We start from the raw sequence: 144,179 nt of genomic DNA, 5'->3' as shown, positions 1-144,179 counted from the left end.
AACTTCTACCTTGTATATCTTGAATTTTTATAGTGCTTCATCTTTATTCTTCAATAAGTATACTTAGGTATAATAGGAGAAATCATTTATAATGGTTATGAAGTACCTCTTTCCCCCTCTTGTTATTAAACTACTCATTTCACATATGTCACTATGAACTAGGTCTAGGAGTTGAGATTCTCTTTCCACCCTTGGAAACAGTTTTCTAGTTATTTTAGATTGTACACAAATATTACATTTTTCATTAGGTTTTGTATACTTAGGAATTAGATTAAGATTAGACATACTCTCCATTCTATGATAACTAATATGTCCTAATCTAGTATGTCAAACATCATGTAATCAAGCATATAAACGGAAGAAGAATTTTTATTTATAAGGTTTCAATTTGAACATTCCATTAAATGCATAGCCCTTCCCTACATATACCCCATTTTTAGACATAATTAATTTATCGGATTCAAATAGGAGTCTGTATCCAAACTTAGTCAGTAGACTAATTGATATAAGATTCCTCCTAATATCCGGTACATGCAGTACATCGTTCAGAGTAAGGACTTTTCTGAAAGTTAGATTAAGATGTACCTTCCCTTTTCCTACAACCTTGCATGTGGAGGCATTCCCCATATATAGTTCTTGATTATCCCCCACTAATTCGTAAGAATTGAACGTGTTGTAATTTCTACAAACATGTCTGGTAGCGCTAGAATCTACCGACCATTCAACATCCTCATTCAATATATTAACTTCAAAGACGATAGCTGTTTGATTCATGTCTTCCGTCATATTGACTTACCTTTTCTTTTCTTGCATTTTCTTTTGAATTTTCTGCAGTCATTCTTAAAGTGACTAGGGATTTTGTAAAAAAAACATGGACCCTTCTTGGATGTGTTCTTTTTGAACCCTTGTTTATTAGGTTTGAGCCTATCATCTTTTTTGAAAGGTGGCCTCTCTAATTCCTGATTCACACTATTCTTAACTATATTAGTGTTACTTAGGACCTCTTGTTGTTCTTCATTTTTGTCACGGAGCCTAGATTCTTCTTCTATTCGAAGAAACATTAGAAGGTCCTCCAAGGACATTTTCTCTTTTTTCTGTTTCAATGATTTTCTAGTATCCTTCCATTTAGGTGGAAGTTTAGCAATAATAGTAGATACTTAGAAGGATTCGTCGAGAATAGTGCCATCGGCAATAATCTGTTGAATGATAACCTGTAACTTATGTACTTGATCAAGGAAAGGTTTTTCATCCAACATTTTGAATTCTGAAAACTGACTTATAAGGAATTTTTTGTTGCCTTCGTCCTCTAATGTGTATTTGGTGAGCAACGCCTACCATAAATCCTTAGCAATCTTCTTTTGACGGTAAACAGCGTATAACGAATCAGAAAGAGCGTTGAAGATATGACATTTGCATAGGTAGTTGTTACGCTCCCAACTTTGTCTCTTTTGAATTTGTTCTAACGTATCATTATCATATGGAGGTGAAGGAGGGTCTTGAGTGACCATGTGATCCAACTTGAGTGATGTGAGGAAGAGATGGACCCTTAATTGTCATCGAAGAAAATTTGAGCTGTCGAACGACGTAATTCAAACAAAGTCAGGATGGCCCATAGAAGAGGCCAAAATATCACCTTAAAATTATTAATTTTTAGGCGAAAAAATAGAAAATGAATCACTTAAAGATAGGCTTAAGGCGCATTACGATGTCGCTATCTTTAAGGTAATATTCGCACCCTATTGGTGATTAAACCAATTTGAAAGAAGGTTACAGCAAATCCGCCTTCAAGATACAATAAGTCTCTTGTCCAAGACCGGAGAAATATGGATTTCGGCCTACAAAACTGAAAAATCACACCCCGAACACACTTTTACAGCGTACAACCCTGACTTCTGTGTTGTTACAATTTACCCCCTGAAAACTGTTTGTAATTTACTGCCTGAAAATTATTTACAATTTAGCGCCTGAAAAACTGTATCTTTCAAAAAACCTTCAAAAAATGAAAATGGTGAAGAAGAAGAAGAGGAAAAGGAGATTGTTGGAATTGTGAATTCGGATTGGCCCAAAGATGGGTTTATATAGAATCACAAGAGATGTTTAAGGCCCTTTTCATGAAAAGACATCTTCTTCCATCGTGTCTTTTCATCAAACGTGGTGTCTTTCCAACAATGGCATCCCTCCATTTCAAATTCAAAAATGCTCCCTTTACCAAGAGGCATCATCATTCACACCAACAATCACCAAAGCCACAACCTTTCTTTTCCCAAAAATCCTTTATAAATTAAAATATCTTTTCTTCTTATTTTGAAAAAATCCAACACTTGTGATGGTCTCTCAACAGATCAACTGCATTCATCCATTTTGCAGGGTAATTTTAGGCCATAGGTGAAAATATGGGGTGGGTCCAAGTTTTGAATAGACCACACGATCAGTTAGGGTGTCGAGGATGCTTACCATTAACAGTTTTCACTCCCATTTACGTGGGTTGTTCAAGATAGGTGGGTCCATTCGTGATGATGTTTAGGAAAATCCATTCCTTTCATCAGCTTACTCACGTCGTGTTTGCCTAGGAGCCCAAATATGAAACACATTCAAGTCCTAGATGGGTTGCACTTTAATCAATGTGGGATTACATTCATGTTGACTAGGGAGTCAGTTGCGTGCATGGATTTTACATAAATTCTTGGCTTTCATGAACGCCTGGGGAAAAATTAGGTGGGTCCCACCCCGATGTTGTTGTGAAAATTCATCTCGTTCATTAGTTGGGTTGGGTCATGCTAACGCACGAGTTCAAATTTGAAGTCGATTGGAGCTTTAAATACCTTACAAAAGCATGTGGGTGAAACCCACGCTTAAAAATGTTCGTGAAACTATGTTGCTGTGTATATAAGATATAGCTTATAATCACAATCTCGCCCCTTTCCTTTATCACAACTTGTGTTATCTGTACCTCTTAATTGCACCGTCCAAATGAGATGAAAGTGCTCCACTATTTGTTATTTTCTACGCTTTTTCTAACGTCCTAATTTGGGCGCTGATCTCTCGAGGATGAATAAGATGTTCTTTTAATGGTTAATATACTTCAAATTTTCAAAATAATATTTGTACACCTCTAATTGACAAGTTATCGGGCAGTTTGGACCTAGACCCTAAGATCTTCATAATGATCGGTTTACCGTGATGTTCCCATGGCCCGTTTGGCGGATCCAAATATGACAGATGGTTATATGACTTGCTAAAAATAAAAGAATTTGATGGTTAACACTCTGGTCATATTTGTAGGTGGTTTTATTGCTAGTTTCGTAAATGATGGGCATAAAGTGGGTTTTTAGAGTAATTAGGGGTAAAACATATACACCATTAGATTTGAGTGACTTGTTCACATGTGTAAATTCCTCAAATTACAATTCTAATGGTGGATTAAGCATATTCATAGGTGATGAACAAGATGAATAGATCAGAATCTTGATCTGATAAGTGTATGGACGGATGTAGAGATCAAGTAGCTAATTTACTGTGATCTAATGACTGAAATTTGATGTGTACAGTTAATTTATAATAATTAGGCCTGGTATAAAATTTCACATGAAATGGATTACGAAAACCATATGAATTGGAATTCAGAGTATAGGTTGATGGCATTTTCATAATTATTGCTGATCTAGGAGTTTTGTGAAATCTAATGGTTCTACATGATTATATATCCTTTTCTAAACAATTCTTACAAAAGGATTTACATTTAAATCATTGTAGATAAAGAGTTATTCACTGATTTAGTCAAAGGAAGTACATATGTCAAATCACATGATGGATGGTCTTATCTTAAGATCAATGATCAGATGGCTAGATCTATGAATGAAGATCATTCTTAACAGTTAAATTTATGTTGGAAAATAAATATAAGGTTAGGATAGTTAAATTGGCATCGTACTCATGTACTTATTAAGTTAGATTTCATAGTAACAGTTGAGAACTTTCAATACTCGGGTATTGAAAAGTTTGGGGTGTTACATGTTATCTATCTCCATAGAAATCTTCTCTAACCATTAGGTTGGGAAATAATTTCAGTGCATAGGCCTAAGAATCAGGGAAGAAGGCATCTGCGGTGAAGATTAAAAAAGGCCATTGTTCTCTCTATCGAGGCCTACAAATGCGATGGATGAAGATTAAATAAATGTACTCCAATGTTCAAGCATGCACTGGATTGAACGAACGGGCCAAATCAGTTAAGCGATGTGCCCAACAGTTATTTTTGTGGGTCTCGCAGTTCCTTTTTTGTGTAAACAAGACTATATGATATAGCAGGGCGTGCAAAAGGGTAGTTTTGTCCCAAAAAAAGAAAAAAAAGATATCAAGGCTAAAAAAATCCCCGGACGAGAGATAGGGCCATTTTAGTATGACATCATTCCATGGACTATTATGGTAAAAATCTCTCCTCCAAGCCGGGTGTGAAATGGACGCGGTTTCAGATGGCCTATGCAGTGCACTCAGAAGCTTGGTAGGCCCACCATAATGTTTGTGAAAATCCACCTCTTCCACTAGTTTTTTATATCATACTACGACACAAGCTCAAAAATAAGGTACATCCAAAACTAAAGTAAGCCACGAGACAGGAAATAGTGATGAATAGTGAGATCGTCGTTGAAACATTCATGAGACATAAAAGTTTTGATTAGGATAATATTTATTGGTTCATCCCAGTAGGAATGACTTTGTGAATGGTTTGGGCGGCATGTAAACATATCAGTGAAGTAGGTTTCAGTGGCACGCACTTCCCAACTCACTTTTTACTGTCGTACAACCCACATGAGATTTGGATCTCCTTCAGTTTTTGGGTTTATATCGTAAAATGATATGAAAAAAAAAAAAGGATGGACAGTGTATTTCTCACAACCGCATGAACTCCCGCGTCCGTATGCAACTGGGGATCGCGGATGGGGTACGCTCTGCCTCACCCCGACATGGTGTAGCCCTGATCGTGGTGCGTCGCTTGATGTATTTATTATATCCATTCCCTCCCTTCTGTTTTTCCAACTCATTTGAGATACTCAAAAATAAAGCAGATACAAATATCAGACAGGCTACACGAAAGGAAACAGTAGTCAATGACAATTAAAAACATCTCGTGGACGACAAAAGATACGGATCTAGTTGATATTTATTTCTTCCCTTCATCCAGATCTCCGTGACATTATAAAAAGGTTGGATGGAAATTAAATGTTACGATAAGCCCTAGGAAGTTTTTAATGGTGGGGATTCAATTCCCACTGTTTCTTACGGTGTGGTCCAACTAAAATTTGATCTTCTGCATTTTTTTTTCTGGCTCCTTAAAATGAGATGGAAAAACATTTGGACGGTGTGGATATACAACACATACATCAAGGTGGGCCTCACGGTCAGGGCCACACTGTGTGGGTAAGGCCAGGTTGCTCCTTATCCGCTCCCATACAATTGCTGATCAGTACGTGGTATCACTAATACACTTTGTCAACGAAGCTACTAACGTACTCTGTCAACGAAGCTTCCCAATTTATATACATTTGATTCACGGATAAGGTGGGCCCAGTCATGTAGGCCACTTTTGGTAAAACATCAAGCGGATTTTACTCAGTAGAGGACCCACATATGAGTGTTGATTCTAGATCATTGGAAATTACATGTAAATTGTCCATTGTTTCCAACTTTTAGGAAAGGTTATGTTTGAACCTTCCTGATAAAAGCCTTGAATTTTCTATGAAATTTCTATGCGTATGTTTAGTATACATGTGTGGTTGCATTAAAGTTAAGCTTAGGAAGGTGCATGCAGCTTTGCATGATTTTTGGGCACGTCCCATTTAGCTCTGGGACCCAAGAGGATAATGGTCCAGACAAGATTGCTGAAGCATGGCCCCAGCATCCTAATCCTTCCTATTGATAGATTGCAGGGGTGCAACTTGGACCGAACCCACAATCCGACCTGACCTGACCCAAATTCTAACTTAAGGTGTTCACCCAAACCTAACCCTTATTCTTTTATGCTCAACCCAACTTGACCTAACCCAAACTAAACCCAATCCAAATACTCAGTGATTATTCCCAACGTGACCTGAACGGGCTGGAATTAGCTCACCTTGAGCATAACTTGATTTTAATTGGGTTGGGTTTTTTTCAATTCCAATGTTTACACCATTTTTGGCGCCTTGACATGGAGAGATGGAAAGCCGCCACATGTTGACACTGTGGGTTTAGTACTCATGGAAATCCTACTCGCACTTTAAGATATGTTCAACGGATATTCCTTTGGCAATACACATTCCATTATTAATGCGGAGGCATAGACTCTTACACATGCCCTTAAGGAAGTAAATCAGTGTATGCCAGGTGGCCATGATTAGTGAGGCAATTAATGTACCAATGTGCTTGATATGTCTATAAAGTCCCACCAAGAGAAGAGTGGATCATATCACAGATCTATTTATGATATACTCAGAAAGGTTATCTCTCCTCTCATAGTCCTTCTAAAATGAGAGAGTTTTTCAAAGACGTTTAGAGAGTTCGCGAAGGCTTCGAAGATCTCGAATTTTTGAAGATCGGATCCATATCCAAGCGAATCCAGTTGTGGTTTGGACCCAAATCAAGAGAAACCGAACATTAGATCAAGTCCCAAGCTATACAATAATCAGATTAAAGAGAATGGAGAGCTCAATGAAAAATCTGATTTGACCCATCCGATAACATATCAGTACTAGGTGGTTCTAGTCTATCTAATCCCTCTAACACTTCAAACCATCAAGGAACGAGAGTTTAAGGTAAATGCAAGAGATGGTTTGATTGGGCCATCCAAATGCATGATCATGATCAATTTGAGGTTTAAGATTAGTGAGAGACACTCCCTCGATTCATCCCAAATCAGATTAGTGGACCACTAAGAGCTCCCATTAAAGGATCAATTACGAGAAAAAAAAAAATCCAAAAAACCAGAAGTTTTAGATCTATCTAGGGATTTTCTTATCTAGAATACATGCCGAATATGTGGAAGATTTAGGATAAGCAATGAAACCAATGGAAGTTTAGCAGCCTCGACAAGCCATAAAAGGAGTATGCGAAGAAGCGCTCGAGGCCCTACGTCAAATACATTTATCTACTTTTACAATTTATCTTTCATTTATTCTTACTTTTATCTTACATAACCTTGCCTAGATCTAGCATAAATCGTTATTGTCCAGTGTCCACCGTTATAATACCATAAGATTAGATTAAATGTCCATAACCCTAAGTTGTTGAACCTCGATCAATTGAGTTCTTACTTGGGTGATCACACCTATCTGGTCATATTATGCTGACCATTCACCTTTATCATTTATCTCTGCAGACGAATCGGGTATTTATCCCTCATTTGTTTATTTCTCTAGGTTATTTTCAATACTTTGTTGATTTAATGGACCAAATATTCAATTAATGAAATAAGCATTGTTCAGCATTTCTTTTATTTATTAGTCATCATCATTCTTTTGAGGAATTTATTGCTTTTTCTGGTGAAAGAAAAAGTTCTAAAGACACCAAGCTAAAGGAATCCATCATGAAGGACTAACCCATATCCTTTCACAAATTGTTTGATCGCTAATCACAACTGATGATTGAAAGGATAACAGGATCCTGTGTCCAATCCCCAATCAATCTAACTCAATGAGATGGGCACCAACGTTTATTCAAATATTGAGTTGAATACGACTCTAGCATACCTGCATATCATGATCGCACAAAAAAACTAAATACAGGCCTCATGTTTGATTGAATTCAACCAACTTCGAGGACCTTAACAACCTGACCCAACCTAAAATGAACTAGGGGTGGGTCAATCGAGTTTAGGTTGACCCAACCTTGAGTTGCAGCCCAAGTGGCTTAAAATTGTTTAGGTGTAGTATATCCATAGTGGAGGCTACAAAAATCAATGGCCTTGTTTCTAAAAACTCAAACCAAGTTAAACTATTCATATACATATAATTCCATGGACAAGAATTACATGCCTAGCTAATCTCTACCACCAAAATTCATTTGATGATTGGGAGATTTTAGTTCTTAGTCAGGTGAAATAGTACAATCTCTCTCTCTCTCTCTCTCTCTCTCTCTCTCTCTCTCTCTCTCTCTCTCTCTCTCTCTCTCTATATATATATATATATATATATATATATATATATATCGTAACGAGAGATTGGGAGGGGAGTTAAAGGTAGGCTATGGGATGTGCCAAAAATCAACTGTGTATCCAAAACTTCCTACCATTTAAAATCATGAAAAATTATGCCTAAAACATCTAAAAACACGTGATAAGTCCCACTTGAGTTTTGGAATGGCTTAAAATTTGACGTGACCCTCATTCAAGTGAGACACACACAATGATTGGGCTAGACATCTAAACCATATCTCACTGGCCTATATACAACTAGGAAAGTTTCAGTGGGCAGGCACCCACTCTCAACTGTTATCAGTGGTATATGGGCCACCTAAGTCATGGATATGCCTGATTTTGACGCCCATTGCTCAACATGAAATAGTGCCTATATAGTATTGGACGATTTTGCTCAGACAACCAGCTTTTATGAAAGTTTCTAACCTTAAAATGTGAAATAATGTGAGTGAAACTTTTAATATAAGCTGGGGCACCTTAGCTATTAAAAGCGTGAGTCATTAAAAAATTGTAACACTTACATCACTCATCATTTAAAAACATTTATTATAGAAAATAAAACGATAAATGAAACAAAATAATTATTTTTTTTTACAACATTTGAGCTTTGATCACATGCTGTAATTACATGACCCTGCGGTTGTACGATATATATTATTCCCACCCTAGATGGAAAATGCCCAAAAAATGTCCTATGTTGGAAGATCGTCAAGACAAATATTAGGTCTTTCTAAGTTGAATATGTATCTTTGTTGCATTTTATTTTCTTATTTGTCTATTTATAGGTCAGAAATCAAGAGGCATCAATCGAAGATGGGACACAATAGGCATATTATCTGGTTTACAGAGCAGTGGGCTCCACTTGCAGCGTTGAAAATTAAAATGAGCAAAGATGGGACCATACATGACATATATATTGAACAATGCGGATTGCACACTACCACTAACAGAACCCACATTACTACTGGAAGGTGCTCTGCGGGCCCAAGCATGATGCATGTGTTTTATCCACGCTTTCCATTCATTTTGGATCATTATTTTAAGGAATGTGGCTAAAAATGAGGGAGATCCAAAACTCAGGTGGACCACACCAATAAGAAAACAGCAGTGATTAAATGCCCACTAAAAACTTCCTACGGTCCACTGTAATGTTTATTTGCCATCCAACCTGTTGATTATGTCACACAGACCTGAATGAAGGGAAAACACACATATCAGCTTGATCTAAAACTTTTGTAGCCTGCAAGAAGTTTTTAATGGCGGGCATTCAATCACAACTGTTTCCTATGGTGTGGCTGAGGTTTGGGTCTGCCTCATTTTTTTAGCTCATGCTCTAAAATGAGCTGGAAAAATGGATGGACGGCGTGGATAAAACACATACATCATGGTGGGGACCACAGAGCGCAGTCGGGTAGCAGGCTTTATAAACCAGTGTCAAATTGGCGCCCTGATAATGTAGCCATGTAGGGTGGGTTTGGTGAATATGGTGATATTTCAAGAAGTTAGGTGCAACCAAACGCACCATTAACAAAAATAATCCCTCATCAAGGGTGTCTTTTAGCTTGTCTAACTGTTATCATCCAACTCCTTCAAGTAACAAATCCCATCCCTCTAATCACCACAAATTAGCTTTTATTCATGCCGTCCATATAATTTTACGTATCATTTTATGTCTTTATCCCAGGAATACAAATCTCAGGTGATTAAATACATACCATTAAAATCTTCCTAAGGCCTGCTGTCCTGTTAATTATTTGATATCTATGATGTAGACGTTCAATCAAAACTGTTTTCTGTAATGTGGTCCACTTGAAATCGGTATATACCTCATTTTTAGGATCATAGCATAAAATGATATTGAAAAATAGATGAACATCATGGATGAAACAAATACATCATGGTGGGGCCCAAAGAGCAACGACCACTAGCCATTGGCTACTAGCAGGATCACTAGCCAATCTGCTCATAAAATGAGAATTTTACGACTGTGGACCCCACCTTTTATCCAGCGGTTTTTATGAAGCAATACAAACTTAACATACGAACTTAGACCTGCTCGTACGGACGGAGAATTTGAGGACAAAAATACCCCTATTTTTTAAGTAAGCCAGTTTATGGCTACGGATTTGGCAGCATTTTGTGGCTATGGATTATAACCGTAGCCATAGGTACCGTAGCTGATCTGGCAGCTGACTCCGACGATGGGACAAGACATTGAATCGAGGTCGACCGGGTCAGTGGGACAGTGACTCAAGGTCGACCGAGTCAGTGGGATGTGGCTTTTCAAGGCAAAATCAGATGGTTAGCATCATCTTCTAAATGTAATTTTTGAGATATTCTCCATAATCAAGTATCCATGCACTACTCATTTTTTATTTTTTATTTTTTTCAATAGCCATTTTCTTCTATTTTGGAATGAGAAAACTAGTTTGGTTCCATGTCTCTAAATTCAGATTGATCATATAATCCTAACCATCCAATTGATGGACATCAAATGGAGGGTTATAGTAAAATAGCCAGTGGTCCAAAATCTGACTATTAATATCCCCATCTCAATGCAATATTTGGGTTCTGCTTCATCAGCAATTTTTATTTTTATGTTTTGGGTTAGCTTGTTAGTACACACCCATGTCAGTACACACTCCATGTTAGCCACCCCCGCTGGGGATTGATACCAAGACCTCAAGTGTTGAAACGAGTTATCTCCACTCAGTCTGCCAGTTGAGCTATGGATCTGGGTGTGCATGCATTATGTAGTTGCTTCATCAGCAATTGTGCATGCATTATGTAGTTGCTTCATCAGTAATTGTGCATGCATTACGTAGCTATCAAATTCCTATGTTAGTTGTCTCATTTTGGAGTGGTTACACTAAAAAATCTACATCCTTGATAACCCATGAGTACATAAGCAATGTTGACATGTATTTGGTGATTAAGGTGGATGATTGCAACATTTTGTATTGAATGCATTTGTACTAGCACCTTTTACCCGGATAAAATGATGGTTCGTCTCGAAGTGTTTTGTCCTTGTTCTACAGCTACGATATGGATGCAAGTTGATGATCCATCTCAACGTATTTTGTTCTTTCTCTATACATGAGATATTGATGCAAACAGTCACATCTTTATCGAACATGTCAGATTGGTTAATGGCACGTCCTGCAACCTTAACGATCAAGACTAATTTGCTTAAGAAAACTCAGTTTAACTGTATGTTTTAAAGTCGTTGTGATATTTTAAATATCTTATTGTAATTTGAGCAGCATACATGAATTGACTAACCACTCTATTTATCTAACCGATGAATTACTTATTGGTTAGTGTTGAGATAAGAATCTTTTCATTTCTTACCAAACAATTCCGAACAAAAATTCTTCAATTTTTGAATATAACATTATATCTAGGCCATTGTTTATTGTTTATTGGTACGTTCTCGAGTCATCATTCCTATTGGATTATCATAGACAAAACCCATGTGTTAAATGATATCGAAAATGGAATTTCTGCAAAAATCGAAAGAGAATTTAACCACTTTTGTAGAAAATCTTGGGTTCTTCAATTTTCTATTTCGTAATAAAAGTATATTGAGATCATACTTTTAAAATACAAATTCGACTCAAACCTTGTCGAGTTGAGTCAACTAAAACAAAAACTCAGGCAAGTTTCTTGAAAACTCACACTAGTTAAATTGAGCGGGGCAAACATGAAATTTAGCTAGGAAAACTGAAATTTGAGCAGGGCAAGTATGACATTGAGTAGGGAAAGCATGAAATTAAGCGAGGCAAACTGAAAATTGAGCTGGGCAAGCATGAAATTCAACGGGGCAAACATGAAATTCAGTGGGGCAAACTAAAATTTGAGCGGGGCAAGCATCAAATTTAATGGGGCGAACATAAAATTAAGCGGGGCAAATATGAAATTGAGCGGGGCAAACTGGAAATTGAGCGAGGCAAACTAGAACTTCAGTGGGGCAAACTGGAATTTGAGTGGGGCAAATTAAAAATTGTGCAGGGTAGACATGAAATTCAGTGGGGCAAACATGAATTTCAGCGGGGCAAACTGAAATTTGAGCTGGGCAAGCATGAAATTCAGAGGGGTGAACATGAAATTGAACAGGGCAAAGATGAAATTCAGCGGGAGAAACTAGAAATTCAGCAGGGCAAATTTGAAATTGAGCGGGGTAAACTAGAAATTCAGCGGGACAAACTGGAATTTGAGCAGGGCAAATTAAAAATTGAGCGGGGCAGACATGAAATTCAGCGGGCCAAACATAAAATTCAGCGAGGCAAACATGAAATTCAGGGGAGGAAACTAGAAATTGAGCGGGGCAAACTAGAAATTGAGTGGAGCAAACTAGAAATTCAACAGGGCAAACTGAAATTTAAGTAGGGCAAACTAGAAATTGAGTGGTGCAAACATGAAATTCAGGGGGGCAAATTGGAATTTGAGCGGGGCAAACATGAAATTGAGTGGGGCAAAGATCGGAATATCCGAATAATACATGAAGGAAAATATCCCAAAATGAACATCTCAGTCAATTTATCTCCCTCTTTATAACATTGATTGTAGACTGTATTCATGGAGCATTGACAAATGATTGCAGGCTTGCGTGTTAGCATTGAAGTGCAAAATATAAGTCAGTAAACAGAAAATGAAGGAGCTTAAATTGTTGAACTAAGTGGTAACAAGACATCATGTATGAGGTTCTAAAGTGATGAAACTTCTTGTTAGTTGTCTTAAGTTCATTTGAAGAGAAGTCATCTTTCATTGTTGTGCAAGAACAAGTATTTGGACGAGATATAGAGGTAGGTCATACTCATCCCACTAATAAAGTAGAAAAACCCATCCCACTATTTTGGGACTTACTAGGCAAGCAATAATTTTCTTATTTTTCATCTTTTTTGTAGTTCAGTGTTAGACAGCATATTGGTGACATAGAAATCCACTGGTTCAAACTTGGAAAAACCTTTGTCAGGAATGCAGCACTGGAGTTTCTTTTAAGTGAATTATAAGAGCGGGCTCTAGTTACCGATTCATTAAATTAGTCTGGTCCCACATAGCCTTAGCATGCTAAGATTAAATATTCTTCGAAAAGAGTTGAGACTACTGAATTCCTAGGAGTAGGTTAAAAGATGAAGGAATGATTGTCCTGACATCAAGGATTAAAATTCCTTGGAGTTTTGAACTTCGATATTATCGATATATGCTCGATATATCGATATTAAATGCATATGTTAGTGTTGGCTGTTGGATAGTCTACAGGCAAAGTCGATTTTATCAAGCAAGAATCGATATATCAAGTTTTGAATATCAATATTATCGAGGCATGCTCGATATATCAAGATTTAATGCAAATTTCACTATTCGCTGCTAGACAAATTATAAGAAAATTCGATATTATCGACCATATCTCGATAAATCGACATACATAGACTTCGATAATATGCAATTTTTAGTGTTGTTGCTGGACAGTTTACAGGCAAACTCGATATTATCGATAACTGGTCGATATATCGAGATCTTACGGCTTCGATAATATCGGTGATATATTGATATATGTCTATATGAGCTTCTGCAGCTATCTTTATGGGCATAATCTACTAATCATCGATTCTATCGACCAAGTCGCAATAATATCGATGACATAAAATCGATATAATCGACAATATATTGATAATATCGACGGCCAAATGTTTCAAATTTAAAATATTTTTAGTTTTTTTAAAAAGAAATTTAGGCTGATTTCATGTTTGGATTATCGATAATTGGTCGATATATCGAGAGAGGGTACTTTCTCGCTCTATGAGTTGTGGTTCTTTTGGCATATTTAGACCTCTAGCTACAAAATCACACTCGTCCTTAAGATCAACCACAACACCCATCCTTTCTAACTCAATTCTATAAGAAGGCACTATTTCTTTCGTATTCTTAGTGCAATTCAGCAATAAGAGAACATTGGCACTACTTAGACCACCCGAAGATGAGAGTGACTTGAACTAAACGGCAATTGTTATAATTGAACTTTCAAAATCCATGACCACCCCAATTTCATTACCATAAAAGGATTCATCAATAAAAATCGTGGAGGCTATATTCCCCATTTAACAAAATAAGACTAACCATTTGAGCTTTGGATCTGTGAAAACTGGACCCTTTTTCATGCATCCAAGATAAGTTAGAGGGTGAGAACGCTCCTTTGCCAGAAGTAATGAAAGGCGATCTAACATTAGAATAAGCTGAAAAGGTAACCTTGTACAATTTACCGAATTCCATCTCCAAAGGCAGTCTAAGAGGGTAGCTTAGTTATTTGAGTGGGGCAAGCATGAAATTCAGTGGGGTAAACTGAAAATTAAGCGGGGCAAGCATAAAATGCAGTAGGGCAAACTAGAAATTCAGCGGGGGAAATATGAAATTCAGCGGGGCAAACATGAAATTCAGCGGGGCAAGCATGAAATTGAACGGGGCAAATATGAAATTCAGCGGGGCAAACTTGAAATTCAGCGGGGCAAACATGAAATTAAGAAGGGAAAACATGAAATTCAGTGGGGCAACCTAAAAATTCAGCTGGGGAAACTTGAAATTCAACGAGGCAACCTAGAAATTGAGCGAGGCAACCTAAAATTTTAGCGAGGGAAACTTGAAATTCAGCGAGGCAAACATGAAATTCAACGGGGCAAACATGAAATTTAGTGGGGCAAACATGGTGGAGGCCAGTCAGAGCAAATCTGGGTCACCATTACATAGGCCCACTAGCAAGGACCTACACATCAGGACTCACATCATATGAATCATTTTCTCAAATCTTGCTCATCTGTTTCCACTGATAAGTTCAAAATTTCATTGTATGATCCCACCACACATGTTACTTGGGCAGGATATGACTCCGGCACCTTGTGCAAGAGAACGAACTAATATCACACAACCAAAAGACACCTCTCAAATTTCAGTGTTGCTTGCTGGACAATTTACAGGCAAAGTCGATATTATCGATCATTGCTCGATATATCGAGATCTATTGATTTCGATGATATCGAGGGGTCGTCGATATATGTCGATACGAGCTTTTGCAGCTACCTCAATGAACATACATTATTAGTTATCGATACTATCTATCCATGCTCGATATTATCGATGACTTACTATTAATATAATTGACAATATATCGATAATATTGACAACAAAATGTTTCGGATAGGGGATTATATTGGCTCGATATTATCAATAATGAGTCGATATATCGAGGTTTACATGTTGATAATATCAAAGAGTTCTAGATAATATCGAGGAGCACTTTTTTCAAATTTAGGGTATTTTTAGTTTTTAGTTTTTTATTTTTTGTAAAGAAATTTAGGCTATTTTTAGGGTCATCCTCCATCCACAATAAGGGCCCTAATTTGAGTGAGCTGATGGGCATGAATGCATACAATGTTTATGCACATGAGTGGCTAGTTGCTGCAGTATACTTGAGCCATGGTAGATGAACATTGTAACCTGTTTCACAGTCAAACCTTAAGACAAGTGGGTTTCCTCAATTTCATGTTTGGATGTTACCAACTTCTTAATTATATGAAATAAAATTTGGGAAAATAGTGTCGATACGGGGGAGTTTGGATTGTAAGTAAATTGATATAAGCTACCTATGCATTAAGTAGCTTAGTTTGGTTTCTACTTCTTAAGCTGAAGCAATTAAGTAACTTTAAGTAAAAAAGTTACTTATAATCGATCTTAAACCGAGCTTACTTATCTCGAATAAGATACTTATCTACTGTTGTAGGTATACAAAGTAATTTATTTCGAGGTATCCAAACAGGCCCTAAAATCCAAATACCTTACACCAGCACAAGTTAGTGACAAGTAAACATCATTTTAAGCTAGCCTTTGAGAAGAGTTCTCTTTGGTTGATGTGTTTCGAACAGTGGTTATTGTGTTTGTCAATCCAATCTCCAATATCTAATGAGAGATAACAATTTCATTAGAAGTGAAAGAAGGGACACGTCAAGCCAAATGAAAAGAATTTACAGTACATAGAGATTGTTTCGTGGGTACCTTAGTGAGCATTCATGCTTTTATGATGCAACAAGGATCTATTGCGTCAGAGATGAGCAAATACTATTAATATTATCTAAGTAGCCTGAAATCGAGCGAGGGAAAATGAAAATTGAGCGAGCCTAGCATGAGATGGAGCAAGGAAAACTGAAAATAGAGCCTAGCATGAGAGGGAGCGAGGAAAATCGAAAATTGAGCGAGCCTATCATGAGAGGGAGCGAGGAAAACTGAAAATTGAGCGAGCCTAGAATGAGAGGGAGAGAGGAAAACTGAAAATAGAGCAAACCTAGCATGAAATTGAGCAGAGCGTGCATCAAATTCAGTGGGGCAAACTAAAAATTGAGTGGGTTTTTAGTTGAACACCAAGCTTTAAAACCAAAGGTCAAAGGAATGCAGTCTTGTGCCTCTTTTTTACTGGCATAATGATTTGAGGACCAGCAAGATAACCCAATATAATTTTAATCAGCCCTTTTGCAATCAACTCATCCATTGGATCAATCCTCCCAAGGCTATCGTGATTAGAGAAAGAACTCGGACTGAAAAGCCACCAAGACTTGGAAATTTTCTACACTCCAAGATAACTATAAACCTCGTACAATTTTCTTCACTTGTAGGTCATCTGTTATAAAGAGCTTATCCTTCTCTACTAACCGAATTTCATCGCCAAAGGCAGTCTAGGAGGGCAGCTTGGTTATTTTCTCTTTGAGAATCTCTTCAGCAGGGGAAACATGAAATTCAGCGGGGCAAACTGAAAATTGAGCGGAGCCAACATGAAATTCAGCGGGGCAAACATGAAATTCAGCTAGGCAAACTGAAAGTTGAGCGGGGCAAGTATGAAATTCAGTGGGGTAAACTAAAAATTGAGCGGGGCAAGCATGAAATTGAGCATGGCAAACTGATATTTGAGCGGGGCAAGCATGAAATTCAGCGGGGCAAACTGAAATTTGAGTGGGGCAAACATGAAATTAAGCGGGGCAAACATGAAATTCAGTGGGGCAAGCATGAAATTCGGTGGAGAAAACTAAAATTTAAGCGAGGCAAACATGAAATTGAGCGGGGCAAACTGTAAATTGAGCGGGGCAAACTGGATATTGAGCGGGGTAAACTGGAATTTGAGCAGGACAAGCATGAAATTGAGTGGGGCAAACTAGAAATTCAGCGAAGCAAACTAGAAATTCAGCGGGGCAAACTGAAAATTGAGCGGGGCAAACAAGAAATTAAGTGGGGCAAACTAGAAATTGAGCGGGGCAAACTGGAAATTGAGCGGGCCAAACATGAAATTAAGCAGGGCAAACATGAAATTGAGCGGGGCAAACATGAATTTAAGGGGGTAAACATGAAATTGAGCGGGGCAAGCATGAAATTCAGCTAGGCAAACATGAACTTCAGTGGGGAAAACTTGAATTTCAGCAGGGCAAACTTGAAATTCAGCGGGTCAAACTTGAATTTCAGCGGGGGAAGCATGAAATTCAGCGGGGCAAACTAGAAAATCGCAGGGCAAACTTGAATTTCAGCGGGGCAAACATGAAATTGAACGGGGCAAATTAGAAAATCAGTGGGGCAAACTTAATAAATAATTTCATGGCTTGAGCCCAAAAATCTAAACATATCCAATGTTCAAATGGACCATACCACATGAAAATTTTGAATTGAACTTCTACTGTTGATCATTTCTTAAGGGCCACAAAAGTTTTGGATCAAGCTTATAATTGTGTTTTCTATTAATCTATGTCTATATGATCTTGGGAACAGGTTTGATAACAAACAAACATCACTATTGGGCCTACTATGGTTTCAACAGTGGAAATCATTGTCCCAACTGTTTCTTGTGGTATGATCCACTTGATCTTTTGATATGCTTCAATTTGGGGCTCAACCCTTTAAATTAGATGGAAAAACGGATGGATGGCATGGATATACTATGTACATTCAATGTGGGCTCAGCTGAGTTTAAAATATACCTGTGGTGCATGCTTTCTTCACTGGACCGACCATTTTCATAAGAAGACAAAATGCTGATAAGGAAGGGGGCTTAAAAAATGGATTTTTTGTCTTTCTTACCGGAAATGGAGTGAGGAAAGGAGGTGAAAGAAATGGCAATGAAAGTAGCCGTAGAAAGGGAGAGGAAAAGCAACTCAGTGAAGAAGGGGTATTTTTGTCCAAAAAATGGCTGTCAGCACGTAAAGGTCTAAGTTGGTATGTTAGTTTGTTTTGATACCAAAAAACCACTGGATAAAAGGTGGGGTCCACAGTGATAAAATTCTCCCCATGAAATACATACATCATAGTGGGACCTACGTAGCTTTGACACCGACTAGCTGTCCCAGGTGGCGCCCCATATAAATCCGTACTATGATGCAATCTACGTCCTGATACAGAACTGCAAAACAGTTTCAGTTCTTTCAATGCAGGGTGTGTTTGGTGAATATGGTGATTTTTCTCGAAGTTTGGTGCAACCAAACGCACCATTAATGAAAATAATCCCTCATCTAAAGTATCCTTTGCTCGTTTACCTGCTATTCTCCAGCTCCATTACATAACCCTAAAAAATCCCATCCCTCTAATCACCACAAATTAGCTTTTGAGTATGAAATATTAAGTTTTTGCTAATCCCACACGTGCGAGCAATCACACCCGTGTTAACTTGATACGTGTGAGGATTATCCAGGCCATATTACAGGAGGGCCCCACCAATTGAATGAAGGGGCCCAATAATGGATTTGTGGACAGCTACCGAACTTATCTACCAAAGGGGCAGGCAATTTGCGTCATGCAATCCAGACCGTCCAAATTGCTATACCAACTATGGATGGATCATAACCGAATTATTTCACTGAGAAGATAATATAAACAATCTGATTTTTTGTCTCTCTTTGAATTTGGGCTACACGCTATTTTAATTTTAATAATTCATTTGATTGCCATTAATTGGATGGTAACAATTTCTTGATAGTTCTGATTTTATAGATCTATTCCAACCACAATGGGACCTACGCACGAGTTAGATGTCCAGATCGCCCTACATCAATGCCACATGTGAGAACGAGTCGCCACCACTTCTTATATGGTTCAAAACTAACACCAAAGTCTATCCCCTCGTCTGTACAACACGTTTTACCCGGTGCGAAAAACAGCCAGTGGGGTCCACGATGCTTTATATGTAAGATCTACTCCGTTCATCAGGTGAGAATCATTATTTTTACCGTACATACATATAATATTCCTGATTTATAAATTATGTGGGCTATACCAATGACAAGCATGTAAAATTGCTCCCAAAACTGCTAAGTTTTTAAGGCATGGCCCTCCTGACTTTTGTATTCCATTCGTCTTGAGGAGGTAGACTTGATTAACGGTTTTGATGAAAAATATACACCATGATGGCCCCACACACAAACCTATGGTTCGTATTCCATTCCAAGTTTTCCTTGTGTTGAGGCCCATTTGAACAACAGATCCTGCTAATTTTTAGCCATTGGGCCTAAATTTGAGAATCGAACTTGATAGACGGAGTGGATTTTAAATATATACCATGATGGGTCCCACCACTGTGTGAAACAGGTGTCGGAGAGGATTCCTGTCTTTTTCGATCTATGCCTGGAGGGTGGGACGCGACTTGGCTGCGACCCCGTATCCAGCGATGTGGGTGACCTGACCGTGGTGCCAACCTCGTTATATGCGTTGTATATCTAGACCGTCTATCCGCTTTGCAATAACGAGAGTGACGGTTTTCCAGCACCCGAAGGGGTTTGTTTGGATGTGTGATCATCCACACACGCAACATGCGCCCCACCATAGATGGATTATATCTCTTATTAAGTGATTAAAAGATTCTCACCCCTCGTTATTGCATATTTGCTCGCTGAACAACGTCAGTTAACTATTCTTTATTATAATCGTCCATTGTTGGCCACAAACATTAACTATTGTTTATACCTATTGTCGCCATTCCATTTGCAGGGGAAACCAATTAGAACAAGTTAAAGTAATATGGATGGATCTAGATGGTGTATTTGAAGATTTGCGAAAATACACTGAGAAGATTTTGTTCATGGTACAGTTGAAATGCATCAAGTGAGGTTGCAGCATTGTAATGCCTCGAAAATCGGCACTTGGGTACATAGATTCCGGTTTCGAGTTTCCAGGAGTTAGAATAATAAAATGCACATGTGTCCTCATTTAGATTCAAATTCATCTTACACACAGATAATTAGAATTACACAATTCAACTTAGCGGAACCAAAGCTAAGTAAAGATAACAAAAATCCATAAATATAGGGATAATGTCAAAAATACAATTCCAATAGTGATGATCGCCGAAAATGGGGATTATACAAGCCATAACGAAGACGGGACAAAATTTACACGTAAAGCACGCCCGATCGGAGACTCAAACATATACATGCACAAAAACAAAATAAAAGCAAGGTCTTCCAGCTTCGCCCGATACTCCTAAAGCATTACGGCGAAAGTACAAGCCAATCTAAGTCTACCTGCAGGAAACTTCGATAGAATCTTCATCGACAACAATGCCTGGTTGGTGTTTTAAAACACCGTCTAAGGTGGGAATGAGTAGCTAACTCAGTGGTTCCATTAGTTCTAAGTTACACATGTTATCGACTCAATTAACATAGTTAATGATAAACAAGAAATCAATATCATTTTCTAAATACTCTTGTTAAATGTACAAATGAGATTATGTAATGATGCATGCGCCTTACAATCCAATACTCCCTCACAAACGACTTCAACGCATATTTCGCAAATGCCAACACTCCCTCACAAGTGACTCTAATGCCAAATTGCAAAATTATATCTAATGCAATGCGGTAAATGCATATATTGGCCGAGTAATTATTAAATTCCGTTCATCCAGAATATTGACGAAGCTAGGATACCGACGTTATATCACTAGTCCTTATCTGGATCACGTGGCTCGTTACGGCACGTAGCGGCTCCTCACCAGTGTCTCTTGATCTAAATTTAGGTGTCACCCGTTTATATCACAAATCAACGATTTCAAAGGTACGGTATGACACCCAAATGTATGAGAATTAACCCGGTATAAGTCGTCACTTAAACCAAGTATGACCACTCAGATCCGAGGTGTGGGCTTGTCTTATAAAACCAAATCATTATACAGGAAAATGGCTTATCACCCAATTTCATTCACTCCCGAGTCATTCGAACGGTATTTCGGCATAAAATCATCGGTCGGGTAATTTGATGGGGGTCTTTCGAACAATTATCTATCACCTCCATTAGTGTTCACTAGTAACTATAGGGAGGCTCGTCACCCCAGCATAGGCCGACAGTTTGAAAACAGTGTCTTATACTACCATGCCCGACTCATGAGTCTTGGTGGTACCGTATCGCGCTAACGGTTATGAGTAGACTCATCCATTGGAAACAAGGTATTCTATATTCTATTTGGTCGTGTCATATATTTTTAACATACATGATCAATCGGCTAGTGAACTAATTTGATTGACCTGAGAGAACCCTGGTGCAACTGGCATTGGTTGTAAGCATCCTGTGTAGTACAACTACTATTAGTCGTACATGTTCGACTTGGGTCGATTAAACAAGCCTAAGGTGGCTGCCCTAACTCGGGCCACCCCTTTAGTTCGAGCGGTTGGCCAATTGACCTAATATCGTAGAAGTCATAAGTATCAATATGTACTAAGCACTACATCATGTAATGATAGCATAGGTTCTACTACACAATTACTTAGGCATTTCATCGAACACGTGAGCATCAATAGAAGCAACACATCTACTTATGCATTTTATCAAACATGTAAGCATCAATGAAACAACATATCTACTTAGGCATTTTATCAAACATATGGGCATCAACAAAATAACACATTCAATCACCTAAACATTTTATCAAACATGTGAGCATCCATATTCAACCAATAGCATATATTATAGAAAAATAAAAATATTAACATATTAATATACACAAATTCATCTACAAGCATCAAAACATTGACTGAGACCCTCAAGGGTCAATAAACGATAACCTGGAGATAATGGTCCGCACCTTTAAGAAGGGATCTCCAATTTTGAGCTCCCAAGGTTATGGATTTGGGGAAAAATGATTCTTACACCAATTTCAAAGCAATTAAGTGAGACTCATTTAATTCAATTTAGAAAAACTCAAGTTTGGAAGTATGGTTCGTTTCTTACCTCTCAATCGCAAGTTGGATCGATTCGGTGAAGGAGAACAGTCGAGGCTAGGGCTTGGTAGACGGGAATCTATCAAGAACACTCTAAGATCTCCCTCACTAGATCTTCCACCTCTCTTTCTCACTTTCTCTCCAAGGCAAAATTCGTATAGGAAAAGGGGGTGCCCAAATGAAGGCTTTATATAGTGATAAAAGTGGTGCAAATGGCCATAAAGGCTAGGTTTTCATTATACTAGCCCTATGGGAGTGTGTTTCTAACCCTTGGGCCCACTATGAGGTATAAGGGTTAATATACACCGTATAATAGTTGACCCTAATAATGATCTACATATGAATACGTTCAGGCTGTCATTCGGATGCACCGATCGATGGGCATGATTAGAAGTATGTTAGATGGTCATCGATGGCTGATCGGGGCCGCGACTATACGAATATGTGCAAGGTATTAACTTAAATTGTTGCCATAAATTTGGTCGTGATTTAACAGTCTGAAAGCCACAACTTGGGCAAAGACCGAACGTAGACAAGTAATTTAAGTTCCTTATTAATTTAAGAAATATTTGCACATCTCATGCACTAACCTTGTAAGTCCAAGTTAAGCAATTCGAGACACGATCTCGACTCGATGTCCCACGATGGACGTCAAACCCACTGAGACGAATGTCCTTCTATAGTATCAGATTTAGTGGCCCACTAACGGGCGGTCTAGAGCTTATTTGGATAATCAGGGCATTTCTGAAATGAATTGAATATCGAGATTTCTTATGCGCAATTATTAGCGTTTAGATTAGGTAAGTTCATAGTGTGGCCTATTCGTAACTAACGAAAATGACGATTCGATCATAATCACCCTAAACCGTTGGTTCTTAGGCTAGAGGCGTAACTGTGTTGATTTGATTTGTTAATTAAAATCCAACCCCTAGTTGTCTCAGCTTTAGGTAGGTCTTTATTTAGTTATGGTTGTCTCGATTAATCAGTGATAGGTCGAATAGATTCGAGCCCTGAATGAAGAAATCACGCCGCTAGACTCATTGGCTTCGTATGGTTAATTGATCAAATTTATGTGGTTCTTTATTGGTACCACCCGTGTATAAACTAACATCGAGTGTTAATGGTCAGTAAGTGACAGCGTAAGTTAATTATAATGAAAAAAATTCAAAGGTTTTTTAAAATTCAAAAAATCAAAAATCTGGGACGTTATAAGCATTGCGTAAGTAGTAGATGAATGAGCGATCGTGTAGAAACGGTTATAGAAGAAATGGCAACAATAGAAGCGGAGTAATTATAAAGTCTCCAACGATTATAACAACTGTCAGAACGTGGGAAGAATTTAGATGGCTAGGGTAAAGCTATAAATAGAAGAGGAAATTTCGTCTCATACCACTCCAATCAAACTCAAACATTACCTATCAAATTATCCTTTCAAATACTAGTCCTTTTACATTCTATAGTATAAATCACTTTACTTTTACTGCCAAGTTAATTACATTTCCTAGTGCAATTATTTACTTTCTACCTACTATTTACATTCCACGATGTAATCTGTAGTGTTAATCAAGTATATGGTAATCTTAGCTATAAATCAAGTCTACACACATGCACTAGATTCGCTTCTCTACGCGAAAAGGTATTCTGCAATTGTTCTTCGCGCGACTATAAGGATCTTTTTCTCATTCCTATTTTATATGTATCGAAAAATCTTTTCATATGGAAGTCAAAGGTGTAACTCATCATCAGAGGATAAACTCTACTCTCAGAATATTGTCTGATCCTATTTTACACACTGAGTAAGTTGCTGAATAGGCAGCCAATTTCATCTGATCTCGATCATATGCTGCATATCTGCCTATCTTGACACTTGGGGTCATAGTTATTCAGTTAGAATTGATCTGCAAATCAATTCTGGCACGCCCGCACTCACTAAGTGACCAAAACTTCCGCTAACAACAAGCAACAATGATGATCTGTTGGCGTTAGTTTCATTGACTCATCTTTAGTATGGCCCACTAATTGAACAGTTGGGATCTGGGTATATCTATGCCATGTCACATGGGGGATAGAGCATGTGTACGGATGGTCGTACTCATGTAGGATATCATATTATAATTAAGAAGTTAGTGGGCCCGGATGCATATGTTCACCACAGTTTTAGACTTTACAATTGGTGGTGACACCACTGTTGTTCATATTGGCATAGTGTTACGGCCATTTAGGCGTCTACACCACTGAAATCATTGTAAATGGAGCGCAACACGCAGATTACACCGAGAAAATGATGGCATCTGATTTTTCCTGCTTAATTTATATGCTTTGTTATTTCATTTTTAACCGTCCAACCACGAATTGAACAGGATTGATTTTTTATGAGGGTTATTTTCTAACTTTCTCTATCCACAACATGTGTCCATGTGTTAAGAGTAGATTATGTAATATTCTTAGATTATATTATTTCATATTTTGTTATGACCATTATTTATTAAAATCTCGTTGAATCTTTCACATCTCCCACCACTTTTATATATTCATGATATTCTTACACCATGTTTAGCATAGTGGATTTGGCAGTAATTAGATATATTTCAAATCCAAATAGCTGCTTTTGTGTTTTATAGCTTTACATTTGAAGGTAAATGAAATGGAGGTGTTTGAAATATTTTTTTTTTTTTTTTTTTAAATTCCAGCAAAATGTTCCAGTGTAATGGACAGGAAATGCATTTTCTGCCTCCTTTTCAAGTGTAGGAGAGTCACACATAAAATAATGGTATATCTAAGCTACTAGTCCACTGGACACTTGGCATGCTGATGATAATCCAAAATAATCTAATAAGCAGCTTCAATATTAAAATCACATCAATAGAATAATCTAAACCATCCAAATGTTTGACATGTAAGTGAACAATTAAGAAATGTCAATGAGCTGTTTGTTTGTGATCCTTGCATTTGTGACTCACCTAAGGCTCATAATTTACTCTCTTTTTTCCAAAGTATATATTTTAATAAGCTTATTACAATCACTTTATGAAATATCTCACACACACACACACATGCATATAAGATATGAAAGTTGATTTAGTTAATCAAATCTAAGTCCCATGAATATACAAACAATTCCAATGCCCTCCAAATACAAGCTCCCTAACCAAAGATTTGGATTCCATTGCATTTTATCCAAACACAAATAAGGATTCACAATCACCTTAATTATGATGTAATTGTGATTTCGATTCCAAAGTGCTCTGAAACCAAGCTCCCAAATGGGCCCTTAGTAAAATAAGTAGTTATAATTTTCATAGTGTAATCTCATGTGGTTTAACATAGTATTAAAGTTACAATTTTCAAAACTCTCTCTCTCTCTCTCTCTCTCTCTCTCTCTCTCTCTCTCTCTCTCTCTCTCTCTCATATGTCTTCTTTCCTTTAAGTGGCAGCCATCCAACTGCATCACTACTGTTATAAATCACTCCCCTGCAAGTGCCCCATCCTTGCACGAATTGTCAATCGCTGCAAACCGCGACTGCCAAAAACCATTTCTATAGCTATCTTCCTTTTAATCGGTTGATTTACACTATCATCACCATCGTAGCCATCACCATTTTATCTTGTCAATCAAATTAGAAATTCACCCCCAAATTGAGATTGTCATCCTCTATTTTAGCAGATCCAATGCTAAATCCTTTTAATTCCTTCTGTTCGATTCGTTTCCATCTAATTTCAAGAAATGTGCACCATGTGTGCACACTCACTGTCTCCATCATGACCATGCATCATCTTTACCAATTCGTTCTTTATTTCCAATTCATCTGACCAAACCCATTACTTTGTTGGCCCTTCTATCCATTCATGTTACGATGCAACAAATTCCATCTATCATGCTAGCCTTGCTCATCGTTTTCCATCTTGAGCTTTCCTTCTCCATCTAATTATGCAATTTCATCCCCCATACACTTTCAACAATGTACATTTTTTTTGCACCAGGTGTTGTGACAAAATGTATCTTGTTTATGCCCAACGTTTTGGACAAGGTTTATTATTGTGTCAGCATTTGGTCTAGCTCATTTATGTTGGGTGTATGGACCGAATTTGTTATTGTGCCAGGTGTATGTATTAGACCTATTTTTATTTGTTGGACAACTATCTAAAGCCACCAAAAGAGCGATTGGTGAACTACAAGCCATCCAAAGTATATATCCACCAAAAAAGTAATGGTTGAAATCCCGACACCAGAAGTGCCACTAAATTGTTTGCCAACCATTGAATTGACATCCTGAAAGTCATCAAAAGTACATGCTTGCATCATGTCACTTATTGTTCGTCGCCACGTTATTAGTAAGATTTTCTTTTGTTATTAAATAAATATTCATTGTACATTTCAAACTCAAACTACTCCTTTTAGAACACTTTGAATTTAAGGAAGATGTTAGACTAAATTAAGTTATTTCATTATTTATTAAAATGTGTATCTATTAAGATATCTTCGAATCTCTCAGCAATGTCCAATATATTTTATATATTCATGTTATTTTTAGTGCGATAAGAAGTACAGTTTTTACAATGTAGTCTCTTACAGTTTAATAATCTGGATGATAGAACATATGTGATTGTTCATACCTAACCTGATATCGTCAGATCAAATGGATAGAAAGCTAATACGTGGCAACACCCTCTTACAGGAAATTAGGATGAAATCCTTACAACCTATATGATCGGCAGAAGAAGATTGTAAGACGCTAGGTAAAGATAAAACCAAGCTAGCCACTGTAATGGCACTGTAATGGGACACGTTGTATGACTAGGATGATAAGAGAAAACAACCACCATGCATACACATGGCGCCACAATTGCATAATGGCCAAAAACAACATTCATGATCGAGCAACTAGCCAACAATAACCATTCCTTCCACCTAGCGAAAAATATTTGGCCACGATTATTTCGTGGCCTAGATAGTTTTGCTCAAAGAATGTGGGGGGAGCGGTTATGAAGATAAATGTCCTACAAACATCCCAAATGTATATAAATAAATCATATGGTAAAGAGCTCGAGGCCCTCGCAAACCCGACCAAATCCAGCGCAATGCTATTGTGGATGTCAATCCTGCACGGGAGTGAAATGTGAACACTTAGGAATAGTCGTGTTGTGTTTCTCGTTCTTGCATGGCTCAGCTCGAGTGAAATTTGAGTGGATTCATAATAATGCATTTAAAAGACTTGGAGTTATCACAACTAATAAAGGCCTAAAATCTACAGTTAGCTAAACTCTTAGAATATTTTGAATTAGCGAATATGGCTCATGAATAAGGTCTACAACCAGAGATTTTGGGTAAGACATTGATTATGATGAAGGAAGGGGTCAGCAATGTCGAGCGGGCTGCAGATACATTCTTGGCCTAATTGGGCCAAAAGTAGTTTGCACGAAAATAGAAGTAGTTTACTAGAACCTGACCCAATCCTACATAAGGCATGACGTAACTGGTCCCAGGCATGTCTCGTTCGAAGAAATTCATTCAGAATATGAAGAAACTATCATTCAAAGTTTTGACCGTAAAAGAGTTGTAACTTTTAATTCGAACATCCTCACAAAATGCACGACCTATCTATCTTTATGTAGCATTGCATCCAAGATCAACCGACTTGCTATGTCGGTCGAAGATGTCTGTTTCACAAGAAAAATCACATCTTCAATGTCAAATTTGAGATTTTATGAAAAATTTACTATTTTTAGTAATTTTTGTTATCATCATATCTCCCTATTTTTAGAGTTTTAGAGTTTTTATTTTTATTTTATAAAAGTTAATTATAATAATGCTAGGAATGATTTGGTAAATTCTTATTGTTGTTTTTATTTTTGACAAAATTAGCCTTTTAGGAGAGATTTTGCAATTTAAGGTAATTCGAATTAAGGTCTAGGTCATCAATAAAAGTGATGTAATTGACAATTATTATTCTTATTCTTCAATAAAATATTCAAATTTCTCTCTCTTATTTGTCGTGGATTTAAGAACTCGCATTGTGGATTCAGGGTCTTGATTACTTGAGGAAGATGGTAATCTTCTTCTTGTCGTTTCACACTCTTCCCTGCATCAGTTAGGCACTCTTAACTGACTGCATTTGTGTGCAGTTTTTACTTTACGAGATTCAAAACATTTTGAAAAATTTTGGAATTCCAAGTAGTGTTATTCTAATAGACTAGCCGATCACCAACAATGATAGAAACCAACTAGTATGCCCCTACTCTCCCAAGTTACCACAAAGGAGACCGCAATGTCTCAACTTCGGCTGGGTTTGGTGTCATGTCCAAACCTGGTACCTGAGTATACGCAACCTAGAAATTGTACCAGAGATGAGACTTAATATTTTTCTTTTGCAATTCGTGTAATAACTCGAATTGATTTTGACCTCCCAATTATAACCATTGATCATGTTAGTGCACTGATTTATGCATCTGTTAGTCAATCACATGCATCTGTGTATGAGTGAGTCGAGTGAGCCCTTGGAAGTTGAAAACTAAAGACACATGGAGACTTGGAGTATCAAGGATTAAAGAATATGTAAATTGAGGTGCCTTAGTCACCCTAACCTTAGATTAAAGACAACCTAGCATCTAAATAATCCAAACCTTTATAAGTAAACATTAATTAATCATCACATAGCCTTAGGAGCCTTAATGAAATGATAAGTTGGGCTATAAGAGGTGTTAAGTTGTTAAAAACATAACAACCCAAAATAGAAGTTTTCGATGGATCTTTGATCCCATCGATGGCTTGCCAATGGGTCTCAATCGGACAATTCGATCGATCGAAGTTCAAGGCTCGATCGATCGAAGGAGGCCAGAAACATCCAACAACCAACTGTTTATATTCTGGAGATCGAATCCTATCAAAAGATCTTCGATCCGATCAAAGGGGAGTTTTGATTGAAGGAATTGCTCGATCAATCAAAGATGGCTAAAAACATTTAGTAACAATTTTTTAAGAAAAACTGGAGTTTTTTTATCCCATCAAAGGGTCGCTCGATCGATCGAAGTCATCGCTCGATCGATCGAATGCGTTATTTTCTTTCCCTTTTTTTACCATTAGAACATGGTTCCTTTATAAAAGGCACTCAGACCTTGGGCAAAATGATAGTTTTTTAGTAAGTTAAAAGCCCTAGTGTATCCCAATACTTTCCAACACTTTTAAGCTCTCACGCAAAGCGATCCAAGTCATCTTGCATGTAATTAATTACTCTAATGAGCATTCTAAACTCCTTGTAAAGATAATCTTGTCTCCTTTCATTCTTAAGAGAATAGACACCAATCTAATAGGCAAATCCTATCTTCTAAACCTGTAGAATGCTCATCTAATTGAATCCTCATTTGGAAACCAATTAAGCCTTTAATTATAGGAGATTCAACCAAACAACTCATATTACTTTGGTAGCCTTATCGGAGCATCAAGTTTAAGTTAGTCGATTTAAGGAAGAGAAAGAAGACTAACTTCAAAGATCGAGGGAGAACAAGAGAAGGTGATTGACGTATGGGAGAGCATTGATGTAACAACCCGAATTTTTGCTATTTTGGATTGTCAAAAATCCTTAAATTTTTTTTATATAACTAGTGACGTCGTCACTTACTGACCCTTGATGCTCGAAGTGAGCCTATACGCGGCTGGTACCAATAAAGATCCGTACAAATAAGATTGATCAACCGTATAAAACCAACGAATCTGACCGATCACTTAAACATTGAGTTTAGCTCCATGATTTGTTCATCTAGGGCCCAAAATCTAACCAACCCATCGCTAACTAATCAAGACAATCGTGATTAAATTAAAGATCTACCCAAAGCCGAGTCAGCTATGGCCCGAATCTTGACTAATGGACCGAATTAACCCGGTAACTCATTTAGCCTTAAAACTAACGATCTAGAGTGCTCATGACTAAATGACCATTTTCACTAATTTTAAATAGGCCACACTGTGAACTTAGTTAATCCAGACCATAACAACTGCGCCCAAGAAATCTCTCTACCCAATTTATTCCAGAAATGCCCCGATTACCCGAACAAACTCTACACCGCTCATTAGTAGGCCAATAGTTCTAAAATTATAGAATAATGTCCATCTCACTGGCTTGACGTTCATCCCGAGTGGTGGGCCCAAACGATGCCCTGAACCATACAACTTGGACCGTGAAGATAGAACTTGAAAGGCGCAACTCTTCGGGACTTGAAACCTAAAACTTAAGTGAGTTGGCCCTGCCACTAAAACAGCGAAGTTGAGATTTTCCAACCGTTGAATTACAATCAAACTCAAGCCATGAGTCAGGGATATTTCCCTGCTCATATCAGTATAATTGTGGGCCCAATCGATCATAAGTAACCGTTGATCACAAATCGGGCCCCTGCGATCAATTGACTCATCTGTTTACCACCAAACTTGGGACAACCCTTCATCTGACTATGAGACATCTATTCCATAGTATAGATGGGCTAGGAGGCCACTGGGATGGTCCCACGGACCAGAAACCTACCCACTAGGGGTATATATGTTAAAACAAGTCTTCTTAGGGCAATTTAGACAAATTTTCAGGTTATAAAAGATCCAAAATCTCTCTCCCACACTCCCATACAAATTTTCCTGCTAAGTGGGGTAAGAGATGAGAGAGTAGAGAGGGAGTAGAGAGGGAGGGAGCTCCAAGGAGCTAGATTTTTGAGAAATTCGCTCTCTTACATCAACTCTCATTGGAGCCCACGACACCGTCGCCGTAGGAGCGGCCCACCAGCCATAGAAAGGTAAACAGTCTAGGTCCTTCCAATTTTAGGTGTCCTAAACCACTTGCATGTGATCTAACATGCAAACTCTATCGTCGCAGGGCTCTGACACATCATCCCACAGGACCAGCACCTTGGAAGCGGCTCCACAAGCCGTCATATTATACCTAGGTGCGGACCATTACCTTTAGGTGACTGTTTATTAAATCTAGGATGAATTTTAGTGATTGTGGTTGTTAATTTGTTTTGCATGTCACTTGCATGGGGTAGAATTAAAGAATTAAAATTTGGACATGTATAATTTCTAGATAGGGAAGAAATATTGGTCCCCAATCACCTCAATGCTTGCATTGTCTAGTTTTTCTACCAATTATGAAATTCTAAGCATGATACTCCCAAATTCCTGAAATCAATAGGAAGAATCCTGCTGCATGTTTCCCCATATGCATGAATTGCGTAGATTAACTGTTAAATTCACTACACGCATGTTTAATTTTCTCTGAAATCAGTCATTGCACTTAATTCTCCCATGATTTTAAGTAACTTAGGATTTGTGTGCATGTTTATTTAAAATTACACTGGATATTGTAAACCCATGACTCTTATGCTAATAGCGTTTATGTTTTATCACTATACATGCCTAGTTCTCTTACAACTAGAAGTAGATCGACTTCTGCTTAAAATTAATTCATTATTAAACTATCCTCTTTCCGGATCGACCAGCAAATTTCAAAACCCACATGGGCAGCCCCTCTAGAAGGGCCGCCCACGGGAAAATTTGACTCAATTAGTCGAATTACGAATAGTTAGCTGTAGTCGGACTACGCAAGACGTCGCTCCCAATGCCGTACGATTCATAGTTCATCTAGAGGGGACAAATTGGTTTACCAGCTGGCCATCCATGTTCGTTAACCATGTATGTACACGCCTGCCTGAATCTAAAACACCATATACCTTTAAGAGGCCACTAATAACCATTAATGATACGATCTCCAAGACTCATGAGCCGGGCATGGTGGTATAGGACATTGTGTCCGTGCTATCAACCTATGTTGGGGTGACGAGCCTCCCCATAGTGACCAGCGAAGATAAGAGGTAATAAGTCCTTGTTCGAATGGCCCCTGTCAAATTACCTGGCCAATGGTTTCATGCCAGATTAACGTTCGAACAACCCGGGCATTAATGGAATTGGGTGATGAGTCATTCCTTGTGATGATTTGGTTATGTAATAAGCACGCACCTCGGAACTGAGTGATCATACTCGATGTTTGGGTGACGCCCCATACCGAGTTGATCCTCATACCTTTAGGTATCATGCCTTACCTTTAAAATTATTCATTTGTGAGACAGATGGGTAATACCTAAATTTGGATTATAGATCGTAGGCTCAAAGATGCTACGGCCACCCTGGGCCGAGTGATCTGGATAAAGCTATTGATTAAATGGAGGTATTTCAGCTTCCCTAATCTTGCTGGATGAACAAACTTAATTAAATACTCGACTGACATCTCACCATCACATTGCATTAGTTAGGTTTGGTGATTTAGCAGTCGAGGTTGTATTGAGGGAGTATTGGACATTGCAATCGTTAGATGTTGTGGCTTGAGGGAGTGTTGGAAGTAAGGGCATGCATCATATCATGAAACCATGCATATGCATTAATAAGAGTGGTTAAGATTCTATGAATGATTACTTTTCACTAACTTTGTCCATGTATTTGATAATATGCGTAACTTATTGATAATGGAATCACTGAGTTAATTACTCACTCCCACTCTGGGATAGTGTTTTAAAACACCAATTAGAACCTATCTTAAATGCAGGTGTCATAGAGCTCGATGTGCTGGATAAGGCAAGTGTGGACGAGGAAGAGGAGCTCTCTTATTTTCAGACTTTTGGCGGATCCTCGTAGACCGCCTTAGGACTTGCGATGGGACCCCAGGGCAAGGATTTGTACATTTTTTGGATTATATATTTTGTGGGACACGGACCCTTACTTTTTTTTACATTATCTCTTTGTTATATATATATATATATATATATATATATATATATATCATATTAATTGCACATGAGCTTATTATATTGGTCTTGATTTATGCTGCATGGTCCATTAAACTTCTCCATTACTTATGAAATAAACAAGTTATGCATATTTTGAAACCTCATAAAGCATAAGTGGCACCCGGGAATTTAGGAATCGAGTATCTTCTCGGCCCTTGAAATCTGGGGCGTTACAATTGATCAAGCATCTAAATGAAGGCACATCAACAGGGCTCAATCCAACAAGTAAGTTGTCATTGTAGAGTCCATACACTCTTTCCTTGTGTAGGATTGAATACAAGAGTTTGTGATCCAAAGTTAAATAGTTTCTTGTGTAAGACTTAGGCTCTTGTGTAAGGTTGAATTCGGTTGACACGGGTTTGTATGTGTTACTCATCATAGCTAGCCTCCGATGGTAGCAAAACGTAAGGCCTTGAAGTAGGACCACTAGTGGTTGTTAGTTAGCCAATAGAAAACCAATTAAAGTCTCTTACAGAAGCCACCGACACTGGTCGAAATGTGTTCCTCTGACATGGGAGTGTACATACATTATATCCTTGTGCAGGGCTGTAAAAGTTAGGGGTGAACCTATTGAAAACTCCTAAGATAATAAATATTGATACACTCGAGGGGAGTGCGTCCGCCGGGAGTAAAGTAAGGAAACTGAACCACTATACATGCTTATATTTGTGATTGTCATTTGAGCACAATTCTATTCATGCTTATGTGTTTGATTAGTTAAATCATATAAATACTTGAATCGGGTTGTATGTTAGGTACTTAATTTGTAAACACACAAAAGCTCACTATTTCTTATGGACTAATTGTTTGATTGGTAGATCATTTGTAATATATGTGAAAGGACCCACTTTAGCATGGAAGCCTTAGTGTTAATTTACCTTACTTTTTTAATTGGTAAATTAGCAAATTATGCAAAGAATTTTAAAGTGGTCATAATCACCCCCTCTAAGACCTAACCATAATTCTATAGCTCCACTAAGCTTCTACACACATCGTGATAGACAATCCATGCAATTTCAATTGGTATCAGAGCATGTTTCTCTTCAAGGACTTAACTGTATAGAGTAAGATCTGAAAGGAGCTTTAGAATCATGTCTAACAATAGAGGGTGTTGTGACATGGAGAGCATATCTTTTGACTCGATGCATATAGGTAGATCTTTCAAAAAATTGAAAGAAACCCATTGTCACATTTACAAGGGTTATGGTCATGTTGTCCCCTCATTTCGAATGTTTTTTTTTTAAAAGGATATAACAATAAAACGGAATGAGTTTGAGAATTTTAAATCAAATTATGAAAAATTCCGTAGTCGTGGAGACCTTGGATCAATGTAAATAATGGTCTCCAACACCTCTACTCTCCCTATAATTAAAGACATGGGAGAAGTATCCAACCATAACACATCGGATGAATAAGAGACATCATCCTCCAATAGTAAAAAACAAGATGAGGATGGAGATGTTGATTTGCAAGATGCCTACGACCAACTTTTCAAAAAAATAAGTGTGAAAATGATAAAAATATTGTGGTTGGTAAGGGTTGAAATTAATTGGCTAATCGATTAGAATAAGTTGAATCTGAAAATTCCTCTCTCACGCAAGAAAATAAAAATCTCAAGTCTAATCTTGATAAGGCTTTAGGGAGATGTTCGAGTCTTAAATTAGAACTTGATACAGTTAAATCTGAAAATCAAGATCTGAAACTTCAAGTTAACCAACTTGAATCTTATCTTGTCAATGCTAAGGTTGCCCAAAATGAACATATAGGTAAATCTTTTAATAAAGGTAAACCTTTTGGGGACAAAAGATGTCTTAGAAATAATAAGAATATTCATGTTACAAACTCTGTCCTGGTGGTGATGCAAAATGACTTTATAGCTTTAGGGAGTAAATTTAAATCATCTCCTGTGTGTCATTCTTTTGGAAACATAGGCCACATGAGTTTTGAATATCTAAGCTATAAAAATTGGCAATCCGCCTTAGTTCCGAACTGTATAGGTAAATTTACTTGGACTGAGAAAATGATACACTCTAAGAAGAGTATTCTCTAACAATCATCAAAGAAGAAGAAGAAGTCCGTATCTCCTCCAAAAATGAATATTCATATGAGGGAGTTGATAAAATAGATTGTCTTATTAACTAAACGTATTAGGAAAATCCTTAGTCAGGACAACAAACATAAGGGTAGGAAACAAAAAAGAAAATTTCCTACCGAACATAGATCTCCGAGTAGAGACACACAAAAGAGATTAGAATCTAGGAAAAGAACATCTCTCCAGAATTTGATACAGGTCGTAGGAAATTCACGGCCACATGGGCGGTGAAGATGGATAGGTGATCCATAGATATCTATGTGGGCTAAATTACTAAATCTGAAAATTAGAGCCTTATTTTGTTCTTAATAGTTAAACTCGAGGATTATAGCCTCATTTTTTTTTATTTAGCTTTAAAGTTGCTTAATTTAAGTATCATATGTTTATTGTTAGACTACCATTGGTCATTGATTTTTCAAATGGTACATCCTCTTAAAATGACCATAATAAGCATGATTCATGTTTTTAATGATATATGCACCATATTTCCTTATTAGTATGTGCTTTTTAGTAAATCCATGATATATATATAACTTTCCATTTTCTGTTCTTAATTGGTATATCTATGGAATTATCTATATGTCAAATACTGACTAAAAGAGAAAGATCAAGTCCCACCAAAATAAGTTAAAAATTGGTTTATGGGTTTTGTTTGTTGTTGTAAGAAATTGCATACAGGGAGCATTTGAACAAGAACAATGCAAGCTTACATGTCTTTGTGTATTCGAGTTGTAAATTATTTGTAATTGACATGTAATATATTTTAATTGTTTCGATTTGTTATTGATTTTGACTATGACAAGGTTTAATTAGGTTTATGTTGTGTAATTGATAAAGGGGGAAATTATTAGTGCACTAATTTGTGCACCTCTTTGTCAATCACATGTGCATGTGTGTTAGTAAGTCGAGCGAGTCCTTAAAAGTTAAAGACTGAAGACATACGAAGACTTGGAGCATCAATGAGTGAAGAATAACTAAATCGAGGTGCCTTGGTGCACCTAACCTTAGATCCAAAACAACCTAGCCTTTAAATGATTTTAATCTTTATAGGTAAACCTTGGTTGATCATCACATAGCCTTAGGAGCCTTAATAAAACATGATAAGTTGGGCTACAAGAGATGCTAAGCTGTTGTAAACATAACAGCGCAAAACAACAGTTTTAAAGGGATCTTCAATCCCATCGATGACCTATCGATGGGTCTTAATCAGACCCTTTGATTGATCGAACCTCAAGGCTCGATCAATAGAATGTGACAAGAAACGTCGAATAACCAACTACCTATATTTTGGAGTTTCTTGATCCCATCGAAGGGGAGTTCGATCGATCAAAAGATTCGCTCAATCGATCAAAGGTTGCCAAAAACGTCCAACAATAAACTATATGAAAAGGTGGAGTTTTTTTTATCCCATCGAAGGGTCGCTTGATTAATCGATCAAAGGCGTCGTTTTCTTTCTGTTTTTTAACAGTTGGAACTTAGTTCATTTATAAATGGCACTTGGATCTTGGGCAAAATGATGGTTTTTAGTGAGTTATAAGTACTAGTGTATCCTAATACTTCCCAACACTTATAGGCTCTCATCCAAAGGGAACCAAGTCATCTTACGTGTGATTAATCACTCTCATGAGCATTCCAAGATCCTTATGAAGATAATCTTATTTTCCTGCATTCTTTAGATAATAAACACAAATTTAATAGGCAGATCATTTTTTTTAAACCTTTAGAATACCCATCTAGGTGAATCCCCATTTAGAAACTAACTAAGCCTTTAGTTATAGTAGATTCAACCAAACCACTCTAATTATTTTGTAGCTTCATTGGAACATCAAGTGCAAGGTAGTCGAATCTAGGAAGTGGAAGAAGACTAGCTTCAAAGATTGTGGGAGCACAAGAGAAGCTGATTGACACACAAGGGAGCATGTATCAAGCATATCAAAGAATGAGCATCAACGGGGTTCAATCCGACAAGTAAGTTGTCATTGTATAGTCCATACACTCTTTACTTGTGTAGGATTGAGTTTAAAAGTTTGTGACCCAAACTTAAATAGGTTCTTGTGTAAGACTTAGGCTCTTGTGTAGGGTCGAATTCACCGGACATAGGTGTGTACGTGTTAGTCTCAATAGGGAGCCTCTAGCGGGAGCGAAACGTAAGACCTTGGATTACGACTGCTAGTGGTTGTTGGTTAACTAATAGAAAACCAACTAACATCTCTCGTGAGAGCCACCGTCACGGGTCGAAATGTGTTCCTTCAACCCGGGAGTATACGTGTGTTAGGTCGTTATGTAGGGCTATAAAAGTTAAGAGTGAACCTATTGAAAACTCTTATGATAGTTGGTACACTTGAGCAAAGTACATCCGCCAAGAGTGGAGTAGGGAAATTGAACCACTATACATGCTTGTATTTGTGATTATCATTTGAATACAATTCTATTCATGCTTATATGTTTGATTTGTTAAAGCATATAAATGCTTGAATCGTGTTGTATACTAGGTACTTAACTTATAAGCACACACAAGCTCATTATCTCTTATAAAATAGTTGTTTGATTGGTAGATCATTTGTAGTCTATGTGATTGGGCCCACTTTGTCTTGGAAGTCCTGGTGTTAATTTGCCTTGTTTATTTTAATTGCTAAATTAGAAAATTAGGCAAAACAATTTAAAGTGGTCTTAATCACCCATTCCCTCTAGTACTTGGCCATAATTATGTACATCTGTCAAGCTTCCACATGTGTCGTGGTATACAATCCACACAATATCAAGCCGATAAATTTGTTGAATAAGATTGTAGATCTATATGATTAATATGTCCAATCTCAACCATTGATTTCAACATATCCAAATTTAACCGTCCATTAACTAATAAATTCAACCATGCATCTAACCATTCATCCAATGATACACCTATCTAACCTTTCATATACTTAAACTCATTAGAACATCTGTCCATTCACCCGTCCTACCCTAAAATTAGGGTCCATCTTGTTGGTTGTGTGACCATCTATAATCCTACCCGTCTATCTGACCGCCTACCCAATGTGAGGCCCACACCGGAGGTGTGCACATCACCTCTTCTAGAAGTCACCGTTAATCACCCTTTCATCTAACTAATCCCCATATCCTAACTATGTATCTCACCTTCAATCCATATATACATCTTGGAGTCCAGCCATCAATCATACACCAACCCATCTAACCATTTATTTGTCCATTTAACTATACAATGACCAGTCCATCCATCTGCATCGTCCATCCATGTGCCATTGTATACACCACCACCAGACACCATATACGCTGTCTTATACACATGCGCCAAACACATTTCATGCACATAACAAACACACTTCTCAGGCACCTACATGTGGCACACACGTGACACACGTGTAATGCAACCACACGTGTGCACAGTTGCATGCAGTAGACAGCACGTGTAGTGCATGGCACACATTCCATTAGTTTTGCTATCTAATTTTAGGTAGCGGACTGCGGAGTGAGTAACTCACTACCCTTAGAGCACCGAGTAAACTCCATGAGGTCCACCATGATTTATGTATTTTATCTGCTCTGTCTATCTATTTCGCATGGCACACATTCCATTAGTTTTGCTATCTAATTTTAGGAAGCCGACTGCGGAGTGAGTAACTCACTACCCTTAGAGCATCGAGTAAACTCCGTGAGGTCCACCATGATTTATGTATTTTATCTGCTGTCTATCTATTTCACCAAATAATTTTAGTGCTTGGCCCAAAAATAAAGCATATACAATGTTCAAATGGACCACACCACAGGAAACAGTTGAATTGAACGCCTACAGTTGAAAATTTCTTGGAAGCCACAAAAGTTTTGAATCAAGCTTATTTTTGTGTTTTCCCTTCATCCATTTTTGTATGATCTTATGAAGAGGTTGGATGACAAATAAACATCACCGTGGGGCCTAGTAAGGTTTCAACAGTGGAAATCACTATCCCCACTGTTTCGTGTGGTATGATCCACTTGGTCTTTGGATATGCTTCAATTTTGGGCTCAACCCCTTAATTTAGATAGAAAAATGGAGTTTACTCGGTGTGATAAGAGCATACTGGAGTACCTCATTAGGCAATCCGATATACTGATTTTAGTGCAAAAAATGAAGTAGATACAGATCAGAGGTGGACCACACCACAGGAAAAGTGCTCATTGAATGCCACCATTAAAAACTTCCTAGTCTCTATGGTAAATTTTATTTTCCATCCAACCTGTTGATAAAGTCATACAGAACTTAATGAAGGGAAAACATAAATATCAGCTGAATGGAAAACTGTTGTGGCCTACAAAAAGTTTTTAATGGTCAATCACCACTATTTCCTATGGTGTGGTCCACATGTTTGGATTTGCTTCATTTTTAGGTCTATGCCATAAAAATGAACTAGCACACTAGATGGACAGCGTGGATGTACAACGCACTCATCAAGGTGGGCCACACGGTCAGGGTGGCACCCACCTGGCTGGATGCAAGGCGCATCTAATCCGCATCCGTTTTACGATTGCTCGCCTTGCGTTACTTGCAAGTAGGGGTGCACACGAGTCGATCCGAGTCGAATTGAGCTCAACCCGGCCCGGCCCAATTACCAGCCACACCCAGCCCGAACCGGGCCCGGCCCGGCCCAGTCACCGAGCCAACATGTCCAGCCCGAATTCGGCCCGGTCAGCAATCGGGCGAGTTCGGGCCAATTTCGGGCCTGCTCCATCTACGAAGGGACGAACGGCGTTCTCACTTCTCTGTTTCAAATTATTAGGATAAATATTTAGGATATATATATATATATATAAACGACCGAGTCGGGCTGAACTGGGACATGTTTGAACTCGGCCCGAACTTAGTTTCGGGCTGAAGAAAATGACTTGTCTTGGCCCGAACTCAGTTCCGGGTCGGGCCAAGTCAAGCTTTTTCGGGCCAAGTCGAGCGAGTTAACCGGGCTAGCCCGGTTTGTGTACAGCCCTACTTGCAAGGCGACTTCAGTCCCATCTCTTTGGACCCGAATCATCCGCAACACCATGCAGGTAAAACAAGAGAGCTCCGTGAGCCGGACTCGGACTTGATAGTGACCCCTCGAGTATTGAGGTTTCGGAACTTGTCGGTGATGTGGGTCCTTGATGTATGTGTTTTATCGGACGTTGATTTCCTGCAAAAGTTCCCGGGCAAGGATGCAAGGTGGGTCCACTGTGATGTTTATGATAAATCCAATCCGTTCATCCATTTTTCGAACTCATTTTAAGACATGCTGTCAAAAATGAGGATGATCCAAAACTCAAGTGGGCCATACGAGATGAAACAGTGGGGAAAGGAATGCCTACCGTTGAAACCTTCCTAAGCTCCAACTTGATGTTTATATGCCATCCAAACCGTTTACAAGGTCCATTAGATGAAGTGAAAACACCATAAATTTAGACTGATACAAAACTTTTGTGGCCATATAAGTGGTCACTAAATACCCGCTGTTTCTTCTCGTGTGGACCAATTGAATTTTGGATCCACCGTATTTATGATCAAATATCCTAAAATGAGCTCCCAAAACGAATGGATGGGTTGGATTTCTCACAAATATCACAGTGGGGGCCACTCATAATCCTTGCATAGGAACTTCATGCCAAAGGAGGCAGATATAAATCTCAAGTGGACCACACAACAGGAAACAGTGATGATTGAACCCACAACTAAAAACTTTCAAGGGGCTACTGTAATGTTTGTTTGCTACACCCAACATGTTGATAAGGTCACAAAGTCCCCAATGAAGGAACTTCATTCAAAACTTTTGTGCCCCTAAGAAACTTTTAACGGTGGGAATTCAATCACCACTGTTTCTTATGGTGTGGTCCACCCGAGAGTTGGTGTAACTCATTCTTGGGCTTATAGCCTAAAACAAGCTGGGAAAATTGATGGACGGCATGGATAAAATACATATGTCATGGTATGGCCACACAACTTTTCCACCATCCACCTGTACCGACTTGGAGGGATCAAAATGGAATCTGAATCCCTCGTAGGACCACCATGTTGTTTGATTCTCCGTCCTTGCAAACAGCAAAATGCACCATGAGTCAACGACTCGATCTTAGACGGACCCAAGTCACGCCTCACTCAGTCGAAGATGAGTGATCTCAGATCTCAACAGTTATTAGCTGGATAGGTATGTTGCGCGGCATTTTAAAAGCGGTTAAATCATTGTATTATTTTTCTTCCTTCATCTTAAGTCCCATCCAAGATCATGGCTGGATAATGAGTGATTAGATATATCCACCGCTTACAGACGGATAGGCATATTGTACGGGATTTTAGAGACGGGATGAAAGATCTTAACTGTTGAATCATCAACTAGTTCCATTATTTTTCCTTTTTTTGTTGTCTTCCATTGCATCATACAAGTTTGTTTTTCCTTCTGCACTCTTTCTCTATGAAATATATATATATATATATAAGAGAATTGTAGTTTCTTTCTTGTAAGTATTGTTATGTTAAGTATATATAGATTGTCAAGTTTCGTAAGACAAAAGTGCTTCAAAATCGGATCACAAGTATGAAATCACAAATACTCTACATGCCTGAAAATCAACTCAAGATCGGCACATCTTCTCAAAAAATCGACGCCCATATTCAAGACAATATCAAGTCAAAGTTTAATACAATGTGTCTCATATATTTGCTAAAACACAAGTGATATAACCCTAGAAAAACCTTAGGTTTAAGTACTTTCAAAAATTCATTAACTTGAGTTTTAATAAGTGTTTTTGCCTTGGAAATCGACTAGCGTATCTTTTGGTTTGGCCAGCCTAACTTCCTCGGTCAACCTAACTTCAAGCCTGAACAGAATAACAAATTTTATTGAAAATTCAACTAGTCTAAGTTTTGGCTTAGCTAGCCTAAGCTTGAAATTCGGCTAGCCCGAGAAAGTTCGAATAAAACTCCGGTAATGCAAATCTTTGATTTTTGCAGAGATTCAGCCAGCTGATTGGCCAATTCGGTCAACTGAATCGTGATGTTCGACCAACCGAATTTGACCTCGGGCCAGCCGAATTTTGAATAGATCTTATCCTGAGCGATCCGATAGCCGTTAGAACGAATCCGGTGGAATTCGACCAGTTGAAGCCAGTCTTAGGCTAGATGAAGTTATAATCTCTTTGCCTATAAATTGAAGCTTTTTCTCATTCTAAATTACAATGAATTCTCATTCTAAATTACAATGAAAATTTACTATAATCCTTCTGCAAGAGAGAGAGAGAGAGAGAGAGAGAGAGAGAGAGAGAGAGAGAAGCTCAAGTCCTCGGTAAGCTATCTGTTGGTATTTATGAATTTAATTTATAGTTTATTCAATTATCTTATCTCAAGACCTTTTTAATCTTATTCTAAGAGGGTAATCTATACTCTTCTTTAAGATCTAAGAGAATTGAATCAAATAGCATTTGAGTTTTTCATTTATAAAATCTATAAAACCTTAAACTCTTTCTGTCTGATTGAACACTGCGTCATTTACATTCAAGAAAGAAGTTCTTCTGCCACAAGCTTTTGCCACGTCTAAAGTTGGGCAGAATTTGATCCGATCCGACGAATCCGACTTGATTCGACGGATCTGACCTGATCCGATCTGAACCGAAAGTCAAGATTGGGTCAGATCGAGTAGGCCCACTCAGATCCGACCGTACATTGGATCGAGTTTGGATCATGGCCAATCCAAACCGATCCGATTGGAACCAATTCGGACCGATCCGATCCGATCCGGTCATGTCGTATGAAGTTAAAATAGAGTCATTGGATGTTAGCATCTTTAGCTGTTAAGAAATAAAGGGCTGAGGTTAAACTATTTCCCAAGATTGGTGACATGAGGGCAGTGTGGGTGGCGCATTGATGAGGCCTGCGTTGGGCAGGTGTACCACCAGGCCTTGAAACTTGGTTTGGAAGCGGATCTAAGTAAACTTTGTGGGCCCAAATGTCATTCATGCAATTTATCTACTCCGTCCATCTCTTTTAACAAATAATTTTAAGGCTTTATCCCAAAAATGGAATGTGTCCAATCCTAAAGTGGAGCACACCGCCGGAAAGATTGTGAATTGAACATCTACCGTTGAAAATTTATTGGGGGCTAAAGAAGTTTTAGATCAAGTTGATATTTATTTTTTCCCTTGATCCATGTCTTTCTAATCTTATGAACAGGTTGGATGACAAATAAATATCACTGGGGCCTTATAAAGTTTTCAACGGTGGAAATCAATACTTCTACTTTTTCTTATAGTATGGTCCACTTGAGCTTTGGATATGCATCAATTTTGGGTTCAACCCCTAAAATGATATGGAAAAACGAATGGACGTCGTGGATAAACCACATGCATTCAAAGTGGGCCCAACAGAGTTTATAAGATCAGAGTTGTATCACATGCCAGCTATACAACATCATGGTCCTGTGGATAAACCGCAATCCGATTTCATGTATCACACGCCTGCGGACACGGATTTCCAACGATAGCCTTTCACAAGAAGTTACTGCATTAGAAACCTAAGTGGGGCCCACCGTGATGTTTGTGTGGAATCCACTCCGTCCATCCGTTTTGTGAGCTCATATTATGACATGAAACCAAATGTAAGTAGGATCCAACACTCAAGTAGGTCGTACTAAAGGAAAAGGTGGTTAGGGAAATTCCCACCATTGAAACCTCCCTGGATCACCATTCATAACGTCATTCCTACTGGGATTAACTTAAAACAAAAATATTAGAATGATTTAAAACTTCTGTAGCCGTATGAATACTTCAAATGTGGATGCTCAATTATCATGTTTTCGACCCACTTGAGCATTGGATCCGGTTCATTTTTGCCATAATATCCTAAAACGAACTCAAAAAACAGATGGACGGGGTGGATTTCTCACAAACATCACAGTGGGCCCCACCTAGGTTCCCAGCGCAGGAACTTTCTGTGAAAGGCTTTCGCAGGAAATCCGCATCCCCACGCCAACTATATAGCTAGTGTAAATACGTGTCATGCAAAGATGAGTGCGGACACGCCTCGAGCTCCAAGTTGAACGAACGGCTCAAATGAGATCAAAGTTACATGGGCCCCACCATAATGTTTATTTTCCATCTAATCTGTTAATAAGGTTAAAAATACATTGATGAAGAGGAAAAACAAATTTCATATTGATCAAAACTTCTGTGATCTCCAAAAGGGTTTCAATGGTAAACGTTCAATCCCCCACTGTTTTTTGCAATGTGGTCCAATTGATCTTTAGATCTGTCTTATTTTTCGGCTCAACCCTTAAGACGAGCTCTCCAAATGGATGGACGGTTTGGATATAACACATACCTCATACTTTGACTCAAAGAACTTGTCGACGCCAATACACCACCAACCAATTTGCTTCCGGTTTGGTATCACCCACTTCTCTCCTCTACCATAATCCCCCCCTCCCTACCAAGTAGGTCCCGATCTGAACCGTACCCAACCCAATCTAATTCGGTTTCCTTGACCGAGTCGGACTCGGATTGGGTCAGGCAAGCAGTGCATCAAATCGGATCGAGTCGGCTGACCCGGACTCAGTCCCGGATTGGATCGAATTCGGATCAGTAACTTAAAAATTCAGATCGAGTCGAGTTGGACCCAATCCGATCTGACTCAACTTGATGCCCACCTCTAGCCATGTCTTTGAATCTCCATTTGAAGGTAAGTACATTTACTGTATTTCATTTTAGGTTTTTCGAAGATAACCTGTGAAAATCTCAGTGAGGTTTGTCTGAGATAGCCTGTGAAAATCTTAATGGAGTTTCTATTTGTGATAGCCCGTGAAAATTGCAAAAGGGGTTTTTATTGTGATAGCCTGTAAAAATCACAAGGAACTATATCAGGTTGTTAAGGTAAATCTGTGAAAACCTTATTATAGTGAAAGTCAAAATTATGAGGGTAGTAATTTCGGGAGTGGAGTAGGTGTGGTTGTTTTAAGCACCGAATCGCTATAACCCCTTATGCATTATGGTGAATGCTTTAATCTTTTGATGATGGATGTTATTTATTATTTCATTCTTATGGTGAATGTTGTAATTCTTTTATCTTCTCTTACTAGTTAGAAAGATTGATTTTAAAGATTTTGTAAAATAAGGTTATCCTGTCTAATATTTTAGGTGAAGGTTGTCCTACGAATCATTTAGAATCAAGGTTTCAATACTCAGGCAATTAAGATTTTTGTAATCTTTATATATTCCGCATTTATTTCGATTATTTGGCATTGTCATATTCAACAACCCCCCCCCCCCCCCCTCCCCCCAAAAGGACATCGCTAGCTCTCATTATCTCTTCTACTTTCCAAAAACTCAATTCCTAACATGAAACGGTCTTCCTCAATGGGGCCCACCATGATGCATATGTTTTATCCATCACGTCCATCCATTGTGGCAACTCATATAAGAGTATGAGCTCAAAAATTATGCTGATTCAAAGCTCAAGTGGACCACACCACAAAACAGTGGGGATAAAATTCCCACGATTGAAAACTTGTTGGGTTATTGTAATGTTTTATTTCTAATCATTGTTAGATCTGTATTGCGGAATTGACGGATCGTTTATGCATTAACAATGGAGATTCAACACAATAATCTTAAGGCAGACCTGATTGAGAAGACATCTCGATGTCGCCGATGAGAATCTTAATCTTCCGCATCTCACACCTTTAGGAGAACCTCTCAATGGGACTAGGGTTTCTTTCTTATGTTGGTGAGGGGACCAAGAAATATATTTATAGGAAAGAGGGCTAGAAGCTTACCTGTCACACTTATCTCCTCCAGGGTCTCCACACTATAGGTTTCCATATCCGACTTAATAACCGAGTATAGGGACCGCAGTTCAAGCACCCTGCCCCAAACCTATTTACGATAATCACAACTAAAGTGGGGCCCACTGAATCACTCAATTTGAATAATCCAACATTCAGATCTGAACTGATCATCATATGTGGCCCACTTGATGGAGTCTTACAATCACTTCCCGCTCTAATACCACTTTGATACAGAATAGCTAATTGCTCATCTCCATTGCTGACAATTCCTGTGAAAGCAAATCAAAATGGGTTACGTGTGATCCCTTTACTTTTCTATCTTAGTGTAATCCCTTTACTTTTCTATTAATTAATTATATTTAATAGTGTAATCTTTTACTTTTGTTTGCTATTTACATTCCTTAGTGTAATCCGTAGTGCTCATCAAGTAGTTGTTAATTTTAACTGTAATTTGGATCTATGCTTATACGTTGAATTTGGTCTCAGCATTAATCAGAGTACTCTATCCAAGAAGGTGTTTTATAGGTGTTCTTCGTGAGTAACTGTAAAAATTCATTTCTTGTTCCTTTATCTATATTGAAAAGTCCTACCATTTGACTATCACCTGATCCTTTTAACACACTATGTGACTGGCTGAATATGCAACTGATATTATTTGATCTCAATCACATACTATGTATCTGCCTATCTTAGTGCTTGTGGTCATAGTTGTACAGTTTGAATTAAGAAGCACGTTCAATTTTGGCATGCCCACACTTGTCACATGACAAAAACTGTAAATTGAAACACAACACTAAGCACTTCCTTTAAAAGCTCAAATTGATAGTGTGGCGAATCAATCCATTTATCTCATACAACCCAGGCACCACATCCCATGAGTTAAATACTCGGGTGAACCTCCTCGTGGCCATTAAATCATTTTATTATTTTTCCTCCATCTTTGGTCCCATCCAAGATCATGGACGAATAATGAGTGATTTGAGATCTCCACCGTTTACAGACGGATAGGCATGCTGTGAGGGATTTTAGAGACGGGTGAGGAAAGATCTTAACCGTTAAATCATCACCCAATTCAATTATTTTTCCTTCTTCATCGTCTTCCATTATATCATACAAGTTTGTTTGTTTGTTTTTTTTTTAAAACTTCTACACTCTTTCTCCGTGAATCTATATTTATTTTTAGAGATTTGTAGTTTCCTCATACTTTCCAAAAACTCAATTCTTAACATGAAACAGTCTTCCTCAATGAGGCCCACCAAATGCATGTGTTTTATCTATGATGTCCATCCGTTTTGGCAGCTCATGTAATGTAATGCCCCTAACCCGAAAATCGGGCTCACAAAATTACTGATTGCCGAATCCGGTGCCGACAACCTCCATAGTATCTCATTCTCGGCTCCTAACATTCATACGCCAGATTTCGATCCTGTGATCCTACAAGGAGGATTTTTAATGTATATTTGTCTCATAAGAAGCATAACCACAAGTTTACCCAAATCACAAAGGCAACATCATCATCACATATCCACTAATATAAACATTTGAATACAGTGCTGAAAGGGAAATATACATGTACCAAAAATTAAAGCTCCAAAAGTCCGTTGCACGCTCCAAGCTCAACACTACTGCGACCTAACATCACCTGCATGCATCTATTGTACATAAGCTTATAGAAAGCTTAGAGGGTGGTGAAAGTGTGTGCATAAGGTAAGTGTCAAGTATGCAATACGACGCCATAAATCATGCAATATCGAAATAAGCAGAAATACTAACAAGATTATGAATCATACGATATCAGAGTACGCAAAAATACTGACAATATCATGAAGCATACGATATTAGAGTAAGCAGAAATACTAATAATATCATGACTCATACGATATTAGAGTAAGCGGAAATATACTGGTAAGTCCATGAGTGTCATCAGCTGTACCGAGGCTATGCGATGCGAGACATGAATGCTAACGGCCATATCAATGCAGAAACATGACAACCGAAAATGCTAAATGCTGCGGATGTAATGCAATATACGGTGCGAATGAAATGACCAAGCCGGAGTGAAGTCGGGATGATAATATGTAGTGTCGCAGGCAATGGGGTCCATCATAAGGGACTTCTATCCAAACTAGTCTCATACCTAAATTTAGATAGCCAGACTCAATGTAATAGACTCCTGATCTCAGGTTAGTTAAGCGCCCCAACCGAAATCTTTGCCATTATGAAGATACACAACAATTAGTTGCGCACCACCAACCCTAGTGGATAGTGAATGAATATGCAACTCCTGCTCAATACGTCTACGTATTAGTACTGTACATCTCTGGGATCATCACCGGGGTCTATTACACTCCATGTCAGCTGCTGCCCCTATCTGAGCACACAACTGGGTAAATGGAAGACCTCACTATCCGCTTGCCAATATCAGGCTCGGCTCATTGATAGCGGACTCATTCCTCAAGCTGGTTAGACTCAGCCTAACATTGCTTACTCCCTCAGGCGGGTAAGGCCACACCCCCCCCCCCCAACCGACCACGACACAGTGGGAAATGCGGCCTACTGGTATTCAGTATTCGGGCGCTCATGTATCTACTCGGTCTAAACGTTGGGGGGTCCTCTGGTACCAAGAAAGTTTAGGAATTTTCACTCAGAGCCATCTATGGTAGCCTGATGCTAGTAACAGATTTTTGGTATCCCATCTGGCCATCCACGACATGACTGTGGAGGTTACGGCCCTGATGTCGTTAGGGCGTATAGTAATCACAACACAATGCAAGATGTATAAATCATACAATCCAGTCATGCATCAAACTTGCGCATACCGTGCGTTCATGTGAGACAATTTCCATCTATCAGGGAGTCTTATAACAACCTACCCAATAACATATGCAATGGTCAACCACATCTCATAACGAACATGCAAATGATGCATATGGGCATGTATCATGATGCTATGCTGTCACATACTCATAATCGGTATCGGATGATATACTCATAATTGGTATCGATGATCGGCCTCGGCCTCAATAATCGAAATCAACCTCGACAATCGGAATCGGCCTTGACAATCAGAATCGGCGAGGACAATTGGAATCGTCCTCGACAATCGGAATCGGCCTTAGCAATTAGCCTCGATAATTCGCCTCGACAATCAGCATCGGCCTCGATAGTAAGGATCGGCCTCGACAATCGGAATCAGCCTCGACAATCAGCATCGGTCTCGATAATCAGGATCAGCCTCTACAATCGGAATCAGCCTCGACAATTGGAATCGGTGAGAATGGGCCTAATCAAGGCCTAAGAGAAGGTCACAATGTGGACATTTAACCATCATTACCCATCAATGTGGACATTTAACCAACATCACTCCCAAGGAGTGACCTTCATAGGGCCAAATATATATAGTGGGCCCATGGCCTCACACAAAGGCCTTATACACAATACAATGGGCCACATACAAGGACCTCATATATGGGCCGTATCACATGGGCTACACATACATCACAACGGGCCACGCCCCATGGGCTTCAAATACACGACAGGTAGGCCTTGCACATGAGCCTCAAATACATAACAGGTGGGCCCTGCACATGGGTCATTAATACACAACAGTGGGCCCTGCACATGGGCCTCATACACATCAGATCAAGCTTCACTCGTGGGCTACATATACAGCACGTCGGGCCTCGTCATATAGGCCGGAATTATATCACAATGGGCCACAACAATGGGCCAATACACATCACAAAGAGCCATGACATATGGGCCAAAAATACATCTCAATGGGCCTTACCAAATGAGCCGAAAATACATCACAATGGGCCTTGGCACATGGGCCATGAATACATCACATCGGGCCTCACTCATGGGCTGCATATACATCACAATGGGCCGCAATACATGGGCCCCATATACGTCAAATGGGCCGCAATATATGGCCCAAAAATACATCACAATGGGCCTTACCATAGGTCGAAAATACATCACAATGGGGCCTCACTCATGGGCCATATGTATCTCACATCGAGCCTCGCCATATGGGCCATATAAACATTAAGTGGGCCGCATCACATGGGCCTCATATACAACGCGTCGGGCCTCGAGGTGGGCCGTATCACATCATAATGGGCTGTATCAATGGGCCTTATATACATCAAATGGGCCGCATTACATGGGTCCCGAATACATTAAACCGGGCTGCATCATGTGGGCCTCAAATACATTAAATGGGCCATCTATAGCTAGCAGGTGGGCCTTATGAATCATAAAATGGGCCCCACCAACTGGATGTACAACGCATACATTACGGCGGGTCCCATGGATGGACTGAATAGATGAAACACATATATCAGGTGGGACCCACGTCCCTATACAGGATAGCACAAACGAAACACCTACATCATAGGTGGGTCCCATAGATGCATGGCGTGGATGAAGCACATACCTCATTGATCAGACCCACGTAACATGTTGGTGTCTGTACAGCAGCTACATAGCTGTTTAATGTACACCGGCCAATAGCCTCACAACAGGTGGGTCCCACGTGGGGCCCACCACATATACATATATACTATATACTATTATATATATATATATATATATATTTTTATAATCCAGCGTCCAGGTAAATCAGCGCCATCCAAACATTGTTCATGAAGATCAACATTGTCCACATTGTCCAGCACCGTCCAGCACAATCTGGACGGTGTGGATGAATAAATCATCGTGGTGGTCCCATCTAGCAAAACAGGTGGATGGCTTGGGTAAAACACAGATATCAGGGTGGGTCCCACAGAACTTGGTGACATCAGTGGACGGTTAGGATGAAACACGCACTTCATGGAGGTCCATGTAACGCCCTGGAAATCGGGGGTCGTGTATATACTCGACTCCCGAGTTCCCGAGGTCAGTTATAACTGGTTTTCATTAATATGCGATTCAGTCTAAATGCGCAGCCTGGAATCTCCTGGAACATGAAGTACATCCACACAAGTCCACTGAAATGAAAGAGACCAAATACAAACATATATATATATATACATGTCCAAAAGTATAAATGGGTCGCACTTGATGCTACCCAACAAAATCGCAAAAGGATAGTAAGTCCAAAAAGAATAGAACTGAGCACCCTGCTCAGCGATCCAATCCCACCTTTTAAGCTAGCGGAGAACCGTCCATCAACTGGAAGTAGGACAGCTCGTCCTCCTCCTCGAAGCTTGTCTCACCAGGCTCCTCAAGCCCTGAGTCACCTGCATCTATGAACGGGTTTGGTTGGTGTTTTAAAACACCGTCCCAGAGTGGGAGTGAGTGATCAACTCAGTGGGTGCAATTAGTCTCAAGTTATAACAAGCATCAATTATAATATGAACTTACTGAAAAGCAGTCAATCATTAATACCTAGCAATACTTATTAAAATGCATGTATGCGGGGTGATATGATGCATGCCCTCGTCACAACGCTCCCTCGAGCGACTCCATCTAACGATCGTGTATGACCACACTCCCTCAGAGCGACCTTGACTTCCGAATCGCCACCCTAACTAATGCGATGCAATGCGATCATGTTAGCCGAGTTATTAGTTAAGTCCATTCATCCAGCAGGTTGAGGAATCGGATACACCCCACGTATCAATGCCCTAAACTGGTTGCGAGGCCAAGACCCCCCAATATGTGAGGCCGAAACCCCGCGGTCCATGATCCCGTCGAGTTCCTCATCTCCTACTTCAAGCACATGAGGAGTGCCGAGAGAAAAGGATCGCTCGCGGTCACTACGAGGAGGCGCGGCACCCTAGCGCAGGCCGACAGCTCGAACACAGTGTCCCATTCCACCATGCCCAGCTCACGAGGCTGTGGACCAGTTGCAATCAGTTATTGGTGGGCCACTTACGGTTGTAGGGTGTCCCAGGTTCCATACATGTGTGAGCAACAGGGTTAACAAACAAGGTTGGTCAGACAGTAGGCTAGACCGCACGAGTCAGGCGAGCGGGAGACGAGTAACATCGGGCACAAGAGACCCATGTAGTCGAACTACAGCCACCCGAACACATCCGCCCAAACCCACGGATCCAACCTTAGCGTAGTCCTACCGATGGGGCTACCGTCTCTCCTCATGTTCCTGACCAACCTAAGAGTGTGAGGGTGATCCATACCCTGCCAACTATCCAGGTTATCATCTAACACATCAATATCATGTTCTCATGCATCTCAACATACAAAACTAATACTCCTACCAAGTAAGCAAACATTATCAAGAAACAAGGTGCGTGTGAGTGTGTGGGTTTGTGAGGAAGTTGAGCACTTCCCCCATCTTAAGAAATCATAGACATAGGGGTAACAAATCATACACATAATGAAGCACCACGTATGAGGGAAAGGAATCAAGCAAGCATGAGCATACTATCATCCATACTTAATATCATGTGAGATGTAAGATCAACACCAAATTTGAGAGCTAAGTATGCACATCCATCCCATTCCAACAAACATATGATTCCTAGGATTTTTCTAAAATTTTAAATATAACATCCAAGCAATCAAAATCATTAAGCTCGTACTAAAATTGGTGCTAAGCCACCTAAGAACAATAGTCTGCACATATGGATCGTTGGAGGTTCGGAAAACGACCTAGGAATGAGGCCTTTTGGGTCGATCGGCCGGAATCCCTAGAACAAGCTCTTGCATGTTAGCATTCCATGACAATCTCTTCTTAATACATGAAATTTCAAGAAGAAGGGGTGAAGGATCTTACCTATATGACCCACAGACGATTGTTGAGGTTATGGTGTAGAGTTTCCCTTGGAGAAATGATAGGGAGTGGAAAGGGTTGATTCCCTTAGGCCCCACCTCGATCTAAGTCCACCTTAGCTCTCCTTCTCTCTCTCTTTCTCCTCTTTGCTCTCCCTTTACTCCCTTGGCAATGGTAGTTGTGGTGGGAGTTATGAGATAAGGGTTAGGGATTTATTTCCTAGACTTGGGCCCCTTGGCCTTAAGTTTTCACAATTTTCCAAAATAGTCCTCTAGGACTCCCTATTGGTGTTGGGGCGGCCCTAACACCCCCTTGGCCACCAAATTTGGTGTGTAGGTGCCTTATGGCCCAATGAGGGGCCATATAAAATTTAGGAACAAACGGACGAACGGTTATGGGGTTTGCGTAAACGGTTCCAATCTATAAATGGCCCTGTGGGGTCCATTCCAGGGATTGGAGCAATCCTGGTAGCCCTCTGGCCATGAAACTTATAGGGTAGGTGCTCCATGGCCCGACGAAGGGTCATGCAAAATTTGGGAACGATCGGATATGTGGTTTGGTCGCATGGGTCCAATTTGTTATCAACGGTCACCATGCCACGATTGGGTCCCAGATTTTATGGATGGGCGAAGGACAGTACATTAGACCTTCACTGAAAATTTAGAAGAAAACCGATGGCTAAAAAGCCCGGAGTCTCAGTTTCGTTTACCAGTGCCAGATTTCAACTCTTGCCTTGGGTGGGTTGACAAGTCTGCTGGAACAGCACGGATAATTAACTTTTGGGTGTCTGATGAGTCCATGGTTTGCGATGAACCACAAACCCAGTGAGATCTATGGTTCCCTAAATTTTTATAATTTTCTGACATTTCTGCGTCGTGGTATAGCCCGTATGGGCTGATGCTAAGTATATCCGGCCATCTGGCTTGGTGGCCCACACTAGGACCTATCATGACCTGTCTGGTCTACTCTAATGGGCTAATCCTAGGTTGATTTAACTCGTGGTACCCCACCACGAGTGGTTTAACTGAATGGTCTTGCGAAAAATCCTACGTGGACGCCCCAAGACACTGTGCTGGTTGGACGGGACGTTACAATCCACGTGATTGGACAACATAGATAAAACACATATCAAAGTGGGCCCGGTGCTGAAACACATACATTCAAGGTGGGTCACACCATCCCAATCTAGCGGACGGTGTGGATGAGATCCATACATCAATGGTGGGTCACACCCGTCCAAAATGTTGGACGGTCTGGATAATACCCATACATCTAGTGGGTACCACGGAACTTGTTGACATCATTACATCAGCTATATAGCTGATGTGAAGTACACTAGCTAATCAAATTCCCACATCAGGTGGGTCCCACGTGGGGCCCACCACATATATTATATATTATATAAATGTGTATATATATATATATAAATTACCTAGCCCTGGACATCCATTAACGGACGGACTAGATGAATTGTATCGTCCAGGTGGCCCCGTGATTAGGCCCTCTGCTGACATCATCATAGCAGGTAGGTGGGACCCACAGAGTTTACGTCAATGCAGCAGCTACACAGCTAGTGAGAGGTGCACCAGCCAATCCGGTTCCACGCAGGTGGGTCCCGTCCAAATGGACAGATAGTGTGGATAAAATCCACACATCATGTGGTCTCACCTTCTAGATTTGCTAGACGGTGTGGATTTCTCACACACCACCAAGGTGGGCTCCACGTGATGGATGGCATACACGTATCAGGTCAGCCACACGTACCATCAACACCACAAAAATAATTTTAAAAGAGAGAGAGAGAGAGGGAAAAGGAGAGAGAGAGAGAGAGAGAGAGAGAGAGAGATTGGTTATGGGAGGGGCCCCACCACTATGGGCCCCTCTTTACAACGCATTCATCAAGATAAGTCCCACCACAAGTGGACCCTTAAATCATAAAATCACCCACCGTCGATCTCCTTTTCCTTCTTTCGCCAATGCGATCTAGAGCTCCAATGGGTGCGATTCAACGGTCGAGATGGACTTTGGATGGTGGAGATGGGAGGTAGGAAGGTGGGCCACACAAAGCTCTCCTCTCTTTGGGAAGCCATAGACAGTTCTCTCCTTTGGGGTTGCTTGGGAGAATGAGAGAGAAAGAGAGAGGTGATGGGAGAGAGAGATGGTGAGTGATGGTTGGGTGTACTTGACTAGGTATGGGTTGTAAGAGAGAGTTGACTTTGGGGTTGCTTTTGGGGATGGGACATGTACTTGACATTTGATGTAATTGATGAGACATTCTCTTGGGTTTGTAAATGTGCGGCATTTTTCTCGAACTGAACGTGGGCCCACATCTTCTAGCCTGGGTATCGCCTCAGTACGCGAGACGCGGCGTCGGAACTGCAGCGACGGTGCGGTCGCAAGGGTACAAGTTTCGAGTCGAGCCGACTCTGATATACGGGACACAACTCAGGATCGCGCGCAAACGCCGATAACAGATCGCTTGTTGCCAGAATTCGACCGCAGAGGCATACGGAACGATATAGGCTAGGATATAGGTCTTACATGTAAGACTATGAGCTCAAAACTATGCTGATTCAAAGCTCAAGTGGACCACACCACAAAACAATGGGGATGAAATGCCCACAGTTGAAAACTTGTTGGGTTATTGTAATGTTTTATTTTTCATCACCTCCCGCTCTAATACTACTTTGATACACAACAACTAATTGTTATCTCCATTGTTGCCAATTCCTGCGAAAATAAATCAAAACGGGTTGCGTGTGATCTGGATGGACTTGCGTGGTATATTTAGAGATCTTTTGGGATATATGAAGATGATTCTACAATAATACAATTGGATCGCATCAATCAACGCCACGTCATCCACTAAGTGGTCGAGTGAAGATTGATCATGCAGAAGCGATTATAGGACAGATGCCAGGTTTAGAATTAAAGAGGGTTAAGTTATGCTAAAGGGTTATAACAATTGTAAGAACGAGGGAACATCTACATGGTCGGGTTAAGGTTATAAATACCAAAGTATTTTAGCAAAGCAAATTATCTTATACCAACTCAATCAAATCAAATCTATTTTTCAATTATCCGTCATTTACATTTCTTAATGTAATCTCTTTACCTTTCTGCTAGTTAATTATATTTAATAGTGTAATCTTTTACTTTTGTCTCTTATTTACATTCCTTAGTGTAATTTGGATCTATGCTCATACGTTGAATTTGGTCTCTGCATTAATCAGAGTACTCTATCCAATTGGATCCTTACTCTTGCTCGGGTGGTAGACTCTCAAGAGTTTCAACCCCCGGTCAAGGGTTCGAGTATCCATAGGTAGTGAAATCCCACTAGGCGTGAGTGTGTGTAAATAAATTTTAAAAAAAAAAAAAAAAGGTACTCTATCCAAGAAGATGTTTTATAGTTGTTCTTCGTGAGTAACTGTAAAAATTCATTTCTTGTTCTTTTATCCGTATTGAAAAGTCCTGCCATTTAACTATTGCCTAATCCTTTTAACACATTATATGACTAGCTGAATATGCAACTGATCTTATTTGATCTTGATCACATACTACATATCTATTTATCTTAACGCTTTGGGTCATAGTTATTCGGTTTGAATTGAACTGCATATTCAATTCTTATATAACCACATTTGTCACCTGACAGAAACCATAAATTGAATCATAACACTAATCATTTCCTCTAAAAGCTCAAATTAATAATGTAGTGAATTAATATATTTATCTTATATAACCCAGGCACCACGTCCTATGAGTTAGATACTTGGGTTAACCTCCTCATTGCCCCACATCAGATGGGTTCTATTTCACACGATTCACACGCCTTACACGGGCCACCTACCTCAATTGTGCCTCTACATCCCATAATCCATCTCACTCGAGCATGTGAAAATTCCCCTACATTTAGTAAGGTATGAGTTTAGTGTTTTCCGTGTAGTTGTCCTTGTTTTCCAGGACGTTCCCGGCATGATCATTTTTTAAGTGTAATCTTTTAGAAATCCCATCATCATGATGGGAGAAGATTGGATCACATAAAAAATAATAGAATATGTTACACCATAGAAAATAACGGATCACCACCTAAAAATCTTACACAAGTGGTGGCCCACATTAGGGTTGGACTGCAGAAAACAATGGACCATCACCCAAAAATCTACTATTCAAGTGGTGGCCCACATGACAGTTGGATCGGACTGATTATCGACTGTCCCTGTTTATGATAGGAAATCCTTGAGGATGAAATGGATGCCATAAAAACATCAATGTGGGCCCCATGCGCATGAGTTATTCAAAAGATGTCGAAGAGGATAACGCCTCTGCATTAGATGGTTTGGATCAACAGACGTAAATGCAGATTTTTGTGCCATGCCAAATCCATTGTGGGGCCCACCACGCCCACCATTGCATCAACGTACATGCATGCCACGTACGCGGATATAGATGGTACACCAAATCATGACATCTCGCCACTTGAGGAATGGTATTGAGATCCTCCGTCAGTCTCTCTCAACAAAATCATTGCAACTACTCCTCTCGGAAAAAATAATAATCTAATGGGTGGATATTCGATACTCCCGGAGGCACATGCAATGTTCGTGCACCCATATCGTCTACCGTACACGTGGCATATGTATGATGGATGATCCGATCCATTCATATCCTAGGTTTCTTAAGTAATTGGCCGTTTCCTACAAATTTCTTTCATTGAATGATTCGAACCTCTAACTTTAGATGTTTCACTCTTTGAGTGTAAGCCGTTGATTATTTTTATATTTAAGTGTCTATTTGTATGAGATATGATGTGATTGACTCATTTACTGCTGGAATTGAAAAATCAATGGTGCAGATCTTTCCAGTGACATGGATTGATAGTACCTCCCATGCCTCGAGATGCACTGGATAAGCTCTTCGGATTTCGATTTCTCTATCCAGGTTTGAGCTTAGAGTACATCCGTACGTACTGCTGTGGAAAACTCAGGGACATTAACCACTGGGTCTGGGCCATCTTTCAACGATCCAGGCCGTCTATATGATGGAACATACCTTAAGATGAAGTAATTACAAACTAAGAACCTTAAATTGAAATATTTCAAGCCTCAGATAAATTGACATTTTTTCTTTAAATATAAACGGTCTGCTTGACTTTTAAATTATAGAAGAGTCAAAATACCTTAAATTAAGATTTATTTCTGATATCCTCCATCCATCGTGAGGCCCATCGTATATACAGTCCAGATCATTAAATATGATCATGATCTAACGGTTAAAGTCCCGATGCATCCTGTTGCAATACGACCGGGTGCATTCTTGTAAACCTCTTTCCTCTTCCCATCTTCCTTTTCGCAGAAGTGGGTGTTTTTTCGTACTCGAGCTCTGTATGACGCTTGACAGACAGGCACTTAAACTACTGGATCGTGGGACCCACTATTCTAGCTCATGGTCTCAAAATTAGATTGGTTGAAAAATTTTAACCTCTGATTTGTGGACACTTGTTTGTGGAAATAAGAAGAAAAATTTCCAACTGTACGACCCATTTATGGCCCACCAGCCTTTTTAAGCCCACATGCTTTTTACCTCCCCAAGAATCCTCGCCGAATGTACGGACAGCTTTTCACGTTACAAAAATGCCCGTGCTTTTCAAAGGAGTAATGCTGAAAGCTGGGTTTCTATGGCTACGGGTTATAACCGTAGCTATTGACAAACCTAGGTAGTAAAACAACAAGTTAGGACCCGGTCGACCGGGCCAGGCTGTTTTATGGATGCACTTTCTTCTTCTTCTTTTTTTTTTTTTCCTACATGGAGAAATTTATTCTACCTACATTCTTCTCTAAAATATATTTATATAAATATATATATAAGCATATAAAAAAAATTTCTCTCTTTTTTTCATTTCTTTGTTTATTCATTTAACAAGAATATCTTCTACACCAAAATTAGTTACTTGACGTACCCTATATGATTTTGGGGTAGGAGAAGCTACTTTAGCCAACCAACTTGGTTATTTTCTAAGATTCTATCAGGTCGATGGTCGAAAATCCATTTCATTCACTTTGTGGTCAATTTCATTTAGTTCGCGGTCAATTTCATTCATTTTATTTATTTCACGATCAATTCTATGCATTTCACAGTCAATCTCGATGATTCCCCTTTACTTCACGATCAATTCCATGCATTTCACGGTCAATCTCGACGATTCCCCTTCACTTCACGGTCAATTTCAGGCATTTTATGGTCAATTTCCATTACTTCACGGTCAATTCCATGCATTTAAAGGTCAATTCCCTTCATTTAACGGTCAATTCCATGCATTTCACGGTCAATTCCGATGATTTTCCTTCATTTAACGGTCAATTCCATGCATTTCATGGTCAATTCCGACAATTTTTCTTCATTTAACGGTCAATTCCATGCATTTCACGGTCAATTCCGACGATTTCTCTTCACTTCATGGTCAATTCAAATCATTTCAAGGTCAATTCCCTTTACTTCACAGTCAATTCTCTGCATTTCAAGGTCAATTCCATGCATTTCACGGTCAATTCCGGTGATTCCCCTTCACTTCACTGTCAATTCAATTCATTTCACGGTCAATTCCCTTCACTTCACGGTCAATTCCATGCATTTCACGATCAATTCCCTTCACTTCACGGTCAATTCAATGCATTTCACGGTCAATTCGCTTAACTTCATGATCATTTTCATTCATTGCACGGTCAATTCCGACGATTTTCCTTCACTTCACGGTCATTTCCATGCATTTCACGGTCAATTCGCTTCACTTCATGGTCAATTCCATGCATTTCATGGTCAATTCCAGCGATTCCTCTTCACTTCACGGTCAATTCGCTTCACTTCATGGTCAATTCCATGCATTTCACGGTCAATTCTGGCGATTCCTCTTCACTTCACGGTCAATTCCCTTCACTTCATGGTCATTTCCATTCATATCACAGTCAATTTCGGTGATTCCGTTTGGATTCACGGTCATTTTCATGCATTTTACAGTTAATTCCGGTGATTCCATTTGGATTCACGGTCATTTCCATGCATTTCACGGTCATTTCCCTTCACTTCATGGTCATTTCCATGCATTTCACTGTCATTTCGCTTCACTTCACGGTCATTTCCATGCATTTCACAGTCAATTCCGGCAATCTCGTTTGGATTCACAGTCATTTCCATGCATTTCACGGTCAATTCCCTTCACTTCATGGTCATTTCCATGCATTTTACGGTCAATTCGCTCCACTTCACGGTCATTTTCATGCATTTCACGGTCATTTTCGGCAATTTTGTTTGCATTCACGGTCATTTCCATGCATTTCACGATCAATTCCCTTCACTTCACGGTCATTTCCATGCATTTCACAGTCAATTCGCTTCACTTCACGGTCATTTCCATGCATTTCACAGTCAATTTCGGGGATTCCATTTGGATTCACGGTCATTTCCATGCATTTCACGGTCAATTCACTTCACTTCACGGTCATTTCCATGCATTTCACGGTCAATTCGCTTCACTTCACGGTCATTTCCATGCATTTCATGGTCATTTTCGGCAATTCCGTTTGCAATCACGGTCATTTCCATGCATTTCACGGTCATTTTCGGCAATTCCGTTTGCAATCACGGTCATTTCCATGCATTTCACGGTCAATTCCCTTCACTTCACGGTCGTTTCCACGCATTTCACGATCAATTTGCTTCACTTCACGGTCATTTCCATGCATTTCACGGTCAATTCCGGCAATTTCGTTTAGATTCACGTCATTTCCATGCATTTTATGGTCAATTCCCTTCACTTCACGGTCATTTCCACACATTTCACAGTCAATTCGCTTCACTTCATGGTCATTTCCATGCATTTCACAGTCAATTCCGGCGATTCCGTTTGGATTCAAGGTCATTTCCATGCATTTCATAGTTAATTCCTTTCACTTCACGGTCATTTCCACACATTTCACGGTCATTTCGCTTCACTTCACGGTCATTTCCATGCATTTCACAGTCATTTCCGGCAATTCCGTTTGCATTCACGGTCATTTCCATGCATTTCACGGTCAATTCCCTTCACTTCACGTCGTTTCCACACATTTCATGGTCAATTCGCTTCACTTCACGGTCATTTCCATGCATTTCACGATCAATTCCCGCAATTCCGTTTGGTTTCACGGTCATTTCCATGCATTTCACGGTCGATTCCCTTCACTTCACGGTCATTTCCACGCATTTCACGGTCAATTCGCTTCACTTCACGGTCATTTCCTTGCATTTCACAGTCATTTCCGACAATTTCATTTGCATTCACGATCATTTCCATGCATTTCACGATCAATTCCCTTCACTTCACGGTCATTTCCATGCATTTTACAGTTAATTCGCTTCACTTCACGGTCATTTCCATGCATTTCACGGTCAATTCCCGCGATCCCGTTTGGATTCACGGTCATTTCCATGCATTTCACGGTCGATTCCCTTCACTTCACAGTCATTTCCATGCATTTCACGGTCAATTCGCTTCACTTCACGGTCATTTCCTTGCATTTCACAGTCATTTCCGGCAATTCCATTTGCATTCACGGTCATTTCCATGCATTTCACGATCAATTCCCTTTCCTTCACTTCACGGTCATTTCCATGCATTTTACGGTTAATTTACTTCACTTCACGGTCATTTTCATGCATTTCACGGTCATTTCCGGTAATTCCGTTTGAATTCATGGTCATTTCCATGCATTTCACGGTCAATTCCCTTCATTTCACGGTCATTTCCAGTGATTCCCCATCACTTCACGGTCAATTCCATGCATTTCACGGCCAATCCCTTCACTTCACGGTCATTTCCATTCATTTCACGGTCAATTCCGTCGATTCCCCATCACTTCATGGTCAATTCCATGCATTTCACGGTCAATCCTGATGATTCCCCTTCACTTCACGGTCATTTTCATGCATTTCATGGTCAATCCCCTTCATTTCACGGTCACCATAACGTTTATTTTCCATCTAATCTATTCATAAGGTCACAAAGACCTGGATGAAGAGGTAAAACAAATTTCATGATGATCCAAAACTTTTGTGACCCTTAAAAGTGTTTCAATGGTAGACATTCGATCATGCACCGCCTTCAATCATGCATTGCCTTTTATAGTGTGGTCCACTTGATAACTAGATCTATCTTATTTTTCGTCTCAAGCCTTAATACGAGTTCACTAAATAGATGAACGGTTTGGATATAACACATACCTCATAATGGGACCCACAAAAAGTAGTGGGGATTACAACAGGGAAAAAAAAAACAGCCAGCGAGTCGAGCTCTACTAGGTTGGGGCTCGGTCGACCGGGTCAATGGCTACGAATTATAACCATAGCCATAACCGTGGTAATTCCCACTGCATAGTTATGGCTGCGGTTATAATCCGTAGCTATTGACCAGGTCCCAACTTGGTCAACCCCTACTCGTAGGCTGAAATGCGCAGACTGATGCATTGCTGCAGCACTACGGTTATGGCTATGATTATAATTCGTAGCTACTGACCCGGTCGATTAGGTCCTAATTCGGTTGATCCCAACTCGCTGGTTGTTTTTTTTTTTTGTTATCCCAACCGCTTTTTGTGAGTCCCATTATGAGGTATGTGTTATATCCAAACCGTCCATCTATTTGGTAAACTTGAATTAAGGCTTGACACGAAAAATAAAATAGATCTAGCTATCAAGTGGACCACACTGTAAAAAGCAGTGGAGGATTGAATGTCTACCATTAAAACCCTTCTAGGGATCACAGAAGTTTTGGATTATTATGAAATTTGTTTTTCCTCTTCATCCATGTCTTCGTGACCTTATGAATAAATTGGATGGAAAATAAATGTTACGGTGGGCGGAACAAAATTTTTAAAACATCAATTTTCCCACAGCTATGTGGTGTGGTCCAGTTGATTTTTGGATATGAATTTTTTTTTTTTTTTATAATGCTCCCAAATGATCTCAAAATATGGATGAACGCTGTGGATATAATAAATACGTAACTGTGGGGCCCATGTGACTTTGATATCTTTTGAACCGTTCGTACAACTCGGAGTTCGAGGAGCATCAGCGCTCGTCTTCGGGCACCAGGCGATCCGCTTCCGGAAAGGAAAAGCAGGGGCATTACCGACCTGAGAAATGGGGCCGTACAGCTTGGGCTTATTCTTGAGAGGTAAAAAGCAAGTGGGCTTTAAAAGGTTGGTCGGCCATCTATGGGTCGTACAGTTGGAAATTATCCTTAGAAGAACATTAAATGTTTTCATTTGTAACCGTCAAATAAATGTTCTCCAATTTAAAAGTCAGATAACCGTAAATTTGTAATTTTTGTCTCGTGATAAATCTTGGATGTAGAATATAATTTCAACGGTTTAATTTGAATTAATTTTATTCAAGATATGTAATTTACAAGTGCCTGCGTATCATCCACCGCGCTCTGTCAGAGTATCAAGTTGTTCTGTTTACGTCGCGGGAATCCGACGCGTCGGATCGAATCCATTCATCATTTCATAACCAGACACTTCGTGGGCCTCACGAGTACATAAATGATGCAATTGAGAGGCATTTGACCAACGGTACGCATGCAACGTGCAAATGTGGCCCACCCAATGATGGATTTGCCTTGACCATTAGGGTTACGATGGAATGTGAATCCGCATGATCATCCATTATTACCTTGTGCGTACCGTGGAAAAAGCCATATACCGAAAACACATGTAGCCAAATCTTCAAGTAGGCCTGTAGCTGTACGTGAACCAAGTTAGCTCCGGTAGCTTGTTCCACTCGATTGACTTGAAAAAGCTTAATTCGACTCCGATCAAGTTCCAGCTGAGTTGAGTTAATTTTTAGAGTTTAAAATTTCAAGCTTGGTTGAGCTTGAATAAACTCGGATCGGACCTCAACTCAATTTAAACTTGGATTAAACCAATTCGGTAACTCGTTATTTTGATATTGATGTTGCTCACCAAATATTTGATGAAATGACTTAATAAAGTGTTGCTTCGCGAGCATACATTTTCCGTAGGATTGGTTAGTGATAAGAAAGGTATGAATACGAAATAAATCACTCTAAAAGAAAAACATTAGATGATAGAATTACAGCTGAATATTGATTTTGATTCTACCCTAATGAGTGTTTGATGAAATACCTATAAATTTCTAAACATATGATGAGAAATTGAAGATTCATTTTATGTGGTTGAGAAAGTGCCACAAGGGCTTGAACTCAGGCTAAACACGCTGGGAGCTTGAATTATTGACCAAATTGGGTTAAGCTAACCAATCAAGCTCGAGAACTGAGCTGAGCCGAATTCGACTTGGAGTCACCTAGTGGCCAAGCTGAGTTGAGCTATACCAAGCTTAACTCGATTCGACTCGTGTACAACTCTAAGTAAGCTACACATGTATGTTTAATGTGGACCGTTGAACTTTCCTTTGTCTTTCTAACTACACATTTTTCTAACACAAAATTAGTGACAGTATGGTCTACAAGATGAACGCCTTGGATCGAACGGTACTTTCCCCACGATGTATCAAGAACTCTTCTTAGCTGCTCTCTCGTATCATTACGTACCTTAGTTTTGCATAGTTGTACGGAAACACAGGCCGTCCAAATGGCATCGCCGATCCAACTGAATGAATCGTAATCGAAAATTCGCAGTGACAAGATGTATCAACAATCCGAAATTTGATCAAAATTTGGACCGTTAATTACTTTAATTTCAACCATCCATTTCATAGTCAGTGATTGGACGGTCAAAGTTACTTAATATGTGATTTCAGGTAAAAAGAGCCATCCAAAAAGGGACCCACAAATCATAAGGTAAATCTGAGAATGATGAGCGTCTACCAATTTTTTAAAGGGAGCAAAAACAAGGGTATGTACCTGCGACGAACCCGGGAAGTGTGAGTGGTTGCGACTCCCAATACAAAGCGTGAAAGACAGCCCGAATTCCTCGGCTCCTCTTCAACCGGTTTTCCCATCCCAGCGACACAAGAGAGAGGGAGAGAGCTCTTTCCTTTCCAAATCGAGAAGAGAGGAAAGAGAGAGAGAGAGAGAGAGAGTAGCCGTTGTAACGGCCACCATTCCATCTGGTTGGAGGCCAACGACGGTATAACCACTATCTCTCGATCATCCCCAAAAATTAAAAAAACAAAAAAAAAAATCCAATTTTTCTATTTTCATTTTCGCCCAAAATTCAAAATTCAAAAAAAAAAACACGATATTTCCTGCATCATCACCATTTCTATCTCTCCCTGGTGGTGTTTGCAGGCTAAGATCTTCTATCTCTTTCTCCACCTATAATCCCAACCATTCAATTAATGCCCCATTCCCACTAACACCATCACAGCCGTCGATCCAATCAATCGCCGATCAAATGCAGCACAACTTCCTCACCACGATGCGCAGCTTGAAGCTGGTGGACGGCTGCAAACCCACCCAAGTCTATGCCCTAAATTCCCAACAGGCGGCCTGTGAGAAGTTGTCGCCAGACCGGACGGCCCGTGCCAACAACATCCGATCAACGGTCCAAAATTCCAGCCTCGTCGAATCCCTACTCCCCTGCGGTCTCCCGTCCACCGATCTCATCGAGCCCCCTATCGATCCCCACCTCAAATCGGTGGATTTCGTTGAATCGCTTGCTGCGATCCATCGCCTCCTCCGTGACTCCTCGCCATCCGATAAGGCCGGCCTCTACCTGTACCAGTACTCCGTCTTCCGGGCCCTTGCCGATCCGAAGCTCCTTCGCCGTAGCCTCCGCGCTGCCCGCCAGCATGCCGTCTCCATCCATGACAAGCTCGTTGCTGCCACGTGGCTGCGATTCGAGCGGCGGGAGGATGAGCTCGATGGGGCAGCCGCCTCGGAATGTGGGGGCCGTATGCTGGAGTGCCCTGCCGCTGCGCTCTTGCCTGGGTATGATCCGGATTCCGCATATGACCCGTGCCCCTGCCGCCAGCCCCCTGCGGCAATGGCCACCGATGATGTTGGGTGCGCGACGGATGATGAGTGCTCGAATGATGAGGAGTGCTCGACGTCAGCTGATGAAGGGGATGTCACATTCTGCATCGGCGATGAGGAGGTTGTCTGCATCCGGCACAATATCGCCATGCTTTCAAGGCCATTCCAGACAATGCTATACGGATGCTTTACAGAGTCGCGGAGGAAGAAGATCAATTTCACGCAGAATGGGATCTCAGTGAAAGCTATGAGGGCTGTTGCCAAGTTTAGCAGGACAGGCCGCGTGGATATGTTCCGGCCCAACATTGTCTTGGAGCTTTTGTCGTTCGCGAATCGCTTCTGCTGCGAGGAAATGAAGTCAGCGTGTGACCGGCATCTGGTGTCGCTCGTGGATTCCATTGACGACGCAGTGATCCTCATCGAATATGGGTTGGAGGAGAGGGCACATCTTCTCGTGGCGTCTTGCTTGCAGGTGTTCTTGAGAGATATCCCGAGGTCGTTCCACCAGCCTGATGTTAGGGGATTGCTTTGCAGTGCGGAGGGCCGGGAGAGGTTGGCTTTGGTGGGCCATGCTTCATTCATGTTATATTACTTCCTGAGTCAGGTGGCGATGGAGGAGGACATGCGATCTAACACGACAGTGATGCTGTTGGAGAGGCTGGGAGAGTGCGCAGCTGAAGGGTGGCAGAAACAGCTTGCGGCTCACCAGTTGGGTTGCATCATGCTCGGGCGGAAAGAGTATAAGGATGCGCAGCGTTGGTTCGAGGTTGCGGCTGAGGCAGGTCACGTCTATTCATTGGCAGGCGTTGCACGCGCCAAGTACAAGCGGGGGCACAAGTATTCAGCGTATAAGCAGACGAATAGCCTCATCTCCGAGTACAAACCAGTTGGGTGGATGTACCAAGAGCGGTCTTTGTATTGCATTGGCAAGGAGAAGATGATCGACTTGGCCACTGCGACCCAAATGGACCCCACCCTCTCGTACCCGTACAAGTACCGGGCCATTGTGATGATGGAGGAGAACAAGGTTGGTGCTGCCATCGTGGAGATCAGCAAGATTCTTGGGTTCAAAGTCTCGACGGATTGCCTTGAATTGCGTGCCTGGTTCTTGCTCGCCAATGAGGATTATGAACATGCGCTGCGGGACATCAGGGCAATGATGACGTTGGATCCAGATTACATGATGTTCCACGGGAAGGTGCATGGGGACCAGCTGGTTGAGATCCTCCGCCAGCACGTACAGCATTGGGATCTATCCGATTGTTGGATGCAGCTGTATGATCGATGGTCCTCTGTCGATGATATTGGGTCGCTGGCTGTCGTCCATCAGATGCTTCCACTGGATGAATCCAGGAGGAGTGTTATGCGGTTTCGGCAATCTCTCCTCCTTCTACGGTCAGTGTTATCACCTGCACTAGTATTAGTTCTTTCATATTATGTCTGCATTGTGACTGGCTTTTGCATATTGCGTCTTTTTACACTTCCGTGAAATATCTATGTTTACATGCTATTCCAAATGAATTCAAATTTAAATCTTAGTCGCCAAGCAATTGGATCTTGCAAGATGATTAGGGGTTCTAGTCTATACTTCGGCTTTTGCATATTGTGTCTTTTTACACTTCCATGAAATAGCTATGTTTACATGCTGTTCCAAATGAATTCAAATTTAAATCTTAGTCACCAAGCAATTAGATCTTGCAAGATGATTCGGGGTTCTAGTCTATACTTCGGCTTTCCCTGTTGCAATTTGAGAGGTTTTGCTTATCCCACTTGCACCTCTCTACATGCAAATCATGCCTACATGGAGTGTGACTGTGGGTACTTATCCTCTGTACACGGAGTCCTTATCCCACTTGCAGCATGTACTGCACTTGTGACTGGGGGTGCAACTCAGGCAAGTTGGGTCAAGCTGAGGGTCAAACCAAGACTGACCCAACCTCAAGAGGACCAACCCAACCCAACCCAAGGCTACCTTGATCTTGGGCGACATTAGTATTGTACCCAGGATTCGGTATGTGGTGCGTTACATCCCTCGAATATGTGGTACACTAGGCATAGGATCATGCTCATTACCACATAGATTGGGTATGCAATATAGTTTTATATGTAAACTCATGTTGCAATTTATATGTGAAATGAGGAATGCTATTTTTCCTTATAATCTAATGCAGGGGGCATTTTCACACCGGGCTCAAGTGGGATGGCCTGTGTCAAGTGAGGGCACACTTGGGGTGGGCAGCCCGTGTGAGGCGAGACTCATGTGAAGTGGGGCCCACGGGGAGGGTTTGGCCGATGGCTTGATTTGGAACAGAAAACATGGGGGTTTCTTGTTTTAGGTAACATTGTTCCAATCCGAACCCAACCTCAAGTCCTCTAGACTTGACCCAACCCGATCCCGAATGCATGCGATTGTTCTGAACCGATCTAACCCGACCCATATTTGCTCAACCTGAACCTAACCAATTTCGAAATGGGATGGCTTTTTTCAACCTGAACCCAACTTGAGGACCTTGGCAACAGACCCAAACCAACCTAAACTCAGGTTAGGTCGATCGGGTTTGGGTCAACCCAAACCCAAGTTGCACCCTACGTGTGACGTCAAACTCGACCCAAACCCAAGTTGCACCCTACGTGTGACGTCCAAACCTACTTTTTAGTTGGGCCCCATGGTGTGTGTAGATGACCTGGATTCATGAAAAGCTATGGGGTAGTTGCTGACTTGGCTCTAGCTTATGCAATGAATCATGATGTGTTCTCCAGAGTCTTACATTGGCAGAAGGAATACTTCTCCATTAATCACAATGCATATACTAGGTGACTATGTAGTGGCGGAAGAGGAGATTGAAGACTGCGAGGGAAGTGGTTTGGAGCAGGAAGGTGGCTAGCGCCTAGTAGGGAGGACGAAGACAAGGTTTTGAGTGGTGCTTCTCCCTCTTTGTTGTGGAGATCTGAAGACTGTCTCAGTTTTGAGAGATTCAGGAGAATCATCGGATTTGTGATTCCTAGAGATCTTAATACTGGTGCTCTGTGCTGCAAGGCATTTCCTACAAATAGTAGGCCTAGAAAACGGTGGTCATTCTGCATGGTGAGGGGTTGGAGGGTGGGTAATGACAGAAAAATTTTCCAAGTAATTTTTTTGAGAGGTTAGGAATGTTTGGATTGCCAAGAAAGGAGATTTCAGGTCTGCTGATAAGGCTCCAGGACCGGATGGCTTCCCGATCGCGTTCTACGTTCAATTTTGGGAAGTGATTAAAACCGACGTCATAGACTTCTTCAATGAATTCCATGTCCAAGGCAAGATCTCTTCCAGTCTGGGGGCAACTTTTATTGCGTTGATTCCAAAGATGGTAGGCGCTGCATCTCCCAAGGACTCCAGGCCCATCAGCTTGGTGGGGGGCCCATACAAGATTCTGGCCAAGGTTCTGGCTTCTTGTATGGGGAAGGTTATAGGGAAGCTAATTTCAGAAAATCAGTGTGCTTTCATTGCGGGAAGGCAGATTGTAGACGCAGCTTTAAGTGCCAATGAAATTTTGGATTCCAGCGCTACATCGGGTCGAAAGTATATAGCTTGCAAGTTAGATATTGAAAAAGCCTACGATCACATTGATCGAGGCTTCCTTCAATACTTGTTACAGCGTATGGGATTCGGGGACAAGTGGAGACACTGGATGCGTGAATGCACAGGATCAACACATTTTTCAATTCTTCTGAACGGATCTCCTAAAGGTTTTTTCAAAAGCAATCGAGGCCTTAGGCAGGGCGATCCCCTCTCCCCCTTTTTATTTCTTTTGGCAGTTGAGGCTTTATCTAGAATGCTCTCGAAAGGGCAAGAGGAAGGTCTGTTTGGTGGGATCGAGATTAAAGGACTGTCACGCCCTATCACTCACATCTAATATGCAGACGACTCCCTTATTTTTTCTGAAGCGTCGAATGAGAAGGTACATAACTTTGGCACAATCATCCGCTGCTTTCAAGTTATTTCCGGGCTGAAGGTGAATATGGCTAAATCGAGGATTTTTGGGATCAACATGGAAAGTGAGGAGGGAACAGTTTTGCTCAATCTCTTGGCTGCTTAGCAGACACTCTCCCGTCCTTTTTTGTTGGCCTACCGCTCTGTATCGGAAAACCTCCTATTTCTTCTTGGGACAAGGTCATTTGCAGGCTCCAGTCGGTTCTCTCGAGATGGAAGAGCCGTTATTTGTCTCTCGGTGGTCGTCTAACGTTAATTAAAGCTGCTCTCTCAAATCTGCCTGTTTACTACATGTCTCTTCTGAGATGCCTGGCCTCGGTAAGAAAGTCGATAGACAAATTGCGACGTGATTTCCTCTGGCAAGGAAAGGAAATAGGTAAGAAATTCCATCTCCTTAACTGGTCGGAGGTCTGCACCCACTTATCTCATGGCGGCGCAGGGGTTAAAGATCTTAAAGATATGAATACAGCTCTCCTTGGAAAGTGGATTTGGAGGCTCGCGGCTGAAGACGGCAGTCTCTGGCGTTCTATTCTAAGGGGTAAATACGGCAGCTGTTCTGATGGCTGGTGGCTGAAAGAATTACCGTCCACCAAAGTCACCCACATATGGAAGGAGATTATGAGAACGAAAAAGGACGTTCTGCCTAACATAGGCCTTATCCTTGGTAATGGTGAAAAAATTCGCTTTTGGGACGATGTCTGGATAGGAGATCAACAATTAAAACTTAGATTCCCTCTCTCCTACCAGATCGCGACGTCAAGAACGGGGTTTGTTGCTGATTTCTTTCATTTTGCTGGAGGTAAGGTTGTCTGGAATGTGAATTGCAGAAGAAATTTAGAAGATTGGGAGGTTTTGGACTATACCGGCCTATTGGAATGTCTCTACTCCTCATCTCCCTCAACCTCAGAAGATGAAATTTATTGGAAACCAGAAAAGTCGTCCCTTTTCTCAGTCCGCTTCCTATACATTCAGCTGCATAAGCAAGAATCTGCGCCTAATTCCAATCACTCTTTTCTTTGGAAGTATGTTGCCCCTCCAAAAATCATCATATTTGGCTGGCTGGTAGGAAAAAAGAAAATTCTGACCATAGACAACCTCATCAAGAAAGGTATGATCCTCCCCAATATATGTCTATGTTGTATGCGTTCGGAAGAGACCGTCGATCATCTTATGCTTCACTGTCAGTTTGTTCACTCCATTTGGGCTGAGTTTATGAACAGTTTTGATATAAGTTGGTGCTTCCCGGCAACGACAGATCTATTCTTGCTAGCGTGGCACGGAACTCATTTGGGTAAGACGAAAACTACTATCTGGAGAATGGTGATCCTGGCAGTGTGGTGGTCTGTTTGGGGGGGAAAGAAACAACAGATGCTTTAGAAATCTCTCCAATTCGGTAGGATCTGTGGCGTCTTCAGCTAAGCGGCTCATCATAGAATGGGCTCTCCATGTTAAGGATCTTTCGGGCCCTGACTTCTTTTTTTTGGGCGTGTAATTTGGGGGCCTGCTTTCTCAGCAGCCTCCCCTCTTTTTTTAATGAAATCTCTTCATCTTTCAAAAAAAAAAAAAAACTTCCCGGAGTTTCTGTACGTGACAAAGACATCACAGTGGAATTCATCCATTAAAAAAAGATAGGTAAAGAAATCACGGGGAAATGCAGCAGCACAAGGATGGCTAAAGCTTGGAAGGAAGATTGAAGACTGTAGTGAGCAATGCCTCAGCAGCTGATAAGAGAAGCATCCCACAGATGTGTCTGGTGAGGAAAGTTGATGTTGGACCACGTGGTCCCCCACTCATCAAAGAAGATCACTAATGGGGGTAGGAGATGCTAGAATGGATCTTCAAGTGGGTCTGACGCATATAAAATCTCATGCTCTTGGTTGTTCTGTGTACAGAGGAGGCTGACATCAGGAAAGGAGGACTGTGCGCGTGGTGAGACAGTGAGAATTATAAAAAGATAGAAATCAATGAGATTAGTAGGAGGATTAGGAGAGAAGAGGTGGATGAGGAAAGGAGTGTAGGTGGTAGCAAAGAAAATCTTTTATTAGGAAAGGTGATCATGATCTCAAGTCCCAACCAGTTGGACCATAATTTACAGTCTACTGAGCAAATAATTTCCATCCTTTCATATGTGCAACATCCAACCCGTTCAATAGGTTGACCCAACATTGGGATTACCTTGTGCAAAAATCAGCCACAGCCACAGCTACTCACTGAGTGGACCACGCTTGTATTTTGTTATTTATAAATTGGTAAACATTGTTTTCGGTGGTGTGGCTTACCTAATGAGTGGATGGGGCTGATTTTTGGCACACGGCGATCCTCATGGTGGGGCCAACCTTTTGGAAGGGTTGGATGTAACATGAACTTGATGGGTGGAAGTTATTCGCTGGGTAGGCCGTAAATTATGGTCCAACCAGTTGGACTTGGAACCTTCTCATTTTAGGAAAGATAAGTGTCATGGCAATTTAGTTTCTAATTGGAACAATGGGCTAAATGAGTGGATTTGCTGATTTGGGGACCTTGTGAAAGATATGAAGGAGAAAGCTTTGTGTCATGCGGGGGTTTATTAGTTTTTACTTCATAGCAATGTTTTAAATAGCTTCGCTATGTGACATGTAGCTTACACTATGTAGTGTAGCTTAGCCTTAAGGCCATGTAGCTCATGAAAGTAGCTTAAGTAACGTGTAGCCTATGCTACATGCTAATTTTGTATATGCTACATGCTACATATCATATGATACACGCTAAATAGCTTACGCTACAAGTTATTTTTTTTACTAAAACATTAAAATCAATTAATGTTTTCAATGATTTTCATTTTTTAATAAAAATTAGTTAATCTTTTCAATGGTTTAGTGAAATAATATAAGTGATAGTATTAAATCAGTTAGGTTGCTCTTTCGTTACCTTTATTCTTAATCTTTGCCTATTTTTCCTATCATGTAGGCTATGTTTGGTTGAACCAAATGTCATTAAAATTTATTATTAATTGGACTAATTTGGTGCAAAATATCATGAAATTTCATGATATTTGGCGCAAGTGCAACCAAGCACAACCTTAGAAATATTGTATAGCTTACACTAAGTGATGTGTAACTTACATTAAGCGACTTGTGGCTTAAGCCTCACGCTTCAGAGAGGTGAGCGCTACACTACACTCTATTCACTACATAAAACACTGATCCATACTCCATAGTAACTAAAGGATGAAGAACATTATCTTTTACTCCAAAACATGTGCCAATTTTGCACATGTATGAGAGCCAAGCCTTCCATTTGGTGTCTCCCACCATACATATGCCCTGGCTCCTTTGCTAGGCAATCCGCTCATCAGGTGGTCACAAGTGACAACATATAGAACTGGACAAGCGAAAATTTGGGCAAGCTTGCCATCCATATGTTTGTACTGTGGCCCACATACAACTGGGCTGTCCTGATTTGTTGGCTAAGGCATGTACATGGTGGGGCCATTTGATGGACAGCTTGGATGCCCCAAAACACGTAGCAGCTCAGTACATGTAACAGCATGTAGAGGGGCTGGGATTTACAAGCACATGGAAACTTATAAACTCTGATTAGGTGTTCACCTTATCAGTAGAGGAATTTACCCTGTCAAGTTTTTTTTAGCTTCTAATTTATGGTTCTCTTATTCTTCCAACATTCTGCCTGATAGATCTGAATTTTCAGGTTAAATTGTCAAAAGGCAGCAATGCGCAGTCTGCGGTTGGCTCGAAACCTTTCGCCTTCTGAGCATGAAAGGCTTGTTTATGAAGGCTGGATTTTATATGACACTGGCCATCGTGAAGAGGCATTATCAAAGGCGGAGGAATCCATATCCATCGAGAGGTCATTCGAAGCTTTTTTCCTCAAAGCGTATGCGTTGGCTGATACGAGTCTTGATCCTTCTTCTTCATCCACCGTCATTGAACTTCTGAAGGAGGCTCTTACATGTCAATCTGATGGGCTTCGGAAAGGGCAAGTAAGCATTCATATTACATACAACATAGGGAATCCCATATCTTGGTCATGTAGGCCTAATTGTTTTATTTGATGAGGCATACTAACGGGAATCACGTATCATGTGTATAAGATTGGGGGTTTTCTTTGTGGCACACATGTTTCAGATCCAGTCCACCCATCAGGTGGGGTCCGCATGAACATGCCTGGCCTAAAATAGGTCAGTCAGGTGGGCCAGCATGTGTATATTGATTATGGACCATTTTTCTATTTTTTTCCTAATTGATTTTTCCATGCACATGTAGCGGACCAGCTGGATCTTTGAGCTAGGGTATGTTCATCATGGGCCCTAGATGATGAATGGCCTGGATCTTTCTCACGTGTGCCACAGTGAAGCCTTTTCTCCTTACATGGACGTGTCTCATTAGCACAGATCTTATTTGATACATCTGATTATGATTTCTTTCAGGCATTAAATAATTTAGGGAGTGTCTATGTGGACTGTGATCAGCTGGATGATGCTAAAACCTGCTATCAAAGCGCTCTTGATATAAGGCACACACGAGCACATCAAGGTCTAGCACGCGTTCATCATCTTAAGAATCAGAGAAAAGCTGCTTATGATGAGATGACCAAGCTGATAGAGAAAGCACGGAACAATGCATCAGCATATGAAAAACGTTCAGAGTACTGTGACCGTGACATGGCAAAGAATGATCTTAGCATGGCAACTCAGTTAGATCCATTGAGGACTTATCCTTACAGATACAGGGCTGCAGGTGAGCTCATTATTCATTTTTATGAAGACCTAAGCTCATTATTCATTTTTATGAAGACCTACTTATTGCATTTCACGTTTGGTGGGAATCATGTTTGGTGGCCCAATTTCTGTTGAAAGCTGCATTTGGCATTTGCATGCTGTGATCAATTGGACTGTCTTGCAATGATTCAATTCAATAAAGAGTTGTGGCCAAAGTGGGGAAGCTCAACTCAGAGTGATTCTAAATGCGATTACTGTCATCTCTGATCCAACTTGAACTGAGTGGAATTGCAATATGGGGTTTTGTTTGTGTTATGAATTAAATAGTCCTCTATAATGAATTGAATGAATTTCCTTTCAATTCAATTGATCATCCTAACGCCTCAATCACTTGTTTATTGAATTACTTTCATGGCGAAACAATGTGTTATAGAAATCTATAACACTAGTTGCTACAGAAATGAAGTTATTCAGATGCAGTAGATGATAAAATGTTGTTGTTGGGTGAGATGTATCTTTCTCCATCTTACAATCTTTTCAGCTTGAGAGAAAACGGCAAGTAACTACTTCTACTCTATGGAAGGAAGTCCTTCTACATGCAAGATCATCCTTCCGTATGAGATCTTAGTTACCAAAGCAGTTGCTGTTTCTGATGTAGTTCTGAACACCAATCCATTACGAGATAATCCTCCTGTCACTGAAAGGATTGTTTGATTTTAGCACAGTGCCTGCTCACCAAAAAGATAAAAAAAGGGGAAGAAAGAAAGAAAAAATAGAAGAAAAAAAACAAAAGAGTGATAAGAAATTATATATATGTTTATGGGAGCCTGCGTGTGTTTGTGCGCCACTAGATGAAGATGCGCTTAGGGCTGTATACACTTAGAGCTGGGGATTGCTGTTGCAAATCCATCCTGTAGCTAGCACACAGTGAGCATAAATCACATGGACGTCTCCAAGAGCTTTTTCTTGATGAAATGTGAAATAATCTTGATGTGCTTTTAACAAACATGGAATTTTGGGTTGACTGCACCCCTTGGGTTTTTTCAAGCACGGGCCTTTAGTATGGACCATTCCTTAAACTGTTTTGCATGGGTTTCTGGAGATTAAAACTACAGTAGAGGAATGAACAAGGATGCTTGAGCAGATGTGGTGGAAGAGGAAGACAGGGTTTTGACATTTCCCCTGGATTAGGAATTGAGGAACCCGTTGGAAATGACTAGTTGATGATTCTTCAACAAGGGTGTAGAAATAAAATATGAAGATTATAAATGTGTTGTCCTCTTTTGTTTTTGTTTTTTCCCATTGTTTAAGTGGACAGATCATTACGCAGTTAAAAGTTTGGAGAATGGAGAAAATAAATGCAAGGTGGTTAACGGATGGAATAGGATAGGAGGGAGGTGAAATGCTACTGGGAAGCTTTAAAATATCTTCATTTGGGGGAGGATCTGGTGATTGTCATGATGAACGATCAGGACATTTCGATCAATTAGCGATGGATATTCTCATGGAACAAATGGGGTTGGGCACTTTGAACTTTTGACTGAAGCATTGTAGTTAATGACTTCATTAACATTGCTCTGATAGACAAGCTGGTAAGCATAGCTGGACTTGTGGCGAAACCCATTTGGGGTAACATAGTTAAACCTTAATTCCAGGAGATCATCTGGGGTTATTTTCTCTGTCCAGAGCAGGATTTTGGGAGATCGTACAAGCGTATTAATCCTTTCATGTGGAAGATTGAACTGATCTGGTAAACAGGAAGGATCGATCTGCCAAAATGAAGCTGCACGGAGTGGAAACTGAGCATCATGCAGCTTTTGGAAGGAAATGATTATTTGTAGGAGGTACCTATCAATGAAAGAAGATAGAAGTTGTAAAGATGACAAGGAGGATAAAGCTGGGCCTCAAGAGTTTCTGGACCTTACTAGATACAAGATCTCTTGGGGTGCGTTGGATTTTATCTGAAACCATTTCGTGGTATGGTAAATGGAAATGGAATTCACAGAAAATGGAAAATTGTGTATTCCATAAGGTAATCTATTCATTTGGTTGGCAGTACTGTTTTCAAGGTATTCCGTATTGGTAACGGTGGCCGTAACGGTCACCACCATTACCGATACGCGTATTGGCCATAACGGCCGATATGGGGGCATTATGACCGTTACGACCCCCGTAACGGTTGAAAATTTTCTTTTGCCCGAAAATTTTTGAAAAAATATCTAGAAAATCAAGAATTAGAACTAGAAATCAGGAAAATTTCAAATATGTATTCATTTTTTGAAATGAACATGTTTATGATAGTGTAACGGTCCACTCTTTGGTGAGAATGTTGTATCGGGTTGTCTAGTGAATTGTTTAATATGATTATGTCTCTAATGTTTACACATCACAATCAAGCATTAGAACTAGAAATCAGAAAAAGGCATAAATATTGCTTTTTTAATTTTTTGAAAAAAAGACCCTCGGAGATTCTATTTACTCAAATCACTTCAATCCACAATTTTAATCTTAAAAGGTATAGTAAGAGTGGTCGAAATCTGTTGTAAAATGGTATAGGGAGAGTTTTTGGAATGAGAAAAGTGAAAAAGAGGAGAAAAATGAATTTAAATAGAAAAAAAGTGATCGTTTTTTGACCATTACGGGAGTAACGGTCGTTATGCCCTGTAACTGCTTTTACGGCCACCTTAACGGCTGATATGGTCTCAAAAAACTAATCGCCCCTTTTCACTCTCGTACCGCGTAACGGTCATAGCCGTTACCTATACTTATCGGCCTTTACGGGCGTATAGTAACGGATACAGAACACCTTGACCGGTTTGCATGGAATTGTGTAGAAATGTGAAGAAGTCAACAGTCAAATGTTTCTTTTGCTTGCTTTCAGTGGTTGGAAATCTATTTATCAACTTTTTTTTGGGTGATGTTGATTTCGGTGTTGTTTTCGTATTATCTTGGAAATGTAAAATGGATTCCATTCGATTTTTATTTTTATTTTTCCCACAAATAATGTCGGATGGTGTGTATATCCTTTTCATTGAAAAGGTATTGTAGAAAAACAAACACTCTTAGAAGAAAATGTCAAGTGCTAGTTGGTTGAAGGGGATGGTGTACATTTTTATTCACACGATCCCATTTTGAGATGTAATCACATTCATAATATCCAGTCTAATTTGGTCAGGTTCAAGGATGGTAAAGCAAGGATGTGCAGTAATTAGCAATTGATAAATCATAATGTTAACAAAGCTTGCTTCCACTAAAAAACCTTGAATCATTCATGTGAAAGAGACTTCACATTATTCACCCATGCTTGCCCCTTGAAGCTAGATTTTCCCATGTAGGTTGTGCTCTCAAAATTCACAAATATATGCTCTATGAACTTGAAGTTGGGTGGTTCACACCTTTGTATTAGCAATTAGTGCTCAACAAAAATTTCACAATTCCATCTTGGTTGATATGGGTTCCCCCCAAACAGTTCTTGCTCCTAAATTGGTGTGGTCGTGAGTTCTTTTCTTAACAAATTCTCTAATCTAGGTTACCTTTGTTTATGACTTGATCTCAATTGATTTTCTGATACATTCGTCTCACACCTTAGTCGTTGAGAGTGATGGACTAAAGAGTAAAGACTAAATTATGAGACGAATGTATCAGAAAATCAATTTGATTTCATGCCTAGGAGGTATGCCACTGAAGCTATTTTCCTCCTTGGACAATTGATGGAGAAGTATAGGGAGAGGAGGATCTCCACATGGTCTTTATTGACTTGGAGAAAGCATACAATAGGGTCCTTAGAAAGTTAATCTGGTAGGTGTTGGGAAATAAAGGAGTCTCAAGAGGATATATTGACATGATTAAGGATATGTATGGAGTGGTAACAAATGTGAAGACCACTAGTGGAGAGATGAATTCCCGATCATTGTAGGCTTACACCAATGGTTGTCATTGAGTCCATACCCCTTTGCATTGGTTATGGATGAGTAACAGGGTATTTACAGGAAGAGATCCCATGGTGTATGTTGTTTGTAGATGACATAGTTTTGATGGACAAGATAAGGGAGGGCATAAACACAAAGCTAGATTTATGTAGGTATGCTTTAGAATCCAAAGGATTTAAAATTAGACAGACTAAAACAATATATATGATAGACTCTGCGTCCCTCATGCATATAACACAGCAATTGGGGACCATCATTGATCTTTTTGTAGATTGTATATTGTAAGTACCCTATTCCTTCCCACTAACCAAGTGAAAGCCGCAATTGTGAGGGGGAGCCCCATAAACTCGACATGGGAAGCATGACCATTACTCCCATAGGGAAGTTAGACATCGTCTTGTAGAAGGAGCGAATGGAGAATCAATGACATTCCCTTGGTCTACACCATTGAATCCCTATCTCTTGATGGTGGCTTGAAATGGTGAAGCCTCTTCAAGAGCCAAATGAACTCAGTTTCCCCGTTTGTCAACTTCCTACATCACCGGAGACAAAGAAGCACTGATCAATGATAAAATCCCTTTCCAGCATTAGACTAGCTAACGTTGGAAACTCTGCTAGAAGAGTTCTCTCACCGATCCATAAGTCTTTCCAAAATTGAATCGTTTTTCCATCACTGCATGAGAAACTTAAACTTGTTTACCAATATGCAAATTGCTTTCCACGGCCCAGAAGCCCTATATAAAGATGAATACTTCATCCACCAACCTCCTTCCCAAACACCTTATTTGCTAGCAATCACCTCCCTCTAGAGCTTCCCATCTTTTACATTGAGCTTCCCAAACTCTTCCCTCACCATTTTAAGCTCTCACTTTCCCCGCTATGAGAGAGATTCAATCTAATATCCTAGCTAACGTCATCATGCATATCCTAGTTGCTCTCAGCTCAACCCAAGCTTCTGTTGCCAGATTGACTGCAACCACCTCCTTGGAGCAGGAGCCCATTGCCACGAGAACTTCCATGAACCAAAGCTCCAAAAGTAACTCCCATAGCTTGACCCATTCCTCCTCTGTGCCAAAAACTGACCTATCTGATTGCTTGTTGATGGAAACCACCGGCCCTCTTAGATCAAAGCTCCAACGAGAATGATCTTGTCAAGATTTTCAGTCGGCTAGAGATAGATCCATACCTCACTCAAACTAAGAGGCCTAAGGACCCTGTCTTCCTTCTCTAAGCCAAAACAAAGGGAGAGCCAATCTCCTAAGTCTGCAATTGAAGGTCCTTCCCTTAGTGTCACCATCAAACTCCACTGGACAGCTTTCCAAGCATGCTCCACCACTCTCGAATGAACTCTCACCACTGGCCCTTTGTGGAGGTTCACACTCCTAAGAATACCATGGTGGAATTCGATGACACGCTGGGAGGTCCAGTTGTTTGGAATGTGACCCTTTGGAACAACTTTGAGTGATGATGAATTGAGGGAGTTCACCACACTCATGTGCTCCCTCTATAAACTAGTATTTGATGCTACAAGTTATGATAGGAATGTTCAGAAATGGTCAGCGAGTCATGGGTTCTCATATAAGTCTCCTTTTGTGGAGACTTGCAAAGTCAGTTATTTGTGTTGCCCATGCGGATATGTGTGCAAAATCCTGATCGCTCCTTGGGTTTCAACCATTCAGTTGGATTGCCATGATGAACAAAATTCTGGTAGTAGATAATTAGAAGAGAATTAAAATGGTGTCGAATATTTTTTTTAGGTAAAAGTGATGAAGAATAGGTTTGATGCGGACATCACACCACTACTCCGTACATATCAGAGATGTAGGCGTCGACAGGTTACATCGGCACTTTAACTTTGCCTAGGCGACTAATGATGATCACTAGTGGCCATCGGCGAGCATTGGAACAACATGGATGGCATGGATCATATTTGGAGATCATCTCACCGTTGATCGTGGTCTACATGATTGTCCATCCATTGGATCATCTTGTGTCCCATCATGGGGCTATCCGATGGTTGGATTATGTTGGACCATTTTGTCAGTTAGTTCTTTTATATTATTTTCTTTTATGTTACTTGATGATATGGACATTTTAGTTTGTGATTGGACTTTTGGGAGGGTAGATTAGACTTTTTACTTTTTAGGACATAATGGGTATTTTTGTTTTTGTTGCTAAAATGGTAAAATTGTCATTTCAACCAATTTTTGCTATAAAATAAAGTAAGAGGGGATGTCCAACCATAATTGTAAATTTGGAGAAATTTTTGAGGAGGCCTCGTAGAGATCCTTTCTTCCTTTCATCTTCCTTCATCATTGTGAAGGCTAGATCTTTGGATAGAAGCCTAGAGGGCGTGAAACCACTCTATCCTTCGTCCCTAAGATCATTCCTCTTTCACTTCATGTTTGATGGTTTGTAGGTGGTAGATTCCTTTGAATCTTCAAATCCAAAAAGGTAAGATTTTATCTTTCATTGCCCTCTCTTGAATTATTATTTTTTTACCTGATCCTAAGAGGCTCAGTCCTTTTCCATTATTATCGGACCTAACTCATGCGTGGATTTCAAAATTTCACCTATTGAGCCGGATTATTCATATGCTAGTTGGAAGATCTTTATCTTCCTTGGGCCCTATTTTCCAGGCATTTTGTTTGGTCAAAGGGCTGATGACTATGATTTGGTCTCAGATCATACCCGTCATCTCTTGGGTTTCACGTTGTTTGCATGTGCATCACATTTAACTTGGTGATTTTCTTTTATATAACTTTGATTTTATATTAGATCTAAGTCACATGGTTGGATTTGAATCATTCTACATCAAATCTTGGTATCAGAGCAAGTTTATCTTAGGAGTCCTTTTCACACATATCGTATGTTTGATTGTATGCATCTAGAATAGGTTGTGTCAAGTTTCATGCATAAGCATAAATTCAGCATATGCATCATATCCAATCAAGTCTTGCATTATAAAATCTGAAGTTACAGCACTTTATCGGAATTTACTGCGCAAATCTAAATTTTATTGCAATCTGGAATTTTTGTGCAAATTTGAATTTCTGCGTAAATCTGAATTTTATTGCAATCTGAAAATTCTGCGCAAATTTGAATTCCTGCGCAAATCTGAATTTTATTGCAATCTAAAATTTTTGTGCAAATCTGAATTCCTGCGCAAATCTGAAATTTATTGCAATCTGAAAATTTTGTGCAAATTTGAATTTCTGCGCAAATCTGAATCTTATTGCAATCTGAAATTTTTGTGCAAATTTGAAATCTGGCCCAAATCTGATTGTTTATACATATCTGGAATTTCCAGCACAATCAGAAATTCGGGTGCGACTGAAAATTTTTGCATGCTGCTGAGTATTTTTGTGTACAACAGAAAATTATCCAATTTGCTGAATTTTTTGTGTATTGCAGAAGATTCTGCACATTGTTGAACTTTCTACTTACAGCAGAATCCTCTGCAATACACAGAAAATTCAGCAAATTGGATAATTTTCTGTTGTACACAGAAATACTAAGCAGCATGCAGAAATTTTCAGTCGCACACAAATTTCTGATTGTGCTGGAAATTCCAAATATGTACAAACAATTAGATTTGGGCCAGATTTCAGATTTACACAAAAATTTCAGATTGCAATAAGATTCATATTTGCGCAGAAATTCAAATTTCCACAGAATTTTTAGGTTGTAATAAATTTCAGATTTGCACAAAAATTTCAGATTTGTGCAGAAATTCAAATTTGCACAAAAATTTTAGATTGCAATAAAATTCAGATTTGCGCAGTAAATTCCGATAAAGTGCTGTAACTTCAGATTTTATAATGCAAGACTCGATTGGATATGATGTATATGCTGAATTTATGCTTATGCATGAAACTTGACACAACCTATTCTAGATGCATACAATCGAACATGTGATATGCGTGAAAAGGACTCTTATGCTAAACTTGCTCTGATACCAAGATTTGATGTAGAATATGATTCAAATCCAACTATGTGACTGAGATCTAATATAAAATAAAAGTTATATAAAAGAAAATCACCAAGTTAAATGTGATGCACATGCAAACAACGTGAAGCCCAAGAGATGACTAGTATGATCTGAGGCCAAATCACAGTCATCAGCCCTTTGACCAAACAAAATGCTTGGAAAATAGGACCCAAGGAAGATAAAGATCTTCCAGCTACCATAGGAATAACCTGGGCTCAATAGGTGAAATTTTGAAATCCACGCATGAGTTGGGTCCGATAATAATGGGAAAGGACTGAGGTGGCCCTTAGAAGCAGGTAAAAAAATAATAATTCAAGAGATGACAATGAAAGAGAAAATCTTACCCTTTTGGATTTGAAGATACAAAGGAATCTACCACCTACAAACCATCAAGCATGAAGTGAAAGAGGAATGATCTTAGAGACAGAGGATAGGGTGGCTTCACACCCTCTAGGCTTCTTTCTAAAGATCTAGCCTTCACAACGATGAAGGAAGATGAAAGGAAGAAATGATCTCTACGAGGCCTCTTCAGAAATTTCTCCAAAATTCACAATTAGGGTTGGACGTCCCCTCTTGCTTTATTTTTTAGCAAAAATTGGTTGAAATGACAATTATACCATTTTAGTAACAAAAGTAAAAATAACGATTATGTTTTAAAAAGTAAAAAGTCTAATCTACGCTCCCAAAAGTCCAATCACAAACTAAAATGTCCATATCATTAAGTAACATAAAGAACTAACTGACAAAATAGTCCAACATAATGTGGTCATCTATTTCTGCATTGCGAGGCAACGCATGAGATTTAGGGCCATTTCTTCAAATTATTCACCATTAAGCAGTTGATGGGGTGGTTAGTTTTTTATGTTATGCTAGGTGGGCGGTTGGCCCTTTGTCTCCACTAGGAAGATTGTCCCTTTTGCAATCTTGTTGCTTGTTTGCAAGGAGAGGAATGGTAGGGTTTTTGAGGATAGAGTTGCTCCTCTCTTCCTCAAGTGGAGTATTGCTTGCTGGTTTCTGAGTGGGCATCTTATTGAGTTCGCAGGGGTTTCGTTGGACTTGTTGCACAATGATTGGTAGTTGATATTTTTATTTATTTATTTTACTAAAAGGCTTGGTTGGCTGGGTGGTTGTTATTGTCTAGTTTTTTTTTTTTTTTTTTTTCCAGGGCTACTTTCGTTAGTTTTTGTGAGTATTGCACAGTCTAGGGCTGTCAATGTGCTAGGCTCAGGCCAGGCAAAATCAAAATTTTGAATAGGCCCAGCATGTCAGGCTGGTTCCTAACAATTTGTCCCGTTGACTGCCCTATGGTCACCTATGCATGTTTCACTCTTTTCTCTATATCTGTTTTGAAGAGCTTAATGATATGGTTCTTCTCAAAATAGTAATAGTGATAGTGATAATGATAGTGATGGTGATAGTAATAGTAATAAATCAAAATCATTTGTTCCCCATTTTTTGACTTTTGCTTGACAAAAATGCCCTTGCAAATTGCCATGACCCAAATACCCCAAGGCAAACCTGATATGCAATCTATGACATATCATATGGCTACTCTATACTTCTATTTGTGCAGGCACACTGTTAAATGTGCCGATAGGCCAATATATCTGTTGACACGTTGATGCAGGACATGAAAATTAAATATGATATGCAAGATTTCAGGCTTTAGATCATACTAATTTTAAAACAATTACAAAAATTCCACATCCCACATAAAGTCAAGCATTCAACAAGGGGAATCTACGAGGGTCCAAGCCTACACATGTTAGGGCTGTCAATTAAAATTATAGACCAAACAATGCTCAAAGGAGAGTAAATTCATCCACACATGCAAAGGATTATTTTCCAATCTAAGGGATTCACATGTTTCAAATCGGGAAATCCTAGGGTTGGCAAAAGTGGAATAAAACTTGGGATTTAGGATTATCTAGGGTTAAGGTTAGGGAAATAAGGCGAGAGGGGAGTGAAATAGAGGAGAGAGACAAACCTGAGATGATCCACATGTGTGGACAGCGATCGGGTCGAGATGCATGTGCGTGGGATCCTGCTCGCACGTGTGTGGGGCCCACGAACCCAAAAAGGGCAAGCTTGGGTCTAGTCGGCCAGGGGTGGGCTACACACACACACAAAATTTCAGGCTGATCCGACGTCCGGTCTGTGTATGGTGCTCCGCCTAAGTTTCAACCCTCCTGCAAGGCCTGATTTTGCAAATCTGCTGTAGAGGAATGATCGACTACAAAAGTGGGTGAATTTGATGATCGGATGACTGTAGGAGATGATGAATATTGAGGATAGGAGGTGGGGGCGATTTGGGATGGGTGTGGCTTCGCACCACGGTAGTTAGCCCTTCGAAGAAGGGAGGGTTTTGCACCCAATTAGATTTCCACAACTCAGAGAATTAGAGAAGCAGGAAAACGCAAAATTTTATTAATAATCTTTAATGAAAAAAACCTACAAGGGGTTGCCTATTTATAAGAAAACCTTATACCCCAAAAGGCCCGCCATGTGCCTGCACTATTACTTAGAGATGAAGTAACAAAAATAACAACTAATCAAAGCAATCTAAACCGTTCATGATGTTTCTAATAATGATAATAAGCAAAACTCAAAGTCCTAGATCATCTAGGGTAGTGGGCCACAATCATGAGATCCAATAGTGGGATTCACATGATGATCGGATCTACTCCAAGGAACCATAGCATAGTCCTCTAACTAGGAGGCCTTCCATGGATGTCGTCATCGATTTAGATCGAAGGTGGGCCCCTCCTCCTCCTTGCGTACGTGCGTAGGGGGGGCGTGCGTGTGCGCGAGATGTCCTCATCACATGTTTGGTATTGCGGGTCAGTGATACGCAACCAGTGGGTATACAAAAATTACATGATGTCAACGATATTATCATTAGTATTGGCCAATATGTCATGGTATCAATATTATTGCGGTATGTCGGCACTAGATCAGTTCTACAAATACAAAAGCATTGAGCGAAACTTGCAATATGTTTGCAAGTATCAATCGATACCAGTAATAGCTAGGATCTTCTGGATCATGGGAGCTTTTAGTTCACGAGCTATCCATGGTGAGGATCATCACATCAACATGTGAATCACCTTCTCATGTTTTCAAAGGTGCAGAGGCACTAATATAATTTCAATGCTTGATTTGTCTATTTATTCTGTAACTTGATTCTCAAGAATTGAAGATTCCCACAATCTGCATACTTGATATTTCAGTTCAGTTTTGAAACAGCAAATTGCTAACTTTTAGTTGGAGATTAAGCTTCAATAGTATCCCGAAGGTGACTTGCCGAGTTGTTGGCAAAACATATTTGCATCCTTTTACACTCTCTCAAGGCCACATTGCAGCAATTGACATCATTACGCACTCAAGGACACATTACGCACTAAAGCTAGCCCTACAAAACTTACAAGCAAATAACAATTGACATCATTACGCACTCAAGGACACATTCCTTCCTCATCGGGATCATCAATTACCACCGAAGCTGGCCTTGCAAAACTTACAAGCAAATTGATATTTGCTGCACTCAAGGACACATTACGCACTAAAGCTGGCCCTACAAAACTTACAAGCAAATAACAATTGACATCATTACGCACTCAAGGACACATTCCTTCCTCATCGGGATCATCAATTACCACCGAAGCTGGCCTTGCAAAACTTACAAGCAAATTGATATTTGCTAGGATAGTAACTATGGTTGTGCCATTGCCTATTTAGTAACATTATAAATATTTGGGAAGAGTGTGTAAAGTTATATCAGGCAAACTTTTAACTGTAAAACACAGGTTACTTGTCTTACATGTGTGCATTAAGAGCTGGAAGGTGGGACTAGAAGGCAGAAAGGTTGGCGTTACAAATGGAGGTATAATTACAAAGTGTGGCAAAGAAGCAGAAATGCAGAAAACCTCAAAGCATACAAAAAATGTTAAAAGAAAGAAAAGAAAGTACTGCGCGTATAACAAATTGTATGATAGGTCAATACAATAGACAAGAAGAATTATTTTACAAACTGCAAAACTAAGGGAGAGGAAAAATAGATATTTAAACCTTGTTAGATGCATCAAAGGTGAGGATCAGAGGGTCTTGGTGAAGGACAATGAGAGTAGAGAAATGGAGAGATTACTTGTAGAGGTTGTTGAATGAAGATGTGAATAGAGGGATGTAGCTTGGAGCAGCCTGGACTTTGAGGGATTGGGGGGGATGTGCATTTTCATAGGCTTCAGATGAGGGAAGTAAAGGCATCCTTGGGAGATGAGTAAAGGAAAGCTAGTGGGGATGGATGATGTACTGGGCGAAGTTGAATTATTACTATGGTTAATGAGTCTTTTCAACAAAACTTTGCAGAACAAGAAAAAAGAAGATGAATGGAATGGAAACATCGTGGTACCTATCTACAAGGACGAAGGGTCTCGACAAGGTTGTGCCAACTATCTGAAGATCAAACTTATAGTCACATTGTCAAGCTCCAAGAGAGGGTGGTTGAACAAAGACTAATATGAGAAACAAGGATATTAGAACATCATTTGAATTTGTGCCAATTAGGTCAATATTAGAACATATTGAGGATGTTTGTTACAAGAACTAAAATGGCTTGCGATGAGGCCTATGAGTTCCCAGTGGTAGTGGATCTTCATCAAGGTTGACACCAAGCCATTACCTTTTATTGCTTGTTTTAAATGTGAATTAATCATTAGTGTTCAGGATGAGGCATGGTGTGTTGTAAAGGCCGTCACGTAAAGGGAACAGTGGCAATCGTTACACATTATCGGGTTGTAACGGTAGTAACATTCGTTGCGGAAAAAATGACTAGTAACGATTGTTACAGCCCCCATAACAGCCCGTTACACCTCCCATAAAGGCCATAACAGCCCGTTACACCTCCCGTAACGGCCGTTATAGCCCGTATCGTAAAGGTAACAGTGGTGGCCATTACGGCCACCGTTACTGTTATGGAATACCTTGGGACGAGGTCCTTCAGTATATGTCTTTTTTTTTTTAGATGGTGTGGTGTTGGTCAACAAGATCAAGGTTACGTGGCTTGTGGGTTGCTTCCATACGTGGTACGGAAAGGGTATGCTACTTCCTCTTATATGTAGTATGCCAGGGGTAGGATCATGTGCATCAGTCCAACACATACACTTTGGATGCAATAGTTTTAAATGTTATTATATTGTAGGACCCTGAATGCTTAGTGTTATATGATAACTAAATAAATAAAAGTATAAATCTCTGAATTGTACATATAAATTTGCATTGACTTAATCAACAGTAAGAATATAGATCCATAATTATGGTTCGCTAAAAATAGTGATCTTGATCACAAATGGCCTATAAATCCGATTGCTCGATCCGGGTTTCATGTTTTAGGTTACATTAAACGAGACTAGTTGGGGGGGGGGGGGTGTAAATGCTAGATTGGGGGTTTAGAGGAAGGCTTTAGAGTTCAGAAGCTTAAGAACTAGCAGAATCAGTATGGATTATTGGAATGCAACTTTAGTAGGAATAATTATAAAGGCAAGGGCTTAGTTAAAACTGGTGGTCAAGATATTTTTTGAAGTTATTTATTTCATTACCTTGGTCTGTTATTCATAAGGATGGGGAGAGATGAGGTTGTTTTCACTAAAATTAGAGTTGGGTGGATGGAGTATTGCCTCTGGAATGTTGTGTGATTGCCACATGCCTATAAAACAGAAGGGAAACTTTTGTAATATAGTTATTGGATCAGTTTGCTATATGGGATAGTGTTGGACTTTTGGCTTGTTGGATGGAATAGGATTCTCACCATCGACAACTTAAGAAAAAAGGGGTTTAATGTTAGTCAATGCTTGCCCTCTCTGCTTGCAAGATGATGAATCAGTGAACCATCTCTTCCTACATTGTGTGTTTGCTAGAGAGGCACGGAACAACTTCTTTGGCATTTTTGGGGTGTCGTGGGTCATGCCATAATCAATCAATGTCTTCCTAGTGCAGTGGCACGGAGGTGGGGTAGCTAATTTGGGCCTCGAGGTGTGAAGAATCTCTCTTTTGGTGGGATTATGGGCCATCTGGAAGGAGTGGAACAACAAATGCTTTCAGAATGTGTTAGACAGTCCAGACAATATCTTCCTTAGGGCCAAATCTTTTGTTTTAGAGTGGGCAGCGACGTCCCCTAAATTTAAGGATTCTAGGTAGTTCGGGTTGTATTTTTTTGGCCTTCTCGCCTACTGCACTGGAGGTGTATCTGATGCGGACATCAGTGGTGCACCCTTTAGAGTGCATTAGCGGAGGAGGCATTGCCGACAGAGTACCGGAGCGGAGGAGTTGATGTGGATAGACATTGGGTCCATCGGACCAATTTTCTGACGCGCTACGAGTGTTGGAGCGACATGACCGCACCCTGACCATAGATCCATGGGTCGGATTTCACACCCTACTACATGGGTGTTTTAGTTTTAGGCATTTTGTTCTTTTTTCTTATTTTAGGGGCTTTATTGCACTTTCTTTATTTTTTTCGTCTTTTTGTTATTTTTGTTATTTTCAGGGGCTTTAGTGCACTTTTACTTTTTCCATAGCTTATATTTCTTCTTCTTTATTCAAGAGATTATGGTTTCAGGATTGGCTCTTAGATGTTGAGGATTCTACTCAGATTTCAGGTTTCCTTCTTTCTAGATTTTCGAGGTGCAAAAGAAATGTAAGAATCATCCTCATTTTCTTTTGACGACAAAAGGACCTATACTTTCTTCATCTCGAACCCTTCATTCTTCCCCCCTTTCGTTCTTCTCTGGATATCTCCTTTCTAGTTTGAATGAAAAAGAAACATGGTTAGTCAATAGAATTAGATCCAAACTTGACCGTGGACTGACTTATGTTAGATTTGGAATATCCTTATATCCCCAGGTCCTTCCTTTCTACTGTTTACGCGATTTTATGCTAAGGGGCATGATCCTGATGGAATGACCTCATATTTGTATTGAAATTTACCTAATCCGTTTGATTGGAAACGGTTAGTTGATTTGTGTATTTACTTGGACATTCTTTAACCTAATTATACATGCATTTAGAATTAGGTCATCACATGTCCCTGCATCAGTTTCTCTTTTGTTATGTATTCTTTTGGCTTTGCCGCTTATCAATAAATTGTCATCCCTCAAAAAAAGAAGAAGATAGTGTTGGACGCAGTGTTGTTACATGCCATCACATATGCCATTTGGAGACCATGGGCCGGATATGCCATAGTGGCATATCGGTTTTTGTACCATTGGGCATTATCCAATCACACAAAGAAGTATGCTACCATGTGAGCCACAATCATGCGAGTATGCCATCACATACTAAGGTGCCATTTGATAAACTGAAAAATAAACTCTGAAAATTAATGTAAGTACTGAAAAAGTAAATTGCGGAATTGTAATTTTGAAACAATTCTAGAAATAGTCAAAAGTGAATAAAAATTAATGCACCATCACTTTCAGCATTCAACTTTCAACATTAAGTGAAGGGAGGGGAGCTGAAAAAAAGGATCCATATTTTCAGTGAAAATTAATTGAAGTGCATAATAAGATGGATTTGCCAAATGATCTGAATCAGTGAAAATCACTGAAAACATCAATTTCAGTGACAAGTGCTGAAAATAAGTTTGATCAAATGGCCCCTATGTATGCGATGATAGAATGTCCCAACAGTTGGATCATTTTTGCCCCCCACACCACACGCACAAAAAAATAATCTCTCTCTCTCTCTCTCTCTCTCTCTCTCTAATGCTCTTATGTCTCCTATTATATCTCACTCTAATACTCATTCTCTATTACACTTCTAATATTCTTACATATATATATATATATATATATATATATATATATATATATATATTCCATTTCCCCCTTTTTTCAATAAATAAATAAATTTGGGGGCTGTGCATTCGCATATGCGGTTATGCGATTGCAGATGCACACAGCCCCCTTAGGTTGAATGCAATTACTTATGCCATTTGACAACATTGGTTGGACGGTTAGAAGGTATTATAAGCAGATGGTGAATGTTGCGAGGGGAGGATTTTGAGATGACATGTGGGAGACTAGGAAGGATAGAATTAAGAATGAAAGTGATTTGAAGCAGTTTAGTAGTTGTTCCAATAAGAGATCAACTGATGGAGTGGATAGAGATGGTTCGGTTATGTGCAATGAAGATTGGAGACAGCTCCTGTAAGGAGGGGAGCATTGACTGAGGTTCAAGGGACTGAAAAGAGCATGAGAGGAAGACCTGAAAGGACTTGGATTGAGGTGGTGAGAAGGGATGTGAAGGCTTGTTGACTTAGAATAGGGCCTTTGATAGGAATGATTTGTGAACGGGATTCATGAACCACAAATAGCTAGGACAAAGGCTATGATGACAAGTGACGACTGTGGTTGAAGGGACTGAAGAGAGCATTAGAAGAAGACCTGAAAGGACTTGGATCTAGGTGGTGAGAAGGGATGTGAAGGCTTGTTGACTTACAGGATAGGGCCTTTGATAGGAATGATTGAAACAGGATTCATAACATCAGCCACAAATAGCTAGGGCGAAGGCTATGATGATGACAGTGACGATGGCGATTATGGAAGGAGATCCAGTTCACCTGGTGGACAGTTTTTGCCCTCCCTGTCTGTACCATCCACATTGCCTCCGTAATGATGATCTGAACTATTCATTCATTGAGGACAAGGTCAATGAGTTTTGAAGTGGGAGGATGAAAATTTTCCTCCATAATGGACTGATTTCCATATGCTGCATGCCTTAGCGTAGCCTTTCTGCTACATAGCTCATTGAGATAGCTTAAGTCACATACAGCTTAGTAAACACCAAGTATCATGCTTTGCAGGCTGCGCTACACGTTACGTAGCTTACACTAGAGTTATTTTTCACTAAAACATTAAAATCAATCTATGTTTCAATGATTTATTACATTTTCCTATATTCCACAAAAAAAAATAAAAAAATAAAAAAATAAAATAAAATGTTTTCAATGATTGTTGTGAAATAGTATAAGCAAGAGTATTAAATCAGTTCCTTTGCTATTTTTTTTTTAATCTATATATTTAATCATTGCCCTATTTTTCCCATCTTTTTAGGTGCGTTTGGTGGAACCAAATATCATGAAATTTTATTATTAATCAGTCTGATTTGGTGCAAAATATCACAAAATTTCATGATGTTTGACATAACCAAATGCAGCCTTACTAAAAATCTTAGCATGTCGTTTCGCTACACGCCACGTACTTTATGCCTCACACAGGGGGGTGAATGCTACGCTACACACTGTTCATTATTTAAGAAACTGATAATAATAAAAAAAAGCTTTGGATGTTTTTCTTTGATAGAAATCCTCCTGAACTTGTCGGTAAACGCTCACATTCGAATCAAGTTGTTATTTCAATGCATTTCGATTACCTGGGCCATTCTGAATTTCTTATAACATCCTGAATTTCTTGCTGCAGTCCTGATGGATGATCACAAGGAAGCAGAAGCAATTGCAGAGCTAACGAAGGCAATAGCATTCAAACCAGACCTTCAGCTACTTCACCTTCGGGCAGCATTTCATGATTCAATGGGCAATGCCGCAGCCACTCTCCGAGATTGTGAGGCGGCCCTCTGTCTTGATCCAAACCACGTGGATACACTCGAACTCTATAATAAAGCTTGCGACCGAAAAGACCAACATGAAAGTCAACAAGAATAGTAAAAGACACTTGAATTGTTGCCCAAATTCTTTATTGGCAAAAACATTGCCACCCTTAGCTTGGGGTTTCCAGAGCGGCTTAGAAGCTTCCGGATGCAGATTGGCAGCTGCCAAGAAAACACGAGAGGAATAGACAGATGCAGAAGAGTGCATGCATATGTTTCTATACTTGGGTGGCAAAATCAATTGATCGGATTGGAGATGCTGCTGCCCACTTGTCGGGCCGCACTGTAAGTTGGTTGTGTAAAGATATGTATACACGAAATGGCAGGTGAAGATGGATTCACCTGTGTAATTTTCCAATTGCTGTTTCTTGTATTTGTTTACCTTTTTTCACAAATTTTCCCTGATTAAAGAAACAAAAGCACTGCATTGTTTCCTTTATGGTGTTATCTTGGATATGAATAAGCTTGAAAGAATTTTAGCTGTTTCTCTTGGCTTTTGCCTTCACTTCCTCTCCTAGGTCCTGCACAATCTATGCACAATGAACGACAGGCAGAGAACTGATGGGGCCATCATGCAGCCCAGATGGGCCTCAGTTATCTCAAGGGCTGGGATGAGAGGGAGTGCCACCTGTATGGTGAGGTGAGGCAGAGCCAAATAAAGAGGGCCTAGCTGGCTGGGTAATTTCCTCTGCCAGCCAGCACATTCTAGATGCACGTCCAAAGCTTGCCTAATCGGCGGATAAGCTTTCTCTGCCAGTTGTGCAGACTCTGTTTATGGCCGGCTGTTTTTGGTCAGTGTTTGATCCCACTTCTTCAAGACATTTTCGGTACTTATATTCACATATCAGTTGTTTGTTAGGTGGTTAATGAGCTTGTTAGCATTGAAGCATGGATTAGGAGGTTAGAACTGGTTAGTGTTAAGATGGATGGTTTCGAAATCTTGTATAAAATCCCCTGTTTTCTGACTTGTAATAAGCTTGTAGTTTGGAATGAAACTGAGACATTTGTGGTTTTCGTCGATGACTTTTTGAGTGATTTGTGTGTTGGGCTGCAGGATTGCAGTACAAACCCCTCAATTTTCCTAATTCCTTCTTTCATCTCATTTCTGCTACAAAACAGGGGTCCTTTGGATTCTGTCAAGATTGTAGATCTGGAGTTCCGTCAGGAGGTATCAAAGAGGGATTTTGATGTGAGAGGGAGGGAGGGAGTTGTTGTCTGCTTCCATGGCTGCAAATTGGCCTCAAGGGAACAAATCCGGCACAAGCAGGAGCCCGAAGGCTGATCCAAGATTGCCTTGCCAATGAGATGCAGCGATGGTTGCTATGGGCTTTACTCCCTTTCAATTGTGTCAAAGACGACATATGCTTCGTTAAGGAGATCAAGATATCCAGGCATACACTGAAGAATTCAATTTCTTGGTGGCCTGCGGCAACCTCTATGAAATAGACACTCAACAATCCATCTCGAAAGTTGTCATGATGCTCCATTTTTGTCCATGGCATCGAGCTATTTTTCTGCAGGACCTCTACAGTATCGTCACTGCATCCATGGTAGAAGAGCACCAGATATCGTATCACTCAATGCAAGGGCTGGCGAAGGGAAGAGGGGTTTGTGAACTATGGCACCACCTCCCATGGAGAAGCCCCGCGTGGAGCAAAAATGTCCTGGCCATTGCCAGAAATGGTGGCGATTAGCAGCCTGCAATCAAGCTCACACTCACCCTTTCTCATGCTTAAGTGTCATGATTTGGAGCATCAGGGGTCCAATGGTGATGGAAGTTGACGCGGAAGGTGAATCCAATACGAAGCATGGTCTGTAATACATTTATTAAGATGATGAAGACGATTGTGCCACTGCTGTAGTTTATAGAGATTTCAGAAGATTGGCATTGGACGAGCACTTCCGCATGGTGTGCACCATTGGCCGAAAGATTTGCAAAGTCATCTCAGATGGTCGGGTTACAGGAAGTCATACAAACTCTTGTGAATTAGTAAGCGTCCTAGTCATTTTCAATTGCCAATTTTATTTCGATTGTTGAGTCACTATCGTCCAAATGTAGCAGAATATATTACAATACAATTTGATGTTGAAATTTGTGGTTTTTTGAAAAATAATTCAAAATTTCAAATTATCTGGATTTTGCTGCCAGAACAATTTTTGGGAATTTTCAAATGAAAAGTGCGGTGTGTGCTTTTGTCCTACATTGGAAATGATAGAAAGAGCTTTGTGGTTTATATGTAGATGTGTGTGTAATATTCTTACTTGGAGTTTTGGAGATTGAGATGCTCGGGTTGCGTGCGCGCGCTCGGGCATAGGTAGTGTGGTTGTAGTGGCTCTCGTTGGTGCACTTTGCACTTCGCATGTGCATGGAGTAGTCACTCCCTCGCGAGATGGTGCGATCACGGTGCGAGTGGTCTGGTAAGAGCCTATATGTGATGGGTTTGAAATGAGCTAGGGCACGGTCAGAAACATTACGTTCTGAACCATTGATGACCACGTAGCAACGATCCACTCCGTAGTGCTTATATAAACTGGACCATTCCGGTCCAAATTCATCATCTCAAACACCAATTTCTCCCATTCCATCAGATTCTCCAAATCTCCTTCATAGAATATTGTGAACATATGCACTGTCTGATTCTGCCAGAATAGATCTGTTGCGTTGAATTGTTCTTAAGTGGATCCATCGTGATTACTACACACCGGATCTAGACGGGCTTGTCTTATCTTGGAAGCAATTCGCCTGTAACCCATCATCAATTGATAAGGGGGTGAATCATGCTTTCAGGACAACGTATCATTTTATGTGATTCAACCTAGTGAAATGGAAAATTGAAATTTATTTTTGTTCTATTTTTATTTTTATTTTTCGGTATATCCAACAATATTTCTAACATTTGATAATGAGACCCATCCCAAGAATTCTCGTTTACAATAACATTAAATTTCTTCAATATGATAATATGTATAAACAACGGAAATCATACCTACACACGATGTGTACAAAAGAGATGTTTGTGATGCTGATTTATTGATACTAATCTCCTAAAATAAGGAGTCTCTCCCTAATCTATCCTAGTATCGAAAAATCGAAATACCCCAACGTCTAATCATCTGGTAGGTGCCAAGGAAGACGTATACCATTCATACAAGTGAACCATACATGAGGACAATCGAAGAGGATAGAGTGGATCTCCACTTTCTCATGTACTTTTTTTTTCCCCTCACACTCATACGTCCCATGGGGTAGGAACATCTAGGGCTAGCTCTTATTCGCCTCTAGGATAGGATCATATAAATAAGGACGGGTTACGGTTTCCAGGGTGCACCTAGTATGATGCTTCACCACCCTGCGGACTTTGGTGTAACCTATTATGAAGGAAGCCCCTCAATTCCCCTTGACCATGCATTGTCCATGCATATACTCATGATTTAATCCTTCTACTGCCATGGTATATCCACTAATGATAATATCTCATGCCAATTAAAAGTGGACATTATATTTGGGCTATCAAGTTATTATCAAGTGTGTTTAAAACAGTTTTAACGTTTAAATCAAAACTTCAATGGTTAAAAAAACCTTTGAAAATTCGATTAAAACATTTAGAGTATTGGGCCTAATGAAAAAACCACTTGATGAGTCGTGAATCTAAACATGTTCTTAGGTAAATTAGTGGTTCTCTTGTTAGCCTGTGCAAGGATCAACGGATCTTGATGAAAGTACCCGACTACGACCACTTTATTGGCCTCTGCATGGACCTCATAAGAAGAGCCAAAACTAACCAGTTAAGATCGTGACCTTTACATGTTATCGGGTCTAAGGATTAAACCATCTTTCATGCATCATTAAGTTGTGATCTCACGATTATAGTACAAGCTAATGGGTCCCCAGACTGTTGAGTTGATCTTGATCCACTAATGTGAGTGACCAAAGGTTTGAACCTATATCCTTTGCTCATGACACACTCACACTCTGTTCATCCGAACCCAAGTCAATCCCCTCACACAAGATGATTGTACGTCTCATGAACTGATGCCCATAGGTGTGTCCCACGCACATGTAACAGTCATGGCCTAACAGGGTACTGAGATTATGGACCATAATTCTCCCAGGTCAATGACAGTCATGTCCAATCTCAAGTTCCCAATGACTACTGGAGGAATCACTCATCAATAAACCCAATGAATGAGAATAACACTAAATCTATCTAAGGCATATCACATGTCCAAATTAGGACCCATAGTCATCACAATCAATGGCTAAAATCTGCCTAATCACATCCACATGGCTAGTGGATAAGAGCACAGATAGTTTTATAGGGCACTAACTCCAACATCGACCTTGGTTGTAATCAATGGATGTGGATGCGTGCCACATTCTCTTGAATAAACCATGGCAATGTGATTGATGGCCACTGTAATACATATGCTTTTCAACACAATGGTAATAAGATATGCAAGAGGGGAAGAGGAATTCAAACCCAAGTCAAACACGTTTATGCGGGTGGCTCAAGAGGGTGGTGTAGGTTTTATTGGTGCAAGAAGATGCATGTGGCAATATGCATGTATTCGATGAGGTGGTCCCATTGTTCAAGACAACATGAGGATGTGATGCTGGATGGTCTTATCAATGTTCTAAGCTCAGTAAGGGACATCCAACACGACATTGATTTCATTTCAGGCTTGAATTTGCTAAACAAGGTTGCATATCGGATTTATCTAAAAGAACAGAGGTCAACTACCAAGTTTGGGAACTACCGAGGAGGAATACGTAGTAAAGTATATGAGTATGTTCATGGTGTTTGTCCTTTTCACTCCAAAGAAGGTGGATGTTGGTGAATGTATGTGGATAAACACACCATTAATAAGATCACCATAAATACTACTTTGTAATCTTACCATTAGATGACATGTTAGATAAAGTTGCAAGATTAACAATACTCTTTAATATATGATTGAAAGTCTATTATTCACTTCTTTGAAACTGTCCGAGGATGAGTGGAAGATTACTTTTAAAACAATGAAAGGCTTGCATGAATGGGCTATGATGTCGTTTGGATTGTCAAATACTTAGAAGTACATTCATGAGAGAAATGAACTAAGTATTAATACTTTTTTAGTAGTGAGTTTTATGTGGTGTAATTTGATAATATTTTGGTAATGAAATTGACCAAGCATTACATGAAATAGATTTTCCTGTGAAAAATTTTTGCACAGTTTTGTCCCTTTTTCGATTGCATCGATCGGGCCTTCGATGCCATCAAAATTTGAATTTCGATGTTATCGAAAGGTCTTCGATTCATCGAGAAAAATCAGATTTTCCTTGTAAGTTCTCTAGACAAACTGATCCATATTTCGATGCCATCGATCCCTCTTTGATGTCATCGATAACTTACTTCGATACCATCGAAAGGGTCTTGATTACATCGATAGTACTGAGAGTATCAAAGCTTACTGGTGACAAATGGCCAAGTTTGATTCTATCGAAGTTGGTTCGATTCCATCGAACTTCCTTTGATGCAATCGATAATTCCCAGCATATTTGCAGTTTGTCGCTGGACTGTTAGGCCACTTTCTCGATGTCATCGAATAGCTGTTCGATGCCATTGAACCTGTCTCAACTTTTGCCTATTTATTTTAATTCTCCACCAACTTTAAAGTAACTCTAATCTAAGCTTACCTAAGGTTTTACAAATATGTTTTTGGGTAAGTTTAGACTTTTTTAAGTGGGACAAATACCTCATAGGGTTAGTTAGGGAAGTGAGGCTTAATATACCTATGTTGTGCTCTCGAACTTCTTCAAATTGATGAGTCTTGGTTTTGTAGTCTTCAATTAGAGCTCACTTGACACTAAGACTCAACATTCACATATATCGACAAACAAGGGCACTTTCACCTACTGCCTTGGCGAGTCAGGTGAATTTCATGTAGTGCTCGATGAATTTCGATGAATGTGATTGTTGCATAGATAACTGTGTTCTGGACTTTATCGACAATTCATCTCGATTGACAAAATTGTCTAAGCAACCAAATACAACTAGGAGTATTATAACTTTTAGTACTCCCATAACATGGGAACATTTTTCATAAGCATGTAAGGATTATTGAAAAATACAAAAATGGTTTAGGTTGCAATGGGCTGGGTCTGGACCTGTCGAAGCCAATCAAACAGCTAAAAAGTTCAACCTAGCCGGGTCTAGGTCTTACTGATCCAGCCCGACATGAACTCGATGAAATCCAGTTATATTCGCTAATTCCTTATTTTTTTATTCCCTTAGCCCTGAACTTTTCAGGCTGATCTTTCTTTTACTTCCAGAACATGATACAAGACAAGAACTTGTATTTTATTTCTCAACATCAGTTAGCCTTATACGGAACTCAAGTGGGGCTCACTTGAGTTTTGGATGCATCTGAAACTTGGTTTGACTCCTCATCCGGGTGGGACACACATAATGGATGGGCTGGATTTGTGAACCACATCACAGAGGGCCTAATAAATGATTATGAATGTTTTAATGGGGGTAACCCCTCTCACCGGGTGTGTTGTGCAGCGATGTGGAGTCGACTTTGAGTATACTATCACTTTGAGTATATTGTGGAAAGGCTCGAGCCAGGGATCCTATAATTCCTAAATTAGTACATCATTCCCTCCTTCAGGTCATCTGTGGATATAAAGAAACCAAAGGCAATGATTCATATGATGCATGGATAGGACGACGGGGATCATGGGTTCTAAGTTTTCAAGTTTGAGTTAAGTGGAATGTTCCAGATGAAATTGCTCGAGCTTTACGTGAAATTGAACATCACATGAAATTGGCCGAGCTTTACATGAAATTGACCAAGCATCACATGAAATTGACCGTGCAGTACATGAAATCAGAGGTTGCAGAAATTTATAATACTTAAGGGCCTGTTTGGGCAGTGGGATTAGAAGGGATTAGGTGGGATGGAATTGCATCTGGTCCTGTGCCAATTCCACTCCATGATGGAATTGCATTGGGTCTCATGCCAATTTCACTCAATGTTAGCAAGTTGTGTAGGTCCCACCATGATGTGTGGGCTATATCCACACCATCCACCCATTTTTTGAGATTATTTTAGAGCATGGGCCAAAAAATCAGGTAAATCTAAAGCTCAAGTGGACCCCACCATAGAAAGCAATAGGGATTGAATGCTTACTGTTGAAAACTTCTTTCGGGCCACATAAGTTTTGTATCTGTCTCATTTTTTGGCTCATACCATAAAATGAGGTTACAAAACAAATGAACGGTTTAGATATAACACATGTGTGCTATTCTCAGTAATTTCAAATGATGGTGGGTGTATCCATTCAATGTACCACCGTATTACCAACAAAGCATGGGATTAATCTTATCCCATGGCAACAGGGGACAATCCCTGCCATGGGTAATAATTATGTTTTTTGAATCCCATCCCACCTAATCCCTTCTAATCCCACCGCCCAAACACGCCCTAAAAGTAACAGCGGTAATGGTGGTTGAATATGCATGTGGAAGGCAAAATTAAACCAAATGACCACAAAGCATTACATGCATTACGGAACATTTACGGAATTCTATTTACAAGGACGACAAGCATGCAATGTACAATGAGGAGGAACTCCCATAGCAAAGGACTGATTGGTCAAAGGTATCAAGGACACGGTATTCCATTCCATAACGGTTACAGCCACCATTGTTATCTTTTCCATATGGGTTGTTATAGCCTCTCTCTCTCTGCTTTTTTTGTTTTTTTCAATAACTTATTTCGACCTCGTAACGGACCATTACGGGTCATTTTACCCTAATGGCTGTTAAGGGTGTTAAGACCCCAGAACGCAGAACGATTGCTACAGTTGTTGCTGTTACATGAAGGTCGTCACGGCTGTTACATAACCATTTTGGAATACCTAGGATGCAAATGGCAAGAGATGTGGCACAACAGTCAGTCCGAGAGTTCGACTAGTAGCTTGGTGTTTTAGTTTTTACAAGTGAGCCCCCATGGTTTAGTGATCCAAACCGTTGATATGATGGTCCCCACCACCAGCAGCTCATGCACTAAAAGCCTTGAATCCGCATCCGCAAGCTCATTGGCAATGCCTGTTTGGGCTATTTTCACTTGAATGTGGACAAGTGCTGTGTTTTCATTCTTCATCATCTATTGGCTAGCTATGAATTGAACAGTTAGGATATTTCCATTTGGAAGATTTTTGCCACACAAACCATCCAGTGTGTGGTTTGTGTATCAAATAGCATACCACTCCAACATGGCCCCACTTTGTACAAATGGAAAATCCGAGTGAAATGTATAAACTTATGGCCCAAGCATTGTGTAATACCTTGAAAAACAACTGGAAACTACTGCCTTGGAAAAATCAACCAGATGTCAGTTCTATTTCTGTAAACAATCTGAAGCCTATTGCGAAATGAATGCTCAGTCATATTTCAACATTCAAGTGTTCATGCTAACTACTAGCTCCCAATTGAACAATCATCCATACAAACGCAATAGAAGAAATCAAGAAACTAGACATATCATTTCATTTCATTTCAAAAATAGAAAATTACATTCGGTCTATATAAAAGGGTCCCAGGTGAGTCAAGGCAGTAGACCACTATCGCCTACTTCCTTGGTGAGTCAGGTGAGGGGGGTGGAGCTCCTTTTTGCACGCAGCATAGTACGGCTTTGAGCGTGCGATGAATCTTCTCATTCCACCTCTCAAGCCAATCACTCATCTCTTCCACTCGGTCTTCATTGGTAAGATGAAGCAACGGATGTAACATGATCCATTATTAATCTGCATACATCCATCAACCCAAACCTCACCCCAATCAATTTCATCTCATTTGTATACAATCTAATATTCAATTATTAGTCTACATACATCCAACGACTTATTCAAGTGTCCATGGGCTTACACTAGGGTTGTTGTCTACCATCTACTCATATCGAGAAACTTATTCATTTGCAATGAGGTATCGACTCTACCCTAGGTGACCAAAGTTGCAATGAGGCGCCGACTCTACCCTGGGTGACCTATTGGCCATTCACTCATACCGAGCGACTTATTCATTTGCAATGAGGTACTGACTCTCATGAATTGGACACTGAAGTTGACCGCGTGCTACATGAAAATGACCGAGCATCACATGAAATCGACTGAGCTTTACATAAAAATAATTGAGCATTACATGAAATTGACCGAGAAAATTGATCGAGCATCACATGACATTGACCGAGCATCACATTAAGATGACTGAGCATTATATGAAATTGATAGAGCATCACATGAAAATGACCGAGCATTACATGAAAATGATTGAGCATTACATGAAATTGATCCAGTATCGCATGAAATTGACCGAGCATTACATGAAAATGACCGAGCATTACATGCAATTGACCAAGCGTTACATAAAAATGACCAAGCACTTTATGAAATTGACCGAGCATTACATGAAATTGACGTTCGCGGTCAATTTCATGAAGTTCTCGGTCAAGTTTTCATTCAACATGAATTTTTTAGAAGATATCATTCACAATAAAATACAACGTTTCACAAAGTTTTTCTCTTTTTCCCATGCGTGGCTTCTTCGATGGATGCACCATTTTCGTCCTTCTTTGAAAAAAGAAAATGAAGAAAAAGAAGTAACGGTTTATGGTAGCAAGGGTATTCTTGTCCAGAAAAAGATCTAATGAGGAAGAGAGGAAAAGATTTAGAAGGGAAGAGGAGATTTCACAAAATGGGTTTTTGGTAGAAGGATATTCTCATAGAGTTTTTGGTTTTAGGGTATTCTCGTATGAAGAGAAAGTTTTAGGAAATAAGTTTTTAGTAGTAGGGTATTCTCATATGAAGGGAAGAGATGATTTGAGAAAATGAGTTTTTGGTAGTAGGGTATTCTCGTATGAAGGGAGGGGAGAGAAGATATTAGAAATTGGGTATGTATTGCAGAAGTATTCTCGTCTAAGAAAAAGGACTTGGTTTAGTTAGGGAAAGTAGAGTTTAGGTGATTTAAAAAAGCCAGTGGGTAAAAGGTAAGATTTACAACGGGAAAATTCTTAATATATATCTGTTATTACAAGGATATATTATTTGTATTAGGTAATTTATCACATTTTTTGGAAAATATGGGAAAACATTGCGAAAATGGTTGAATTTCATTGAAAACTTCAAGGATTGTTAAAAAAGACCTTTGTATACACTTTTAAATCATAACATCTCAAAAAAGAACGGCAAATAAATAGGTTTCCTTTGTATATGCGTTGTATGATTGAACTAATGCAACTATATTCAAATTAAATGCATAACATTTAGAGTGTATGAGATGATCATTTCATCAAACACTCCTAAATACTTCGAAATTAATCTCAATTGATAGTTGGTTGAAGGAAAATTTTGAAATTTTTTTAAATACTTTTTAATTATTTTTTTAATTATATATTTTTTTTAATTTTCTAAAAATTGACAAGGACTTAACAAATAAGTATATCAGCCCTCATACATGCTTGGTTTCATTGTTGGAATGCAACATTGCAAACAATTTGGGAAAATTATAAGAAATTTTGAATTTTCTCCCAATTGTACTACCTATACTCAAATTTCAAAATTAAAGTTTATGTAATTATCATTTCATCAAATACTTCTAAATTCTTCAAAATTAGTCTCAATTGTTAGCTAATTGAAAGAAAATTTTGAAAAAAAAAAACATAAAGAACTAATGGATATCGAAACCAAAACTTTAACTTCATGATTTTTCATGCAAAACATAAAGAACTGATGAATTTATAACAATTTGACACTGATTTAACATAATTTCAATAAACAAATAGATAAAATTTTGAAAACGCAAACCAGATCGAAAATGAGGGATATAATGGCACTACCTGTGCATTTTGTATCGCACAGGTGAAATACAAAATAAATCATGGGATATATCGCCCGATATCATCGATATTTAAAACATTGCCATGAATTTCAACAGTGGACGTTTGCATTCCAATTGTTTAATGTGGTGGGGCCCACATGACTTTTCGATTTGCATGATGTTTAGAATCATGTCTTATTGTGGTCTTGCAAAACTAATGGTCAGAATAGAATTGCGACAAAAACGTGGGGCCCACATTCTTTTTGACTACATGAACTTCCTGTGCTAGGGGCATAGGCAATCAGCGGGCAGAGACACCGAAGTGGTGCTTCTAACATGGATTAAATATGGTGCTCTGTTGGCTCCACCATAATGTACGTGTCTATCCATTTTTCGATATCATTTTAGGGCAGGAACCCAAAAATAGGCAGATCCAAGTCTCAGGTGGACTACACCACGTCAAACAGTGGTGATGAATGTCCACCATTAAAAACTTCTTGTGGGCTACAAAAGTTTTGGGTCAAGATAATATTTATTTATTTTTCACTTCATCCCGGTCTTTATGACCTATTCATCGGGTTGGATGGAAAAAAAAAAAAACTTTATGGTAAGAATTAATGTAGGCCCTACGAAGTTTTTAATGGTAGCCGTTCAATCAACACTGTTTCCTGTTGGCTTGATCCACCTGAGATTTGGATTTGCCTCATTTTTTAGCTCATGCCCTAAAATGATTTGGAAAAATGGATGAACTGCGTGGATACATCATGATGGGTTCCCACGTAACACCAACCAGTAATTACGTCCCTATTAGTATATCCAAATATATATGGGACAAGGTTCTATACAGTCGAGCTCATGGGAACTCGCCATGAGGTTGAGCTGTGTGGGCCCCACCATGATGTATTTCGAACATCTACCCCATTAGTCAGATGCACCATTTCATAGTGGGCCTAGGGCATAAAAATCAAATCAATCCGTGACTTTTGTGCGCCACACCACATACAAAAGTTGAGAGGGGTTACCCTCCATTAAAACATTCATAATCATTTTTTGGGCCCACCGAGATGTGGTTCACAAATCCAGCCCATCCATTATGTGTGTCCCACTTGGATGAGGGGTCAGACCAAGTTTCAGACGCATCCGAATTTCAGGTGGGCCACACCAAGTGCTTTTATATGTTGTAGGCATTTCTTCACATGATTTTAGATGGTATGGCCCACCTGAGTTACGTATAAGGCTGATTTTTGAGATATCCCATAATTTAAAGGGGGCCAATCAAATGCACGGTGTTGAGTTCGACATACATCATGGTGGGGCCCACACAGCTCAACCTCACGCGGAGTTCCCATGAGCTCGACCGTATAGAACCTTTTCCCTATATATATATATATAAACTTATATTTACATCTAAGCACTTAATTCCCATTAAGGGCCTGTTTGGATTGTAAGTTGCTTAAGATAAGCTACTTATTCTACAAGTAGGGTATCTAGTTTCTACTTACAAGAAGATGGCGTATGTTTGGCAAACAACATACTTATCAGCTTCTCCTCTCTTTTGTCTGATGCCTCTCTTCAGCAACTTATGAAAACTATAAAAGCTAAAAAAATTAATTGAAGTGATTATGTACTTTTTAAGTAAAAAAGTTACTTATAGCTAATCACAAACCATACTTATCTACAATAAGTCACCTATCTACTGCTGTAAGTAGAAAAAGTAACTTATTTGGTGGTATCCAAATGGGGACTAATGGGGAATAAGCAGCCTCATTAATTGGTGGGCATTTTCGTTGTTTTAGGAAAATCATTCTTTAAACCAACTGACGTTAGAGAAAACTAAAAGGAAGGTACCTGCTTGACAACAACTTAATTGAGGGAGAGAGATTTTCAGAAGACGTACCTGTGGTAATTTACGCCTCTTTAACTAGAATTGATTGAGAAGGATTATGGTCATGTCTCAAAACATTTGCTATAAACAAGTTTCTTAAAACCAAATTACAGGAAACTTCCCAAGCAATGATTCCCTTCAAAGTTGTAAGCCATATACCATATTTCCAACAACACTATCTTGCTCCAAATATTGAGAGAAATAGTGGTCGCCGTCTGGGACTTAACAATACACTTGGAAGTTAACAGCAAACTGGCCTGTGCCTATGTACATTATTTATACTGTAAATGCAAAGTTTGAAATTCTTTCATCTTTCTACAGGTATCCATAGCTATACAAATTCACATAGAAAATCCTCTCCAGGAAGGCTCTGCCAGCCTCTTCATGCATCCCTTATCAGTCTCCAATCGACGCCTTCCACTGAAGCTCTCACACCATTTTTATAACCCAAAGTCTATAGCCACTAATATACAGATATACAAGACACGGCCCGATCAGATCCACATCAGCAAGGCGCTTACAGAGGTTGAGATAAGGCTCAACATTTCCTGACTGTTGGATGATTTTCCTTAATCCCTGCAACACGGCCACCCTATCCAGATACTCAGGATTCAAACCCAAGTCGAGCATTTTTGTTAGAGTTTTTGAAGCGTCTTCGAAGTACCCTCCTTTAATATAACCACGCAGCAACCATGATAAGGTCTTCTTTCCAGGCACCAGATTCATGGCCTCCATTCTGGCAAGCAACCGCCGAACAGAACCATCCTCCTTTTGGGAGGCGCAAATGGCTAAAACGATGTCATAAAGCTCCCTGTCAGGCTCCTTACCTGCAAGCTTCATATGCCATAACTGGCGCTCGGCCTCAAGCCCTCGACCAGCACATGTATACATGGCAAGAAGCCTTTCGTGAACTAACCCCAAAAGTCCAGAGCTTCCCTCTTGAATGGCCCAATCAGATAAACGAACCCCATCCTGGATAAGACCGGATTGATATTTTTCAATGAGTCCCATGTCCTCTGTGTCAAGTTTGGGTATCAAACCATCTTTCATTGAGCCTTTTAGCTTACGTAGAGCTTTTGAGAATTCATTCTGCTCCTTAACCAATGCTGTCATTGCGATAAGGTAGCTATAAACCTCAGGTTTTAACCCACTTTCCTTGAACTCGATCACCAATTTAACCGCACCCAGATAGTCTCCATCAACCTGTGAGAATTCAGGGGAAAAAATGCAATTGAGTTGCTATAATATGACATAAACAAGTGAACAAATGACAATTAATTCACTAATGGTGTGTTTGTATGCAATGTTGAATTGAATTGCAATAATTAGTCTAACTGAGTGGAAAACAATCAATTTGTGATTACCATAGCATGAATATGGAGGGAATTGGTGCCAAGCTGTGATTGTGCAATTTTCACAGTTCTTAATGCATCATAGCACCCAATACACATCATGTATTGTGTACCAATACGGTATTTTCAAGTGTGTCAGGGGGCCCAAAATTCACAATGAATTGACCAATGCAGGCACCAATACAGTCGCTGATATGCACAGATGCAGGCACCAAAAGCGCCCTTTTTCATTTTATGTTTTGCTTTATTTCATATTTTTTATATTCTTCTTACACAAAGGGAGTTGGCAGTTTTCAATGATTCCCTACTCGATGGAGCAAGACAAATGGGAACCAAAGCCTATTTGACAGATCGAAATTGGTAGGACTGATTTGGGAAAATGTTCGTAAGAGTTAAAGCACAATTTATCTTTAATTTCTCATGCTAGATGTAATTTATTTCACCACAATCGGCCATAACAAGCAAACCATGATTATTTTTAGGTGCAATTTCTGCAGGTTCACATGGTTCTCGTAATATGGGTTTTATTTTACACTCTTTCACATACATTATGCACCAATACAATGTCAGGTAAATACTTAAGATTAGGTCCATTTGAGTAGGCACTAAGTGGCTTTGAGGAACTTCCATTTTATGTTTAAGAGTATTTCTCTAGTTATTCTTCTAATTATGAATGACACTTCCACGTTAGACGCCTAGATAGATCTATGCAGTTATGCTTACATCTATTTAATTAGGACTTTATTCAGCTTTTGTAGGACCTTTTCTTATGTCTTTCCGGTATTTTCTTTTCTTTTCTTTGTTTAATTAATTATTTATTTACTTATTAATTAATTATTATTATTATTATTATTATTTGTTTTCTATAATTTTGTTATTGATTTCCTCTAATTTTAAACGATAAGGATGATAAATGAAGATGTTCAGGAACCTCTTTATCATAGGTTATTAAACTGTACTCATCAAGTTCATAGGTTTATTAACTGGAAGGTTAAGTTGAGAGCGAAGTGGTTGAAGGAAGGAGATAGAAATACTAAATATTTTCAAAGTATAGACAAAATGAGAGCTCGTACTAAAGCCATTCGTAACATCACGGTGGAAGGAAGACAGACCGATGACAAAGATGAGATTGCGGATTACGCGATCGATCATTTTAGAGCTATTCTCTCATCTGAAGGGTGGACCAGACCTCGGTTAGATGGAATCGCCTTTTCTGCTATCCAAAGGTTGGAAGCCAATTTGCTGGAGGCTCCTTTCTCTGTTGAGGAAACTAAAGCAGCCATTTTTGCTTTGTCGGGAGATAAATCTCCAGGTCCAGACGGATTCACTTTTTTTTTTTTTTCCAGGTGTTCCGGGACATGATTCAAGTTGATTTTATGGATTTTCTCTATGAGTTTCATGAGAGGGGGAAGCTATCAAGGAGCTTTGGTGCTTCCATCACATTGATTCCTAAAATCTCAGGTGCCTACTCGTTTTCTGAGTACAGGCCCATTAGTCTCATCGGTGGTCCTCACAAAATCCTGGCAAGAATTCTGGCTTCCCGTCTCTCAGTGGTTATGGGGAGCCTTATCTCCGAATATCAAAATGCATTCATCAAAGGGAGACAGATTACCGATGGGGCGTTAATCGCCAGTGAATGTTTGCATTCCTGTCACAAATCAGGAAGGAAAATTGTATTCTATAAACTGGATATTGAAAAGGCCTATGACCACGTCGATTGGGATTTTCTGCAATATATGATGATTCGTATGGGCTTTGGGGATAGATGACAAAGATGGATCGGTTCGTGTGTGAAGTCGGCGCACTTCTCTATCCTTTTAAATGGAACTCCTAAAGGCTTCTTCTAAAGATCGAGACAATTACGCCAAGGTGACCCCCTCTCCCCTCTTCTGTTCCTTCTGATTGGAGAGGCCTTCTTGCAAATGATTCTTAGTGGGCAAACTGCTAGTCTGTTCAGAGGTATTTCGATCACTGATGCTCTCATTCCTGTCTCCCACATTCAATTTGCCGATGATACTTTGATCATGATCAAGGCAGATGATGAATCCGTTAATAATCTCCATACGACTCTTAAGATGTTTCGAGGCGGTATTGGGATTGAAAATCAATATGGCCAAATCTAAACTCTACAGAGTGAACATTTTAGATCAGGATCTAGCTGTTTTCGCCGACTCTTTGGGCTGCTCCCCAGCTTCCTTTCGGACGACGTTTGTTGGTCTCCCCCTCGCGGTAGCCCCCCCCCCCCGATAGTGATGTGGGAAAAAATTGTCGCCAAAATCCAAACGAATCTTGCTATCTGGCAATGCTACTACCTTTCGATAGGAGGTAGGATCACTCTAATTAAAGCCGCGCTGTCCAACCTTCCTCTTTACTTCATGTCTCTTTTCAGATGTCCGTCCTCTGTTTTGAAACGTATAGATGCGCTCAGACGTAACTTCCTTTGGTGTGGTAAGGAAAATCAAAAGAAATTTCATCTAATGGACTGGAGGGAAGTTTGTAGTCACTTTAGGAATGGGGGAGCTAATATTAAAAACCTTAAGATTATGAATTCCGCTTTGCTGGGCAAGTGGTTATGGCGTCTAGGCAACGAATCTGAAGCCTTGTGAAATATCATAGTCAAGGGGAAATATGGCTTGTCTCCTGGTGGCTTGGTGGACTAAGGACGCTTCATACTACAGGGCCTCTCACATGTGGAAAGGTATTCTTCGTTATAAAACAGCTGTGCTTTCAAATATAGTTTATGTTTCGGGCAATGGTAGGAGAATCAGGTTTTGGGAAGATCAGTGGCTGGGAGATCGTACCCTGAAAAGCAGATTTTCGAGTATTTTTCGTATTGCTGTTAACAAAGAGAGTACGATCGCTACTCACTATTCGCAGGTGGGATCTAGCTGGGTTTGGGAAATTAATTGTGTCAGGAATCTTCATGACTGGGAGGCAGAGGATTACGTGGATCTGCTCGATTGTCTCTCTACTGTGTCTCTGGATCTCTCGTCTCTCAATAATCTGACTTGGATGTGTCACAAATCTGGCAACTTTTCGGTGAAATCACTATACTCGGTTCTTGCCCCCATTGCTTCCTCTTCTCGGCAGGTCTTCTCGTTTATCTGGAACCCCCCAAGTTCATCTGCTTTAGTTGGCGTGCAGCGATGAACCGGATCCTCACCATCAGTAACCTCAGGAAGCGTGGGATGCAGATGGCTAATATTTGTCCCTGCTGTATGAGTAGTGAGGAGACTGTCGACCATCTCTTTGTCCATTGTCCCTTCATCACCTAGATTTGGTGGGACTTCTGGTCTAGATTTAATATCGTTGGCTGTATTCCAAACTCTGTAGCCTCCTTCTTAGCAGCGTGGCAGGGCCATAAACTAGGTAAAGTGCAAACACGAATTTGGAGAATGGCGATAATCACCATCTGGTGGGCTGTCTGGAAGGAAAGGAATGATAGGTGCTTCAGTGACTCTTAGTCTACGGCTGAAGATGTGGGATACTTCGCCAAAAAGTTGATTTTTGAATGGGTGTCGAATGTGTTGGGTTTAAAAGATTATAATCTTTTTTTCCTAGGTGTTTAAGTTTCTTTTCTGCCTGCTATCTCAGCAGTCCTCTTTGTATGCTTTTTCTCTTTTTTAATATATTTCCTTCGTTATCTTTCAAAAAAAAATAATTAGAGAATTTAGACACCTTCAAAAAAAAGTTCTATAAATAATATGATTCATCTATCATGGGGTCAACTCAACTGTACTATTGTAGACTTGTAGTATACATAAATATGCCATCCTCATCATGTTTTTCACTTTCAAGAAACACAGTGGTCAACTCTGTAGAGTTGTAGCCTCCTTGACCTTCATGTGTTTCACATTTACATATAAATACATGATATCTATTCCTTAAATTATTTACAAAACTACAAAATTCCTTGAAACTCTAAAAACTAAAATAGGGAAACTGGATAGCCAACCCTGCAATCAACACTAAATGAACAAAAATCGATAGTCATCACAAAACGGATTGATACATGCATAAAGATATCCTGAAAACATAACATAAAAGTCGAACAAAGAAATTTCCTTCTAACTTTTTTTTTTTTTTTTTTGGAGAGTGTAGACGACCATTGCCTTTAATCCCAGCCAATCTGGAGGGTCTTGTCCTTAATCTTTGAAAATTTCAGGAATTTAGCTAAGTATGCCCTAACCGAGCCGAACCCTAACTTAAACCTAAACCGAACCTGAAGCAAGCCCTAACCAAATCTCAATCCCATCTAACCACAGATCCCACCTAAACCAACAAATGAGCTAGGATATGAGGGGGGGTGGGACCTCCCCAACTTTGGCCTAGAACCCACACCCCTATATTTGTTGAGGTTCTCTCTAGCTGGCAGAAATTTATCTTTGCTAGCATTAGCCAGAGAGCTAATTTTAATTCACTCCCTGGGAAGCAGAAGCACACTTCTTTTATAGATATATATATATATATATATATAGCCAAAGAGTGTGTATCTATATATATATATATATAGTAATGGTCTCCTGTGAACCATCCCACAAGATACCTTGGTGCAGTCCAATTCCTAACGCAAGAGACTCTTGTGCGGGCACGGATTGGCTAGCTGCTACTGAATTTGTGGCCCCACCATGATATATGTTTTGTATCCACACCGTCCATCCATATGAAGAGATCATTTTAGGGGGAAATCCAAAGAATGAGTGACATCCAAAGCTCCAGTGGACCCCACTACAGAAAACAGTGGGGAGAGTGACGTCACCGTTAAAAACTTCTAAAGGCCACAAAAAGTTTTCGATCAAGTCTATATTTATATTTTCCCTTCTTTAATGTCTTTGTTAACTTTTGAACAGGTTGGAGTTTGAAAAAAAATAAAAAATCATGGTGGGCCTTAGAAAGGTTTCAACGGTGGGCATCACTCTTCCCGCTGTTTTTTGTGGTGGGGTCCACTAAAGCTTTGGATCTGCTTCATTCTCTAGCTCATGGCTTAAAATAATATCTCCAAATGGATGGACATTGTGGATACAACACATACATCATAGTGGGTTCCATAGAGCTTGGTGATGTCACTTCCGTAGAGTGAGGTCCGGTGTTAGGAAGCCGATTGTGTGGTGAGTAACTCACTACGCTTAGCGTACTGAGTAAACTCTGTGAGATCCACCATGGTTTATTTATTTTATCCACTCCGTTCATACATTTTAAAAGATAATTTTAATACTTTAACCAAAAAATTAGGTATATCCAATATTCAAATGGACCACACCATAGGAAATAGTTGAATTGAATGTCTACCGTTGAAAAATACTTGGAGGGCCACAGGAGTTTTGGATCAAGCTTATATTAGGCTTTTCCCTTCATCCATGTCTGTATGATCTTATGAAAAGGTTGGATGAAAAATAAACATCACAGTGGGGCCTAGAAAGGTTTCAACGGTGGAAATCATTATCCCCACTGTTTCCAGTGCTATGATCCACTTGATCTTTGGATATGCATCAATTTTGGGCTCAACCCCTTAAATTAGATGGAAAAATGGATGGACGATCTAGATAGACCACATACATTCAATGTGGCCCAACTTTATTTACTTAGTACAGTAAGAGCCTACTGAGTAACTCAGTACGCAATTTGATTTCCCGTACAAATTGGCGTGGCTGGTAGTCGGTGCTCTATGGGCCCCACCATGATGTATGTGTTTCATCCACTCCGTTCTTCCATTTTTAAAGAAGGGAAAATATAAATATAATCTTCATCGAAAACTTTTTATGGCCTTTAGAAGTTTTTAATGGCGGCGTCACTCTCCCCACTATTTTCTGTAGTGGGGTCCACTGGAGCTTTGGATGTCACTTGTTCTTTAGATTTCACCCTAAAATGATCTCTCCATATGGATGGACGGCGTGGATACAAAACATATATCATAGTGGGGGCACAAATTCAGTAGCAGCTAGCCAATCAACGCCCGTACAAGGGTCTCTTGCAGTGGGAATTGAACCGCACCAAGGTATCCTGCGGGATGGTTCACAGGAGACCATTACTCTCTCTCTCTCTCTCTCTCTCTCTCTATATATATATATATATATATATATATATATATATATAAAGTGGTTCTGTAGGTGGTGAAAATACTTTTCTCTACCACCCAGAAAGCCCCACGTATGCTAGATTCCATCTCTGGGAAGTACCTGAATAAAGAACCAAACATCAATCATCATCACTAAGTGAACCAAGACATGCATAAGATAAGCTGACAACCCAATATAAAAATAAAAACACAAAATTTCCTTTTTTCTGATTGACAAACCTCATCCAGGGATCACACCTGAACTTGCAGGAGCTAGACTAGTGGGCATGGTAGGCGGACAGATTGGATAGGTTCTTGGTCAAGCCCTTTTACGTGGTGGCGGGGTTCCATGAGCATTCATCAGTTGACCCTTCTAGATTCATAATGGAGATAAAAAGGTCCTCTCCATGTTCTTCGCTTTTTGTGGCTTGTAGCAAGAAACAAGGTGCTCACAATTGACAACCTAAGGAAGAAAGGTCATGTCATAGTTAATGGTTAATCCTTTTGAGTCTTCGTGAAGTGGAGACAGTCGGCCATCTTTTCCTACACTTTACTTTTGTCCAAACAGTTTGGTAGAAAGTTTTCTACCTATTCAGAGTAGTGGGTGATGCCCCATTCTGTTGGGGTTACTCAATGCTTAGTACGGTGTGGGAATTGAGTGCAACAGAAGAAAAGCCTTGTGGTGTCCATTCATGCTTGCCAATTTTCGGTCAGTGTTGTTAGAGCACAACAGCTGGATTTTTAACAACTCCAGAAACCATCGGAACACAGCTTTCCTTATGGCTAACTGCTTGCTATGGGATTGGGGCAAGTCAGAATGTGTATCTGGGAAGTGGTTTTGTAAGCCTGTTGGGCCTGTTGGTCTGTTTCCTTGATGCCTCCTTGTCATCCACTTTTTTTTTTCAATAAAATCACAGAATCAAGAAATTTCCTTTTTTCCTGCTTGTTGAGGCAAGGGGTAAACGCAAAGTTAGAACTATGGAGGGATGCTTTCAAATTTAAAGGTTTAAAAATTAGTAGGAAAAAAATAAAGTACATAGAATGCATTTTAGCAACAATAGGAGTGAAAATGAGGAATTAGTGAAGATTGCTGACAAGAGGTGCCTAAAAAAGACCATTTTCGATATTTGGGGTCAATAATTCAGGAATGTAGGGAGATTAAGAAGGATGTTTCTCATAGAATTAGAACTAGGTGGATGAAGTGGAGATATGCCCTCGGAGTTTTATGTGATTGTCACATATCAATGAAACTGAAGGAGAAATTTTATGCATAGCTATAATACTAGCCATGCTCTATGGAATAGAATGTTAGGGAGTCAAGGAACAAACATGTTCATAGGATAAGTGTAGCAGAAATGAAGATGTTGATATGGATGAGTGGCAAAGCAAGGAAAGAATGAGGAATGAATGTATTCGAGGGGAACTTAGGAGAAGCACCAATAGGTATAGGAACAAAAATCCAAGCAAACAACTCAACCCACCTGCAACATTCTTCTCCAACCAGAAACGTGTGTAGACTGGTGGTAAGGTCAAGCAAGTCAATTGGATTTTTCTTTAAGCAGCTAAACTGGACTGTACTCAGTATTACATACTGCTAGCTAGATATGCCATGCAAGTTTCTGTCTTTTTTTTTCTTCTTTTATATATATATATATATATATATATATATTGGAACAAGCAACTAAGAGACTTGCATGGCCAAAGATTACCTTAAAATCCAGCTCCAAATTCCAGAATCTAATAGTCTACCCATATACAGCATTAGCACATTTCTAAATCCCTATTTGATGAACCATCTATTAAACACCGTAGTGTACCAGGGTTTCTTCTGGTCAAAATGCTTTCATTATTATGTTACAAAATTTTTTGTGTATGGTTAATAGATGAATCTCATGTTTTTTTTTTTTTTTTTGAAGGGTGTATATATAAATGAATCTCATGTTAATGAGTTCAACCTGAAATTCAAGTGAAAGCGTCTAAATGTGACGATCAGGAATATTTTGAATGGTTGGAGAATTTACCTGGAGTTTTAGATGGATATTTGCTGCACATTCACTGCTAAATGCAGTGGGAACTGTTTTCATTTGCTGCAGGTGATGCAGCTTATGACGAGAAACCTTTGAGGCAACAGGTACACCTTTCTAAACATTCACTGTTTAACAGAAGTGAATAAAGCAGTTCAGAAGTCTTCATATAGACATGCGCATGCATGTGCTTGCTGCAGGTGCATGCACACACACCTGCATACTGCAGGCGAGTCAGATTATGAAGATAAACTCTATGAGGTACAATGGTACACTTTTTTAAACATTCACTGTTTAACATAAGTGAATAAGGCAGTTCAGAAGTCTACACACACATGTACACAGGGTCACACGCATAGGCACAGACCCGCTCGCCTGCCCACCCAGACATATACAGGTCATGGTCTAAAGCAAACGTTTTCACTATAATTATAGTGCAAACAAGTTGTTTGGGCCCCACCGTGATATCTTCACGACATCCAATTCCACAATCATGCACGCCATCCCTCGTTTAGCCACATACCCAAAAATCAAGCCAATCCATGACCTAGGTGGGACAATTTTTTTTTTTTTTGAAAGGCAACAACTTTATTAAAAACTGCACGAATGGCGGAAAAGAATACAAGATGCACACACACACACATAAAAAATTAAAAAAAAAAAAAAAATAACTACAACCATCATGCACACCCTGGCCACATGAGTAGGAACAGTTGGGAGCTCAAGTGTTACCTATGGTGCGTCCTAACTGAGTCATGGATTGACATGATTTTTGGGCCCCAGCAAACCATAGTAGGGTGTGCATGATGGATGGAGTGTATGTCATCACCTCATCATGGGGGAGAAGCCACAAAGGTCGTTTGCACAACAATTGTGGTGACATGTTTGAACCATTTTCCATCCATCCATCCACATACATGTGCCTGGGTACCCACACCCACAAATGCAGACACCCGCACAAGACACCCATCACATAGATATTCAGGTTAATGATGATGGTAAAAAGGATAGAAACTCATCTTCTTCTAATATCAAGGTACATCTTGATCTGAACTTGTAAACTGAATGTGGGGCTCTACGTATCTTGACTGTCAATTTCTTCTCTCCTCACATAACCAAAAGGAACATAGGGACGTTGAAGGGGGAGTTGAAGATCCCCAAAAAGATGGGGGTGATGAGGAAGAAGATGGTGAACAAACTAAAGATATGGATACTGTGTAGAGTCGAAAGGTTGCAGATGAGTGAAACTGATGACTTTATTTAAAAATAATAATTAAAATTAAGGGCTGACTTTTTAGTAAAGAACCTACACAGAATGTCGATTCAGACAACTTTTATAAGTGGTTGTGGAGAAGAGGTGAATGTAAAGACGAGAGGAGGTCTGACGTTCTAAAATTGGGGATGAAGGACGCTTCAAGGCTTATCTCATAGTTGGTTTGTGGAAGGTAGGAGGTTGTGGAGACGATGAATTGAACACAACATAGACTTTTATGTTGGAAACAAGGTATTCAACAACAGTAACGGTGTCCGTAACAGCCACCGTGGTTTCTCTTACGATATGGGCCATAACGGTCGTTATGGTGTTACCCAACCACCCACCCACCCACTGTTACCATACTGTTTTTCAATTCCATGGTTGGAAGTGTATCAAGATTCAAGAAGTTCATAAATATGTTCAGAAGAAGTTGAGGATCCAAATGGCGTGGTAATGATTTTTTCAATCACCTGAATGTTGATGGCCTGAAATTTGGTGGAATAAATCTTTTATTTGAAGGATGTGGATTGTGAGAAAGGTGATACTATGTAAATTGGTGGGAGATAAAGAGTAGAAAGAAAAAATAGATACTGAATCACAAAAAGTGAGAAAAAAGGAGAAGAGATGTGTTGGACCTTTTCAAAGGAAGAGATAAACTTGAAATACTGGTTTCATGCCTCAAGCACTAGCATAGAATCTAGACGAACGGTGAAAAGAGATCCATGGGTAAAAGATGAGAATGATATATGTGAGAAGCTCGATGACTTAGCGGATTTTCATAGGATGTAGACAACTCTGCATCTTCTTCTCAAGAAAAAAAAAAAAAAACGCAATAAATTTTTGTAAAGCCATGAATAACAAGTACCTATTACCTATTCATGGTGCACTGTAACGGCTGTTATGAGGCCATAAAGGCCATTATGTAAAAGTAACAGTGGCAACCATTATATGTTACGGCCTGTTACAGAAAAAAAAAAAAAGGAAAAAAAAAAGAAGACCCGTAATGGCTGTTACAATCCTCGTAATGGCCCCTTATTCCCCCTGTAGAGGCTGTAACGGTCCATTACGAGGCCGATTTAGGTTTTTCGGTTTTTTTTTTTTTTTCAATAAAAAAGAGACCGTAATAGCCGTAATAGGCCCCTGTAACGTCCGTTACACCCTATATCATAAAGGTAACATTGGTGGTTACTACGGCTTCCATTACCGTTATGGAATACCTTAAATTATCATGCTAGGAGGGATTAATCCAAATGGTTAGGTCTGTAACTGAATTGTGCTTGAGTTTGTAAAATTGAACTTTGCATGTTCATAACATTGGGATCATTTTGGATCTTAACTTCTTCTTTTTCTTCCCAACTTTACACATGTGTGATTGGAATCGTGTTGAATGCTTAGTAACTTCTGTACTGTTCACTTTAGTTTATAGTGCTCAATGGTAAGAATTTCCTTTGTATCCATTCAATGGCAGATCAAAATTGTGTTTGTTGTGACCAGTGTTCGAGTTGTCGGTATCGCTACAAGTTTCGCTGGCCAGAGATAAAGATATAATATCGTTATCGCCGATAATATCGCCGATAACCGGAAAAGCAGGGAAAAAGGGGGGAAAATGGTAGAATTTTTCAGTGAAACTTCAGGATATGCCTAAATACACATATTTACATATTCAGGAATGAAATTTTTGCAAAAAGAATGCATTAAATTAGAAATTTCCATTTAATGTGGGCCAAAAAGTATGCGTTGTCGTAAGAAATCACTCAAATAGTAACCAAAATTAGTTTATATAATATACAAATGCAAGCTTATAACAATTAAGACATGAAAAAGTAAATGAATTGAAAAAAATACACATTTATGGCCATGTTTCATCCCCACATGGAGTGACAAGGTGGCTCGTAATCATTGTCTGGATCCCGTGGCAGTTGAGAGTAGTATTGGTGCTCAACATATTGGCAGTACTGTTCCCATGTCATCCTCTGCTCGTACTAATTGAGAAACTCTCTTATGTACCTTTGATATTTATATATATCAAAATTAGTTTATATAATATTGGCAGTATTGTTCCCATGTTTCTAGGTTTCGCTAAACCCACAAGCTTGCATAAGACAGATCAGAACATCGCCCCCACTTGTGCCAGCTTGGCACATAGGTGCGAGATCCAATTCATCAATCAGGGTGGAAGCACTATGAAGATATCATGGCCCAATAATTAAGTGGGCTACTTAATCAGAATGGCTACAGCTATCAAGACAAATGCATGGCTTAAAGAAATTGGCTGAAAATTTCCAAGCCATCCGCCTGTTTCTAACTTCACGGACCACCTGATTAGTGGTACAACCTGAATTTTATACGAGAGTATTTTCCCAGCTGGACCCACCTGATTAGTGGTACATTCGCCTATCACACGTGGCAATGTGGCAGATATGAGTAAGATCCAAGCCGATCATCAGGCTGGCCCTCTCCTTGTTCCAAAATTCAGGGTGGGCCGTTCATTAGGTGGGCTATGCATGTAAAAAAAAAAAGGTGGCTAAAAGAAATTGATATTATTAGCTGTCCGTATTTAATGTACACGTGAGGTTTAATCCATTTTTTTTTAGCCCACACATGATGTGTGTGCTAGATCTACTTGGTTTACTAGTTTAACATGGTCATTCAAGGGCATGGTTTAAAAAATGAGCCAAATCTATGACTCAGTTGGGCCAGAATGTCTAAAAGTATATCTGCCGTTGAAAAGTAAATTATTTCATCCAGGGCCCACCATATGCTCTAGATGAAATTCGAATTGATCATTGGTGCAGCCAGTATTCGAAATATCGGTATCACATTACACAAAAAATGAGGTATATCCCAATCTCAATTGTACCACATTATAGGAAACAGTGTTGAATGACCGTCAACCATTAAAAACTTTTTGGGGCCATAAAATCATTGGATCAAGCTGATCTTTGTTTTTTCCCTTCATCTGGGTCTTTATGACCTAATCAACAGATTGGATGTCAAATAAACAGTACAGTGGGCCTTAGTGGGATTTAAATGATGGATATCCAGTCACTATTGTTTTCCTGTGGTGTGGTGCACCTGAGATTTATAACCCTTTGATTTTTGGCATAAAGCACTAAAATGATCTTTAAAAATGGATGAACGGAATGGATGAAATAAATACATCATGGTGGGGTACACAGATCACCGAGAACCAGCCACGGGCTGGTGTCAGGGGGTGTAGCCAATCCGTTCCCCTTGTCAGTATCCAATCCGCGCCCAATTCGCTGGGCGTTGCTCTGCAAGCTCAAGTGGGGCACTGTGATGTTTGTGAAAAATCCTCCCCATCCATCCGTTTTGTGAGTTCATTTTAGGACATGATGCCAAAAATGAACTGTATCTAAAGCTCAAGTGAGCCTAAAATGTGATAATTAAACATCCACAGTTGAAATATTCGTGGGGCAACAGAAGTTTTGATTCATGCCAATATTTTTTTTTTCAGTTCATTCCAATTGTAATGATATTATTAACGGTATGGATGGCATCTAAACATCCCTGTTGAACCTAGGAAGGTTTCAACGGTAGGAATTTCTCAAACCACATTTTCCTTTAGTATGGCTCACTTGAGCTTTGGATACCATTCATTTTTTACAACTAGTCCTAAAATGAAATCACAAAACGGATGGATGGAGAGGATTTCTCACAAACATCATAGTAGGCCCCACCTGAGCTTGCAGCGCAGGAACACATGGAAAGTTCAGGAAATCCACGTCCTGATCCGAAACGGATTTGGCTACTCCCTGCCGTGCTCTGTGAGCCTCATCACCAGGTTTGTGTTTCATCCATGCCATCCATCTATTTTTATAGATAATTTTATAATGTGAGAAAAAAAAAAAGAGGTATATCCCAATCTCAATTGGACCACATTACAAGAAACAGTGTTGAATGAACTTTGACCATTAAAAACTTTTTGGGGGCCATAAAGATTTTGAAACAACCTGATCTTTGTTTTTTCCCTTCATCTAAGTCTTTGTAATCTAATTAACAGATTGGATGTCAAATAAACAGTACAGTGGGCCTCAGGAGGATTTAAATGGTGGATATCTAATCACTTAAGTTTTCCCATGGTGTGGTCCACTTGAGTTTTAGATCTACCTCATTTTTTGGATAAAACTCTAAAATAATATTTAAAAATTAATGGACAGCATGAATACAACAGATCCATTATGGTGGGGCTCACGGACCCTCAATGCCCAAGCCGTGGTGGGGTGGCCTCAAAGTGATACACCCAAGTGAGCTTGCAACATCAAAGCCCACTTGTGGGGTCCACCGTGATTTATATATTTTATCCACTCCGTCCATCCATTTTAACAGATAATTTTAGTTTTTGAGCGTAAAAACTAAGTATATCCAAACCTCAAGTGGACCACACCATAGGAAATAGTATGAATTGAATGTATACCGTTGAAAAATTCTTGGGGCCAAAGAAGTTTTGGTTCAAACTTATATTTGGTTTTTTTCCTTTCATCCATGTTTGTATGATCTTATGAATAGGTTGCATGATAAATCAGCATCATTGAGGGGAGCCCGAAAAGTTTTAACAGTGGAAGTTATTATTCAAACTGTTTCCAATGGTGTTGTCCACTTGATCTCTTAGTACGCTTACATTTTGGTCTCAACCCATAAAATAATATGGAAAAACGGATGGACCGCAAGGATAGACCAGATACATTCTTGGTGGGCCCCAGTACGATAAGAGTGTACTAAGTAACCAAGTACGCAATCCAATCCCGCCCGTGGCCCGCCCGATCCCCAATTTGGGATAAAAACCCAAAATCCCTCTTCACCTTCCAAAAATTTCAAATTTTCATTCCATCCCACCGATTTCTCCGTAGTTTCAGACCGAAAATCCCTCTCCCTCATCCCAAATCGAAAAAACCCTCTATTTTCGAATAAGATCTCGGCCTGCGGATTCGAGAAGTTGATGAAGATTTTTCGACGGAAAAAAAAAATGAAATTTATGGAGTTGAATCTTACCGGAAATGCGATCTGCACTCAACAGCAGCTGAATTCGCGTCGTTCTCCAAATTCGGGTGAAAAAACGGGTATTTCTTTATGTTTTTTGTGATTTTCTCGCCGACAACCCCTCTTTTATCGATAAAAGTGGGTTGTTGCCTACAGTTCCCACCCGTGGTTGGTGGGAACAGCGAAATGTCGGTGTGATGATGGAAATACCGATAATATCGGCGAGATTTCGGCGATATCTGGAAACGACACGAAATATTGGGGTTTCGGTGTCGCTGCACTGGCGACACCGAAATTATCGGCGATATTTCGATATTATCGTCGACAATTTGAACACTGGTTGTGACTTACCGTGACCTGGAGCAATGACCCTAAGACCCAATGGATAGCCAATTGGATTCCATGATTTCCATCAATATACTATGTTCATTTTAGTTTATAGTATAGTACTTGACCATAAATCCTACCCCATCAGGCTAGTCTAAGCCCTAGTCAAGATGTTCAATAATAGATAATGGTGGTTGGAATGTCCAACCTTAATGGTTGTTAAGATATGGGCCCTAATAATCGCCCTACAACAGTCTTTTTTTTTTTTTTTTTTTTCCTTTTTTAATATCGGCCTATTGTAGGCCCTTTTTTTTTTTCTCTTTCAGAATAGGCATTACAACCCCATATCGCATAATTTGTCCTACTTAGTGTTTTAAATAGCATGTAGCATATGGCATAGTGTTTGCCCCTCTATAACATGTAGCATAAGCTAAATGATGTTTCTATTTCTTTAATTAAAATAATAAAAAAATATTAAAAATAATAGTATATATATATATATATTTTAAAGAAAAAGGCCTGGGATGTCTAATCAATCACATTGACAAGTTTCCAAGCATGTTCAAAACAAGTTACATGCAAGCCAAACTAATCACATCAACAAGCTTCAGCCATGATGATTGGATGCCACAAAATTAGGTCTACGGCTAAGCCATAGACTAGAAAACAATGTCCACCCTCCATTGTATCATGGTGGCCCATGTGATATTTGGTCAACCATGGTGGATTGTAAAAGTAGGAAAACATGCCGGAAAAAAAAAAAAAAAAAAAAAAAAAAAAAACAAAACAACAATGGACATCCACCATAGAAAAGAAAACCTCATGCATGTCCCATCATCACGTGGCATGGCGGCGCCCATGATGAACCAGACAAGCTGGATGCCATGCCATACACACACCAAAGTCAGCCCCATGCGATAAATGTTTATAGAATAGGCTTATTCCACGTTGTTGCATAGAACTAGCATCTTAAAGAGGGGAAAAAATTGAAGAAAAAAATGGAATCGTCACATGCAGAGACCATTTGGGCATTCAAAAGTGGGGTCAAAGTCGTTGGTCCTGAATTTTTCCAACATCTCCTGTTCCCACGGAAGCCCTAATAATTCCCTCATCAGTGGTCGGATTTGGACAATTTTTAGCTCGTTGAAAAGGTAAATTGACAAGCTTTCAAATGACACAAGAATCTCCTGATTCAGAGACCGTTCAACTTCCCAAAAGCACGATAGAAGTCTTCGAATGTCCTTTTTCGATCTCGACCATTAATCTCTCGAAATCACTTGATCCAACGAAAATGTTCATAACTCTCTCATTACATGTCAGATTGGGTTGATCATATGATCACTAGAAAGGTAATTCAATGCTATTTCAAATCCTGACTGGAATCGTCGCATTAAGATACCATTTGGACATCCAAATGTGGGGTCAAAGTAGTCGGCCCTGAAATTTTCCGACATCTCATGTTCCCACGAAAACCCTAATAACTCCCTCATCGGAGGTCAAATTTGGACGATTTTTAGCTCGTTGGAAAGGTAACTTAACAAGCTTTCAAACGGCATAAGAATCAACGGATTTGGGGACCGTTTGACTTCCCAAAAGCACGATAAAAGTCTTTAATCGTCATTTTTCGATCTCGATTGTTAATCTCTCGAAATCACTTGATCCAACGAAAACACTCGTAACTCCCACATTACTTGTCGGATTGGGTTGATCTTAGGGTTATTGAAAAGGTAATTCAGTGCTTTTTCAATCCTTACTGGAATAGTCACATTCAGAGACCATTTGGGCATCCAAAAGTGGTGTCAAAGTTGTCGGTCTTGAATTTTTCAGGCATCTCTTGTTCCCACAGAAGCCCTAATAACTCCCTTACCAGAGGTTGGATTTGGACGATTTTTAGCTAGTTGGAAAGGTAACTTTTTTTTTTTTTTTTTACATGCACACACACCCCCACACACTCACGCCATAGTGGAATTTCACCACCTATGAGTACTCAAACCCTTGACCCGGTGTTGAAACTCCTGAGGGTCTACCACCGGAGCAAGAGTAAGTACCCTTGTTGGAAAGGTAACTTGACAAGCTTTCAAATGACACAAGAATCGCCTGATTCAAAGACCGTTCGACATCCCAAATGCATGATAGAAGTCTTTAATAATCCTTTTTCGATCTCGGCCATTAATCTCTCGAAATCGCTTGATCCAACGAAAACGCTCATAATTCCCTCATTTCATGTCAGATTGGGTTGATCTTAGGGTCATTGGGAAGGTAATCTAGTGTTCTTTCAATCCTGACAAGAATTGTCGCATTCAAAGGTCATTTAGGCATGCAAAAGTGGGGTCAAAGTAGTTGGCCTTGAAATTTTCCGACATCTCATGTTCCCATTGAAACCCTAATAACTCCCTCATCAGAGGTCGGATTTGGATGATTTTTAGCTCGTTGGAAAGGTAACTTAACAAACTTTCAAACGACACAAGAATCGATGGATTCAGGGACTAGGGACTTTTTGACTTCCCAAAAGCACAAAATAAAATAAAAATAATTATTTGAGGTTAAGAGTTAGAGACACACCTCTATTTATCTTCAAATCAACTAGAAATTGCAAACCTCAAGCTTCAAAGCCATACAAACGTGAAATGTATGGATTTTATTTCTCTTTATTTGGGCTCCAATGCCCATGAAATTTTAACCAGAGGATCCCCTCACAGGGCCGATCAACCCTTGGAATTCTTTTCCCAACAATATAATGGATTGAGAGCATTGAGTCGACGAAGTTTTTGGGCTCGAAAGAGTATCAACACTTGAACTAGGGTTTTGAAAAGCACCTTTTGAAAGGATTAATTTTATTATAGGGAGAATTTTTTGTGAGTCTTACACCATTTAAAACAGTAAAGAGTCTCCAGCCATATACTTTCATACCCAAACATAGATGACTTAGGATTGTCCGATGGGTGTGATGATAGAGATGCTCCATCCATGATAGGGAGTGGATGGTCTAGATTAATTAAATGTGGTGTCACTTATGATGGGTATGAGTCACCATCATTTCCAAATAGGTGTTGAACAAACAGGGAAGGGGGGGAAAAGTGTTTTCAGGTAGCGTACACTACCTATGCTACATGTGGCTCATGAGTTAAGAAGCAGAGTTCGTGCTAGATCCGGCCCATTAGCTTCTTAACAAGGTTGAAGCGAAGATGGCCCTCCGCTGAAATACTAAGCCCAAAAAATCTTTGATACGTCAGATTGGACCAGGTCTAGTTATCGGGCCTCTCGGAAAACAAAAACACATGCCTTGCCAATTTGTTATTTGGCCTAGAAATTAAACATAGATACAACTCATTGCCTCCAAGCTTAACTCAACCACCCTTACAGACAAGCTGGGGAGAGAAGAAGTTGCGATAAAAAATAAATAAATAATCCAGTATTACCGGCATGTAAATTTCGGTATCATGAACTTGAGTAAAACTCTATTAGAAGAATTGGGATTATGATGATAGGTAATTCTTTTCAATGTATTTACAGAAATTTCATGCCCCCTTTTTTTTTCTTCCGAGAAGAAGAAGATGAAGAGCTGTCAGGATCCCATGACTCTCTAAGCTGACCAACAAGATCATTGAGTATCTCGCTGGGGGGATTGTATGTGATCGTTGAGTACCTACAGGATCTTGTGCCTGTGTGTGATCATTTCTCAATCAAAGTTATTCCACTATTTGAGATGAGGGGACAACAGCAGAATGGCATTTGTTAAAATAAGGATGAGATGCATAACCATAGATACCACTGTGAGGTTCAACAAGTCCACCTTCTTGATGCCATCATTTCCGGTAGGAGGTGGGCTTGTAAAATGTGATGAAAGAGCAATCTGAACTACTCAGAAATGAACAGGATGCTTCAAAGATATGTATGATGCAATTGCAAGCATGGTTCAAAACATTGCCCAGTATGACTCCATTTCGCCCAACTGTTATCTGCTTCAGTTGGGATTAGGATGAGTCACCAGACCAAACAGGGAATGAGACAGCAGAAAACAGAGCAGGTCATGCCATTTCAGTCTCCAGGTGAGCCATGCTCCAAGGATATTATCTAAAACCATAACTGCAGGAGTCAAGAAGTGATGATCAGTGGTCATTAGAAGTAAAAGTTTCCTAATTGACAACCATGACGTCGAAGTTCTTCCCCATGATTCTCCCAAGTGTTAGAAGTCTCCTAGACAAAAGTCTGTCTTAGGTCTTAAGGCTAAGGAATGTTTGGACTTGTTAAGTTGTTTGATTGCTTTAACTCAAAAGTCGTACTATAATTACAAGAATCAAAGGAAGGTTTTTAGGAATTAGATTAGCATAAAAGGAAAATGAGGTAATTAGTTAAAGTTCATTTAGGCTGGGTTTGGTTAAGCAAGTGAATTGAACAGAACTACTAGGTTTAGTCAAGAAGATATTAAGAAAACTGATGATGGTTCCAACCATTCAAAATGAGAAGGTACCCCTCAAATTGCAATTGCACTTGTGATTCCTTCAAGTCCAGCTTTCACACACATGCATGCAAACAAACGCTCTGATATGGATGGTAACGATCAAATTATGGATGGGGATGTTAGTCCTTAGAAAGGATGTCTATTTAACCATGTTGGTGCCCTTCTAAGTGGCTACATATGCCAAGATAACCTAACAATCCCAACCCAACATGATCCAACCATTGACGAGCCAGCATAAAGAAGTCATTATATAATTCATCTACAACTCTATAGCACTTTCATTAGACAGTTTAAGTATAATTAATGAAGTTAAGGTAGTAATTAAGTTTGCATTTGACGTCCACTTGAAATGAATGGCAATAATTCAGCTGAAAAGGTGGAAATGACCCATTTTGATGTTGGACAAGCCCCCGAATTACTACTATGATCGATTATTCAGGATCCAATTCAATTGCAAGGAAGTGCAAATTAGGACTTTCATGGTCACTACAAACTAAAACGTCACACCCCCTATCAAATTGGTTAGTGCAATTCAATGCAACTGTGCATCGAAACACTTGGAAAAGAGAAACATAGATGCATACACCACAGAAAGCAAAATCAACAACAGCAGAAATGACCATACCATCATCTTCCAAGCAAGATACCCAGTGGGTCCGCCCCTATTGCTCTCCCCACCATCGACCGTATAATCAACGCCCCGCTCCAAAACATCCCTCACAAACATCACCGCTTCTGCCTTCTTCCCCACTTCCCAATACACCGAAATCACCTTCTCAATCATGCTAAACCTCGGCGTGAGCCCGACGCACTCCATGTCCTTGAGCAGCCCGACAACGTCACCGACAGCGTGATCACCCTGGACCATCTTATCAACCCAGCCGCACATGATCGTGACCATCAATTCAACAGTCTCACTGTCTGCCCGGTTCTCCTTCCGCAGCCAGTCGAAGACCTCCAACGCGCACCACGAGTCCCGTCCTTCCTGGGAGAAATACACCAGGACCAAGTGCAGCTCCCGGTCAGAGAGGCGGCCGTGCATCGCTTCGAGGATGTCGGCCGGCTCGCGGGCCATCCGCTCCAATTCCTCGATCGCTTCAAAGAATCCCTCGCTCATCATCTCATCACTACCACTGTCGTTGGAGGTGGACGGAATTCGGTCCAGCTCGACTGACCGGGGCGGCCCGGTTTTCCGGGCGGTTTGGTATTTAGGGTTTGGGAGATTGTGGGATGTTGAGATGGAACAGGAATTGGTTGAGATGTTGCGAGTCAGGAACTGATGATGGGAGGGAGAATGGGGCAGAGGTAGAGTGGGCCTCATCATGGTAGAAGACATAAATCGGTGAATTGTAGCCATTGATTTTCTCTTTTGTTCCTCTTTCCACGGTTCTGATTTGGCAGAGGTTTTGGGTTTTGTAAGAAGAAGAGTAGCTACTGTCGGCTCGGTTGTTGTCGTGTATTTATTTTGAAGGAAGTTGGTGTTACACCCACTTATTGATAGAAACATCCACTGTTTCGACTTTTGGTAGCATGACAGTATAAAGTTGCGATTTTGTATTACCGAATGTAGGGATAGAAGAGTGTGTTTATCAAATAAATGTGGGTATAGATGTCAGCTGGCATTTGTAGAGTTGGAGAAGGGGAGACGTGGCCGAAGGTAGGAACAAGGATTCCTGAAGTGGATTGCCTGTGGTAACTGCCACATGGATATCCTTGTGGCACGACGTGGCCCAAGCTCTGTGGGGCCCACCGTGATATATGTATTTTGTTCATGCCGTCCATCTTCTTTGCTATCTCATTTTAGGGGCGTGAACCTAAAAATGATGCAGATCCAAAGGTTAAGAGAACCACACCGCAGGAAACAATGGGGATTAAACGCCCACCGTCGAAAACTTTTTGGGGACCACTTGATTTTTGGATCAAGCTTATATTTATATTTTCCCTTCATCCAGGTCTATGTGACCTTGTGAACAGGTTAGATGCCAAATAAAACATCACGGTGGGCCAAGGAAATCTTTCAACGGTGGACGTTCAATCCCCACTGTTTTCGTGGTGTGGTCTGCTTGAGTGTTGGATCTGCACCATTTAAGGGCTCAATCACTAAAATGAACTCTAAAAAGGGATAGACGGAGTGGATAAAAAACATAAATCACGGTGGGCCCCACAGAGCTTGGGCCACGTCGTGCCACTAGCAATCCGCTTCCAAGGTTTCCGTTGGATAGCAGCTGTTAGCGCTCCGGTGTTAACCCGTACCACCGTAAGCTACGGTGATACTAGACAGGTTTGGGTTCCACATAATTTATTTACGAAATCTGATCCGTCCATCCGGCGCTTTGCCTCATGTTACCATAATATTAGGAAGACAAGAGAAAATGAAAGCTATGTCGAGAGGGAACGCCACCCTTAATTTCAGCGAAGGGCCTATCATATTGTGTATACAAAATCCACGGCGTTCAGTGCTTCCATCTGTCATGGATTATTGGTGTGGACAAAAATCAGGCTGTTCTGCATCTAAATTTGGCCCCGCGAGAATGAAGGGTAGGCATCCACAACCACAATGTTCCCAGTGTGCAACCCACCATGGTTTTGGATAGATCTTATTACAAGGAACTGAGAATAACCTGAGGGTGTAAAACCAATGAAAGGATTGGATGAAAGACATACACCACCCGGCCCCACATCTGCTCATATCACATACGACTGTAATACATTTTGGAGAAATTTACGACTGTAGACCCCACCTTTTATCCAGCGGTTTTTGGGAAGCAATGCAAACTTAGAATACATACTTGGACCTCCTTGTACGGGGTTGGAATTTCAGGACGAAAATACCCCTCCTTTCACGGCTGTGGCTTTTCCTCTCCTATTTCCATTGCTTGCTTTTCCTCTCCCTTTCCACTATTGCTTTCACTGTCGTTGCTTTCACCCCCTTTCCTCACTGCGTTTCCAATAGAAAGACCCCAAGAAACCCTTTTTGTGGGCCCCCTCAATCGCATTTTGTCTTCTTCTGAAAATGGTTGGTCGAGTGAAGAAAGCATGCAGCACAGGTATATTTTAAACTTAGTTGGGCCCACATTGAATGTATGTAGTTCCATTTTTATTTTTGTACTAAAGGAAAGGTTCTATACGGTCAAGCTCATGGGAACTCCCCATGAGGTCGAGCTGTGTGGGCCCCACCATGATGTATGTCGAACATCAACACCGTGAACTTGATGGGTCCCCTTCAAATTATGGGATAGCAGAAAAATCAGCCGTATACGAAACTCAGGTGGGCCATATCATTTAAAATCATGTAAAGACATGCCTAAAACATATAAAATTATTTGGTGGGGCCCACCTGAAATTTGGATGTGTCTGAAACTTGGTCTGACCCCTCATCCAAGTGGGACACACATTATGGATGAGCTAGATTTGTGAAACACATCTCGGTGGGCCCAAAAAATAAATATAAATGTTTTAATGGAAGGTAACCCCTCTCAAGTTTCATACGTGGTGTGGCCTAGAAAAGTCACGAATTAACTTGATTTTTAAGCTTTAGGCCTACCATGGAATGGTGCATCTGAATGATGGGGTAGATGTTTGACATACTTCATGATAGGGCCCACACAGCTCGACCTCATGGGTAGTTCACATGAGCTCGACCATATAAAACCTTTTCCCACATACATGTATATATACACACGACACATGTGCATGCGCGCGCGCGTGTGTGTGTGTATATATATATATATATATATATATATATATATATATATATATATATATATATATATATATATAAAGCGTTGAGCCCCAAATTGAAGCATATCAAAAGATCAAGTGGACCATACCACGGGAAACAGTGGTCATAATGATTTTCCAGTTTGCCCCACTGATTATCTAGTTTGCCCCGCTCAATTTCATGCTTGCCCCACTAATTTTCTAGTTTGCCCAATTAATTTTATCTTTACCCCGCTGAATTTCATGTTTGCCCATCTGATTGTCTAGTTTGCCCCACTGAATTTCATGTTTGCCTCGCTGATTTTTCAGTATATTCCCATTGTACTAAATAAACTCAGTTGGGCCCACATTTAATGTATGTAGTATATCCACGCTGTCCATCCGTTTTTCCATCTAATTTTAGCGGTTTAGCCCCAAATTGAAGGATATTAAAAGATCAAGTGGATCATACCACGGGAAGTAGCGGGGCATAATGATTTCCACCATTGAAATCATAGTGGGCCCAACAGTGATGTTTATTTGTTATCAAACCTATTCATAAGATCATACAGATATAGATCAATAGAAAAAACAATTATAAGCTTGATCCAAAACTTCTGTGGCCCTTAAGAAATGATCAACATTAGAAGTTTAATTCAAATTTTCATTTGGTGTGGTCCATTTGAGCATTGGATATGTTTATATTTATCAGCTCAAGCCATGAAATTATCTGTTAAGTTTGCCCCGCTCATTTTCATGTTTGCCTCGCTGATTTTCTAGTTTCCCTTGCTAATTTTCCAGTTTGCCCCGCTGATTTTCTAGTTTGCCCCACTCAATTTGTAGTTTGCCACGCTGAATTTGTAGTTTACCCCGCTGATTTTTTAGTTTACCCTCCTCAATTTGTAGTGGGCTCATGTCTTAGCAACCTTAGAAAAAGGAATGAAGAGGGCAACTCTCTTCCATTGAAACATAGAAACAAGTTGATGAAGAAATTGTGACCATTTCATGAAGAAAATGTGGAAATTCTACTTGCATTTCCATAACATCTGTAGAAGATGTTTGCTGGTAGAATCAACCAACATGGAATCTTTTCCAGCCCATAGGGCCAAAAATCCATTTTTCTCAGGTAGCTCTCTCTCTCTCTCTCTCTCTCTCTCTCTCTCTCTCTCTCTCTGAGTATATTGAGAGAGTTCACAATCCAGATGAAATTTACTGGTCTTATTTGTTTGTTGATACCAATTTTTTTTAGATGGGCCCACGTCTTAGCAGCCTTAGAAAAGGGATGAAGAGTAAATCCAATATTTAAATCCATAGAGTTTAGGATCCATGTCATGACCTTGGAATTGTTAATGCTTTGTTCAATTGGTCTATTTTTATCAGAAGGTTTAACCAATGAACCATCTAGAAACCCAACCCCTTGGCCTTAATAAAGTGACGAAAACAGAAGACCCATTGAATAAAAATTTTTGCCATAGAATTTAATAGAAATCTCTCTAATCACTAGCAGCCATTAAAAGAAAAAATCCCAAATGTTGGAGTAGAGAAAAGAAGATTTTCACTTGTTGGCAGGAAGATAATTTAAGAGATTCAACCTCTTCAAGAAAAATGTAATATAGATCTGAGTTCAACACAATCTAAATCAGTATCCAGTAAAAAAGGAGACTCTATCCACGAGCTAACAAGATCTAGATCTATATTAAGAAAAAATTGCGCAGATCACACTATCCACGAGCTGACTGAGATGTGGATTGATATACAACAAAAAGGGAGGGCAAATGATGGTACTGAATTAACTTAAATGAGTTTTTCCTTCCAAAAATGAATGGATACAGATCTAAGAAGAGAGATCTTCAACCAATTAAGAGAAAATAACCATTCCAGCAATCAATAAAAGGAAACTGAAAACGGCCTTTCCAGCAGTCAATGTCTAGTTTGCCCTGTTCAATATCCACTTTGCTCCGCATAATTTGCAGATTTCCCCGATCAATTTATAGCTTATGTTGATAGTTTGTCTCACACAATTTTCGGTATTTCCCCGCTCAATTTCTATTTCTATTTCATATGAAGCTTGTTCAAATTAATGAAATGCTACATTGTTTTCAATTATGTCTGATTTTGTACACTATGTTTATCTTGTGAATTTTATGTTTGATATGTTTTTCAATTCATCTCTGTAGGCGACGAATATTCTGCCATTATCTCCAACCCAACATCCAGGTGTACACTGATATGGTGGTTTGACAAGGTGAAGGGTGGAGTGGAGAAGCACAATAGTCACCTAAATCTATTTAAGCAATTCCCTTTCTCGTTTCTATTGCATGTTAAATCTTTTAGATTTATAGGGGCTCTATTTCACATTCTTTTATTAAGATACAAAGGTGATTTAGTATTTGACATCAGGGGGAGGCGAGTGCAGTTTTTGGAGATGGACTTCGCCCTCATTACCGGTCATGTCTAGTTTACATGTCGTGTTCCTCGTATCCATACCTTATCTGAATTACACAAGCAGGACATCCAGAGCTTGTAGTGCTAGATGAGCCCGCTAAGCGTGCATGCAAATATGCCACTATCCAATACCGAGTAAAATATGACATGTTCGAGTATTTATTGCCGAGAATAGGGCATAACTCACTGATGCATGATTACACCACTCACATGCCAGCAAAATCATGCCTAAACTGGACTTGAGGCCTAACTATTACACATTATCTGTAAATAGGGTTGTACATCGAGCCGAGTCGAGTCGAGGTGGGCCAAGCTCGGCTTGACTCGTCCATTCTATACTCGAGTTTGAGCTCGAGCTCGAGCTTGCCCTCGAGCTCAACATTGAGGCTTGGCTTGTTTGCCAAAGATTTTGATTCGAGTTCGACTCGAGCTAGTGGTTCGAGTCGAGTCGAATTATCTTGAGTTTTGAAACTCAAGATACAAACTAAATTTTCTAAAAGTTATGCAACTTGCCTGTAACCTAGGGTTAGATGAATTCCCTATAATCCGAAGGGATACAGATTGCCCACAACAACTTAGGGTAGGAATTCCTTACTATTGAAAGCTATGTGGGTCTCATGTCAATTCATTTTGACTACTCTCGTTATGATATAAGACAAAAAATGAGACAAATCTAAAAAAATGAATTGACTACTCTCATTATGATATAAGACAAAAAAATGAGATAAATCTAAAAAAACAAGTGGGCAAGACAACCGACCTGGTCCCAACTTGGTCGACCCCAACTAGCTACCCAGTTTATCAGGTCCCTGGACCAAGGTACCTATGGCTACGGATTCGCGATACCTATGGCTATGGTTATAATCCGTAGCCATAGAGGCCCCTAAATCCATAGCCATAGGCCAGCTTACTTAAAAACAAAACCAGCGAGTTGGGGTCGACCCGGTCGACCAGGTCAGAACTTGGCCTATCGCTACGGATTATAACCGTAGCCATAATTGTAGTGCTATGCACTTTTTTCTCTTTTCTCTTTTTATTTTTTTATTTTTATTTTTTACATGGAGAACAATTTCCCCCTTACATTTTTCTATAATACATAATTATGTAAATATGTATATATAAGTATATAAAAATATTTTTCTATCTTCTAATTCATTTCTTTGTCTATTTATTTAACAAGCATATCTCCTAAACTAGAATGATTTACTTAACTTACCACATATGATTTTAGGGCAGAAGAAGCTAATTTAGCCAACCAACCTAGTTATTTTCCAAGATTCCATCGGGTCAATTTCTATGTTGCCTAGTGCAAGTTCTAAGTTGCCTCGCCGCTCAATTCCTAGGTTGCCTTGCTCGATTCCTAGGTTCCCTCGCTCAATTCCTAAGTTCCCTCGCTGAATTACTAGGAAGGTTTTGATGATAAATTAAATGAAGAAGCTCTAGTGCTAAAGTAGATTACACCACATGGTGGGGCTTGAACATAACTTGCCAAAAACCTCTTTTAGAGGCTGTTCGACTCTAACTAAGCTACTCAAATAGGGAGTTTTGAAACTTAATTGAGCCATATGCAAACTAAATTGTCTAAAAGTTATGCAACTTGCCTATAACCTAGGGTTATATGAATTCCTTATAATCCAAAGGGATGCAGATTGCCCACAACAACTTAGGGTAGGAATTCTTTACTATTGAAAGCTATGTGGATCTCACGTCAATTCATTTTAACTACTCTCATATGATATAAGACAAAAAATGAGACAAATCTAAAAAAAACAAGTGGCCCACAATGGTCATAAGGTTCGTGATCATCTTATTCGTATTTTTCCGGGCATAGATCATCCACAGTGGAGCCCATCTAGCTAACATTCTAGATCATAGGACCATAGCCTCCACTTATACGAGCTCATGACACAAGGATACTACTTTGAAGGAGATTTTGCTAACAACATTTTATGGGTCTCCTTTGATTCTCATTTGTGGAACAATGTTCTATTAAAACAAAGAAACAACTTGATGTTCATCAGGATGTTTATGTTAAAAGATGCCGTAAGAATGCATATTCATTTAACATATATTCTTCCAAACCTTACTCATCTTCTAAACCCATACCTAAAGACACATATTACCTAAAACCATGTACATTGAGTCTGGGGCCCACCAAAACTGAATTTCATGAGTATTGGGCATACACAAACCATGTGCATTGATTGTGGGGCCCATTGAAATTAGGTGGCCCACTTGAAATGTGGTCCGACAGTAGTGTCGCCGCTGTCTGGAGGTCCGGGCGGTAGTGCCTAGGCGCTAGTGGCCCACCTCCTCAACTTGGAATCCTTCACTAGAACATGATTGCGACCCCTTATCTTTGAATCGATGGAGTAACATACCCTCCAGTACATTACCATTTCCTTCTGCACCTTCAAGAAAATCAAGACTCTTGATTGGTAGAATAACATACCCTCTAAATCACTACCGTCTCCTCCCCCTTCATGCAAATAGAGATTCTCAATTGGAAGATGGTGGCCCACCTCCCCACTTTAGATCCTCCACTAGATGATGAAAGTGACCCTTTCTCTATTGATGAAACTGATGTCTCCAAATTCACTTCAAAATAAGAAGCTCAAGTGGGTCACGTGATAGAAAATAGTGCAGATTGAAAGCTGTCAAAATGGAAAACAGTCGGGGTCGACCGGGTCTGACCCTGTCGAACCCAACTCACTGGATAGTTACCCGGTCGACCCCATTTAAGTGAAATTTATCTAAATGGGGTCGACCGGGTCTGACCCGATCGACCCCAACTATTTTTTATGGTGATGGCATTCATTCTCCACTGCTTTCTATTATGTGGCCCATTGAGCTTTGGATCTACATCATTTCTATCATGCTTTAACAATCTAATTCACGGTTGCCCAAGCTCGTCAAATGGTATATATCAAGTGACCGTTCCAACAAATGCACAATCTAATTGGCATTTCTAATATTCATAGAATTGAACGTTATGATGTTTTTAAATAGAACGAAACGACATAGGCAATCAGAACTCTTTTTTTTTTTTTTTTTAAAGATGATGAAATTTTATAAAAGAAGAGAACCAGAGAACCATCATTCATTCACCAAGTTTGAGAATCCCTCCACTTTCACCACATCAACTTAAACCTGAACAATCGTGGTCCCAAATCATCTTACTCGACTTCCAAAACAATCAGCCAGTGTCTTTAAAATGTTGGCTATCTAGATGTCATTGTCCTTTCTAGATAATGCGCAATAGGTAAGCCTCAATTCAAATTTAAAAATCACAGGATTTGGACCTATCAATAACTCGGTGGGGTCTGTATTCTCGACCAGACAAAGGGGAAATAAAAAATGAAGAAAAGGGAGGGTTTTACTGGAAGGTGGACAGTTACAGAGGGGGAGAAGTAATCAGAGAATCAGATCTAGTTGGATAGGATGAAGGAGCAGGGAGAGGAGAGAAGAAATAATCAGATTTTTGGTGGAGATGGGGCTGGCAGCGTTGGAAGGGGCGTCTGTTTTAAAGCAGGGGCATTTTCGTCATGTACAAGGGCATCCGGACGCCTGAGGAGTATTCTTGGCAACTAAAAAGAAATGGGCTTAAAAACATTGTGGGCCATATACTGGTCGTACAGTTGGAAATTTCTCTTTATGTTCTTCACTTAGTTAGGTATGTATGGGAACAATGGACTAACTCAAATTATCAATGAAAGTGTTTTCGCTTTGGTTTATGATGTGCAGTAGTGTATGGATGTTCTCATTATATTACTCTCAATCTCCTTCATCATGCATTTCAAATTGATTCTGTCATTCCTCATCCTAAGCATGAAAATGAGTTAGGCAACCATGAAAACAGTGGGGCAAGCTGAAATATGAGCGAGGCAAACTGAATTATAAGCGGGGTAAACTAGAAAAACAGTGGGGCAAACTGAAATATGAGTGGGGAAAACTAGAAAAACAGCGGGGCAAATTGAAATATGAGCGGGGCAAGCTAGAAAAACAGCGAGGCGAACTGAAATATGAGTGGGACAAACTAGAAAAACAGTGGAGCAAATTGAAATATGAGCGGGGCAAACTAGAAAAACAGTGGGGTAAACTGAAATATGAGCGGGGCAAATTGAATTATGAGCGGGGTAAACTAGAAAAACAGTGGGGCAAACTGATTATGAGCGGGGTAAACTAGAAAAACAGCGGGGCAAACTGAAATATGAGCGAGGCAAACTGAATTATGAGCGGGGTAAACTAGAAAAACAACGGGGCAAACTGAAATATGAGTGGGGCAAACTAGAAAAATAGTGGGGCAAATTGAAATATGAGCGGGGCAAACTAGAAAAATAGCGGGGCAAACTGAAATATGAGCGGGGCAAATTGAAATATGAGCGGGGCAAACTAGAAAAATAGCGGGGTAAATTGAAATATGAGCGGGGTAAACAAGAAAAACAGCGGGAAAAACTGAAATATGAGCAGGGCAAACTAGAAAAACAGCGGGCAAACTGAAATATGAGCGGGGCAAACAAGAAAAATAGCGGGGCAAACTAGAAAATAGTGGGACATACTGAAATATAAGCGGGGCAAACAAGAAAAACAGCGGGGCAAATGTCAGGTCTCATTTATCCATGTCATTTCCAAGGACTCAAGCTAACAAGATATGTCGGATTTCTCTCTCCCAAATAGACTGCGTGTTATGCTACATGACTTTTTAAAGGAGTAGTCCTATATTTTAGCTTGGTTTTTTAAAGAAAAAAAATGAAGTTCTTTATGATGAATAATCACGTATGTAATTAATACAATCATAGAAAACAAAAATAAGTCCTATATTGAAATATAATAAACTAATGTAATAACAAAAATATTAGCATGTAATTGATTGGCATGTAATTGAAATAACAAACTAATGTAATAACAAAAATATTAGCACGTAATTGAAATATAATAAACTAATGTAATAAGTCCTATATTGAAATATAACAAAAATGAAGTTCTTTCTAGTTTTCCCCGCTCAATTTCATGTTTTCCTTGCTTAATTTCATGTTTACCCCGTTGAATTTCTAGTTTGACCACGAAGTGATTGAAATTGACCACGAACTGAATGAAATGGATTTTCGACCAATGACCCGATGGAATCTTGGAAAATAGCTAGGTTGATTGGATAAATTAGCTTCTCCTATCCCAAAATCATATGTGGTAAGTTAAGTAAATCATTCTAGTTTAGGAGATATGCTTGTTAAATAAATAGATAAAGAAATGAATTAAAAGATAGAAAAATATTTTTATATACTTATATATACATATTTACATAATTATGTATTATAGAAAAATGTAAGGGGGAAAACGTTCTCCATGTAAAAAATAAAAATAAAAATAAAAATAATAAAAAAAAGAGAAAAAAGTGCATAACACTATAGTTTTGGCTACGGTTATAATCCGTAGCGATAGACCCAGCTCTGACACGGTCGACCGGGTCCCAACCCGGTTGACCCCAACTCCCTGGCTTCCTTTTTTTTTTTTGTTACTCTTGTTCTTCTTTTTCCCCTGTTGTAATCCCTACCGATTTTTGTGGGTCCCATTATGAGGTATGTGTTATATCCAAACTGTCCATCTATTTGGCGAACTCGAATTAAGGCTTGAAGTGAAAAATAAGACAAATCTAGCTATCAAGAGGACCACACTGTAAAAGGTAGTGGGAAATTGAACGTCTACCATTGAAACCCTTTTAGGGGTTACACAAGTTTTGGATCATTATGAAATTTGTTTTTCCTCTTCATCCAGGTCTTTGTGACCCTATGAATGAACTTAGACGGGGAGGATTTCTCACAAACATCACAGTGGGCTTCGCTTGAGTTTCTAATGGTTGACGCTCACTCAACACTGTTTCCTGTAATGTGGTACAGTTGAGATTTGGATATACCTCATTTTTGGTCTCATACCATAAAATGATCTGGAAAAATATATGGACGGCATGGATGAAAAGTATACATCATGGTGGGGCCCACAGACCACCGACCGTCCGCCATTAGCTGGTGGCAGGGGGAGTACCGGATCCGTTTCCGTCAAAAGGAAGGGTATTTTCGTCTTGAAATTCCGACTCCGTACGAGGAGGTCCAAGTGTGTATTCTAAGTTTGTATTGCTTCCAAAAAACCGCTAGATAAAAGGTGGGGTCCACAGTCGTAAATTTCTCTACATTTTGCTCCTCATCACGTGATACTGGTGTGTGTGGGCATATAGACACTCCACCACGTGCTTTTAAGTTGATAGAGTTTGAACGGATGAATGAATAACCACACTTTAATCTTAAACTCTAACCCTATAAATCTAAACCTTAGGAAATTCAGTCATAAACTTTAAATTTAGCCTGTCCAACCCAGTCAACTCTGTTAGCCTAACCCGAAACCCTAAGAATCCAAAACCCTAGATCCTTGAGTCAACTCGATCGATGGGTCAACTCACCCAGTCGACTCACTAAGTCAACTCATTCAGTCAGCCTATCCAATCCAACAACCCAGTTAGCTCACTTAGTTAAGTTCAAAACCAAGCTCGAACCCAAGTCCAAAACTAAGCTCAACCAGACAAATGGTTAAAACCTCGAAGCAACAAAACTCATATCAGAGCCTCCACACGCTTGAAGGATGTTGATTATTAAAGAATGGGGTCCAGGTAGGGGTGTACATCGAGTTGAACCAAGTCGAGCTGGCCTCAGCTCTACTCGGCTCGGCCACTAGCTGACTCGGCTTTGCTCGGTCCTCGAGCCTGATTGGCCAGCTCGGTTCGGACCAGTAGTTCGAGCCGAGTTTGAGCCAAGATCGAGCCGAGTTCGCCATTAACGCATTTTCATAAACACCTAGACTGCACCTTCAAAATCTCACTTTATTTGAGACATCAGCAATGGTTTTACAGGTATTTTATCAAACACCTTCTAAGCAACATAAGAATCAAGAAAAAAAAAAGGTGTTGGTTTCATATACATACCTTCCTTGCCACCGGCCATACTTCTTTGAGTCATTTCATCAAACACTTGGTGAGCAACATCAATATCAAAGTAATGACTTGAACTGGTTCGATTCGAGTCGAGTCATGCAGGGGCCAGCTCAAACTCCACTCAAACTCATTTTTGAGCTCAAAAAATCATCTCGACTCGACTCGAACTCAGCTTCGAACCGAGTCAAATCGAGCTTTTTTAAGTCAAGTCGAGCGAGCTAACCGAGCTAGCTTGGTTCGTGTACACCTCTAGGTCCAAGTGGGGATCGTCGGGAGCCAGGTTGTTGTCAGCCACGCGGCGATCCCTCTCTTTCGGATACCATCCCTCAAGCATGTGAGTTTCTCCTTTTTCGAACCTTAAGTGTGTGGTTGTGGTGCATTTACTCTGATGCCCACCTCCTTACCCAAAATCACCATTTTATCACTTCATCCAATCCATGAGATGATGCTGTGTGGTAATATCAAATTACAGCCCTTAAACCACATTTTGCCCTTAGGATCACCGGGAAGGAATTATTAGAAAATCAAGGTTGGAGACTATAAATAACCCCCTCCACTTGTCATTTCAAGCATCTCTTCTCACACCAAAACACACCAAAAGCACACCAAGCATTAGAGAGCCTTCTCATTTCAGAGAACTCACCCATCATGAAGCCATCCTTTGGGGAGAGAGAGAGAGAGAGAGAGAGAGAGAGAGAGAGAGAGAGAGAGAGAGAGAGCTCAGTTCTAGTCTAGCCTAGCGTAGCCAGAGTCCAAGCCTCCTGAGCCACCTGAGTTTAAATATGAGTCACTCAATCTAGCCTTGCGACATTACCATTCATCTGACCTTTCAAACTTCTATCAGTTTCATCAAATCAGTGCATCAGCATCGTGCAACATTCATTCCATTCTCAACCCCCTGTTTCTCATATAGATTAGCATCATAGTGCATTTTCATCATTTTCACACATCTGATTGGCGGATGTATGCTCTATAGTTTGTCAATATAATCGGATCTTGCCCATTAGAAACCTTAGCCAATTAGTTGTCATTTTATCATATACATTGCATTCCATCATTTTCCATTATATCTGACTAGCGGACGTATGCTCTGAGACTTGCCGATATAATCGCAACATGTCCACCACAAACCTTAGCCAATTGACTATTGATTTATCATAAGAATCCATATAGCATCAAGCATCCTTTGCACCCTGCACCTGATCATTTTGAGCATATGAACTGTGGTTTGCCGACATAATCGGATCTTGCCTATTAGAAATTCGGATCGATCAATCATTAGTATCACTGCATCACATTACATCTTTTGTGTGCGAGAACTACCATTATTCTTCAGAAATTAGTCAGATCTTATAAAGTAAAGACTATACATCCGTATGGGCAGAGTGTGTGCCTAACACCTTCCCTCTCTGTAACCGCAGTCCCTTACTCAAAATCTCTGGAACATAAACTCATAAGTCATCTTAGGGTTAAGGATCTTCGAGTCCTCAATCTTAAGCGTTTCTATGAGCTCTAACTAACTATAGAATTGTAATAATTGGTTAGTGGCGACTCTGGTCAAATATAACACTCTTACTCCCATCATCAAAAGCCCTCGAGTGAGGCAATTAAATGAAAAGAAGTGAGTAGATGTTCCGTACCGTCGGAGAATCCGCCCTCCAGCATCCACAAGGCCCACTTATCAATCACCTAGACCGTTTATTAGATGATCATTTATCTAGACAATCAATCATCTTCACTTTAGGTTTAGAATAGTTTGGCAACATGATTTAAGAGCTTGTTTAGTCCCCGAGATAAAATGGTATGGAAGTGCGCTTAAATGGAATTAACACCATTATTGTACAATGATTGTATGTCTAGAAATAACATGCTATTTTACCTATGCAATCCTTACATTTGGGATTAAAAATTTTCTTACTGGTCAAACTTGTGTTTGACAGACCATGGAATTGTAATCAACGGATTAGATTCACAACTGATGCCAAACACTTGTACTCATATATAACTCAAATTTTATTTGCGAAGCACACATATGGATGAATAACATGGATAAAACATATATATCAATGTGGGGTGGGAGCCCACAAATGTAATGGATTTCAAAATCTAGGTAATAGAGTGGATTGCCTCCTACTCTTACTGTATCTACTCAGAGCTAGTAGATCTTTCAAGGGCCTATTGTAATGTATTTGTTTATCTACACCATTCATCCCTTATCTCATATCATTTTAAGGTACGAGTTAAAACCCAGATCCCTAGCTCAACTGGCAGACTGAGTGGAGATACCTCCTTTCAACACTTGAGGTCTTGGTATCGATCCCTAGCGGGGGTGGCTAACATGGAGTGTGTGTACTGACATTGGTGTGTACTATAACAAGGTAACCCAAAAAAAAAGGTTACGAGTTCACAAAATAAGTAAATCTAATAAGCAAGTGGACCCACCACAGACAACTTGAATTTAATATAACCAAGATAACTTGTATTTAATGTAATCAAAGCTTATTATTTGGTGTGGGCCAGTTAATTATTCGATTTACTTGGTTTTTAAGTTCATACCTTAAAATTGGATAAATAGATACATCACAATGGCCCCACACACATCTGCCCATTCCTGCCCGGAGAACATAAGAGGGTAGGATGCAATCCCCTTCACCCTAAATCCCAAAATATCTCCTTATGAATTATTTTATTATTTTTTTTAAAAATTTATTTTTAAAGGCAAAACCATCACAGGTGCAACAAAGGCATCCACATGTGTTACATACGGTAAATGGCATGTTAATGACATCCCAGGACAAGTTTTCCCCTCATCACTAAAATCATATGAATAGAATTATCCGAACAATCCAAACATTAGCCTTATAAATTGATGGTTAAAAATACCGGAAAGTCACTCATTGCAATCCTCTGCCTACGGCCCACCTAATGCGTGTAATTTCATTATTTTTTGCCAAAATTCACTCAGTCCAATCCTATTCTTGATCTTAGAGTCTTAGTAATAAAATTAAAAATATAAACAATTCACTTAAACCACACCAATGGAATAAATGGCCTAATATGCCGACCATAAGTTTGTACGTGGGGCGACTATGGTGTCTATCCTTGGTCAAACTAATTTACCAGTAGTAACTTGTCAGGAAGGAGAGAAGATGCAAAAATGAACTCATGCGGGCCACAAAATGTGAAACTTTGTAGTTTTTAGAATAATTTGATATAGTTCCTAATGGTCTGGGCTATATGAATTTTTAATTAGTCTTATCTATTTTAGGTACGGTTAAAGTAATATTTCTCACCTGATGGACGGAGTGGATTTTGTGTAGACGGATTGGAATTTGTGTATACAACATGGTGGACCCCACAGACCTAGTCTTCGAGGTAATGCGTGAAAAGGTGTTGTTGGCTGTACCGATCCCGTATGGAGAGGTTGGACGTAAGGTAGGTCGGGAATTTAGTCTTTGAATCTGGATTAAGATATCCATGATCCAAGCCGTTTATATGATGGGCGCGCTTTAGATTGGAATATCTTAATCCTTTTCGACCGTCTCCCCACATTTGAATGTCTTAAGAGTTTATTTTGGTATCTCCAGTCTACGGTGAGGCCAGTGACACGAAGGTGTTGATCACGGGAAAGGACCTCCGATCCAACGTCTGAAGTTTCTAGCAACCCTCTATTCCGCTAGAGTAGGACGATTCATATGCATACATACGTCTATCCTACACATGGCATGCATGCAACTAGAATCTAAACCATCAAAATTCAGGGATTGGCTCTAGTTGGGGTATTCCCATCAGATTTATTGGAAGATCCTTTTGAAGTATACCTTATTGAATAATTTTAATTTCTAATCCGACGGTTGCTTTTCAGTAGTGACGCATTGATGTCGACCGTTTATCTAGTGATTCCTACAAATCAACTGCCACTGGACGACCAAGGATGAAAACTGAAAAAGAGTCCACATCCAACATCCAAAAAAAGGCCTCAGAATTATCAGGATAGTTTGATGGTGAGATTTTATTTTTGTTTTTATTTATTTATTTATTTTGGCTATGACCCATTGAGTTGAGGACCGATTCCATCAATGATCTGAGCTAATCATATATGGTAGAGTATTCCGCGCGCTACGAGAGACTGCAGTCGAGATCCACGACACATGAGTGTGGAAAAATGAGTACACGACCCTGTCCGTTCATTAGGCGTGCTGTACCATGCCTGCCCTGGTTCAATAAGAAGGTTTGTGGACTCATCAGGTGGGCCACGTGTGAATTAGAAAATGGATAGGGTGGTAAAAATGATGAGCACCGTATCAAATGTGCATGTGTGAGGCTGCCTTTTGAGTGAAAGGTCTAGATTTTTAAGCCAGGAATGCTCATGATGGGCACCACCTGAAGAATGCACATGTGCATGTTTTCTCTTTGATGAAACGGGATGCCACACCTATTAATGAAGGCTCGTATTTGGTCAAACATATGTGGGGTTAGAATAGCGTAGCATGCTAAAATCATACACTCAAGTTTCATTGTATCGTTGGTGACCCTAGGCATTGATATAGATTGATTAAGACCATATCTATGATATTGGCTGCCTTTCCGACTACTGATTGTTACAACGACCATGTGATTTAGAGAGGAAGGGGTTACTAATTCTACATGGTACTTTTTGTCTTGCATTAAGAACTTTTCTTTCAACGGTGATGGTTAGTATTGTATTTCTCAATGATGCAATAATGAATGAAAAAGATTAAAACTAAAGGCTAATAGTAATGATTTTATTGATTTGTATTTGAAGCTCAATACAATCAATAAATGAACAAACTAAGTAGAGAAATAAATTAAACATAACTACATGTGATCACCTATATAGGCAAGCAATCGAGGTAAATGGTCAGCAGGATGTGACCGAGGTATGACTGATGGGGGATATGATGATGGTAGGTTGTGGATATTTTTACTAATCATAAGCGTACTATAGCGATGGCACTATACAACAACGATTTGAGCTAACCTAAGCTTTGGAAGCTCTGTAAAGTGGCTAGATAGAAGTAAATGATTCTAAAACTAAACTACGATAAACAATGTCACACTATGTAGAGAGATTTTGTTTGGTATGGGCCTCGAGATCTTCTTCGCATACTCTTTATATAGCTCGGGAGGTGGCAAACCCTTTCAGATTTCTAATTAGTATAGGATCCTTGGCGATTACGGGTAGAGGTGGGCATCGAGTCGAGTCGGACTGGATTAGGTCCAACTCAACTCGATCCGGTTTTTGCAAGTACCTGACCCGAACTCAATCCGATTCGGGATCAAGTCCAGTAGGGCTGACTCGATCTGAACTGATCCCTTACTGGCTTGACTTGAAACGAGTCCAACTCAGTCAGGGAAACCAAGTCGAATCGGGTTGGGTATGGTTTGGATCAAGTCTTCTGTTAATTTTTTTTTTTTTGAAAATTTGAAAAAATAAAAAAAATGAAAAAATTCTAAAAAATTGTAAAAAAGGAAGAAATTAAGAGTAACTTTCCTAAGTTAATAAATAACTAATTTTACATATATTTAAAATATATTTGAGAGAAATAAAATCAATTAAACAATGAATTAAATAACAAGTGCTCGAATCTTTATCTTCCAACTTCCGAGAGAGAGAGAGAGAGAGAGAGAGAGAGAGAGAGAGAGAGAGAGAGAGCACTTGTGTCACTCCCCAAACTCGAAAACCGGGCTCCCAAAATTCCCGATCGCCG

The 144,179-nt window shown here is 39.8% G+C and overlaps 2 protein-coding genes across 4 annotated transcripts; one reads left to right on the top strand and one right to left on the bottom strand.

The window, feature by feature from the left end:
* The first annotated feature begins 64,815 nt into the window (after positions 1-64,815).
* Positions 64,816-92,532, top strand: LOC131253401 (ethylene-overproduction protein 1). Of its 3 annotated transcripts, none has more exons than XM_058254370.1 (5): positions 64,816-67,226; positions 73,489-73,780; positions 74,270-74,537; positions 87,459-87,530; positions 91,912-92,532. In XM_058254370.1, the coding sequence occupies exons 1-5, from the start codon at positions 65,251-65,253 to the stop codon at positions 92,151-92,153; spliced, it is 2,850 nt and encodes a 949-aa protein (XP_058110353.1). In that variant the 5' UTR covers positions 64,816-65,250; the 3' UTR covers positions 92,154-92,532. The 3 variants fall into 3 exon arrangements, with proteins under 3 accessions (XP_058110353.1, XP_058110351.1, XP_058110354.1); XM_058254368.1 differs by having other exon boundaries at positions 64,818-67,226; positions 74,228-74,537; XM_058254371.1 differs by lacking the exon at positions 87,459-87,530 and having other exon boundaries at positions 64,822-67,226; positions 74,228-74,537.
* A 12,448-nt stretch (positions 92,533-104,980) lies between these two features.
* Positions 104,981-126,857, bottom strand: LOC131253400 (pentatricopeptide repeat-containing protein At2g30100, chloroplastic). The gene is made up of 2 exons (XM_058254367.1): positions 125,950-126,857; positions 104,981-106,051 (listed from the first exon to the last, which is right to left on the bottom strand). Exons 1-2 carry the CDS (start codon positions 126,829-126,831, stop codon positions 105,278-105,280), a joined length of 1,656 nt encoding a protein of 551 aa, XP_058110350.1. The 5' UTR covers positions 126,832-126,857; the 3' UTR covers positions 104,981-105,277.
* Positions 126,858-144,179: the final 17,322 nt, after the last annotated feature.

This window comes from Magnolia sinica, chromosome 8 (genome assembly GCF_029962835.1).
Source record: "Magnolia sinica isolate HGM2019 chromosome 8, MsV1, whole genome shotgun sequence".
NCBI classification, from domain to species: domain Eukaryota; kingdom Viridiplantae; phylum Streptophyta; class Magnoliopsida; order Magnoliales; family Magnoliaceae; genus Magnolia; species Magnolia sinica.
This window is presented reverse-complemented; position numbering and strand designations above follow the sequence as displayed.

Coding starts and splice junctions, on each gene's coding strand:
- LOC131253401 (XM_058254368.1), top strand. CDS start 65,251: ATGCAGCACAACTTCCTCACCACGATGCGCAGCTTGAAGCTGGTGGAC. Junction 67,227..73,488: donor CAATCTCTCCTCCTTCTACG/GTCAGTGTTATC, acceptor CTGAATTTTCAG/GTTAAATTGTCAAAAGGCAG. Junction 73,781..74,227: donor ATGGGCTTCGGAAAGGGCAA/GTAAGCATTCAT, acceptor GATTTCTTTCAG/GCATTAAATAATTTAGGGAG.
- LOC131253400 (XM_058254367.1), bottom strand. CDS start 126,831: ATGTTTCTATCAATAAGTGGGTGTAACACCAACTTCCTTCAAAATAAA. Junction 106,052..125,949: donor ATCTTGCTTGGAAGATGATG/GTATGGTCATTT, acceptor GAATTCTCACAG/GTTGATGGAGACTATCTGGG.